Source organism: Aulostomus chinensis, chromosome 3 (assembly GCF_037954235.1).
Source record: "Aulostomus chinensis isolate RoL2024-O1b breed Wild chromosome 3, RoL_Achi_v1.0, whole genome shotgun sequence".
NCBI classification, from domain to species: Eukaryota; Metazoa; Chordata; class Actinopteri; order Syngnathiformes; family Aulostomidae; genus Aulostomus; species Aulostomus chinensis.
In genome coordinates, this window is record NC_141322.1 from 28,627,484 (window position 1) to 28,771,662 (window position 144,179).

General features: G+C 46.3%; 2 protein-coding genes and 1 long non-coding RNA gene across 7 annotated transcripts; 1 reads left to right on the forward strand and 2 right to left on the reverse strand.

The window, feature by feature from the left end:
• Positions 1–411: 411 nt before the first annotated feature.
• pth4 (parathyroid hormone 4) lies at positions 412–4,416 on the reverse strand. The gene is made up of 3 exons (XM_086200883.1): positions 4,349–4,416; positions 1,584–1,672; positions 412–1,116 (listed from the first exon to the last, which is right to left on the reverse strand). The coding sequence occupies exons 2-3, from the start codon at positions 1,667–1,669 to the stop codon at positions 846–848; spliced, it is 357 nt and encodes a 118-aa protein (XP_086057009.1). The 5' UTR covers positions 1,670–1,672; positions 4,349–4,416; the 3' UTR covers positions 412–845.
• A 4,260-nt stretch (positions 4,417–8,676) lies between these two features.
• LOC147268517 (plasma membrane calcium-transporting ATPase 1-like) lies at positions 8,677–102,784 on the reverse strand. 5 transcript variants are annotated; one of them, XM_086200157.1, is made up of 22 exons: positions 102,107–102,784; positions 63,349–63,771; positions 54,462–54,659; positions 54,067–54,324; positions 52,755–52,880; positions 51,999–52,124; positions 48,078–48,113; positions 41,362–41,544; positions 36,971–37,185; positions 36,659–36,901; positions 36,183–36,424; positions 35,635–35,872; positions 32,877–33,056; positions 32,547–32,634; positions 32,194–32,300; positions 30,328–30,519; positions 27,822–28,035; positions 27,303–27,514; positions 26,557–26,664; positions 25,674–25,856; positions 21,134–21,344; positions 16,953–17,101 (listed from the first exon to the last, which is right to left on the reverse strand). In XM_086200157.1, the coding sequence occupies exons 2-22, from the start codon at positions 63,542–63,544 to the stop codon at positions 17,097–17,099; spliced, it is 3,561 nt and encodes a 1,186-aa protein (XP_086056283.1). In that variant the 5' UTR covers positions 63,545–63,771; positions 102,107–102,784; the 3' UTR covers positions 16,953–17,096. The 5 variants fall into 5 exon arrangements, with proteins under 5 accessions (XP_086056280.1, XP_086056281.1, XP_086056282.1 ...); XM_086200154.1 differs by lacking the exon at positions 21,134–21,344 and having other exon boundaries at positions 8,677–17,101; positions 102,107–102,781; XM_086200155.1 differs by lacking the exons at positions 21,134–21,344; positions 102,107–102,784 and adding an exon at positions 101,859–101,913 and having other exon boundaries at positions 8,677–17,101.
• On the forward strand, positions 60,380–92,903 carry LOC147268518 (uncharacterized). Its single transcript, XR_015112178.1, has 3 exons — positions 60,380–60,433; positions 90,632–90,699; positions 92,867–92,903. It is a non-coding gene; the product is annotated as an uncharacterized LOC147268518 (long non-coding RNA).
• Positions 102,785–144,179: the final 41,395 nt, after the last annotated feature.

The window sequence follows — 144,179 nt, forward strand, 5'->3', positions numbered from 1 at the left end:
GATTTGAATTAAAATGTTAAGGTGAGGTTTTGGATTAGGTTTAACAGGCTGAGTGAGGCTGATCTCGATGAATGTAACTCGATTGAATGGTCTCACAAGATAAATTGTGTGTGTGTGCGTGTGTGCGTGTGTGTGCGTGTGTTGTGACGTGAAGTGATTATGAATAAACCTGATACGATATCATTCACGTTTGCATGTTATGTCAGCCTCATCTTTCATCAGATTTGTAAAGTCATGCATGGGCTCGGTCCGCTCTGGAATATCTAAAGAAATTGTTCACATGATTGATTTCCTCTCCATCTTTGATAATGTAGTAATGGAGGGTAGTAGTAGAAGTAATGGATGACATGTACATACATATATATGTATGTACATGTCATCCATTACTTCTACTATATATATATATATATATTTTTTTCACTTCATGGCAACGTGTATTTGATAGTCTCAGCTCTAATATCACAAACCCACTAAGCACAAATAACGACGTGGACGTCACGTGTGAGGTGGACGCACTGATGTTCTGACATCCGGATGTCGCTGTTTGCATCGTTGCATATTCATGAGGGTTTAGTCATGCTTTCGTGTTGCATTTAGCAGGAAACAAACGGTGAATCTTCTTCAAGTTTGAGAAGGTTTTTTTTTTTTTTAAATTTTCTGGTCTTTCCCGCTTGTTCTGCGGGAGGAGAGGTCATGTGATTGTACATTTAGACAGGAAAACTACCTTCAAACAGCAAGTAAAACTTCAATCTGATACGTGAGACAGTTTCCACTGAAGGGGGCGATCTTTTTCATCCTGTTTTTTTTTTTTTTTCGCTCCGTGTTTGGAGGTCGTGTGTGGGTAGTTAGGGCTCTTGCTCCGGCAGCTGTGTCAGGTAAGGATGAAAGAATTCCCTCAGGAGTCTCTGCACTTGGACGGGCTGGGGCCCCTCAGCAGCAGGGACCAGCGCCGGGTTCAGGGCCAGGTTGATGACCTTAGAGGGGTTGAAGGCAGTGGCGCGCGTCTGGGCGGTGTGAAGCCCCTCGATGGCGCTGGACAGCCAGATGAGCCTCTTGAGACTCTGGATGTTCCGGCTGCGGTCGTGCATCAGCTGGTGTTCACTCACTGCTCGCCGACTGGTGGGAGACACGCAGGAGCGTCAGACAGAACCACGGTACACTTCAGCACACGTCACTTCAGAACCGGACGGATGTTGGAGCGATTACACGACACTGTTTTGATCAGAAATCACATTCAGGTTCATCTCAGAGGGGCTGGATGAGATTTGGTCTCAACGGGAGACCTGGACCTGGTTTTGTGGACGGGGGCTTCACCGTGTTGGAAACACACACACACACACACACACACGGTGACGGGTATCCGAGTACCTCACAACTTTGACCTCAGACGGTGTTTTCTCACCTCAACCAGTAGTTTTTAGCTTTTAAGAGACATCAACATTTTCGTTTTTTAAAGCACTGAATATGTAAATGTTTAACGATATAAAAGAAACACAAAGTGAAACTCCAGGGAACTCGGGGAAAGGTTCTTTCTTCCCATGACGTTTTCAAGAAGAGAGGAGGAAGGGAAGCGGCTGTCTCACCTCTCGTTCTGTTGACACTGGCCGGTTGTCACGACAACGAGGAGCATGACAGCGATCCACCGCGCTGGTCTGAGGGGGGTCTGCATCCTCTGGAGCAAAAGCAGCGACATGAGGGGGTCAGACAAGAATGAAATGTCGCTCGGTCTCGTTTTTTTTTTTTGTGACGTGAGTTCCGCCACAAACTCACTTAAAATAAAGAGCAAAGTTTTGCAAACTGTGAGGAAGATGGATGCCTTTTTCTTCCAGATTGGAAACGTGTGGATTTAATCATCCCAATACACCAAACATAAAGTCCAATCCAGGACTTCATCATCGGAGTCGAGAGGGAAGCTTTCACTGACCTGGGAAGAGGAACTCCCAGGACACACCCCTCTCTACTCCAGGTTTACTTCAGTCCATCGATTGGGAAGCTCCAGCCTAATATTCAGTTTAGGGAGACACCACCGGTTTCTGAGTAAACGCCATCAAAATGGCGTTCCTGCCACAACTTTAGTGTCTCCCTTCAGAATGTTCTGGTATCGCTCAACAAGGCCCTTTTCAAGAGGCTGGACTCCATGGTTCTCTACAGGTCACATGGGATCAAGAGGGACCACCTGTGCAGGTGTAGAATGGGGGGGTGCACTACCAAATTTTCGGTTTTATGTCTGGGTAAGACAAACAGATTGGCGAGACATGGAGAGATGCAGAGGGAAGGCTGCTGGCCAGACTGGACTGGTGCTGTGCGTAGGCCAGCATCTCATCTCCTTCCCGTGGCATCAAACTCCTCCTTTGCACCCTCCCTCACTGACGGGGCTTTGACGTCTGGAAGGGGCTGGGGATTCTTAACGCAGGGGACCTCCATGGAGGTTTTGTTTTTCTTGTCTTTACGAGCGACCCAGTAGCCGTTTCTGTAGGTGCCCTCAAATTAGAGATTCTTTCAGGAAGCAGCTTCCAGAGTTTGGAAAGATGGAGGCGGATAGACGAGATGGGGGCTGCACGCAGGGACAGAACATGTATGACCACAGCTGCATGATGGGCTGCAGGCCACTGAGCAGCCAGGTAACCAAATAAAGTCAGAGCGTGGACTGGGTGCCCAGATACCTGACGACATTTGGGGAGGAAAGTCTGGAAAACGCCAATGCCCGTTCCATTAATGCCAGACAGGCTACACGTCAGGAACATCCAAGGCTACGCCACTCACGAGCGCAGCCACACGGGACGTCCTCTCTGACCCCTCCTTGGCGTGAGGAGCGTAGCTCAGCAGAGGCAGACCTGCTCCGAAGACAAACTTAACGTCTTTGAGAGGATTTGGAAGGCGCTACTCCCTCACCTAGAGGGGGTGGGAGGGAGAACCGGGTTGGACAGCTAAGAATGCACTTTGGGGGGTAGGTTGGGGGGGTTGAGAAGGGTGTGAAGGGGTTTTCTGGGGGGGGGGGGGGTACTGTATGTGCCTTTTCTGTTTGGTTCTTGTTTGCCAGGACTGAGGTTGTGCTCCTAGGTCGGTTTTTAACAAAGGGGGCTCAGAGCACTGCTGCGTGGCTCCTGAGTTAACGCGTGAGAACCTGACAGGTTTGTGGGTTTCACTCCACAAGGAGGAGATTTGAAACAGAGCTTCACCGTTTTGTTGTTCTTTTTTTTTTTTTTTTTTTTTAGCAAATGAGGAACTTGAATATTTGCCGTAAATCCTCACTTAATAATTTCCAGTTTGATGGAGGTTCAGCAAGTCTGTGTGTTGTTTTCGTGGAAGGACCTGAGACTCGGTCTCTCTCCTTTCAGGGCTTGAGTTTTTTTGTTTTTTTTCTCTCCGTCTGAGTCTGAATAAAGACTCTTTTTTTTTTTTTTTTTTTTAGCATCCACTCTGAAGTGGATGCTAGCGACCGCGGTTCATCCTCATTTCCAGCAGACATCTGAAGCTGCAGAACTTCTCCGCCGTCCGTGGAATCGCGAGGGGCTCAGAGCCAAGAAAACCGATTAACCTCTGAGGCAAAGTGGAGGAAAAACAAACGGAAGCGGCCAGGATGACCTTCACCATCAGTAACCGACATCTTGGAAAAAAAACAACAACAAAAAATGAATGAATAAATACGACTAAAAAAAAAATAAATCTTCAAATGTGTCGCCGGTTCCAGGAAGATCCTGATTCCTCCCTGATGGAGGAACCTCTTCATCCAGGTCGAGTCTCCTTGTGTGGTTCCTGAAAGTACCACAGGTTCGTAGTTGTCATGAGGTGGCAGGTAACTGCATGGAATTGGTGCTTTTCACAACGCTGCCGATAATTTCATCTTTTCAGGGATGAGCTCTTCTCTAAAAACATCAGAAAACAGGAGAAATCCTCACCACCGCCGTTCCCCCGAATGCCAGTCTGAGCGACAGCAGGTGCCGAACTACTCAGATCTCTGTTTCTTCATCGCCCTTTTACAACATTTCAATATCTGACAAACATTAAATGCGTTTCTTAATTGATTTTTTTTTAAACCAAATTATTCTTGTTCCAGTAGCAAAAAAACAAACAAAAAAAGCATCACGCGAACTTTTGCTGACACTTTCCCATCTTGACAGTTTGGTCATTTTGTTGCTTGGAAGAGTCGCGGAACGCACGGATGATTACATGAAACCATCGCACCTGACAGCCGGTTCGGATCCTGGCAGAGGAAACGGAACGCCGTGAAACCGGAACGCGATGGGGGGGATAAAAAAAAAAAAAAAAAGTGTAATTAAACCACAAACTTTTAAAAAAGAAGAAAAGAAACAAAGTTCTAGCTTTCAAGAGAGGTGATGATACTTACATCGTCCCTGTAGGTGACAGCAGCTGCTCTGACGTTCAGACACTAAACTGACTTCAGGTTCGACCTCCAGACCTTTTATAACCCCCCCACACACACACACACATACACACACACACACACACACACACAGACGATAAAAGAGTCACAACAAAGTCATTGTGGAGCGTTTTTATTTGCTAATTGAACCAACGTCAGCACCATCATCTCTCTGACATGTGATTTTGTGTCTCTATAGAGAAAATATCAAACGGTTTCCGGGTTGTTTGTGGTAATACAATCCAACTGCCTCCTGCACCTTCGCTGTGGCGATAAAGGAGGTTTAGGCACTCGCAAATGCTCTTTATATAATCGGTAGTTTTGAAAAGGAGGATGAAATTCAATTGAGGGATTATCATTTTTCTATTTTCCGGTCTAATCCTCGGCTCTCGGAGAGATTCAGGCGTCTGACAAAGAGGAGTTTAGAGGAACGGCGCCGAAAGCTGGTGTTGATGTTGAGGGTGCAGGAGTGAGTCAGTGTGGACGAACTGAACGTCAGCAAACTGTCTGTCAGCTCAGGCTTCAACTTTCCCCGACGCGCTCCTGTCTGTAAATTTTGATGCTTGTTGCCTGGAGCTCCCCCACAGTTCAACTATCGACCCCCCGATGACTCAAGCGGAGTCTCGACCGGTCGCCCAGGCGCTACCACAGTCCCTCTCCGATATGCAGTCGTCTTGACAACACCTTCCAGGATGAGTTTCCCTCAGCGAGAAATGTAGGCCGCCATCAGAGGCTTGTGGGTGGAGGAGGGGAGCGAGCGGTTTAGTTCATTAGAGACTGAATGACGGTGGCGTGAAGAAATTCAAAGGAAATGGAAATGAAGGACAGAAGTCATCAGAATTAGCAGAGAAGCACCAGCAGATGGAGGCGGAAGGATCAATCAGTCTGGTAGAATTTCAGAAGAAAGCACGCGACGTGAGGGCGAAGGCCTAAGGTCGGCTTTTAACGCGTCCAGAATGATTTCAAACCACATTTTCACGCGGCCTCAAATGTGATTCCGATGAGAATTCAACACAAACATCTCAGTCTGGACAAAAAAAAACAAACAGATTTGGGTGTGTCTTTTGCGTCGCTCGCATCAGGTTTCTGCGCAGGCGTTGGCCGCCTCCACGTTGCGTCAGCGCAGACGACAGACGAACATTTTAGAACTTGTGCGCCACCGACAAGGAGAAAAAGTACAAATCCGCCTCTTTTAGTCCTTTTTCCAAACTACAGGATAACATCAAATTACAGGCAATTTAGAACCTAAACACACTGTAGCATGTGAAACAGATGGGAAACAGATGTGAACACATGACCTTAATTCATTCTACAAAATACGGCCCGCCATCAGGTGGCGTAAAAGCCTGCCGGCTGCTGGTTTTGTGGTTATGCGATGAGCGGTTGATTGACTCGGTTAAACTGAAGCATCTCCAGCCTTGTGACACTTAACAGCGTCTCTCTCTTTCTCTCTCTCTCTCTCTCTCTCACACACACACACACACACACACACACACACACCTAAGGGCAGAGACATTTTTTACTTGGTCTCTGGATTGACCCGTCGGGGTTGTGTTGAATTCTGTCCCTCCATGAGTTCCCCGCCTGGCTGCACGGAGGTCACGGTGCAGTTGGCGTCAGTACGGCGCAGGTTAAGGTGAGGGGAGACAAACTGACGGGGAAGCAGAATTCAGCACAACAGCAGCACCCAAGAGAAAAAAAAGACGCCCGTTTTAATCATTTATTTATTCACGGGACCCACAGACGTCAAGTCCCTTTTCCACCTCCACGTCTCACAACCGTAACTGAAACATCAGTCTTTTCTAAAACGTGTCACGGTTGTGATTCCTTTGGTCCTCCATGAAAAAAAAAGGGGCGTTGTTTCCACGGTGACAGCACCAGGGTGATGTTCAAGAGTCGTGGTACTTTGACGCATTGCCATGCGATGGGAGCTTAGACTGATCTGGAGCAGTCAGCTCTCACTCTCCCGGGTTTCCGAGCCGGTGCACCGTCCAAACAATCGTCAAGCTGCTTGTTCAAGGGGAGAGAAATTTGCATAATGTTGTTTTGGGTCTGGGGTTTGTTGTCAGAACAGACGTAGGAGGCAGACTGATGGATGGCAGCTGGGATCCAGGTGCACACACACACACACACACACACACACACACACACACACACACACGATGTGATTTGCAGCATCAGTAGTCTGAAATCTGTGGGATCAGTTCTGGTTCTCAGATGAGGAAAAAACAAAAACACGTGATTTTCAGTTCCTCTTCCTGCACAGATGCTCCTGCAGACAATCGGAGCGTAACAACGATGCTCGCTGTCAACCTGACATGGAGGCTAGCAGAGGAAATGGCACATCATCCCTGAACAGCCTAGCAACGCAGCTGCAGGTGGTAAAGCAGCTTGTGTCCACACGGGGGCAGTGTTGCACTGAGCATTGATGAAGAGGAAGCAGGAACCCCTGAGGCCTGATGTCCGAGTATTTATTCAGATTCCTCCATGAGCTCCCAGCCACAGAATTGTTCCTTCAATCATGATTTTTTTCCAAGATTTTCACCAGAAAAGGTGGAGAAGCTGTTGGAAGAAGGGAGGAAGATAAAAGAGAAGAGAAACCCAGAGCCAGTTGGGTTCTCCAAGCTCCAGCGATGAGCTCATGCAGGACGAATGTTGGAGGTCAGTCTCACGTCTCCCACTCAGCAGCAACGCGGATCCTTGATAACCCGTGGAAACCATGCAGCTTCGCAGAGAGACTCAACAAAGTGCCCCGGATAAAGACTTTTGTTGTCCATCGTGTTCATGCACCTCAGTGCTTCTTTACGTGTGTTGAACGGGGCGCTGCAAATGTTCATTTCTCACCAATAAAACCTGCTTATAAGCCACAGTCTGGCCCGTCGTCGTGGCGCCGCGGTTGGCGAGTGCTTTGCTGGTGTGAATCTTGCGTCTGCCGACGTCCACGACGCCGGTGGGGTTCTGGTCTGAGTTGATCCACGTCAGGAACATCCAAGGGAACATGGATGCACAGAAGGACAAGGTTCAGGTTCAGGATCAGGATCAGGCCTTGTGTTGCCTCTGAGAGGGAACCCGGATCAGTCCCCCCCGCCCCCGTCTCCAGTCACAGTTTTCGGTTGGAGGAAACACCTGCACTTTGGATATTATTTCTTTCACGTTTGCTTTATTTGGTTTAAAGTTTGCGTGAGTCTTAAGAGTTGCGTTTTAGTTCAGTGTATTTAAGTCATCAGTTTATTTCCTTCCTGAAACGCCTCGGCGGCCAGTTAGCGCGTCTACCACTTTGTGAACCAGCTCGTGTTCACCATCAACCTGTTTCCCAACATGCTGCTTAGCTTCGGGTAGCCTTTCTGCCCCCCCACCCCCACCCCCCACCCCTTGCTACCGAGGCGCAGCTGCAGAGGGGAGGGTTTGCAGTTTGGGCGGGTTTGGGATTGCATCACTGCTTTTTGCGGATGATGTGGTTCTGATTGCATCATCAGTTTGTGACCTTCAGCTCCCATCGAAATAGCACCCCCCCCCCCCCACGCCCGCACCACCACCACCACCACCACCACTCCCCTCCGTGTGAAGGGGCTTGGATGAGGATCAGCATCTCTATATCTGAGGCTGCAGATCTCAGCAGGAAACCGGTTCTAAGTAGGGAGTGAGTCCGGACCCTGCCTGAGGGGGCTCCAGTACCTCCAGGTCTTGTTCTTGAGTGAGAGTGTGGAACTGGCTGGAGAACCAGAGCAGCAGGAGCAGGGTTACTGCGCTCGCTGCACCACAACGAAAAGCTCTCGATCGAGCAGCCAGTCTTTGCTCCTCCTCTCGCGAGTCCAGGCCGAAAAGAACCACATGGGTTTCCTCTGGAGGGTGGCCCTGAGGGCTACGGGGAGAAGTTCAGGGACCCCTGAGGGACTCAAGAGAGGAGTCGGTGCTCCACCATGTAGAAATGAGCCAGATGAGGTGGTTCTAGTACGGATGCCCCCATGGGAGCCTCCTGAGAGATCTAGGCACCTCCTGCCGCGAGGACCCCCGGCCTCCAAGACTTCAGATAAGCAGTTGAAGACAGAAAGATGGTCGGATTTATTTTAACTCTACTCTTCTTATCATTTCAAACAGAATATAAACTTACATATTATCTATCTATATATCCATATTCACATTCTTGTTCAAGAATCTGCCCAACCTGCCTCTCGTTTCCTGTGTATTTTTTTGGTTTTTACCCTCCAAACACTTGAAGAAAACGAAAATATGCTTGTAAACACCTGAATGAAAATGATCACAAATTGACAGCTTTATTTCAAATTCCAATGGCTTTATTTTATGTATATAGATTTGTATATTTATATGTATTTATATATATTATATATATACTTATGTAACAACTTGTACTCAGTTGCTTGATTATCATCTTTTGTTCAGCGTTAAGTTCAAACAACATGACACTAAGACCAAGGCATTCCACATGATCATATCTTACAGCAGAGTAAAGAAAGCATGTGTGTGCACCTGTCATACACACTCTCTCACACACACACACACTCACACACGTGGATGTACATGTGTCGTGGTTCTGTTTGTAGAAAGGACTGAAACATAACAACGTAAAGACGGCGGTGAGCAGATGGAGTGAGGACTGCGAGGGAGAAGAAAGCCAGGAACCGAAGGAACCACCGGAGCCGAACTGGAGGAGTCTGTTGCATAGATTGAAGCAAACAAGGAGAGGATGTTTGATACGACTGACAGGATGAGAGCGGAACGACCGAGGTGACGCACACACTGAGGAAACACACCCTCACCGGGCGAGCAGCACACTCGACACCGACCAGGAAGCACAGGAGATTTGGTCAAACACACGGCTGCTGAGTCATGATCCAAGATGGCAGCCATGCTAACGTTCAAACACTTACATGCTCACAGCGATGTTCACCACCTTAGCTAAGTATGCTAGCATCTGCTAATTAGCCCTAAACACACTCGCAGGAAAGAAGATATCACAACTTTTGCGGGTATTTGGTCATAAAATTGACAAACAGGACACATTCAAGTGTTGACCTACAAGTTAGCGAAGGTGTGTGGAAAATTTCATAAATTTCACCGACCGCTGCAGGAATGATGTACTTTAGTGGATAAACCTTGAAGTTAGCATGCAGCTAGCTATGGGGTCCCCCTACAAAAAAAAACAAAAACCTTTTGCATTGGTTTTGGATTGTTGCAGAAAATCAGTGTGTGAGACTTGCATGTTTTGATCTGCAGTATGTTTCTTCACATGAACGCAGCTTTGAGGATTTTTGGAGGATAAATGCAAACACTAGAAGCAAGAAGTTGACGTTCGTCTGAATGAACGTTAATGTTCAACGTTAGCATGGCAGCAACCAGCGTCTTCTCACTTTGGCACGGTGCTGTTAAACGTCCACGACTTCGTCTGTATCGTCTTGCGTAAGCGCGAGTTTGTAACCGCCATCCTTAGGACACATGCTGAGCTCTGGGTTTACGCGAGCGCGCCATTTACTGGTGCATTTTAAGCCCCAGAACAGAACTTGAAATATCTTGTGTTCCAAAGACCCCATTTCAGGCATTTAAACAAAAATCTATTCAAAACGTGACTTTAAGACAAGAGAACCATGGATGGCAACTGTTGCAGGGTCACTGGGCGTCTCTGGACAACGTATATGTGGTTTTAACTGCTTTAGCATCACATGGCTATGGCGCTAACTGCTCTTCAAATGTACGTTTTAATTATGCTGACGTGAAATAGGGTGCGTCTGTTTGCCGCGTTCACACTTGTTTATAACCAAGTCATACATGATAATTACCAATAAAATGAGTCAGTTGAACGCAATGTCAGTTTTGGTCATCTAGTAGGACGAAAACAAGTATTCCACGTATTTCTCCCTGGTGGAATATTCTTGGTAGTGTGAAGGAGAACTGTTCTAGGAGTTATGGGTGAAATTAGAACGTGCATGAACTGAAGCTTTTCTGATCGGGGGGAACTGTATTTGGTTCATGTAGGTTTAAATGTAAAGTTTTTCTTATTTTTAACTTTGTTTTTCCCTGTAAATGCTCAGGATGTTTTAGCCTAGCTTAGCATAGCGGCTAACAACAGGCAGACAGTGACCGGCGACATGAACACGCCTGAATTAGATGCTAAATTGAGTGAGTAAATTACAAATCAGCACATTTTTAAAAACACATAGAAAATATATTCTGGTCAAATTGCGATATAAATTGTTGAATAATCGATCAACAGGAAATTAGTTGGCAAATATTTTAATGGTTATTAAGAATTTCAGAGATTTTTCAAGCAATAGAGTCAAACATTCTTTGTATTCAGCTTCTCAAATGTTGATTTTCTTTGACACGTCAACTGATAAAAACCATCGTCTACTAATGCCGAGGAAAATTTTAATTTTTTTTCCCCCCTGACATTTCACACACAGTTTTTGTTTAGTGGTAAAATAACAAGAGAAAACAAAAACAAAACAAAAATGTCAGATTAATGAAAATAATAATTAAGAAATAAACTTGCCAGGCATCCTGGGGTGGACATATTTCATGTGACCCGCCAGCTGACGTGTTGATTTATCGGGGGTGAGATGAACTCACCTGATGTATCAGTTGAACAGACGTTCAACACCTGAGCGTCCGGCTCTTTGACCCACCAGGTGAGTGGAGGGAGGCGGGATGGTCGACGGCAGAGATCAATGGATGTGATTGGTGGGATGGTGACACCTGCAGAGAAGAAGCCCACACCTGAAGTTTCAGGGCTGGTTCACGCCGCTTGTCTGCCTCCCCCTCTGAGCGGGTGATGAGCTCGGTGTGTGTGTGTGTGTGTGTGTGTGTGTGTGTGGGGGGGGGGGTATTTGCTAAATGAATGGAAACATGGGTTAAAAAAAAACAAAAAACACCCATTCATTTTTCATCCATCCATCCATCACAGTTCCTCAGTGTGTTTCACCTCACAGTGCAAACGTGTGTGTGTTGGGGGGGGGGGGGGGGGGTGGTGGTGGGAGGAGGGTGTGTGTGGGTGGGGAGGGGGTTTGAGATTCATTTGGAAACAAGTCAACATTTGGGATGTTTCATTCCATACTAAAACATGCAGAACACGGAACACTGAACACATATACTCAACAGTTAGTTTTAACCAAATGCAGTTTTTTTTTTTTTTCCTCTCTTTTCGTACAGAGCGGCTTTAGGCTACACAGAACACGACGGAACCAATCAAACCAGGTTGGACATATTGCTTTAAACCACCAAATTTTTGTATATATGTCATGCATGCCACATAGATGATATTATGTTTTACAAAAATAACACCAACGCCTATTACTGTGTATCATAGTAATTACAGAAAACAAATCTTTTCAGTCTTTTTTGCGATGAAGCGCAACTGAAGAAGCATATATCTATATATTCACGTCTAATATATATATATATATATATATATATATATATATATATATATATATATACACACACATACTAGATATAAACATATGGATATAACATATAAATATATAGATATATACGTTAAGTGGTTAGGACTTTCTAATTGTGAGTTATCCAGTTTGACTCTTTTATTCGTGGGTTCTGTAGTTGGATGTGAAGGTTCTCCAAAGAGTTCCTTAAGAACCCACGACAGGGAAGCCGTTCTGAGAAAGGCAGCGTTCTGAAGAACAGGAAGCAGTCAAAAATGCAGCGATGCCTGGATGAGAGGGGGAGTTCCTCCTCCGTTCAGAAGTTCCAGATGGAGAACTGGGACCTTTTAAAGCCCCCCCCCCCCCACCGCCACAAAAAAAAGAACCTTCGGAGAACTAAATCCAGGTGACCAGGCGAAGGTTGTTTTTTTCCCCCAGTCTGCCGCTGAGTCAGTTTGTTTGCGTGTGACGTGGCTGAAACGAGAGGCAACAACAGGCACCGCAGCGTCCCTGAGGAGGGGGGGCTGCACTGTGCACCTGGTGGGAGGACGCGAGGGCAACCAGTCCAACATCAGAGCGACACAACGAGAGCAGAGGGAGAGTCCAGGTGGCGAGGAGGAGGATGGTGGGTGGGGGGGGGGGGGGTGCAAACGTTCTAAACAAACTTGTGCAGGAGAAGAAGAGACTTTGGCAGGGCGTTGGCGTTGTCAAAGCTCGGCGAGGTGATGGCCCGCTGATTGCCCTCTCTCCCGTTTCCCGTCACCGACACAGACAGCAGGTGCACACCATCCACCGACGTGACAATATTTACACCGTTCTGACCGCAGGCTCGCCGCTGCTCGGGATCAAACACACGGCGTCTCGTGGAGGATGTGTCTCGCTGCCACCAGACACACAGCTGGAAGAGGAAGTGATGTCACCAGAGCTTTTAACCGTCCTGTTCTCTTCCCGGATGCGTTTATTTTTTTTGTTGTTGTATAAAATTGTGACAGCATCTACGACCGCGTCCTGTTCCAGGCTCCGCCTCCGTCAGCGTTCCAATATCTTATTATTTACACGTAGGAGTTAAACTCAAAAGATGTGGCCGCTTTTCTTTCCCCGGATGGCCTCTGAGTGCCACAACGCCAGTTTGTCCTCTGACAGAAATTCATTTTACATGAACTTTTATCTCTGGGGGGGGGGGGGGGGGGGCAAACAAACTCAGACCTTAAAAAAGTGGTGGTGGTTTGGTGAATCTGAACTCGTCACCCTTAAGTTTGTTAAAGCTGTCACGCCTCCTATCTGAGCCTTTGTAGTGAGTTAAGGTTGTGTTTCCGCGGCAACGTTTGTTTTTTTCCCCCTAGGTACTTGACACAAGGGCCGCAGTCCAGCCGAGCCTTGACTGGGTCCCCCTTTCAGTTTTGCCATGAATTCCTGGACCTGTTGAGATCATCTGGGCTGTAAAAAAAAAACAACCCCAAAACAAACAAACAAACCTCCAGGGTTGCCCGGTCTGCTCCTTTGAGAGCTGATTTACTGCAGTTGTGTATAAACCAGTGAGTTGCTCAGGGTTTCCCTTTGGTCCTCGAATTCATGTCTCAGTTTCTGGTCCGTCCGAGGGGGGGTGGGGGGGGGGTGAGGCAGTTCAAGTGGAGGAGTCGGAGCCTGAGGCAGGACACAGCACCAGTCCACTCATTCAGAGAAAGCAGTCGTAGCTTCAAAGTACTTAAAAGAAAGAAGTTGGATAGATAATTATACACTCCCATTTAATGTTCGATACAGTTAGCTGTACTCACGTTGCATTCGCTGAACTCTAATGGAATTGGATATTTGCAAAATAAAAAAAAAATCACATAGCGTGTAGTGTGTCACAACGTCTTAGATAAAGTGAATATACTCAATGTTACAGGGGGGGGGGGGGGGGGGCGATGAGACTCGATTTTTGAGATTCCAATTGATCAGGAAGTAAACAAGTCACTTGCAGGTTTTTGAAGCCCTCACATCAGGTGACCAAAGGTGACACACGTGGCATAAATATTTAGAGAGCTGTAAAAAGACGGTAGAGTCCACAGGAGGTTCATCTCATTCATGTACTGTACTGTCACCAAACTCTTCAGCCTATACATATATATTCATATATCTCCAAAATATTAAAAAGCACTTAATATAAAAATACAGAAGAATTATAAAAAATGAGCAAAACATTGAACTTTATATGAAAACCATGCAAGAAAGATTCCCCATTTAGTTAAACAGTAAGATTCAGGAAAGCAAGGGAATGAAAGGGAAGTGGTGGAATGAGAGAAGCGCAGGCGAACTGCCACCCACTCGCTTTTCATGTAAACATTGTAGAGGTCCTTTAACCTTGGTTCGGCAGTGACGACTGAAGATTTTCTCCTTGCTTTATTTTATATTTATATATATTTTTTTGGTCGTGTTTGAAGTAAAGGGCCGGGGAAGAAGACGGGGGGGGGGGGGGGCAAGGCGGGGCTGGGGGAGGAGGAAGTCTGAAGGAAACCTCGATAACAATGAGTTAAAAAACAAGACAGACAACCTATAAAATATGGCTCTGAGTTACATAGAAAAAGCTCATCAGAGGGCAGAGGAAGAACCTAGTCATGACAAAAAGGAAATATGGCAGTAGTAGCAGAGTGCTTCCATAGTGTCCTAGTTCGTAGACGCCGACGGGTGACAGATGGACGGAAGAACCCGCTTCAATCTTGGCGGAGGCTCTTTGGATCTCTCTCCCCAAAGATGCTCCCACCGTTTTGACGATGCCGACGCTCCAAAAGCTCTGCGAGTGTTCAATCTGCTCCAGTGACCCCTCGCGCCACATGGACGAGGCCCTCGCCATCCTTTCCTCCACTCGTTTACTCAGGTTCTTCCCTCCTCCGTCACCCGTCTGCAGGTTGATGGCTGCTAGTCACACTAAGAGGGAATTACAAGCATCGCCGCTTCTGATTGGAGTACAATTACTTCTTTAAAGACAGTAATCTGAGGACAACAGCAGGCAGGAAGTACTGAGCGGCAGCAGGGACACAGTGGATTTAACTCTACAGGCTGACTGGTGACATCATCAGTCTCCCATAAACCGGTGGTTGTTAATCAAGTCACAGCAGTGCGCCGAGGGACGGTGATGATGAAACGCCCTCGCTGCCTCGCTGCTGCTGGCTGCGTGATGTCACTGACAGCTGATTTGTTTAAATTCATTAAAGCAGATATAAAAGGGAACAAAAAACATCAGAACTGGTACTAAGATTTGTCTTTGACACAGATAGACGGTCTAGATCTTGATCAGAGGTCCATCAACTTCCTGCGCTGAACCCAACATCCTGCATGGCGACTGAAAACAGACCCACCGACACCTGTTGAAGGCTGTTATTCAGACGGCGTTTACATAAAACAATACTGGGAAGACGCATGTGGACGCACGATGGAGGGAAAATTGTGCTCACGCCAAAGCTTCGTGATACTTCGAAGCCTCGACTATGACCATGACAGGAAAGGTTAAAGCCAGGACGTCCCAACGCCTTCTTGTGCCATCCAATCTGAAGAGGGACAAAACCCTGGAGCTGGGCGGCGAACAGCTCGGGATCCAGCAGAACAGCAGGGGGGATCTATGGTTGTAAGACAGACGGCCCTGGTCTCTGTGCTTGGGGGGCCTCTGCAGTCCTACGCGTCACGGCGCTCTGCTGAAAACTCGTGCTGAGGTGGTGCACGCGAGCAGATGCACTGGTATAAAGCAGCCTCAGGTGACGGAGCGCCAGAGAGCTGCAAGGGTCTGTGCAAAGTAAATGTTGTCAGAACGGCATCAGGTGACCGGCTGGGAGCCGATGATAAGCCCCGCCCTCCCTTTGCAGCCTTGCACGGGAATGTGGGAGCGCGTCACGTTAAGTGGTCTCCTGGTAGAGCCGAGCTTTTCCTCTCCCGCTACAACACCGGTGGGTCTGTTTTGCTTGTGTTGTAGGAAGCAGGAAGTTCATCCCAGCTGACAGGAGGTTGATGGAGCTCTGATGAGACGCTGCTGCAGACTTAACACACAGACGGTTCTCTGAACAGAATCCCAAATATTCATTCCTAAGTTATCATGCGACTCAACACGAATGAAACATAACATGCATCCTACTAGCAGGGTGAACGAACCACGCTCCTACCGACACTGTAGATACATGACAGGGGGCGGGGCAGAGAGAACCAGAACCCTGCCTGGGTGGGATGAGGTCAGAAAGTGAGCCCTCTCTGGATGCTGCCATGTTAGATATATTTGGGTGGTAAACATTCTGTCCTTCCACATGCAACACAGCAGCTTAAGAAGAACAAACACATAGAAGACACAATAAGGGAAGAACTTTTTTTTTTTTAACAGTTCGACCTTAAGAGACTGTAGTGTCACACTCACAAGACATTCTCAGGGTTTTGGATCAACCAGTAATTAACATTCGTTGGAGGTTTTGAAAACAAAGAGCAAAAACAAAACAAAATTTAAAAAAAAAAAAAAAAGAAGAAGAAGAAGAAGAAGAAAAAAAAAAGGAAGGTTATTTTTGCATTAGCCTAAAAATCTTCTGATCACCAAACCTGGCTGTTAGCTGGACAGAAGAGCGGAAGCGTATGTACATGAGAATCACTGCACTCTTTGTAAAGTTCGGTGCCGTTTTCGAGAGCGTTACGCAGGAATGAAGCCAGTACAGAACACGACATGCTGCTGCGAGACCCGCAAAGATCAAACCCAACAAAGTTTAAAAGCTTTTCAAAAGGATCATCAGGTAAAAAATATACATGAATGGACGAGGACAGGCCTTCCACTGTGGAGACTCTGGACTCCACCTTCTACTGTTTCATGTGTGATGGTGGTGGTGGTGGTGGTGGCGGCGGTGGCGAGGGGGGAGGAGCGACAAACTTACAGGCAGAACGACGCCACAGTCAGTATGAAAAATGTGACATGGCAGGAATAAGTGAGGAGAGGGTGACGGCGATGTGAGGCATGGGCTGGGGATGAGCGGTGATGACTTCCCTCCTCAGCGCGACAGTTCTGTTAGTGGATGACAGATGATGCTGATGAAGAGGAGGAAAGAGGAGGAGGAGGAGGAGGAGGAGGAGGGGAAGCTCAGATGAATGTGTTGGGGGAGGCGCTAAGCGGGTCTCCTCCTCCCTCCGCCCCAGAGGAGGCGCTGGGAAGGGGGTCGATCTCGTCTCCAGTCTCTTCGATGGGGGGGATGCGAGCCTCCTCCTCGGAAAGGGGGACGAACTCAGGATGGGCCATGAAGCTGTGGATGGAGCTACGGGACTCTGGGCTCTCCAGCCCCGCGTACAGGGAGCTACGGAACGCGTTCACCACCTTAATCTGGAACAGAGAACAAAAAAAGGAGTGTCAGAGGACGGGATGAACCCAAGCGTGAGGTCAAGCAGGCAGCAGGGGCTCACGGAACACACGATGGTCGGTGGGTTGGAATCTTGAGTGTCGACCACAAAACACAACGTCAACAGAGGTGGAACGCGGCATGAGAACACGGCGGGAGAACAACTACGCCTACAGAACAACAACTTAAAAAGGGAAAAACAATACATGGGTGGATTACATGTTGGAGGCAGCTGAGCGCAGGAGGACAAACGTCAAAAAAAAAAAATACCAGGATGGAAGTGGAGGAGCATCAAGTCACAGAGGCTACAATACACATCCACACACGCACACACACACACACACACACACACACACACACACACACACACACACAGTCTATCTAAAATGCAAACATTATAGTGCCACTTTGAACTCAGTGCACCAGCAGTGGCCTCTGATGATACTGAAGCCTCATTTCCACGCACAGCACAGCTGTCTGGTGTCTGTAATTTCGGCCCCAGAGGGTGACAGATTAGGTGATGATTAGCCTGGAGTGAGCAGCTAATTTCCTTATAATCTCCTAGATTTGAAAAAACATCCCCATGTTAGCTGCAGAACTTGTAGCACGTTAGCTTGTTTTAGCGTGCTCAGTTTCCAGAGTCGGTCCCAACTTTTCAAAATTACTTAAATGCATATTTCTAGACTGAAAAAAACAAACAAACAAGGAAGGAGGAGTTTCGTAGACATGTTGGAGATTACAGAGGTTTCCACAGGGATGAAGGGACGTCTGGCGGACTGGCGTACGTACACAGAGCTACGTGGAAACAAGGCTCGAGTGGTACAACACAGGACAGATTTAATCAGCCAGACCAGGACATGTTTCAATTGGTGGGTAAAAGACCTTTTGGTTGTATGCGAACATCCTTCACGTTTAGAATTAAACTCGTTATTGTGAAGGTTGATTTGGACCAGCAGCGGTTGCAAATGTGCTAACGTGCTGCTAGCACTGAGTGACTGTAGAAGAGGCTAGTTTTTCTCATATTAGCTTCCCCTGTAAACATCCTCACATTTTTTCAACCTGAAAGCTGCAGGACAAGCTAGTAGGGGTGTTTTGTCCGGTCAGCATTCATGAAGGAACACAAGCACAGAGCCCAGAAGAGGAATTTAAGGGGAGTGATTCTCTTCACCTACATGTCAGGACGCCCTCGAAATGATGCTGACACTGTTAGCTCAAGATCCACGCCGGCGTCAAAAAGCACGAGGACACCAGAGCGCGGGACAGCTGAACCTGCAGGGATTTGATCCCATTCAGCCAAGAGAGAGTCGATGAGCTCGGCTACTTAACCTCTGGGCAATAAAGGTGTTCGAGTTCACCTCGAAGAGGGTTGAGGTCATGGCCCTGCTGGAACTAGGCAAGTTCTACCGGACCTTAAACAACTGGGGCTCCTGGAGGTGTGATCCACTTAAAGTCCAACTTTTACAGGACGACCCTCCCATCAGTGCTCCTTCCTGGGCCTGCTACTTCCAGCGTGCACACAAACCTTTGAGTAAATCGGTTCCTGATTGATAAACATTTGGCCACTTTTATTCCCATGAAGTTCTTGTGTGCCTTCACATTTAACATTTCGCCGTTTTTTTAGTAGGAGGAAAGGCTTCTGTATCCATATTCATATTAAACAGACGAGGAAAAAAATCCGGGGGAAAATCTGTCATCCGTCCAATTTGGATGTATAAATAAATGTGGATAAATACCAAACCAAATCACACGCAGCAGAACTGGGGATTTTGGGGGCCGCTGCTCAGTGGACTGGCAAATCAGCATTGCCACACACTGGGAAAGCAACAAACACATGCCCACTGTCAAGTATTTATAATCACGCTCAGAGCCAGAATCATATTGTCCTCAGGCTGCTCTCTCCTCTCCGCCTGAAGTTGTTTCCTCTGAGATGAATCCGCAGCGGCCGCAGCTGATCACACTGATTTATAAGCACCAGCAGACACTCTTCATTATAATTAATAACCTTGCGGTTCAAAGCTCTCTATTACTGAACCATGGGAGAATAGAAGGCTGAACGCCGCAGCTCAGAGCATACATGCAATTGACACACATGCGCACGCACACACACACACACACACACACACACACACACACACACACACACACACACACACACACACACACCACAAGTTAAAAAGCTCTGGGCTGTTAAACCATGAGAGACTTGCTGAGCCTGACAGATTTAACTCTGCTCAGGATTAACCCATAAAATTATCTTGGTGCCCAGGCTGTCGCCTCACAGTATGTAAAAAAAAAGAAGAAACAAACCCCCCCCCCCCCCAAAACCCAACAACAACAAAGAAAATAGGGCAGAGCTTCTTCTTTTCTTTTTTTTTTTCTCATTCTGCCACGGATCAGCTTCTCTCGCTTGTCGTTGGCCACTTGTGCCAACAGTTGCGATCTGCCAGCAGCAAGTCACATCAGGGTTAATAGACCTACGCTAATATGCTAATAGTTTAAACCTCCACAACATGCAGAAGGAGAAGCAGCAGGCCGGGGGGGTGGGGGGGGGGGGAGTGATGAAATGTATTAAAAAAGCAGAGCAAGAGATTAAGACGGAGATGGAAGCTACGGCAGAGGAAGGTGAAACAGATGGAAAACAGATCAGGTGATCAGGCTGTCTGCAAGTTCATTTTACAAAGCTTTTAATCAGTTAAAGGATAACGCTGAATATATTTCACATTGTTTTCAAGAAATCCTACTTAAAAACAAAAACGCCAGTGTGCTTGTTTTTTTTATCTGTCAGCCTCAAGCACACGCGTTCCTACTGAATACGTGAGAAACGGCCGGCTCCCTCCAAGAACGAGGCCCCGCACTTTCCCTGTGTTTGCACTTCTGTTTATGGGGATTCAACTTGGGGCCCAAACTATGCTGAATATCTCCAGATCCGTACGAAAAGTCACACGTCACCCAAAGAGTGCACGTTGCCTTTCAAGTACTCACGAGTACAGTACGTGTCTAAAGCTTCCAAAGATGCTGGTACTTCTCCATAATGTTAGCATCCAGGTCTTGTTGATCCAGTTGTACGCCCGGTGATGCACGCACGCACGCACGCGCGCACACACACACACACACACACCTGAGCGCCTGCCTTTGATTTGAGCTGAAAACAAACGAACTGAAACAATTCCAAGTCGGAGTGTTTGTGGATTACTGAGCATGCGGCTGAGCAGTCATATCCATCTTTTAGCTTCAAGCTACGTGCACGCGTACGAGTCTTTCTGCGCTCTGGGGGTCGCAGGGGAGTGATGCAGCCGTGGCACAGGGCGAGAACATACACTTTCTGGGTGAAGTGTTGTTTGAGTGCCCTCAGAGGAGTGATGCGTCATCTGATACCACTCTCTGAGCAGGGAGCGTATACAGAATTGATCTCACAATGTCTTTATACATCTCACCCTGATTAGCTGTCATTAATATCCTCTGGCCGAGTCTCTGTTATTTGGGCTTTTAACTGACTCCGTCATCCTCGTTACTGCTCATTTTCCAGCTCCTTCCCGCAGTTTCAGAGCTGCTGCTTTAAATCGGAGGGGCTCGAGAAACTCCGAACTGGTAACTGACATCAGCAGAGTAGAACTTTGGATTAAATTAGCAGTGTGATTGATGCCGTTTACGTAACTGGATCGGTTTTAATATCCAAACAAGCGTTCTCCCGTTCAAGAGAAACCGTTTCCTGCAACCACCAGCTTGACATCCATCAGTCAGCCGTGATCACGATAGCTGCACTTCCTGATAGAATATCACGGACGCATCGATCACATCACTTCCACTTCCACGTTGATTCCCATCATGCCTCATGAGCCTGTTATTAATGATAACTCAAGACTCTGATCATTGAGGGGAGGGGCAGACACCCTGCCGGGTGATGGATTCAGCGAGTCATGCAGGGGTGAATGTTTCATGCAGCTCAAACAGAGAGAAAGAGACAGAGTCCAGCCAGGTGAGGTGTGGTGTTAGCTGGCCTCAGGACACAGACTCACTGCCTGCAGCGGAGGAGGAAGCAGCAGCAGCAGGGGGCGGGGCCCCAGCTGAGTTGGTGAGAGAAGAGGAGGTGCTAAGTCCTACGTGGGTGGGGCTAGAGAGAGTTTTGGCGGCAGTGGCGTCATTGTGCTGGCTGACGACAGACGGCTGGCGGCGCAGGGCACCAGGCACCGCCGCCTGGCCCGTCTGGAAGGTATAGACCACATCCATCTGAAGGAAGGAAACAGTGTTAGCAGACACAGAAGCAGCGGAGAGAGGAGGTTATTGGAGGAGAGGAAGGAGGGATGCATAGAAGTACAGACTTCTGGAAAGATTCAGAGAGAAAGGTTTACAGAGGCTAGAGGGTTCTGAAGGTCAGTAATTCAGATGTCTCAAGGGCGACACACCCAACGATGACTGTGGTAAAACTGCAGTTTTTTTTGGTCAGTAAATGTTCTTTGGCTGGTTTGTGGACAAGTATTTTGGCATTATCTTTTATTTACCCAATAATTTGCAAAATGAGCATCATGCCGCATTGAAGAGGACGAAAAACTAGAGCGAGAGAGCGATGTGTCTAATGTCAGTTATAACATGCTAAGGTAGCACGTTAGCTCGTGTACCATCATCAGTTGTCAGAGTTGCAGGCCGGGGGGGGGTCGGGTCCCATGAGAGTTCCCTGAAGTACTGCAGTTGTACGAGCGTGAGCTTAACTAGCTTCAGATACCACCTAAATGTATTTGTGCTCCATTTACACCGACATTAACAACAGCGTTTCCTGATGCAGGCAGAGGTCCCCGAGGAGCTGATGGACGGTGAGGATCGCGTTTCCTGACTCCAATCACGTTTGAGTTCATTTTAGACAGTGGTTTTGTGAAGAGATGCAATGAAACAAAGATGCATTTGAGAAGCAGTGCCGACTGCGTTCAACAGAAAAATAGATCACATTATGCCTCTTTGCCTCGCGGTTTTCGAGAGAAGACGGCAGCTGACATAAAAACCCGATTCTTCTTTAAAAGGACTGACATGATCTTTGTTTTTGATGCACATTTGAGACAACCTATTAAAAAAAAACAACAACAACAACAACAAAAAAGTTCTGATGCAGAACAATAATATTATAAAGCTGATTCTAAGTGGGTACCGAGGCAGAGAAGAGGAGAAAGTGAGAAGAAACAAAAGAGAAAACACGAGGGAGAGATTAAGTCGGAGGAGAGGTATTAGGAACGAGGAGAAGTCTTGGAGAAAAAGCGTCAAGAGAGAAAGCATTTATTTAGTTAGTTAAAGTCAAAACGTCAAAATCCAGAAACCCAGAAAGAACAAAGAACGGAAGTATGAATAAAGAGCTTTTGAAAGCACTTTTTAGAGGAGTGGCGACGGGGAGAAGAGGAGAAAATGTGTCATTTGGAAAGCCTGATAAAGTTTGGACGCTGAGGTGCTGCTTGTACCAATTATACCCCCCCGTGTTTGACTAGTGAGGCGTTGAGCGGCACAACGCTGCCCACCAGGATTAGAAAGGAGGAGGACAGGAAGAGAAGCGTGGAGCGATAAGAACCTAATTAGCTTGTGCCTTTCCTCACCTCCCCCACCACCCCCCCCCCGTCCTCCCATCCTCCCATCCCAGGAGGTTGACAGACTGATATTACAGATACAAAGACCTGAAGACAAAACGGAGGACTTCCTTTTTCTTCACAACATGTCTGACGGGCGGGGGGGGGGGGGGGGTCAGAAGAGCACTCGTTCTTTTCCTCCTCGCGCCACTTCTGTCGGTGGGTGTCACATTTTAAAGGCTAGAACATCGACTGAAGGTACGTGAGAACCTCCTAGAACCCTGCTTGCTCGTCCTGTGCTGGAGGAAAACCTTCAAAGGCTGCTAGTTCAGGGGCGTCCCGCTGGAGATGGTGGACGACCCCGTCCTGATGGCCGGGCGGCACCTACTCACTCATCTTGCTTGCGTTATTCGCGGCGGTGTGATTAGCAGAGTATCAGGTTTGTTCATGACCAGACATTCATAAAATAGAGGTGGTGGTGGTGGGGTTCAGAAGGAAGTTCATGAGGTGATGCTGGGACAGTGCGTATGAGCAAGGATAACGGGAGATTGTACACTTCCTGACTCGTGAGTGGGTGTGGTCACCTCTGCTGCACCTCCCCCCCAATCATAGGAGTTATGAATGTCGATTGGAGGGATGGAAGCCAGTTATAACTTTTAATTTGTTGTTCAGCCTATAAATCCATTGCAGTGTCCGTCCATGCAGAGCAGCCTCAGCACCGTGACAGCGGCGCTGCTAGGTTTTGCCACAGGTTAGCAGTGTCTCTTTAGTACAAGAGTGTTTGGTGGATAAGTGGCTGGTGAAGAAAAGGACAAATATTTCATTCAAAAGTCCAGTCGAGACTTCCGCTAGCCTGAACTTGACATGGGTGCCCGTTCTGGAGACAAAAGAAGCAATCGAATTGAGGCATGAACTTAAAATCAAAAGCCCAATGGACGCCTGGATTTGAGGAATCCCTGACTGTCCTACTTCAGTCCTCATGGAACTGGACTGGTGAGGGTCGCCTCGCACCAGAACCAGGCTCTCCTGCTCATCTACCGTCAGTCTGACGTTGCAATTAGAAAAGATGTTCTTCCACACCACCTTCATCAGAACGGCTCCAGTCCAACTGCTGATCCCTTTTTCAAGGATTTCCTCTTCACTTGTTTAAAGTCAATTAAAAGCAAATATCATTGTTAAAGCAGGGACTTTGAGTGAGGAAAAGGAAATATTAGAACACTGAGAATATTCTATCAGATATTTTTGGTCTGTTTGGAGAAACAAAGAGCGGCGGCTCGAGAAGGAGGGACAAAAAAAAAAAAACGCTAATAGTTATCATTTATCAGATATTTCTGCCCTTCAGCCACCAGAAGTACAAGATTGTCTGCCATTGGGAGAAAAAAAACAAAAAAACACCTGACCTCTCTGACTGTGTGTGTGTTTCTGCTGAAGTGAGCGCGTGTGTGTGTGTGTGTGTGTGTGTGTGTGTGTGTGTGTGTGGGAGCAGAGCGTTGGCTGCTGTTAGTGTAGGTGAACGCTAGCATCGAGGCTAATGAAGCCCATAGGGACTGAATGGTACTGCCTGTGGACATGCTAATGCTCAGTGAATGTTGATCAATCCTGTAGGAGGAGTGCGCTCGCACACACACACACACACACACACACTAAAACCTCAGACTATGCGATGAGTCAGGCAGCCCTATGAAGGTGCTGTTATTTGTCTACCATACAGACTGATGAATAAAAATGTCCAATAAGCCTTAGTGTCCAACAGGACGCCAAAGGTCGGCAGCAGAGTGTGAAATTAACAGTGGCGCGGCAGCAGAGTGTGTTAATATCTCCAGTTGCACCGCCACACAATGCACTGAGTTTGAATTCATTCCCGGCAGAAAAGAGTGGCTGAACCAGTTGATTTTAGAGGACAGTTTGTGTCACCGGGACACAAAGAGCATCTGCTGCAGCGACGGTCAATTCGATCCTCCAAACAGGTTTTAAACACAAAGGAGGAGTTCATTTCAGCCTCAGCCCTCGTTTGCACCAACGACATTAAATACACACTGGCGAGGACTTTTATCAGCTGGGTTATGTGGAGACTAATGATTTTTCACATTCACTTCAGTCTCTATAGTTACGTGGACATTTGTTTTTGGACTCCGATAATAACCATGATGTCCCCGGGGAAACATTAACATCCAAGCAAGATACAGTTATGTATTCATTTATTTATATTTGTATGCTAACTTGTCTGTTTAACTGGTTTACTGGTTTACTGGCATTAAACTGAATAAAAAAAACAAACAAAACCAGGAGCAGCAGAGGACCAGTGATCAGCTTCTTCTCATTTCTTGCCCTTCTGATTTGTCTAAAATGCAACAACTGCCAGAAATCCATCCATCCGTCCATTTTCTATACGGATTATCTGTTAAGGGTGGCGGGGGGGTGGAGCCTATCCCAGCTGACTTTAAGCGAGAGGTGGGGTTCACCCTGGACAGGTCGCCAGGGCCATCAGGGGTTCAGTATCTTTCTCAAGGATACTTGGACATGGTCACCGGGGGAAGTGAGGATCGAACCAGTGACCCCTCGGTAGCTGGACAGCCACGCTACCTCTGAGCCACGCCGCCCCTGCTAGAAATCTGCGTATCAACTAGTCTGAAGGAAACACAATGTCTTGATGAGAGACGCTGACTCTGCTGTCAGATCGTGAAGCTTCCTGTGGTACGACAGACGCGCTTTTGATTTTAGGAGCATGAAAGAGAGGAAGAGGCCGCCGCAGTTGGATCGGAGTGTGAGTTTGTTTTCCAGACAACAGAGATCTGGAATTCACTGAAGCAGCTTCAGGGACTGAAACAAAAGATTCACCAGCAAGACAAGAGACACAAAACCAACACTAATCACAGTGAGACAATACAGTCCTTCAAAGGCTGTTTAGCAACTGACTCTCTGAGCCTGGAAGGGAGAAGCTACGCACAAAATATTGACTTGCTGAGTGTCACAGTTGTGAGTCAGGCGTTACGGGGAACTACGACAGCCGTACCTGGGTCTGGATGCGGTTCAGGCCTCTGAACCAGAGGATCTGGCCTCTCCTCAGCTCCATCTCTGCATGGTCGATTTCATCAGCGTCCTCTGTCAGCTCCTCCTCAGGGATCTCCTCTTTTGTGATGCCGTGACCAGCCTCCTTCAGGAACTTCAGGCGGTGGGTCGGGATCGCCGTGATCAGCTAAAGTTGACGGAAACATTAAAAAAGTGTTTCAATGTTTAAAGTCACTCCTCTATTTTCACAGTGTGCTGCACGATCAGTTCTTTAACGTTCTCTGTGACTCGGTAAGACAGCCCAGGTGACTTCATAGTGATGTCATGAGGGGGATTTCAACACTTGGACAGCAAACTCCTAACAGAAACCCTGTTACAATCTCCAGGCGTGGCATCAAAAAGTAGACGACCTGTGTTTCACCTCTAAAACGAACCTCAGATCTCAGATCAGCGTGTTTCCCTGTCAGCAGTTTCTCTCTCTGTTCTGGGTCGCTGCCTCCCAGCTGAACCCACCAGGCTTCTTGGGTCTTTCCTGTAGGACGTACACTTTCTAGGCCTTTGTGTGTGCATGTTAGCAGGATCATGCCTGGGATGGTGTGTCTATGTGTGTGTGTTCTGCCAGAGGGACTGACACGCTGGGTTTGCTTTCCCGGGGTACTCGTAAACAAGACTAGCGATGCTTTCATGTGCTGAACTCATTACCATGGTGATGGTTGTGATGGTAACGCTGCAGCAGCGCCAGTGTGACAGGCAACAGTTTGCTGCCACAAAGCTCATGTATCCGACGCTTCATCCTCGATTCAGTACACTTTTACCCTCCGAACTGATTTGATATAAATGTGCAGGTTTGAGAGTTAAATTGGCTCTGGTCCTGGTTCTGGTCTCACCTGTCCCCACAGCAGCTCTCCCACGCCGATGAACACACACCAGAGCCACTGGTCGATGGTCAGAGCTGTGCAGGAGAATGGCTTCCCACCGAACTGAACAATGATGATCTGAGGAGGTAGAGAGACACACGGGACATGTTGGCTGTGGGAATCCTGAGTGTCTGCTGCACAGTCGTGTCACATTTCATCACTGGCACATGTTGAGGGCACACCTAAAGCAACGATGAACCGCCACCCCCTCCCCCAGCAAGTAGCTGTGCATCCCAAAAAACCTGACATACAGCTTCCTCTGATCCAAGGTACCCCAACCGTGTTTGGGGCTGACAGCTTCACACTTGTTGGACGTCACACCGAACGAAACTGGGCAAATTAGACATTAGACGGATGAGTCCTGCTGACTCAGTTCAATTTGTTGATGACCAGTTAACAATTACCTCTGGATGTGTAGTCGGACAGGTAGTTGGGTTGTTTGTTTTTTAAAGTTGATTTTCAATGTGAACTCCGTTGAGGATGAATACTTCCTGTCAGAATGTGGAAAATCTGCATGGTTTTACAGCTGAGCATCAGCGCAGTTAAGCAGCCCTTAAGTGGTTGTTTGGTCCACTGCTGGCATGCAAGCAACACCCTCTGTCCCTTTATATCAGTTTTATTACGTTCATATTTCCATCTTCGTCTCCGTGCCCATCTACAACAGAGGAGCATCATTCAAACAGTTCGTGAATCAGTGTATCAGATGCTGGTGTCACCTGCAGGGCGAAGGTTCCGAGTACGACGCTGCAGAAGATGGGGTTCCTGTAGATGCCCTCGAACACGTTCCTCTCGCCGTGGATCTTCCTGGCGTTGATTTCGTTGAAGAGCTGCATCATGACGAAGACGTTGAACACGATGGTGTAGTGCTCCGACGGCGGTGAGTGCAGGGGGGAGTTGCGGCCGCTGTCGATGTCGAAAAAATTCTCACCTGGGAAGCAATGTTGGAAAAGATAAACTGACCGGCAGTGGAGATATTTATTTGATGTATTATATTTAAAAAATAATGATTATCTCATCGAAAATATCTTTAAAAGAACAGCGGAGCCTGCATGGTGTGTTTTGCATGAGTGAAAATACATTTAAAACACTGAAGGAAACTTAGGTGACTAAAAACATCTGCTCTCCTCTCAACGCCGGCTCAGACGCGGTTCTCCTTCTCTTCTCCGCCAGTTTTTCTAGTCTGGATTCCATCGTTTAAGTTTCCCCCGAGAAAACAAGCTAGTCGTTAAACACACCGGCGAACAGCAGAGTGAAGATGATGGTGAGCTGGTACACGGCATGACCCAAGATATTCTTCATCATTGTCCTGGAGATGAGAGGCTTGTTGCGGCCGTATGGTTTACGTAGCAGCAAAGATTCTGTTGGTGGTTCGGTAGCCAGAGCCAGAGACGCCAAAGTGTCCATGATGAGGTTTACCCACAGCATCTGGACTGCCTTCAGAGGAGAGTCCTGCAGGAGGAGTAAGAGAGGTTTAACGGGAGCGAATGGAAATCTAAATACCACTCCATCAGTGGTAATTAAGTAGCAAAACACAAAAACACATGCTGACACCCAGGAAATACTGAGTGAGCCCTGGTGGAGGTCCGTGCACTCTGAGTGCACTTCCTGTTCATCCTGTTTTTTCCTTCTCATTTCTCTCCTCTTCTCGTCTCTGCATATTTATCAGGGGGGGGGGGGGGGGGAGTCACATGGCTCTGGCAGAGATTTGCACCTCAAATTGAACAATTCTTTGCTGATGAGGAACAAAACGTGTCTTTACATCACTTCACTTCACCCGGTGCAATCTTCACCTTTGAGCTCACATCGCCAGTGTCACCTGGTGATGCCGCGATATCTTCTGAACCTGATTCAGTCAAATCTTGTGACTGTACCCGACTCTTTGTGTTGTTGCGGCACGATTAGACTGCTGGATCCAAGACAATAACTGCACTGGACGAGGTGCGCGGATCGGGGAGGGGGCTGAGCTGAACGGCCTCAGGGGAAGACCTGCGGGCACGACTCTGAGCTCGGATTTCTACTCTACCTTCTCTGGACGCTTTCAGGTTAGGAAAAACAAAACAAAACAGTTTTTCAGAATCTATTTAGCAGAGCAGGTCTTGGATCAGCTGGACCCTAGCTGATTTACTCAGAGCCCTCCCACACTTTTCTTTCTTCCTACTCCACTGCAGGGACAGAGATAGGCACTACGTCGGTATCATGTTATTGCAACTGTAATATCTTGCATCATCCCTGACAAATAAACAAATAAGACAAACAAAAATCAGCCATCGACATGTCAGTACAGGCCGGCGCTACTTGTGAAGATGCAAATCAATTAATCAGTTATTTAAGGGTAAGTTGCCAAAAGGTTCATGTATTAGTACCGTCACCATTATGGGAAGCACCGTATCATCATCGCTTGCTATCAGCTCCCCTGATTAAAGCAAACATAAATGCAGAACACACACTTGGTCCAACTTCTACACACACAATAAAGACTCCTGTCCATCTCCTAATGATCTGCAGCAACATTTCAGCGTAACACCGACCAATCAAAGGATGATCAGTGAGTATAAACACAGCCCAGAGACCACTGACCTGCTGAGATCCAGTTATAACTCAGGATTATGATGGCGACGTGTTGCCATGGTTTCAGGCAGTTTCTTAGCCTACTTTGTGTTCTCTGTTCAGGAGATGAGTTAGTTATCTGTCCTGCCAGCTGTGAGTCTTCCACTTAAAACACGGCCGCAAGAATCTTCTGTTTATTCTGTCAGGTTCCTGATTAGAGATATTATTACCCCCCCCCCCCACAAAAAAACCCCTACTAAAAGCGTCGACTCCTTGCGGTGCAGAGCTGGTCACGCTGAATTACAACTGGCTCTCCGTGGATATTTGATTTATAAATGTTGGAAAATAGATAAATAGATGCACCCAAGTTTTTACATTATATATATAAAAATAAAAGACAGGGCAAGAAAACCAGGCTGGTGGTCCCTGCTATAGCGGTCTCCATGTTTCTGGGGCATCTCACCCACTGACACTGGCACATGAAGCTGTCGTGAAGTCAAGAATCACACAATAATCCACCAAGAATGGAAATAGTGAGTTCCTGACAGTTGACTGCTGTGCGCAGAACTTCTGACCAACACTGTAAAAGGAAATACAGACCCTTGACTTGCAGGCTGTGAATATGCCAATAAAATTTGAAGAAAAGAAAACAACAACATCATTTTCTACAGTGACCATTCCCACAAAAAGAATAAAGTAGTCAAAATGGACACATTATTTTCAGGTTTCTGGAAAGGTAAATGCGGTTGATTTTCTTTTTTTTCTAACTGAAAAACGGTGTGAACCCTGAACTGAAAGCTCAAACCGGGTTTTTTTTTAAATTTTTTATATTTAACTGGAAGTAATTAAATATATATATCCTGATTGAGGTTCTACTCTAATTAAAATGAAGAGGAAATGACCTTTTCATCATCCCCGTCGTCACCGCGGTTCTCCCTCTGCTTCTGTTCTAACTTTTATAAACTGATCGAATAGTGAATAGTGGGGTTTTACTGAACTCACGCACAAAAGAAGAATTACAGCTCCGTTCAGTTACTTCCTCTTCATACTGGACGCGTGAGGTCATGAGGTCATACTGACCTGTCCACCATGACTGTCAGATTCTAAATGGAGGCTGGCGCATCTAACAAGTTGCAGTGATGTCATGAGTCAGCGTGAGTCCAGGCCAGGACCCACCAGCCAGCAACAGCTCACCTGTGTGATACAAGCGCCGGTGAAAGCCACGATCACCGCCACCACGTTGACCGTCAGCTGGAACTGGAGGAACTTCGAGATGCTGTCGTAGACGTTCCTCCCCCACATGACGGCTTTGACGATGCTGGTGAAGTTGTCATCAGTCAGGATGATGTCGGATGCCTCTTTGGCCACGTCTGTGCCCGCGATCCCCTGAGAAGTAGCAGGGGGTGGGGAGGGCATTAGATAGTCCCGGTTTATGATTTCAGAGGGAAACTAACTTCATGTGCCATCCTGCCTCTGAATGTTATCAACTGCTGCACAGCCTTGTCAGATTCACTCATGTGTCTCTCACAACTTTAACAGATTGTGTTTCACGTCTCACTGATATATCGTCTTGTCGCTGCAATGTCTTCTGTCCCAGTGCCTGTTTAACAGTCTGATGATGCAAAGCAGCATGGCAGGTATGAGGGAGGGTGAGGGAACGACAAACTCCTGAGCTCAACGGCGAAGTCACAATCGGTTGTTAAGAACAAACACAAAAACGTAGTCCAGATGGTGCCCCACTGGTGGTGGTGCGTCACTGTGATTTAGAAGATAACGCAATCAGCTCGTACATGACTTGAACTGATCATTTTTTTAATGTGAAAATAAAACCACAGCCACAAAGAAGCGGTGATGCGAACAGATTTCTGTAGAGTCAGACTCCCCCTGGCAGCCAGAGGAGGTTTCCAGCTGAACAAGTGATAATTGAACAGAAACAACTGGGGTGCAAAGTGAAAATATTCCACAAGGACACATAAGATCTACAAGGTCACTGGCTTCAATCCCCATAAAGTCCCTGGGTTTTGTTTAGGAAGAGGAGCTGCTGCCAGGGTGCAGTTTGACAGCACAGCAGCTGCTTAGCAGCTCGCAGGAGAAGCTGCTGCTCAGATGACTTTTCTCCAGTAAATAAAGGTCAGAACACCACACTGGAGCCTGCTGATGCCACTGGGCGCATTGAGAGGTTCAGTACTTGAGTCAGATGAGGAGGGTTTTCACTGCTCAGTATCACTCATCCCATCAGCTTAATCATTTGCTTTGTGTAACTCTTGGTACGCTCCTTCTTATCAAACTAGTGCAGCGCCCCCTACAGACATGCCAGGAGGGACTGGGCTGATCACTTGGCCTCTGACAGCGCTGCTTCCTGGAGGACCACTCATCCGAGCTACTTCACACTCAGCGCTGCCTATGCAGAGATATAAAAATCTTAACATTAACATGCAAATTAGCTGCCGCCTCATTAGCGCCGTTGAGAAACAGGGTGAACGAAGCAGCAGCGCCAAAAGTCACAAATTCCAGAGACGTCAGCCTCGTTGATGAGATATTTCTAGGCCTTAATTAATGGGTTCTGTCTACCCCCATGTTTTTCCTTCATCTTATTTTTATTTGGGACGACTTTGTTTTTGGTATGTGGCATCACAGTTCCCATCATGCTTGTGGAGATGTAAACACGGCCTGTGACGGTTCACTTCAGTCGGGCAAGCCAGGTGGATGTGGGATACAGATGGACCGTTGTCTCTGTTTTCACAGTTTCACCGTATGTGAGACAGGCGCACGTGCATCACACGAGAAACAAAGGCAGCGTCCATGTGACGGTGTTTTTTGAGGATAAAGGCATTAACAAGGTGGCAGAACAAGAATCTATGCGGATCAGCCGAGGCGTCAACAATCACCGTTCATGGATTCAGGATTCCATTTCACACTTGCTTAAATGAATGTGGGATTTATTGCAATTCACCATGACTAAAAATATCATTTCCATGGCTGCAATTGAAATTTAATTAAGATGAAAGTTTCTTGATTTGCTTTTGGTGAAGAGGCGGAGAAAACAGAGAAAATCCTTACCATGGCAAAGCCGACATCAGCTTTCTTGAGGGCAGGGCCGTCATTGGTTCCATCTCCTGTCACCGCCACCACCTGTCGGGTCTCACCCACCGTGCTGTCAATGATGCCTGATCACCAAGGTGGAACAGCAATTAGTACAAGAACAGAATTTAAAAAAACAAAACAAAACACTGCACAAGCAAATCGTTTACTACGGTTGAAGCTTTAAGACTTCAAACATGGAAGATGCATTTAATGTTCAGGTCATTTGTGACCTCAGATCAAAGGTTACGTTGCCCACAAAGAGACCTGGAGGCACCAGGAGAGCAGGCTGAACGTCATAAAACAGCACATTCCTGTAACGGTGCACCCACCTTTGACCAGAGTGTGTTTGTCTGTTGGTGAGGAACGAGCCAGAACACGCAGTTTGGGCCAGACTTTGTCCAAACGCTCTTGTTCCACCTGGGAAAAATGACAGAAACCCACTTGCAGATAAATACTGCTGCTGTTACACAGGATCTGATTGGAAAGGCGGTTAAAAGTCTTCAAGAAGGAAATTTAAAAAATAAATAAAAAAATTGAGAACTGAGCAGGTCGTTGTGAGGTCAAAGGGTCAGGCAGCTTTGGTTTCATGGTTGTCAGCTAAGTTAAAACGCAGTCACATATTTCTGTCCTCCCTCACCGCTCCTTCTTTCCTGCCTCACCTCTCCCTTATCATTTCGGATCTGCTGGTTGAACTCCTTCCCCTCCAGACACAGGAAGTCTTCCCCAGGTAACAGGATGCCACACTTTGTTGCAATGGCGCGGGCGGTGTTGATGTTGTCACCAGTTACCATACGTACAGTGATGCCTGCACGCTGACACTTGGAAATAGCTTCGGGTACCTGCAGGAGAGTCAGAAAAAAGGAAGGTGTTAGATTCCACGACATGAAGTCTGAACGGTAAGGACTCCCCCCCGGAGCCTGAAGGAGGCCCACCAGGCTTCACACCAAGAGAGTTTTGTTGATTGATGGCAGCAAGTTTTTTTGTTTTTTTTTAAAAACTGAAGCAAGGATGGGTAAACCTGACCCCGAATCACATCTGGAGACACAAACACGTGGCACCACAGAGGATTTTGACCCTGTAACATCTGTCAGGTGGGTAAGACGGTCAACTCAGACGGTGCTCCCCGTCACTCCGCTGCTGCTGCTGCTATTCTTTATTGCGCGCGCACTAAGACTTTCATTCAGGTCAGATACAATAAATGAAAAGAGGAGGAGTTCACGGTGACGTAACGGTCAGTCGACAAGCAGACGGTGGGGATATCTGAAAAAAACATCTGTGCTATAGCGCCATAACAAGCACACACAATATAGAAGTCCTGCTTATTAGACATAAAAAGTACTAGAGGTTTCTTTTCATTTTTTCCGTACTATAGTTGTGGTTTTTCTGATCAGGGCTGCACTGCCATGCTGCGTGTCACATTGTGACAAGATGGATGTGGTTACCGCCTGGTGAAAAAGGCTGCTGCCAAACTAATCGGCAGCATGAAAGCAGGGTGATTAGGCTGAGTGGAGTTACTCTTCAGTTGCAAGAGCTTGCGCGGGGCTCTGCGGGTTGATAGCGGGAAATAGAAGGTTACAGTTACAGTGCAGACCCAGTCACGTGTTTCAGAGTATGAACGGAATAGTTAGCGAGAATCATTTATGCCTAATTTCATGCACAGAGCACTCGCATGCACTTCAGGACCTGTGGAGATAAACGCTGCGCTGCCGACTGACTCCTGCTGCTCTCCAGTTATTCTCATCCGTTTGTGATCTTTGACATCAAAGCAGCAGGCAGCAGCCATGAGCTTCATTACAGGCTCCATTTAACATGTCAGGAAGTCTGAGCTTGACGCACCTGAACAGGACTCAGTCTTCATGTTCAGGAGAGGAAAGGAAAAAAAAAAAAAAGGGTTTATTTTCACTTTTCAGGCCCAAGTCATAAATAGAATGTTTCAACTCACACATTGTTGCATGTAACACAAATATTAAGATACAAGCGCCAGCAGCCTGTCAGCTTACGCACACGCTTCTGAGCATTTCCGCTCCCCGTGCTCTCGCTGCCGTTCCCATGCATCTTCAGAAAAACTGTTCATCGTTATCCCCATTTGTACATTTCATGACATTGCGACGACAAAGACAAAAGAGGAAGGATGAGAGGAGAGAGGATGCAGCCAGAGGAAGGCTTTGACGCTAAGCTTTTCAACCTGCCTTCCTGGCTGCACAGTAAGAACAGGTAGACACAGTCTGTGTGCGTCTCATTTGGATTAATTGTTCCCTTCTGTCCCACATATCGTTGAATCTCCCATGTGAGAAACCAGGGCGAGATGTGAGGGAAATTGAGAAACATGAGATGAGACTTCCTTTCTTCTGAAGTAACGTGGGTCAAGCCATGAACGAATAAAGGCTTTTTTTTTTCTTCTTTTTTTTTAAACTACTAATCGGAATCGTGGGCCTTGGAACTCCTTTATGGGCACTTTTCCTGAGGCTATCATTTTTTTTCTTTCTGATTGTTTGCAATGGAAGCGATCCAAAGAGATCCTAAGCTATGGCACAAACACCAGCAGTATTACTGGTATTATTTAATTCTCTTACTCGTAACCCGTAGTTGAACATCTTCAGCTTGAAGAGGTTGTACTGATTGCGCTCAGTTGTCCAATTACAGGAGGAGGAGGGGCGTGACCAATACTCTGGATCGCTGTTACGAAGCCATGCAGACCAGCGTCTCTTCGTGTGGTTCAGTCTCTACAGCTTCTTGCCATTATGTCATGTTTTTCTGAAATATTTTTTTTCATAATTATATGAAGCACCATCCATTCCCTGGCCCATACGTACATATAGAGTGTAGACGTTATATTTCACTAATCTGACTCTGCAATTTTATTCTTATTATTTGTAATTGTATCTTGGAACAATCTGGCTCAGGAATCTCCGTCGGGATCAGTCAGGCTCTGTCTTATCTGATATGAGCTAATCTCACAATCGATAGCTTGGGCAGACATTCCACTGAAAAACAGCAGCCAAATCTAAAATGTATCTAATGAGAATTATCGTTGATCCCAGGTTTCGGCTGGACCGTCACCGTCACCGCCACTGCCACCGCCACCGCCACCGCGCGTTTGTGCTGCACAGCAGTCGTGACCAAAAACAACAACAACAACAAAAATACACAGACATAAGTTTGCCGGCTGCTCTGCTGGTCTAACGATCAGTAAGAAGTTCAATCTCCATTTAAAGCAGAGATGTGGGTCGTTTTGGTTTTTTTGTTTTTCACACTGACAGGGCTCAAGAGTCAATTGCTGAATTAAATGATTTTTTTCTTCACATGTAGACCCTCTAAAGTTGTGAAAACTACATGGCGTTACCCAACTGCCGGCGGGGGGTAAATAGACCCGTTTTCAGATGAGTGCAGGCATCCGGATGACGGCGTGTACTTTACCTCAGGTCTGACGGGGTCCTCGATACCAACCACGCCGATGCAGGTGAGCTCATTCAGGATGTCGTTCTCCACGTCCCAGTCTGGTTCTCCTGCCTCAGCAGGGAATTCCCTGTAGGCCACACAGATGGTTCTCAGCCCATCACACGCCATCGGCTCGATCACTTTACGCACCATCTCGTCACGATCTTTGGGCTTAAAGATGCGAGGCTGGCCCTGGGCGTCCAGGATACGGGAGCATCTGAGAGAAGAGAGAGCACGGAGGGGGAGAGGGGGGAGGGTGGGAGAGAGAGAGAGAGAGAGAGAGACAGAGGAGGCAAGTGCCATCCATTTATCCATCAATCAGCCTCCACTTTTTGTTTTCAGCTGCATCTTGGTTTGTCAGTCTGTCACCAGGTTTATGCAAAAACTACCAGAATTTCAAGACATTTTCAGGAGAGTAACAAATGCTGAATAATGTCTCAGTAAACATGGGCCTTGGGGGAGGTCTGCTCTCCTCCAGTGCCCTTCTATCTATCAGCCCGCTCGGATGATTTCTGATATTTTCTCACTTCCTCAGGACGATCTCGGACGCTCCTTTGCTGTACATGCGGAAGCTTCCATCAGCATTCTTCAGCACCGTGCTCATGGATTTACGGGAGGAGTTGAACGTGTAAACCTTGTAGAGCTTTTCTTCTGGCACCTCGTCTCGAATTGGCTGGTAATCCCTCTTCAGTTCCAACACCAGGCCCAACAGAGCACACTCGGTCTTGTTGCCCACGTGGCGGGGCAGGCCACCTTCTTTCTCCGGAGGCTGAGAAAGGACAGAAAGAACATCGGAAAAGGTTTTGTGTGTTTGAGAGACACCGGTGAGCTTTGAGTGCTTGCATCAGTTCGCTCACAGAAACAGAGGAGAAGCTAAGATTTATTCTGGATTTATGAATTCCTGATCAAAACACCCAAATTATCCTACGGGACTGTCGCAGGCTCAGACCAGGGTTACATTCAGTCATTTGTGCTGTTTGTGGCTGCGAGGTCCAAGTCTCACCAGGATCTTAGTTGTATATGCTGAGTTGATGGAGATGCTGTTGACCATCAGTTCTAGAGTCTCCGGTTTGATGACTTCAGGTTCAGGGACCGTCTTGTAATGCGTGTCTCCGATGTACGCCTGCACCACCGTCATGCGGTTCATGGTCAGCGTGCCCGTCTTGTCAGAGCAAATGGCTGTGGCGTTGCCCATGGTCTCGCAGGCATCCAGGTGACGCACCAGGTTGTTGTCCTTCATCATTTTCTAGAGGATGGAGGATGAGTTTAGCGTTTGAGGTTTCCCATAAACCCCTTTACACCCCGCGCCGCTTACCTTCACAGAGTAGGCCAGAGAGATGGTGACAGCAAGTGGCAGCCCCTCGGGAACGGCCACCACCAGCACCGTCACGCCGATGATGAAGAACTTGACAAAGTACTGGATGTAAATGGGGGTGCACGCCGCCACCCAGGAGCGACCCTGGATCCCGAATGTGTGGATCACAAAGTAGAGGATGAGGATGATGACGGTCACAGCCGACATGATGAGACCTGGCGGGAATGAGCAGATTTGTCAGACTAATCAAGTCCGTTTCATTCAAGACACTACAGACGCTATCTGTCCTCCAAGTCTTGATTTAAATAAGGAAGGTCAAGTGTAAAAAAAAAAAAAAAAACGACTTCAGTGTAAATGAACTGCTGTCTGATTAAAAAGGAAGAACTGCGTCTCGGTAGTTACTCTGTAAAGAAATTCATTAAATAAATGTGCACTTCAGGTGGTTTTAAGAGAACAGATTCTGTTCCATTTGCCACATAAATAATTTCACTTGCGTTCGCTCTGTCACCTTCTTATTCAGCGTGGTGCTGCTTTCTCTTGACGACTGAAAAGACGACACAGTCTGAATTAATCAACGGTCTAATCAAACCTTTGGCTGCCATTTTCTGCCGCCTGCCGTATTTCCAGCCCTCCGAAAATGATGAGCAAAACACAAATGTACAGGATCTGAAGTGAAGTAACTGAATCTAGCGGCCCAGAGCGGACATGAACAGGATCGCTGTGCTTCTGTAGGAGTCCCGTGTGTTTGGATTTAGTTATGTTTATTGTATGATCAGAAGCTGAAATCAGGAAAGACGTCCAAAATCAGAATGCAGACGCATTCAGGGGTTTAATAACTTAAAAATGAAAAGTAAAAATCACGATTACTTGGTGTTGAAACATTCATTACACTGTTAGCTTCAATATATATATATTTTTTAAACTATTACATATTCATGTTTATATTTTTGTCCTCTTAACTTATGGCCACAAATGTGTTGTGCGAGGTCACCTCTGACCTTTCACCTTTGACCAACAACACTAATCAGTTAATCCATGAGTTTGAGGGGATGTTCATCCCAGATGTAATAACCTCAGAGACGCGCACACACGCACACACACGCACATGCAAAGAAAAATCAGACTTTAATTTCTTACAGCTGAATGTTTGACTCGGCTGAGTCCTGAATGCATACTAGCTTTACGAAAACACACTCAAGAGTTATGGCTAAGACTTGGCTCCTCTCCCTGCGAGCCGGCGGTCTGGATACGCGTGAAGGTTGAGCATCAATCTAACAGGCAGCTCGGCGCTTTCGGAGTAGATTTTGTTAGCGATGTAGTGAATGTCAGACAACATCCAGGGACAGAAGCAGGTGGAGGGAGGCGAAACAGAAACATCCACCGCCTGTGTTTTTCTGCTTCGTCTCTCCTGTCACTCACCTGTCGTCAAAGTGTTTTGGCACTAATTCTATTTTCGTGCTGAATGAGAGTCTGTCTATTACTGGGCTGGTTAGAACCCCCCCACCCACTCTGCCCTCAAAGTGAATTAAGGTTAATTGAAATGACACTGAAAATGCCTTCAATTCCGGGATGAACCGCGTCCCAATAAAACATCTATCCAATAAAACTGAGTGCATTCTGACCCTCTGCCTCTTGCCTCCTCACGACCTGATCGCGTGTGTTATTAAAGGAACAATCCAACACTTATGGAAGTCCTCTTATTTATTTTCCCAAGAATTAAGTTAGGAGATGGCCATCAGTTTCATTTCTGTCGAGCACATTTGGTCCAGGATCTATCAGCCTGGCTTAACACCAGAAATGGAACCATTGGGAGACCACTCGCCGAGCTAACCTGGAAGTGCAAAGATATCCAACGTAGATTAAACTAGACGACAGACAATGACAAATTCAAGCCAACTTTGAACTTGGATGTTAAGCATGCAGACACCAGTTCAATGAATACGATGACTTCAGACTGGAGATCCAAGGGACTCAGGGTCTCCCGGAAACTTGTGTCATCAAACACGATGTCAGAGAGCAACCAACATGGAGGAGGTCCTCGTAAACTGGTTGCAGTTGTTTGCGTGAAATGTTTTTTTATAGAAAAGCGGGAAAATGATGATGAAGTTATGATTTAAAAAAAACAAACAAAACAGGATGAGCATGGTTTATACACTTTAAAGCGTGAGATTTATTGTTTGCTTCAAGTGGGGCAAGTGCTAGCTACTGCTAAAAGCTAAACTTCGACACATTCCACTGCCGTTCTTTTCACAGTTTTAGATATGAGGTCTGGGCACACTCAGATTATGACCCCTCAAATCACAGGATTATTTGGGCAGATAATCTGTTCGGATCAGCCTCAAATCAGGAGCACCCCCACGGTTGGAGGTAGTGGCAAATTGGACAGAACCAGCAAATTTACAATGAGCAGCAGCTGAGCATATACAGTACTTCCTCAAAAGGGTATGAGCTGGCACCTTGGTTGGAGACCTCTGGCTCTAATCTGGTGGTTGGAGACCTCTGGCTCTAATCTGGTGGTTGGAGACCTCTGGCTCTAATCTAGTGGTTGGAGACCTCTGGCTCTAATCCAGTGGTTGGAGACCTCTGGCTCTAATCTAGTAGTTGGAGACCTCTGGCTCTAATCCAGTGGTTGGAGACCTCTGGCTCTAATCTAGTGGTTGGAGACCTCTGGCTCTAATCTAGTGGTTGGAGACCTCTGGCTCTAATCCAGTGGTTGGAGACCTCTGGCTCTAATCTAGTGGTTGGAGACCTCTGGCTCTAATCTAGTGGTTGGAGACCTCTGGCTCTAATCTAGTGGTTGGAGACCTCTGGCTCTAATCTAGTGGTTGGAGACCTCTGGCTCTAATCTAGTGGTTGGAGACCTCTGGCACTAATCTAGTGGTTGGAGACCTCTGGCTCTAATCCAGTGGTTGGAGACCTCTGGCACTAATCTGGTTGGAGACCTCTGGCACTAATCTAGTGGTTGGAGACCTCTGATGCATATCTGGTGGTTGGAGACTTCTGGCGCTAATCTGGTGGTTGGAGACCTCTGGCTCTAATCTAGTGGTTGGAGACCTCTGGCTCTAATCTAGTGGTTGGAGACTTCTGGCGCTAATCTGGTGGTTGGAGACCTCTGGCTCTAATCCAGTGGTTGGAGACCTCTGGCTCTAATCCAGTGGTTGGAGACCTCTGGCTCTAATCTAGTGGTTGGAGACCTCTGGCTCTAATCCAGTGGTTGGAGACCTCTGGCTCTAATCTAGTGGTTGGAGACCTCTGGCTCTAATCTAGTGGTTGGAGACCTCTGGCTCTAATCTAGTGGTTGGAGACCTCTGGCCCTAATCCAGTGGTTGGAGACCTCTGGCACTAATCTGGTTGGAGACCTCTGGCTCTAATCCAGTGGTTGGAGACCTCTGGCACTAATCTGGTTGGAGACCTCTGGCACTAATCTAGTGGTTGGAGACCTCTGGCACTAATCTGGTTGGAGACCTCTGGCACTAATCTAGTGGTTGGAGACCTCTGGCACTAATCTAGTGGTTGGAGACCTCTGGCACTAATCTGGTTGGAGACCTCTGGCTCTAATCCAGTGGTTGGAGACCTCTGGCACTAATCTGGTTGGAGACCTCTGGCACTAATCTGGTTGGAGACCTCTGGCACTAATCTAGTGGTTGGAGACCTCTGGCACTAATCTAGTGGTTGGAGACCTCTGATGCATATCTGGTGGTTGGAGACTTCTGGCGCTAATCTGGTGGTTGGAGACCTCTGGATCTAATCTAGTGGTTGGAGACCTCTGGCTCTAATCTGGTGGTTGGAGACTTCTGGCGCTAATCTGGTGGTTGGAGACCTCTGGATCTAATCTAGTGGTTGGAGACCTCTGGCTCTAATCTAGTGGTTGGAGACTTCTGGCGCTAATCTGGTGGTTGGAGACCTCTGGCTCTAATCTAGTGGTTGGAGACCTCTGGCGCTAATCTAGTGGTTGGAGGCTTCTGGCGCTAATCTGGTGCAGCATGGGTCACAACCAGGTGTGTCAACAAGAAGCCAAAGATGCTTTCAGAGAGATGCCGCTGATCAGGTCCAGATTTATCTCTCTTCTCTCGGTGAAAAAAACAACAAGAAATGTGGGCATGGTAATTACTGCACTGTACTCCGGGCCTCACTAGGTTTTCTGGGCCAGTGGTCAGTATATTAATTTACCAGTGATTTACTGCTGCATCTGGAGAGGAACATGCACACAAATAAACTCTCAGAGCCTCTTACAGGAGAGAGCAACATCCCACCTCTCAACATGCAGGAGCAGCTACAGTCAGTCAGTCCCCGCACCCTCCGTTCTATGAATGCTCTGTGTGTGTGTGTGTGTGTGTGTGTGTGTGTGTGTGTGTGTGTGTGTGTGTCTGCGCGTGTGTGCGTGTGCTTACCAGCCTTTCCAATTTGCACAGCCAGTCTGGTCAGTTTGCCCTGCAGCACTGACTTCTCCTTCTTGGTCACATTAACCTTCTTCACCGGTTTGACCTCCTCCTTCTCCTCCTTTTCCTCAGACTCAGCAGCATCTTCGCTCTTCAGCGGCTGGATCTCCAGGGCAATGCCATCCTGGGTTTTGGCTGAAGAAGGAAGGGGGGTGGTGGAATAAAGTGGTGGTTGGATGGCAAAAAGACAAGGAGGAGGAGGGCAGGAGGGAACATTGGGCGAGGAGGAGAAGGAACGTAGGATGTAGTGATGCGAAAGATGAGATGAGAAGAAAGTTTAGGAAAGGTCATTGATGGGATTGGAAGGAGGAAACGGTGAAACAAGATGATGAGAGAGCAAAGATTGGGTCAGGATAGAGAGCAGAGGATGAGGGAAGGCAGGGAAGGTTGACAAAAGTGAATAAATCAAATAATAAATTACAAAACAAGAAGGCGGGGGAGAGGGTTTCAGGGGTGGTTTGAGGATGAAGGGTAGAGAAATACAGAAAACGTCACAGATCGGTTGCAGGGAAAGCTGAAAACAAATGGACGAGTTATCTCAGATACCAGAGATGACCTCTGACTCTTTATCATTACAACGGGGACCCTACGAATGAATGCAGAAAGTAGCATTTCATCAGAACATTCATGAAACGGTCCAGGTAGCTTTGGAGAGTGTCACAGACGAGCTGGGAGCAGCAGTTCATAATGAAGAGCAGCAGACACAACAGACAACAGCAGATACAACAGAGAGGATTTAACAAGACACACACACACACACGCACGCCCGCACACACACACACACACACACACACACACACACACACACACACACACACACACACGGTTTGTTACACATCACAACTCCGTTTGAGTGATGCTGAAGTCTAACATGGCATCTGGTTTCCTGCTCGCCGGCTCTGCTGCTGATTTCCATAAACAAACTGCGTATTTGCATTTCACTTCATCAGCGGGGATCCTGTTTGGACTCCGGTGCTGAACGTGGGGCTTTTTTTTTTTTTTTTTTGTGGATCTGTTTGATCTCTGCTGAAGTGCTCACGCTGAATTCAGCTGCACTCCCGTAGCCACTGTTTGTCATATTTCCATACCAAAGAAATGTGAGGATGCAGGCGATGGATGTAAACAGACGAGATCGACACTAATCTGACACGCTGACGTTTGAAGCTGCGTTTGTCCCGGTGAACAACTGACCAGACGGACACTCGGCAGATTTTTTTTTTTTTCCTGTCCCCTCTGAAATTCTGTCCCTTGTTCCGTTACATTAACACACAGACAGACACTAGGAGGTTGTCCACTGCCTACGAGGACCAGTGTGTGATTTAGAGGGATCTAGTGGCAGACAGGTAATATTACTACAGTATTTTTATATGAATGTAAAAACCACAAAAAAACTACAAACAGTGTTTTGGTGTGGTTAGAAAGACGCCGCTTCATAGCGCCGCTTCATTAGCAATTAAGAGAGTGCTCCGGTTTGGGGGGAACGGTCATCTTCCCAGGTCCTCTCTGATGAAATTCCAAAAAACAGAGTGTGACGGAGGGGGCAGCCTGTGGTTGTTCGGGGTTCTCCCTAGACTGGCAGAGGGGGCGGAGCAATGACCAGTACAGCTTGGTAGGGTGAATTGGCAATGTAGAATTGGGGATAAAATGGGGTGGGGAGAGAAAAAGAAAAAAAAGGGGGGGGGGGGGAGTGAAAACACGAAGGGGCAGAAAATGAGGATAAACGCTGGTCTTCACTAAGGTTGCCCCTGTACTCCAGGACGTGTAATTGGGCCTGAAGGCCACTGTAGGTCCTCAAGCTTGGAAGGAGAACCCTGGATGCCACTAAATCCTACACACTGGGTCACTGATGGTCACGATACCCACACCCTCAGGGAACCAACAATACTGACAGATTATTGACATAAAGCAGTTTTAGATTCCTGGATGACCAGAACAAAAACATGTTCCTCAGTTACAAAAGAAACATTAACTGCTGATTTGCAAAAAAAAAAAAAAAAAAGTCTGCATCTCTACAGACGTTTCGGCGGAATCATCTTTTTTTTTTGTTTTGTTTTGTTTTTTGCACCGTTTCCTCAGCGGCTTTTCAGCAGCGGTACGGATCAAAATGAAGAGCAGAGCTAAAACAAATGGAATGATTGGGCCTCATGCAAGAACAACTTGCACATGTGATGCAGCTCACACAGATTTTCATCTTTGGGATGAAGCCTAATGTATGAGTCATCCAGCCTCTCCGCCAGGGGAAAACACTATGATCGTGTAGCAATAATAACAACCTGTGAGGTATCATGTTCAGGAGTATTATGGGGTTGTGGGTAGCTGAGCCGCACGTTAAACCAGTATGTGGTAAATTAGCTGGGGGAAGATGGGTTACGTGGATGCTGAGGAAGAATATTGAGGTGTTTTCATAATGGAGGAGCTTCAGATTTATTGTAATGAGATGCGTGCGGTGTCTTCCGCGTGTGCATTTGCTTGCTGACGATTTTGGACTATCGTTGAACGTCTAAGCTCTTGTGGAAAGGCTACAAAAGGGAGACAGAATGAAACTCTCACTGAGTATGTCATTACGCCGATGTGCAAAACATGACTCGGCATTTATAAAGTAACTCCTGGATCGGTGATGTGGCGATTATTCCAGCAATTTTAGACACTGAACGTGTCGTAAGAGTAATTCCTACACATTAAAGCCATCCTCTTCAGATGGGCCCGTGCTGGTACCCGCGGCCTCCTTGCTGCGAGGCAACAGTGCTCACCAATGAGAAACTGTTCTGCCCTTCTTATTTATAGAATAAGAAATCATGGGAGAAGTTCTCCCTCCTGCCAGTTCTCTCTTTCAAATATAAGACTGTGCAACCCCCCTCCTCCCCATCTCCATCCATAGTTAAGTTGGCTCTGGAAATCCATCAGAAGTATCTCCTTCCTGCAACCCGCCTCCTACTCATGGCCATCTGTTAATCCAGATGTTCCTGGTGACTCATCCAGGAAGCTCCACCTCCTTCTACTGGCTATACTCAGCCACCCTGAGTGACGAGAACCACCGGGATTTATTCTACCTCCTACGTTTGGTTTACATCGCTGTGATGAGGTCTAAGCGTCAAACTCTTCCAGTCGCCTGAAAGAGAGAGTTTACAAGAGGATCGCTCCAGCCATTTTGCCTCATAGCACCGCTGCGTCCTCCACCTGTACGCGTGGAGTTCACTAACTTGCTCCAGAACTCGACAGAAAACGAGATTCATCGAATCACCCTTCGATCAGTTCTGTCACTTCAGGGACCTGGGTATTCTGGTCAGAGAACCTGAAGCTCAGCAGTGTTAACAGCCTGTTTTTTTTTTTAGTTTTTAAATTTTTTACTCTTCTTTGTGATTTAAACACGCATAAAATGAAACAGGGCATCAGGGCATCGATCAAATACGACTGCTGCTGGAAATATTTAAGGTGACATCTCCCCTGAGACATTTCTGATGGAGACAAGTCATGAAAAATGAGCAACAAAAAGCGCTTGCATGAGGCCCAATGTCTCTACAAAAGAAAATGCGCCAAGATGAGCAACATCTTGTCCTCAAACACTGTTGATATTGTGTTCACAGGCAACATCAAATACTTGGGGAACACTATGAAAAGGCAGTATTTAATGTAGTGAAATGTATTTTTGTGCTCTTAACCCAAAACAATCGGGGCTTCGACAGGCTGATAATGAGAAGTTCCCCACAGAATAATTTCGTAAAAAAGGAACCCATTTCAAGACAGCTTGATGTTAGACATTGCATTGGGACATTCTGAGTGTGGGGATGGGTCTGTGTCAAACCAGGAAGCTGTGGGGCTTTATGCATGTGGTCCACTCCGAAGACAAGCCACGACAGAACACTAACTGACACAACTTTACACGAACAGGATTGAGACCCACTGACCAATCACAGAACTGTAAACAAGCGCAGCACTGAACCATGGGAAAACGCACGGCGGGCAGAAGGGAAAGGGGGTCTGACAATCAAAAAGAAAGCAAGTCAACAAATAGTGGACAAAATTAAAGAATCGGCCAAAGAACGAAGAACGACAGCGATGCAGAACCATGACAGAAAGACAGGAGGAGGTAGAGGAGGCTGCAGAGCTGTGGAGGCTGCAGGAGGCTTCAGCAAGAAAGTAAATCACAGAGAGGAGGGAAAGAGTCAAACAGTGATTACAAGACAACATGAAATCCTGAGCAACATCCTGCAAGGAGGCAACGGTGAGATGAATCAAAGGCCAAAAGAAAGAAACGACAGAATACACGAACAGAACCGACAACAGCCCACAAAAACTGCAAGGGTGCAACTCCAACACACACTGACAGCTTTGCTTCAGCCAAAGAACCTCATAGCTCACTACCGTTTGAATCTGTCGAGATCATCCTGTATATTTTAACAGTGTCTGCAGAAAGTCACACCAGTCACAATGGGATATATACATATACATAAATATATATGTGTGTGTGTGTGTTGAAATGTGTGATGACAAAAACTGAACACGTAACTTTCTAAACCCTCACAAAACTGGACGCACCTGCAGAAAGGTACATTTATGAGGTAGTACACCAAGTTTGTCCGGGTTAGATAACTGACAGCGTCACAAAGTAGATTGTGGCTTTTTCATGCCCCAAACCCCTTTCACCTCTGTGGTTGGACAAGCTGGATGAAAGTCATCACTATTCGTCCCCATAGCCTCGTAGTTGAATTGGCTGCCTGAGTTGTTCTGATAGCCTGAACGGTATCTCAACCGCACCTGAAAGGGCCTAAACACGCACTTTGTGCAAGTGCAAATCTGTGCACTGATCTGACACCGAATGCTTTATTTGCCCCGAAACGGAACTCTGCTGCCCCCAGCTTAGCTCGGTTATCGAATATTACGCGCAAGAAATCAACTCTTCACCATTCCGAAATGATCAGCCCACAAAGGAAGCGGTGTTGGGCTTCCACTGGTGTTTGAGGACAGTGAAGAACGATGGTTTGATACGTGGCAAAACGTCAGCAGTGGGTCGTTGCTTTACCGCATCTAGAACCCAATCAAAACCCATCAGTCAGAACTGTGCCAAGGTTGAAGTTCTGAGGGCGACTGTTGAATTTGATGCTAAAGCGAAGCTCTACGTTGACAGTTTAACGTGAGCCCGGTCGAACGATAGTGACGTATACACATACATTTTTAAAGATATATAAGTATTTATTTATTTAAGATATCGCTGTAACAAGAAGGTTAAAAATTACATCGTAACATAAACAACTGGGTTTTATTTCCTCTTGTAACTGCACACAATTATCTCCTTATTTATTGTCATCAACAGTGGAAGTTAAATTTTGGACCACTAGGGGGCAGAGGGGGCGTATCATAAGCTGACAGAAACACTGTCCTGATACAATATAACTTGCAAACAGCTGCCTGCTTAACAAGAGACAGCTGCCTGCTGCAGGGGCAAACACCCCCCCCCCCCTCCCCCAAAGCCCACTGACGATGTGACCTGCGACTGTCAGCAAATATGCAGTGAAACCAAAACTAGGGCCCAGAAGAAGCTAAAAGTCTCCACAGAACAGCAGAGCTGGAAGGAATCCTATGGGAGCTCGGGAAGTGACTGGAGGGATTTGTGCTGATTTGCTTGATATTATAGTGGAGTCTGTCCATGGGGTCCATGATTCCCACTAAAGTGGGACAGCTGTCCAAGTGCAGGGATCTTGTGTGTGTATTTGCATGGACATCAAGGAGCATTCTGTCTGCAGCAGATGCTCAAACCATGGGAGGTCGGGAAGAGGGGAACTGTGTGTGCATGGGTGTGTGTGTCTGTGTGTTGGGACAGGAAGTTGGACATGTGTCGAATCACATGGGACATGAAGGATGGTTTGGAGGATGACTCGATGACATCATAAGCACACGCGCGCGCGCACGCACACACGCACGCACGCACGCACGCACGCCACCATCGGTTGATCTAATATTCAAAGGCACTGAGGGGTGGGCTTGATGTCGACAGTGTCACACGTCAGGGAGACCTCATCGCTGACGTGTCACCGGCGGTCAACTGTGGAATTATGTTCCTGCGCACACTTGTTTCATATTAAGTACACATGTCGCTATCACACGAAGAAAAAAACAAACGCTTCTTGCGACTGGATCCCCAAAACTAAATGCTAATTAGTCAACTGTGCCTCATCCACAACAGCGCATCTCCAAGCCTGGCGAGAGGGACGCTCCAGTGACCTCCCCGATGTCCGTGACAGAGGTCGTGTCAAAGATGATCTCGGTAGGGTCTTGGTACACGAGACACACTCACAGACACGGGGGGAATACCAGTCACATGCAGGCAGGACTTTCTTTGTTCACGTAACAACACACTTTTAGCTTTAAACCAGTCCAGATGCACACTTAATGTTGATGCATGAACATAACTCCACAGTCTCCCCGTGAGGGTCGCCCTGCAACAGTTACCATGGCGACTGTGGACGCTGTGATAGACTGTACAAAGACTCGCAGGTTGAGAGTTGCACCCTTTGACAGGTAAAGCAAGGTGAGAGAACATCCCCCTTTTTACAGCAGAGAAAGAGAGAGAAATGGACAGGACACACCCCTCCTGCCTCTGGGTGGAGGAAGAGGAGGGGGTGAGAAACAGGGACGATGGAGGGACAGAGGGAGATGAATGGAGGGGTTACCTTTGTTGCGATTTTCGGGGGGTCCTTGTTTTTTACCTGTTCGGACAGAGAGAGAGGGCGGAATGCTGATAAATGGCTCAAAGGAAAAATAAGATCAAATCAAACTGAGGGAGAACACAAAGTTCAAACTGATAGAAACCCACAGGTGTTTGTGTGTTGTGTGTGTGTGTTGTCAGCAGGAATGGACCAATCAGGGGAGAGAGAGAGAGAGAGAGACTCAGAACGTCCTGCTGCGGACAGCCAGACACCACAATGTTTAATAGCAGGACTGATTAATTTGCTATGGTTCTTTGTAGCTCTGCCATGGAATTTGTATGTTCAGTATTTAGTGCATCTGTTTACCAAAAAAACCACTGAGACTAGTTTGTGTGTAGGATGAGCCTGGCAAGAACTCATTAACTTTCAGGGCAGGTCCAGGTTAGTTCCCCTTGTATGTTGCTGTTTTTTTTTAATTTTTAACATCACATGATTTAACATGATTTACGAAGGAGCCGCACTTTAGGATTGTGGGAAGTGTAGTAACCCTCTGTCACGTCACAAATACCATAGAGGGAGCGGATACCATCGTTTCACACCCTGAGCGAGTCGACCTTGGACCGTCACGAAATTATGGCTAATGATCAACTCCTCTCAGGAGAATATGAATGGGATTTTCGCCAAACAGTTGAGCTCGACACACGCACGTCCAAACGGTTGCTCTTGGTTCTTGTCAGCTCCACGTTGCATCGTGTGATCACGTATTGATCAGATAAGCGAGATGAAGTGATTTGCTTTTTTTCTTCAAGGGCGCGATGCTGTCATCTCGTGATGCAGCGCTTTGCTTTTGTTGTAAGAGGAGGTTTGGCAAGGTTAAAGCTGATAAAACACACATGCAAACACACGGCTCTTTGTTATTCAGCTGGTGGCTTGTGATTGATGACAAAGACCTGAAGTGCAGTGTGTGTGTGTTTCTGAACTGCAGTGTGTGTGTGTGTGTGTGTGTGTGTGTGTGTGTGTGTGTGTGTGTTCGGACATCCTGCCTGTAAGATAACCAAAGGGTGTGCCTGGTGTGCTTGAATGTGTGTGTGTGTGTGTGTGCATGTGTGTGCAGACGGGGGGGGCGGTGCAGTCATGTGTGATGGGAAAGTCTGCCGCACCAGAAACGGTGATGGGAGTCATGGCGCTTTGAAGGGAGGAATTTTATGGCTGCAGATTTGTTCCTCTGCTGTCGTTATCTTGGTCTCCGTTGTTGTTGGAGCGTTGCTATCAAACTTCCTCTTGCAACAGAGTCTGCTGTTCCGACAATTTTAATTTAGACTTGCAAATCCACTTTAATTGTTTGGGACCATCACATCACCACCTAGAATATAAGTGTGTGTGTGCGTGTGTGTGTGTGTGTGTGTGTGTGTGTGTGTGTGTGTGTGTGTGTGTGTGTGTTCGTGTGTGTGTGTGGATGCACTTCTTGTGCGGTTTCTAACCTTTCTGAGTTTTTTTTTTTTTTTTTTTTTAGGGTTAAAGCTGAATTTTAGTGTTTGGGTTACAGTTAAATCTGACAAGTGGAAAACACGAGCAATGGCACTGGTTTGCCTGTCAGATAGGTAACTAAAAGTTACCGATGGTTTTTGGTCTGGGAGCAATCGATTTGATTCTGAAATGAATATGGAACCAGACACGCGGCTGAAAACGTCACATGACCATGGCAGAGGCAGGCGTTCACTAAGTGATCTCTTGGATTACGGGGACTTGTTTTTTCCACCTGTAATTGAGACTAAAAGAAGCTTTAGACCAAACAGTAACCGGGCAACAACTCATTTGATCTGATGCAGTCTATGAGTTTGTCAACTGGGAGTGTTTTCCTCTCAGTTGTGGTTTGGTTTCACAGAGGAAAATCCAAGTGCACTGAAATGTTCGGCTCTCAACCATGTGGGGGACACACGGTTCACCGGTCAGACGCGTCTCGGGCTGGATCAAGAAAGTTCGTTGTGTATCTTCAATGTTTTCTCCTTCTTTATAAACTGCTACAGTTTTGGTGCTCTGCAGCATTCGAAAAAGCAAAGCTCACCTAAGCTACAGGGGTAATTTAAGCTAAAACCAGCAGAGTTCCACTGGTATTTGGGTCAGATCCAGTTAGTTTGCACTGTACCAGGAAGGATTGTTGTTAGGGGCTAGGAGCTTTTTTTAAAAATGGCAATGTTGTTGAAGTGCAGACACCTGCAGCCTTTTCCGCTGCGGTGACGCCTTGATCACAAGGTTCACCTCATTTGGGAACCCTTGTTTGTTTCGTTTCTTAAAATCAGTCAGCAGAGGCCAGAATTCTAAACTTTTGCGTCTCTCTCCACTGAGCTGGTACATTCAGCCAGTTCACGATGAATGCCTGACAAACTGAAACTTTAAACCGAGAAAACAAATGATCAGACAGAAACAAACTCAAAAAATAAGTCATGAGTAAAAGGGGGTTAGCATGATCACAAGCAAATCAAAAGTAATTGAGACCGACTACAGAAGCCTGTAGGTTTACATCAAACTGCTCTGTGATAGTACGTCTGGACTTGTTCTTTTGAAGCGTTCCACTTCAAAAGGCAACTGTATGCAAACAGCAAAAGGCATGTTTCGCATTTTCAACCAACGTTACATCATAGTCAAATCCATACCTCAGTATCGTGATCATTACCATAAATTACCAAGAATAAATGAGACCATAGTGTAGTGTTGGAGGTGAGCGAGCAAACACATCTTTGTATTTTGGTGTTTTGTTCTTTTTTAGAGTCTCTGTGGAGTCAAAAGTCCCAAGTGTGAACTCGCTGAAATGCTCACAATGATGCATTCATTTGAAAGTGTGTAAACTGCACAGTGACTTTCTGCTGCAGTGCAGGTTTTTTTTTCTAAACTGGTATTTATTCAGTTTCCAAAAGCAAAGGCTCCTCTTTAGTATCCATTAAAGTCCTTTTTTTTTTTTTTTTTTAGAAACAACTGCTCCTTTACTTCAGACAGAAGCAACCCCTCAACTTACACTCTCAGTTTTGCAGCAACTGTCGTATTTAATCAGCTTGAGCAACCATGGGAACTAATGTCACTTCCCATGAGCATATGTTGAAAATTCTCCCCCCAGTTGTGCTTCCAGCTGACCTGTTTGAAAACGTACAACGGCACTAAACGTGAAATAAACGGCTACATACAGAATGTGATTACGCAAGGATGTTCCTCTAAACAGTCGCTTTGGACAAAAGCGTCTGCTCAATGAAATTGTAGAATTGTAAACTCTGATAATGAATTGCCAGTTCCCTGATTTTGAACTGATTTTTCTGAGGTGACCCCTGTAAATAATGGTGTTGCTCACGACGCGCTAACTTGAGGCATCTTGCCTGTGAACAAAAGGCACGGCCTGCCAGGAACATGGCGTGACCTGACGACGTCTACACCTGTAAGGGACGAGGTGAGGTAAGTCACCACGCCTTTCCAAGAGTTTGAGGAATTCGGTGACTGAAAGGCCCGCAGTGGGAGTTTCTGTTGCTAGCTCAGACATAGAAATGAGCTTATTAATGTTTGCCAGGATAATTTCATCTGGTGTTTCTTGTGTTTAGCTGTTGCTCAGCGGATCACGGTGAAACGTCTAATTGTCGATGAAGTGGTACGTGGTCTCATTTATTCATCAATGATGCTTTGGTGCTCAGATTGAAGCTCGGTTCATATTGAAATGTCGCAGTTAGACCTTTCAAACAGCTCTGCTGATGTCAGCCAGGATGGGATGAACTCTTATGACATGGGAAACTTCATATCAACGCCAGCTCATAGAAACATGCAAATGTGTCCGATCTCTTCAAACACTGGAGTAGAAGTATTCGCAAGCTTCACACACTTACTGTCCCCTAACGACCTTTAACACTTTCGCGTAGCTCGTGTTTATAAGAGATGCGTGTGACTGGACTTCGTCTCATGTCTTACTTTTCTTGACCTTCTTCTCTTCGTCGTTCTCGCTGGCACCCAGCAGAGTAAAGATGATCCCTGTCTGAGAGTTGAGGCCGACGGCTGACACCACCATCCTGCCTGAGCCCTCCATCACATGGGTACCTGAGAGTTGAAAAAAAAAAAAAAAGAGGAGGAGTCAGGACCAAAGCTAAGGTTGGACTGTCAGTCTGCAAGTTTCTGCTCAGTTTACGTCAGCTGTATTACCTTTAGAAACAGTACTAAAGTAGTTTACCAAAACTACCAGCATGTTGAGTTCCTCAAGGATCGATTTTAGGGTTACTTCTCTTTCGTCTACTGTACTGTACACTACCCCCTGTGGCTGAAGCGGGCTTAAATTGAACGTTGCACCTGAAATCTTACTTTTATGAGGTTGTACCTATAAGTTGTATGTTGCATATTTGGGTTTGTGCCTGTAAAGTTTGTCTTCCACGTGAAATCCTCTGAATGTCTGCATGCAGTTTGCCGTTTGTGTTTTCAGCTCCAGGCTTGACAACGGAATTTCACAAGTTGCACAGCGGGTAAGCAGGTGCATGTACGCACATCCACGGATTTCTACGTGTTCTTTATTTCAAGCCACTACGGCACATGCAATTCGCTAGACGGTAAAGCAAAGCATCGTAGCGGGTTTGATACTTGAGAATTAATAGTCAGGTGTTTGTTTGAGGTTGATGAATCGCTGTGAATCTGAATCATTAGTGTTGGCCCGTCATGTGATTGTGCGCAGAATCTCACCTGACAGCAACATAGGGTCCTTCTCTAAAGACTTGCGGACGTGGTCGGACTCTCCGGTCAGAGAGCTCTCATCGATCTTCAGGTCGTTGCCTTGGATCAGAATCCCATCTGCAGGCAGCAGATCTCCTGCAGGGTCAGAGGTCGGTGGGTTATATTCCAATTAGTCACAGGATGTGAACAGGATCGTACCATTCCTGAATATCACTCATTCCACAAAACAGCTTCCGCGGATTTGGCTTCAGTCAGCTGACATACAGCTCACATTAACACTTGAGCCAAAGCCCTGAACCTGTAGTGCTGTCATCCTGATACCAAACACTGGAAAAACCTGAAAACGTTCCCTTCCAACTCACACAATACAAAGAGATTCTGGGGAGTATAAAGGGGCTTTCACACCTTCGGTCACTTTCTTTGGTCTGAGTCACAGGATGAGTTGCTAACTTTGCTGCGTTTTTTTTTTCTTTTTCTTCTTTTTTCTTTTTTTGAGGCCTGGTTTGTGTTCATGTGTCAAGTGAACTAACATTATTAAACAACTGACACTGTGTCGTGCGACTTGTTCATCTACCGGACAGAAAAACCTGCGAGGGAAAATGACTCAAGCTCAGCGACGTGGACAACAGCAGCATATTGCCATTGCTCCTGCAGCTTTAATTATTACATGATATGAGTCGGATTAAACCGCAAAAAGATGAACAAGACAGAAGGGATTGGCATAATTAAAGACCGTAGTGCTGATTAGCGCAGATGTTACTGGCTCTTTAATCTATACTTTCTCACGTTTTGGAGAGTCCTAATTAATTGTAGCACTGCAGCCTCTCTTCTTTTCTCTGCGTTGGGGCGGACCTCCTCAGTCCCTCCTCTCACCAGCTGCAGCCTCTGTTTTTGACCCTCAATGCACTGGGCTTTAGTTTGCTCTCTATATCAACTCCTATATAAAGTCTGATTATATTCTAATGTGAAGCAAACCGAGGTTTGGCTCACTTGCTAAATGACGGTGTCCTGAATTTCTAGAAGGACCGTACACTGATTATTTGATGCGCTGCTGGTCTGGACAGTTGTCAGGGTGGTTTCACTTCAGTAATTTTGGTTTGGACGGCTTCTTTCATTTTATTTTCATTTTACTGACGTGCTTCTTTTGTATACAACTGGATATAAACACATATATTCGATTTCATATCATCAAGCACATTTTAAATTGTGTTTCATGAAAGAAAAAAAAAAATCCAGTCCCACACGGGAAAAAAAAAGAATAATCGTTCAGTCTCAATAAAGTTTGTGCAATTGGATATTTCTGGTATCTCAAGCGATGTACCGTATTTGATCTGAGCGATGTCTCCCACCACGATCTCAGCCACAGGGATCTGGATGACCTGGCCTTTGCGGATGACAGTGAACTTCTGTTCCTGCTCAATGCGACTCTGAAGCCCGCGAAACTGCTTCTCCTTGGACCAGTCGTTGAAGGCGGTCACCAGCACCACGATGATGACTGAGAATAGGATGGCGGCGCCCTCGATCCAGCCGGCCTGGGCCTCGCCCTCGTCCTCCACGCCGCCGGCAACCTGGCCACATTCTGCAAGAGAATGACAATGTGTCCAGGTCCAGTTTTCACCAAATAAAAAGTGCGAACAGATCAGGACGACTTTGTGAGGTGAAGTCTAAAAATACTGGAATAATTTCAGTGGAAAAGGAGACGTCCAGCAGACCGACCTTCCCTCTCTCCCCCTGGTGGATGGTAGAAGGACAAGCCCAGCGAAATGATGGCTGCGATTTCTAAGATGATAAGCGTGACGTCCTGCAGAGCCTCCCACACCAGCTGCAGGAAGGTCTTGGGTTTTTTGGGGGGGATGAAGTTCCTTCCAAAGGCCGTGTGACGTTTCTCCAGATCGACAGGGTTACCAGACAGACCTGCAACCACCAACCCCACATGTTATTACATCATCATACAGGAATTCGGATCACTTTTCTGGATAGTCTTTGATCTGGAAACACAAGAAAGGACATTCAATGCTCTTTGTGGTCACAATGAAGGGAATCAAGGAAGGTAACTGAAGTCAGTCTATTGTCAATAATACAGGGTGAACTGAACTAAAAGATGTTCCTGAGCAACAGTGAGGAAATGTTAAAGTCAAGACTTTGCAGATGTCTGTAGACAGCAGTCGGTGCTGTTGCTGCTGCGGCCTCCCTGAATATTTGGATACATCATAAAAAAACCTTTTTTTTTCGACCCTCCAGAGTTTGTTTTTTTTGTTTTGTTTTTTTTTCTAGTAAGAGGACTAATGAGTTGATTAGGATGATAAATCAATTCCCCAGAATAACTGCATGTAAGAGAAATATTGTCTTCCCAGCATTGCTCCTGTCATTCACTCCGCGCCCCCTCGACAGGTTGGACCCTCGAGTTGGAAACCATTCGCATGTGTTGGTGACGAGTCTCCGGCTGCCTCAGCTGACCTGAATGGTTCAGCACACCTCCACCCACCCCGCTGTCCACCTCCGACTGAACACACAATCTGTTGCTCCACCAGTGCCAACCTGTCCTACGTCAATACAGCTCAATAAAGAGGATCCTTGTGGAAAAAAAAACTCATTGGGAAATCAAAATGAAACAGGAAAGAGGTGGGCAGGAGCATCTATCATGAAGTGAACTCTCTTTTTTTTTTCATCAACATAAGATATTTACGGAGCTACTTGGAATAAAATGTTTTATTACACGGTGATGTCAGTTGTTGAAAAGTTATAAATCTGGAATGCTAGTGAAGATGCAATCAAGCAAGTTTGTTGTCAACTGATTAAACAAAAATATGGGAGGAGAGAGGTTTCGTGAATTCCAAAGTTTTTTGCTGATTTTTCTCTATTTTTCGGAGGAAATCCACGCTCCCTTCATTTTCTCAGATCGATCAAGAGTAAAAACACAAATATCAGTTGCAGGCCCCCCCCCCCCCCCCAAAATAATGAGCCACAACAACAAAAGTGAAATCCGAAGATTGTGAATCATGAAAAAAACAAACAAAGAAAAAACAAATCTGTGGCAAAGCACGGCCAAAAATGACCTCACGTCTGCGACTAATCGATTATTTCTGTTCACTGAAGAATCAACCTGAGGTTTCTCTTCCTGTCCGTCTCCAGAGCCATCAGCTAAAAGAATATCCGTGAGCCAGTGATTGCAGAACTCTGACCGCCATCTTCCAGCAGTGACTCATATTTGACTGCTCATATAGAAGCAGTATTTTTAGCCAAACCTGAAAGTCTCTGACTTCCTCTGCATGGCTGTGTGGGAAGCAACGAAGCTGCTGTGAATTCTTGGTGGACTTGGGAGACGTGCCGTGGAACGTGATCTGGATGTCAGGGGACCAGGCTCCCGTGATTTTGCACGGAGGAGGACTTCAGCATGTCGCATGAACTGGAGCTCAGACGTGTTTCTATAGAAGTATTTTTATTATTGGCCTCTTACTCCTTCTCTGATCATTCCCTGCACACAGATTAAAAGAGGAGCCCCTCCCTTCTTCTTCCACTTTCGTGTGTCATATGTCTCTTTTCTCTGGGTACAATGAGTCAGTCAGGCTATGAAACTATTTGAGGTGATAGGAGATCAGATTAAGTGAGCTGAGATGCGACAAAATGTGTGAGCTGGGAATAAACGAGCAGAGACGAGAAGCAAAAAAGTCAAATGAGGCTAGATAGCGTGATAAAAGATGTGGAAGTGTAAAACGAGATAACCAAGATAATATTTAAAGAGAAAATAACCCCCCCTGGTCAGAGTCTAACTCCACCCAATGCATAATTTGGAAAAGTGCGAAAAGTCGGATGCTGTGCTGGGAGAGGAAGTGAGGCGTAGAGGAAAGGTGCAGGATGACCTGGAGAGCAACACAGAGTGACTTTTTGGAGATGGAGGACTTTTCCCCTCCAGTATGGGGTGAGTCAGACGTTTGAGCTGTTAGTGGCAGCTCCAAAAACATGCTGTCCCCACTCCCTGCGCGATATATCTCTTTTTCTTTTCCATTACTGTGAACAGTCCGTTCATCTTCCAGGAGAGGCGGAGGGATGGGTGGAAGTGCTCGCTCCATCGGTGCCTGAGGCGTGATGTCCAAAAAGGCAAAATGCAGGAGAGCTCAGCAGCAGCTGCCGCTGAGCGAAGCGAAATGCAAAAGCTAGCAAAGGCAATAGTTGCCTCCCGTGGACGACGGCTCTCCACCAGAAGACACTTGAAAATTAGTGCTCAACTGTGATTAGAGGAGTGAGTTCTGAGGGCGGAGCCAATAAGTTAAGTTTGTTTGTGTGTGTGTGTGTGTGTGTGTGTGTGTTATCGGACATGAAATATGACAGCATATGTCATGAGAATGGGACGGATGATGCGTACACACCATAGGGTAACAGTGACCTTAACCTTTGACCACCGATATCTGTTCACTTCCTCCTTCAGGATGTTCATGCCAAATGTGAAGAAACTCACCGAAGTCCTCCACCAAGCGTCGTGAGAATCAGCCCTGGAGCTTTTGTGTCATTCTACTGACATCAGACACACGTGAGTGGAGCTATAACCTCCCTGGCAGAGGTCAAAAGCACCGGTACAGCTTCACGTTTGTCTAAGTAAACATCTTCAGCAGATCAGTGACTCAGAGGACACCACTGCTGCCTCGCAGCAAGTTGGCTCCGGGTTTGAATCTCTCAGATCCTTTCTGTGTCCAGGCACGTCCACGACCTCCCTGGTAGGAAGACCTAGAGGACGTCGGCGGTGCTGCACTGCTGACAAGTCGACGCAGAGGATTCATTTCCATGTTTATGTGCAAAGACGATTATACCTTTCTTCTTTTTTTTTCTTCTCTTGAGCACAGAAGGATTTTTTAAAAATACACCAGTTGTCAAATTCCTTGCTTTTATCGCACTCAAAATTTGGTGACATCATTTTGAAGATGGTGATTGATACTGAAAGCTCCAGCCACATTAAAATAAAGGAAAACAGGATCACACAGTGCCGTTACTGCCGTTTGATCAGAAAGAGTTCTTTTGTTGTTGGTTTTTTTTTTTTGTTTTGTTTTTTTTTTTATTCACTGACGGTGGGTTTCATCTGGTGCCTGGTGTTGGCTCTCGTTAGTCAACGTCCCTGCGGAGGTGCAGATTAAAGCAGCGAGATGATGTTCCAGAAACAACTGAGCAGTTTACCGCCTCGCCTGTCACAGATGTTTATGAATTCAACTTCCAGCACAAATGGACTTCATTGGTCCAAAATGAGGAAGCTTTCAATTTGCAGCTTTATCGGGAAACCGTTATCCCTATCAGTCATTCTCCCACTCCAGCGCATCACCGTGTCATGTTGACGTTGAGGGTCAGACTTTTTAATGTCCACCGTAAAGCTTGCGTCAGCCCCACTTCCTGTTTCCTTTATCATCTTTTTTTTAATTCCTCCGCAGGCTTTGTATTTGGCTCCATCATTTCTCTCATGCAGCTGAATCCTTTATTTATTCACTGCTGTCCCAGAAATGACATGTTCAGACGCTTCAGCTTCTGTGTTTGCACCCACATGAAGACGCAAGTTGGGAAAAATGTTTACCAAATCTGTGGTGAATCAGCCTAAAAGGTGCAGACGTGCACAAATAAGTCATCTATCACCAAATGAGGAAGCGGCGTTGAGCCAGCGGCACACTTCCGAAAGCCCTTGTAGGAGCAGATCTTACTGACTGCACTAACTGGGTGACGGTGGCAGAGGTTGTGCTGCCGTATGAAGATAATGCGAACCAACACTTCCTTCTGTCGCAGCCTCACCTTTAAAGCTCTTGACTGACAGAACCTGAGCTGACCTTTGTGATGAAACGGTCCCAGGAAACGCGACGTATTTGTCAGTGAGCTCCGAGCGCCATCGTTCATGACAAATGTGTCTACAAAACAAGACGACGGTCCTTTTCAGCGTTTTATGACAGCGGATCAGTTTGAAATATTGCAGGGGTAATGGCACCAGAAGGAGCAGCCACAGCGAGCTGTTAGATGAAGAGCTGGAGGCAACAGTCAGCAACTTCATCTTCTCAGCGAGGTAATCCACTCCTCTCACTGCGCCCTGCTGATTCACACTCTCACGTCGTGTGCAGCATAAAATCGCATCACAGTTGCCCACAGAATGATGGAAGAAGGCCAGTTAATGCCTGAATTTTTTATCATAGTGGTTTGTTTCACTGCCCCCAGTAGCTAAAAGTTGCCCAACCAACTCAGACTGAAAACTCTCTTAAACATGAAAACTTCAGCCTGGGTGGCGTGCAAAAAAATCGAAATGAACGAAAGTCTAATTCCTTTGAATACTGATCAAATTTGGCACGGCGCCTCGTCCGTGTCACCAGTAGAAACCCACATGAACACGTCTCACGTGTTTACAGCCTCTGAAAGCTAAATGTCCTCAACTATGTGCAGGTTTTTGCAGCATTATATAAGTTTCCTGGCTAAAACAAAGACAAGATGGATGAAGGTTGCTTCATCCTCAGAATCAGTACACAGGAGACAAACCTGCCGGTAATACAGACACACTCATCATTTGCTGCAGAAGGATGAGATGTCTGAGCCCTCCTGTGTCTGGGGGCCAAGGCTTTTTTTTTATTATTTTTTTATTTTTTTTTAACAACAGACACCCTTTCTGTTATGAAATATATGGCTATGTGTCATATATTACAAAATGAATTACTCAGCGACTTTAATTTTGGAAAGTCTGGAGAGAAGATCTCAGGGGGTGAGAGCGACTCCAAACAAGAGACGCTGTTACTGGTGTTTATCCTAAGTGATTTAAAACGCTGCTCAAGAGAAAGAGGAGCGTTGCATGTCTTGGTGTTTTTCTCCTTGTTGCTGATCGCTCAGAGGAGCATTCTGCTTGAACTGGCAGAGACATGGATGACCCGAGGCTGTGTGTGTGTGTGTGTGTGTGTGTGTGTGTGTGTTACAGTAAATGAGACTCAGGTCACGCAGCTCGAGCTGAATGTCAGATTGGTTACCGACTTCTCACACCACAGAGGCCCGAAAGGTCCAACACGCCAGGAGGCCAGCAAAAATAATCTGAACCTTCATGCACGTCTTCTACTCCTACTACTACTACTATTCCTACTCCTCCTCCTCCTCCTACTACTACTACTACTACGACAGGTGACCATATCACCAAATATTTATGAAATATTATGCTTGATTAATTGTGTTCATATTCCTACCTTATCCACTGATGTTCTGACTTATTGATGCGATGTGAGAATGAGTGGATGCTTGAGGTGACCGGAAATGCATTCACCTGTGGGACTGAAATTTGTCCCCGTGGTAGCCCCGTAGTTTGCTTGCACGCAGGGAATGAGTTTGAAGGTAGCTGGCAGGCGCTCGCGTCTGGGTGTCTACTCTTTAGCCTGCGTGTGACTCGGATTGAACTTTGTTTGAATTACACGAGAACCCTTCTTATGAGTGGAGAAATGTCTATCGGCTCGTAGAGCGCAGCGAGGTATGACCATGGGTTGCTTTCTTTTGTTCTGATGATACTGTGATTTCATGGCTGCGTAATTCGAGTAATTTGATATCTATATTTAGTGTGTAAATCAGTACAGTGTGAACCGAGTGAAATGTTCGAATTTGTTTCAACGCAGTTTTCACGGTGCTGTGGTGAAGACGACTCTGCGAACGAAATGAAGACACCCATGCGGATCCAAGAGCTGCGACACGCTGGAGTGGTGAGAAACACACATTCGCCAGCTCCTGACATTCTCATTTGGAAAAAAGTTTATTCTCAATCCTCGAGGTTTATTTGAAGACTCTTTTTACCTGAAGGAATAAAAGACATGACACCAAGACAAAGGAAATCATTTCCTGTCATCTGTCACGGTGACAGAACCTGCTGCTGCTTATTAGCATTTTCCTAAAATAGTTGTTTATTTTTAGGTCTCCTCGCGAAGCTCTTAGTAACCCAGGTTGAGAAGAAGTTTACGTCTGCTGTATAATATCTGATGTCAGACTCGGAGCTTGTGTATCACTGCAACATGAAATACTCTGATGGTCTTCTCGTCATTGTTCAAAATCTCAATCAATGGCCTCCAGAGAGGCAGCCGATGGATTTATCAATACACATTACCCAGCAGGACAAACAGCCATGCTGAGACGCGCGTGTGCGATTTAGGAAGTGTGTGAAATCAGGTTTAAGCGGCTCGATGTCCCGTGAGTGACTTATTTTACAAAATGAAAGCGTGTCTCACTGTCGCGGGCAGAACAGCCAGCATCTCGGCTCAAGCTCGGCACAGGACCACATTTACGCAAGTCAACGACTGAAGCCGTCATTTATGCCTGGATGTACTTTGAAAAGTATTAGAAATGCCTCCTTTCCTTCATGTGGATCCACAGTAAATCTTTTTAGGAGAAATTAAGGTAAATGTTAAATTAAAATTTGCTGCGCGCTGAGATTTTTCTTGTCTTTGAAACCTCTCCGTCAGGCTGCGATTGTTTGAAAGTTCAACCGATCTGAACAAATGAACCTTTAAACAAGTGAAAATGTTCCTGGTGGATCTGTAGGAGTTGAAGAAGACTTTTCAAAAGAGTCCATGAGCTCATTGGTGAATTTTCACTGAGGCAATAACTCAAGTAAGTAGGCCTTTAAGAAAAAAAGAAAAAGAAATCTCTCAAATAATTGGACTTCTTCTGCAACCACAGGAGTCGCCCCCTGCTGGCCATTAATGCAGATTTACGGTACTTCTGCATTTGCTTCATTGGCCTGAGCAGAACGCTCTGCCCGTTCAGTGCAGACTGTAAAAAAACATAATTAATTTGTGTTGTGGAAAGTGGAGATTCTGCTGACTCATACTGGGGTACAGGTTTATGACCATTTATGAAAACATCCACGATGACACTAGTTAACCACCAGCCCATCACCGCGTTTGTGAGCGTGCTCAATCTTGCACACAGGTTTGCAACAAATTGTTCCCTCCCTCCTTCCCTCACCGCGTCAAAAATATAATCACACTTTCTTCATTAAAGTGAGTAATTTCTTGCGTGGAGGACGCGACTACAGCTGTCCTCTGATTACTAAATGGAACAGAGCAATGATCTATGGAGCCATTAGGGGAACGGGCTGGAACTAATTTCAATCCTGGAATGGACCGACGGCTGCAAACACACACACACACACACAGACAGCGAGGGATCAAAGGATGATAGAGGGTGGAAGAAATAACAAACAGCAGCATGTCGGCCATTTTCTGGCATCAGACGAAGCTCTGAGTGAAATCCAAACAGATCACCTTTCAGCACAAAATAAGGATTGTGTCTCCTCTGACAAGACACGTTCCCTCTTTGTAGGATTTGTGTGTTCCACGGCTCACACCTGTCACCTCCTCATCTGTGAATGTCTGAGCAGAGGCTGAATTCAAGTGAGAACCTCTGAGTACAATGTGAATAATCCAAGTGATTCATTGATGTTATTAGTCAGTTGTTACCAGTTTATTGTTATGTTTTGATACCTCGCCTAGAATTAGCAGTAGTATTATAGATTCATATACATTCGCCTGGTCCGAATGATGTGGACCTCACACAGAACACAACAACACTGTGATCGCTAAGTAACCCATTAAGGAAGGTGCTATCTGAAGGGCGGAGCCTCCTGGACTGCAGTGGAGTAGGCGGAACCGGGTCGCAGTTTGGATCACAACAGTTTTAGCTCTGTTGTCCTCGACTTCCGTGGCAGTCTGGTTTGGAGTGAGGTCATTTCAAGATCGGACTGTGAAGAGCCTGCAATGTTGTCATCTAGTGTTTCTCCGTGTGCAGTGATGCAGTAAAATGCGATTTGTCTGTAAATTGTCAGACTAATTCATAGTTGATTAAATTCCGAGGAACCAGCGGTCGCGCAGTGAACTGGGGGCTTTTGGGGACCCCTGTGGGTCTGGTGGCTTCACGACAGTTGAGAGACACTTGACAATGATTCGACTGGATGAGATTCCAATCAGCTGCTCCCCGACCATTATTTAAATTATATGTGTTGATACTGATTAATATCGATCCAAACAAGTGGTTCCCAACCCTTGGACAGCAGACCAGTGTCCGGTCCAGAAAAAGGTTGACAGGTGATTAGCCCGTTGGCTATATTTGTAGTAATAACATTGAGCAGACACACTGCGCCCCTGCTGCCTCTCCGCTCACCGCTCCCTAACACACTCACAAGAGAGTATTGATCTTGAACTAAAGTGGGTCGTCGGCATGCGAAATCAGTCGCCACCAAGTCAAAACATCAATAGTTTGACAGAGCTGCATAGTTTCTCCAGAGCAGGCGGTGGAATAATGAACCCCAACACCCAAAAAAATAAAGCCTCTGACGTTTAAGTGTGCTGGCTAAAAACTAAATTGACTTCAAATACGTTTCTCTTGAATGTTTCGTGAATTTGACATCAACTCTGAGAGCAAGAGAGGATGAGACTTGGCACAATATCGGATTTTTTTGCCCCCCCCTGATATTCAGTACGCCAATATTTTATAACCGACGATCGCCGATATTCACTGATGCCGATGAGGCTTCTATGAAAACAAGTTTACGCAGTGCTGATATCTTGTACCCACAAAAAAACACGTCTATGTTGTCATCCGTCGAGCGTTTTGGACGTCTTACCTTCTATAGGTGATGTTTTCAAGCGACGGCAGATGCCCTGCACATCTCCATATGTGTCCCGGATTTTATTGACAGCCTCGCCACTACGCAGCTCCATCAGGCCCCTCAGGTCCGTCATGGTCACCCCAAAGTCGCCATCGTGGTTGCCGTCGGCGACAGAATTCCCCGGAGGGTGGTCCACCGTATTGTTGGCCATGGCGCTCCTCTTCACAAAAGTGTTTTGTTTTTGTTTTTGTGAGTGTCTTCAATAAACGGTTCTTAATGCCGGACTGGGTTGTCAGTTCACAGGAATTGTGGGCGATGTAGTCGTCCCAGGAGGCAGGAGGAGGAGACGAGCTGTGAGGTTAACTCCTGTCCTGGTAGGGCATGCTCCTCTTGGCTAACATGGAAATGGAGGAGTAAACATGATCTGCCAGCGTCACTCTGCAAAGAAACAGAAACAGGAAACATAATTTTAGTAGAATAAGATCAAGGCAGGAAACTGGGCCCACAGCAGACAAACATCATCAGTGGCAGACAGATCATCAGCTGATCGTTTCAGGACTCTCTGCTTTAATAATAAATAACACAGACACTAATTGGGCCAATTAGAGAAGTTTCTCAACTCGATTATTAAAGAAGTCCCTTGAATCGCTGAGGTTGTTATAGTTTAAACCGATTATCAGTCCTCACTGCTCCTCTGAGAAACACGCCGGCTTGTTTGTGGTAAATATCTCCTCCCTCTTCCAGGGTAGGACACCATACATCATCCGCCACAAGGCTCGCGTCTTATTGGGGGAACAGCACTTTGTATCTCGAGAAGTAGCATTAGCTTGAGGGAGCCATGGATCTCCCTCCGTATATCTGAGCTCTTCAACCTGGCAATAGCGGATACGGGGGTGGGAAGGGAGACGGCCAGCCGAGCCACTTGGGCTTCCCTTCTCAAACCAAGCCATTACTCAGTTAGTGTCAGAGCGTAGAACAGCTTTAATTTACGCATTGTAATGAGATCCAGCAGTGTTAGCAATGGCACTGCACCAGCTTCATGTGTACTGCATGGCTGTACCGGCGAGCTCAAGTACATTTGAATGTTGAATAATGACCACTGTCCACTTTCAAATGAAAAAAAATGGTCCAAAATTTGACAAGATAAGATAAGATAAACCTTTACTCGTCCCACAGTGGGGAAATGCACACAAAAAAAAATAAAATACAGATGATCACAAGATGAAGAAGAAGAAAAAAAACACTAAAAACTTGGATCAACGTGCCAATTAATAACCTTACCTACTCTAAAAAATAAAACTGTTAATTATCTTTTCTACAACTGAAAAATCGTCAGGTGTCCTGCCAGCGCTACGCATGCAGGAATCCGAGGTGAGGTGCAGGCCGACCGGGTGGGGACACGGAGACAGATGGCCAACATGGATCACAATATAAATATGAGCTGTATGTGGTCCTGACGGCAGAGGCAGAGTTTGATGGGAACTGGCAGCCTCATATAGCTTGCCACCAGCACTGACCTCGCCCCCTGCCAGATCCAACATCACCTACTGTACCAAAACAAATAATACATGCACTTGTACTTCAAAGGCAAGTATCTGGATTGTATCAAGTTAAATCGCCTGGAACACTATAAACTGCAGATTCATGTACTTAATATACACCTCTACAATCTCTTTCTTGTCTGAATTTCTCAATTACACACTTGCAGCAGCTGAACAATCATTCAATTCCATAGTTGTGGTCTGGATCGTGTAATAATGACACACGCTGCAAGAACACAATCATGCCCCCCCCACACACACACACAGACAGAGCCGGCTTTTCTTCAGCTCTAGCGGAGAGGTAGCCAGTGTCAACGAGCCAGGACCTTCGTCACAACCATAATTAAAAGGCAGAGCCAAGACAGTGACAGGGAGCCTGGATTCACGGACCCTTTGTCGTGCAGAGAAAGACCTTGAGAATGAATACAGCACAACGATGAGAGCCAATCAACAGCAGAGGACCAATGAGAGACAGGGCCAGTGTGTGTGTGTGTGTGTGTGTGTGTGTGTGTGTGTGTGTGTGTGTGTGTGTCCATGACAGAACATTAAACAAAGAAAAACAGAGGACAGCCTTTGATGTGCACTTACATAATCTGTAGTGATGGGTTGGAATGGGCACTTGGAATGGTCTCACACACACACACACACACACACACACACACACACACACACACACGATACATGTGTGTCCTCCATTAAACAGTGTGGTGGTTTGTGGTACGGTTGGCAAGGTCAGTGGTTCTCCTCTCCTCCTGAGGAACGCAGGGCCGTTGCAGGACAGTAAGCTGATTGAATCTCCATTATGTAACACTGTTGGCATCTTTGAGCCATTAAATTGTAAAGAGCTTTTTGTCAGAGTGTGAATATAAATTAACATAATGGTTTCTTGCTGTACTCAGACACAACAGGACATTTACAGGAAAGCTAAATGTTGCTCGCACAATATTTGACACCTTAAAGGCAGGGGTGGGGGCAAAGCAACTCTTACATCCCCATAACAACCGGCTCGCAAGGCAGGAATTTTGCGCCATGTCACGTGTATAAAAGCGCACCAACAGGTAATGGAGGGATAGAACGCTCGGCCGCTGATCCGGCAACGACATCTGCGCAAAAGCGTCCGCCTGAAACACACCGAAACCTGCGGCCGTGTTCACATGCCGTTCGACAGAAAGCCAGTATCAGACAGTCATAGGATTAACACTGGGAGAGGATCTAGTTTAACAGAAACCATGCTGCTCTCCTAAAGCTAGCCAACAGCTTCACACACGGTTCCGAACCCTTCTGGGTAGAAATCCTGTACGTGACCTGATCCCCAAACAGCTCCCGAAGAAAGCTACTTTGTTGTCATTAATTCCTTCTCACCTGATTTACAGAAAAAACATCCGGGGGGGGGGGGGGGGCCTTTAAGCAAAACGCTTCATAAAATTGCGTAGAGGGCGCCAATGGTTGCAAAACTGAAGAGGAGCATGGATGTACATGGGTGCAGCGCAAGTGAAACCACATGTCTGATCTCCATTTGGGCAAAAGACTCAGGCCAGGATACTGCTAGGGAGATGGAGGAAAATGGAAACCAGAAGTCAAGGCGTTATTACAAGACAAATGAGAAATGCGATGAATAAAACCACCGACAGACCTCTCCACAGTGCTGAGGAGTGTTGCAGTGCACTGTAGCTGGTGACGTCACTGTGATGCGACATGTTCATCTTACACAGAGGACAAATTTACGTTTATCGAATTATGACAGCAGTACACTAACTTCCCATAATTATTCAGGTCTACATGAAAGAAACACAACACTTTGGCGTGTTCTGATCGTGAAAGGTGATATGGATTTACAATTACATGTTCATGTGATACATTCGAATTTGTTTGACAGACGATAGAAGAGCAGTCATTCTTGTTTTTTCAGTATTTCTATTTTCCAATAATAATCAGGTTTCACAATCCAAAGACAAAACTATAGCGGCACGAAATAAGAACAGCTGTGCAATAAAAACAGCCATTTAGCTCATAAAAATGGCTTTCATTTGACTTTTTGAAATAATTTTCACTTTTCCTAGTGAACCTTAACAACTAAACTCAGAACAATTAGCATAATTGTTCCTCTGGTAAGAAACACACACACACACACACACACACACACACACACACACACACACACACACACACGAAAAATTGCAATGAATAAACAAACTGCCCAGAAGTGTACATATTTGACCACCCACTTGTCAAGAGAGAAGAAAACGGGTGTGTGAGATGTGAGCGAGATATTCTGAACTGCAGAGGAAGAGCTACACGACTGACAGACTTTGGGCGGTGTTGCACAAACACAACACGCTCATAAACACACCTGCACATTTGTCCCTTCACACTACCACACCCACTCAAGGCCAAAGGCCTCAACGACACACCTGCTGAAGCACACACTTGTCCATGTACTCGGGTGTGTGTAAAAGTTTGATTAACACACTCTATCCACACAAGCGCACTTTGCCTTGCCCAAGGTTACGACCCTTCCAAGGTTACTTCCCTTCCAGGAATAATGTGTGGTGAATGATGCTAATGTCTAGGCAATGGTCGTGAGTGAGGACCAGCATATCGACCACACTTGGCCTGTCTCACGAGAAGGTCAATACAGATGAAGCCTTAAATACACACAAACATCTGCTACCAGAATAACCAGCTACGTCACCCTTTCCCGTAACGGCTGTATTTCCATGCAGCATCTCGGTGATGCAGCTTTTATCGTTGGTGGTGGTTTCAGCCCTCCGCTCCCTCACCAGTGTTCTCTGATATAAAACCCTCTTGATAGAGGTCACAGAAAGGACGGAAAGCCCCGGTGACAAATTTCAACGAAGAATCAGGACAGGAAGTGAGGTCAGGATTTCAGCTCCAGTTGTTTATATAGGTACTATCTATGGAGGTACGATGAGTGTGTGCCCGCGCGTGTGTGTGTGTACACTACTAAAAAGGCCAAACAGAACACACAAGCTGATAAATGTGTGCGTGGTAAATCAGAGGACGGCCTGTAACCGAGGGCCTTAATTTCCACAGAATTTTGTCTGGCTTAAATAAGACTTAAGACATACCACGTTTTGTTCCAAATTGTAAAGCATGAGGTCTCATGGGGACATCATGTCATGCAGAATAGTTGGTAGAGACATTCACATTTATGTCCAAGGAGGGCCCGTGGCCATCAGGCCCTCGCGGGGCTGAAGAGCAGAGCAGTCGGCCCGACAAGGACCATCTTTTCCAGTCACTGATGGAAGGCCGGTTTAGGTTTGCGAGCTGACTAATGTCACTGCAGCCATGGATTTGAGAAACGATTTGACTGGTTCACGGAAAGAGTGTCACAGCCCAGCGCTGACGAGGCTTTGGAGTTTCTGACTACTTCTACCTTTCCGGACCGCTGAGCTACATCCTGCCAGATGGACGTGTTGCTGAGCTTCAAACCATCTTGAGATCTGACAGCGGATGCAGACCACACGCCTGTTTGGTAGTGCGCTGAGGTGTTTACTTGTTGCCTGGTACTGGAGGGCAGACTAGCTGGGATCTCCCCTGAAAGCGGATGTGGCTTCCTGCTACGCACGCCACAAGATCAGCAGTTAACTGGTTCATCTTGGGCGAGGGAGCTGCTGAAACTCCACCTTCACCACAAAAGATGTTAACTCTTGTTTCCATGTGTAAGCAGTTCTCAGATTAATCTGCCTCAGTGAGGACACGATGTGTTTTTGGCAGAGTGCACTTGTCAGGAATAATTCTGATTAAGTAAACAGCAGGCTGAGTAGAATTTTTACATGTTAAACATTTAATCACTTTAAAAGGGCCAAAAATCATTAAAAACTCAATGAGGGTGGTGTTAATCGGCTGGTAACCAACACGGCAATAACAGTTGAAGGCAGCTCGAAGAGAACAGCAAACAGCCGCATTTCTATTTCTGAAAACATCGAAATGTTATGTGCCAATCTTTTTTTTTTTTTTTTCAAGGAAAGGGTTTACAATGTTTTAAAATTAATTTTATTCCATATTGCCTATCACTCATTGTTCATGTCATGGACTTTGAGGCTGCTGCAAGACATTACATTAGCCCTCACAGTGCAACGCCTCCACCGTCACAACTGCCTTATTAAAAGGTCCATATTTCAACATCATCAGTTCCCCGTGCTGCTAACAAGGTTTGGAAACTATCTCAGCGCCACGGCACCCTAATCTGTTGACGTAAACAGCCGAGCCCATGTTGCCTGTCACAAGTGAGGCCACCCTCTCTGTCAGGCACAGACTGGGGTCCTTGTAACTATGGCAAGCACAACATGGGCTGGCCCAGTCACTGACTGACCTGCAACACTGCTGCCACCAACAATGTGGGAAGCAGATTGTGGCGGGGGGGGGGGGGGGGCTGCCCTGTTGATTTCTCAAAACTATCGATAAGCTACTGCGAAGTAGGCGCAGTGGTAACGACCTTCACCGTCTTCCCCCCTGCACCTCAGGGGGATCGGTCTGTGGTTACTGGTGGATGCGGTTGCGTTCTAAGTTCTGGTGCACAAGACTGGTTAACATTCAAGTCATTTTACTGCTCTGAATTTATTTCTGAGTTCTTTGAATGTCTGTGGTCTTTTATCTTTCTGTTTCGGGAAAATGTGGATAAAAAATATTTTTTGAAAAAAATGATGACAAAGAATTTCAAAATCTGTCTCTTGCACACATAAAAGGACCATCAGTTTCAGTTCATGAGAAGTATTCAGATTTTTCTTTGTGTCTATCGTCTTCCATCAGACCGTCCCTCCGCTCAACTGCTGTTACCCTGCCTCATCGTCTTCCTCTCTGCTCTTTGCCTCTGCAGACACACCTGCTCTGCATACTAAACCAGCAGCCTGCTCCCCCCCCGACACACACACACACACACACACACACACACACACACACACACTACGCAAAGACCCTTCTGGTCACACCCTCCCCATGGAGAGGAACTTTTTTCTTGTTGCACCCAGCAACAGATCACACGTGCACAATACACACACACACACACACACACACACACACACACACACACACACACACACAATATCCAATTGAATTATGTCACAGTAACTTCCGCATGCAGGGCACATCCAGCAGCCTATACTGAGCCAGAGTGTGTTTGGTCTAGACAATGTGTGTGAGTGACAGAGAGGGGTAGTGCCGCAGGATGCCAGAGGAAATTAGCGAAGAAAGAAAAAGAGATAGGCCAGGAACGCAGGAGACCACACCCATATCTGCAGTCATGTGACTGGAGTCGAAAAAAGGAAATCCCCACACTGCAGAGAGATGAGGCAGGGGTCTGGACTGCATCACAATCACACACACAGACACACTCGTCAACCCCAGGATGTTTTAACACACACAAACACACTTGTTTATACAGTCCTTACTGGAGACATCCATTGAGATAATGCACTCCCTCTCCCTTCACTCCCATCACAACTAAGTGACTGACGCCAAACCTAGACGGAGCCTAAACCTAATTCTAATCTCTTCACCAGAACAGAAACTCAAGTCTCACACTGCCTGCGGAGAGTGAAAATGAGGAACTACCGAAATGTCTCCACTTTCTAAAAATGTCCTCAGCCCATGTAGCTGTATCAGTCCATGATGTTTTCTGATCTCATTCTGCATTCCTCTCTTAGACGTCATCGGTCCCTTAAAACAGACTCCTGCTGTTTTCAACTTTCCACTCATGTTCGTCAAAAAAAAAAAAAAAAAACAGAACGCAAAAAGCTAAATTTAAAACCTGAAGGTTGACTGTCGTTTTGAAACCAACTAAACACATTTTTTGGGGTTATGTGACAGAAACAGACATGCACTCACGATTCTTTGAAACAGATGTCACAATACGCTGAAGGAACACAATCTACGTTGTTGTCATGTAGCAATCACAACGCCATAGAAACAGTTTCATACGTACAACAATGGAACGTGGATGTGTCAGAAGCTCGTCACACGGAGACAAAGTACAGACACATTTTTCCGAAAGGAAAATTGATTGATACAGACTTCCATCTTCTTGGTGTCTATTAATTCACTCCTTCTGGTACAAGTCATTTCCTCAAGTATTTCTTTGGATGTCATTACTCGTTGCTTTTACTTCTTTGCACATCTGTTGTGCTTTAATTTTGTTTGGATGCATCATGTTAACTCTCACACTGCAAAATCATGCAGACTACATACTACTCTACTCCTTCATATAAGGCAGCGGTCTGCAAGGTCACAACAGGCACATTTCGATAGATAGATGGATTTATTTTATTGATCCCAATTGGGAAATTCAAATTTCCTCAGCGCTGCCTTCAGCTGTGACACACATGTCCCCGGGTACGGACTCGTGAGTCCTTATACCCGGAGGTAGGTTGGTCTTGTTGAACATCGGGTTCCCTCGTCTCAAAGTCGCCGCTTTTGAATTTAATGCCTCAAACACAGCCAGCGTAAGATATTTCTCATTTTGTTCTACAAAATAAAGCTTGTCAGAAAATACACTTCTGAGTCCTGAGGTGTTTACAGATCTCAAAATGGTGGCTGCCAACAGGTGGCTAAAGAAGACCACAAAGGCCATCAGGCTGACAGCGGAGGATGCGTGCAGCTTCTTGTGGTGATTTCAATGTCATGTGTCTGCAGCATGGAGTTGGCCTGGTCCTTCTCAAGGTTGCATTTATGCTTAAAAAGTTATGAAAGTGGCGTTCATTCCTGAAGATGATCACGCTGAAACTTGCCTGCCACAGAGCGTGTTGCAAGCGAACTCATGGCGACGCCAACTTAGGAGCACCCTCGCCATTGAATCATCTTACTGGCTGATCTGGTGTCATCCGAGTTGACCAGTCAACAGCTGACCCCACCGCCTATAATAAAACCAGCATAAACACCCCCACACTCTGCAGACTGTAGTCACGTGCCTGCTTTTTTGGCTCTGCAGCTGGCAAGCGCTCCTTCACGAAGACATCTGATCGTTCCTGCTACCGTATTTGCCGGTGTAGAATGTCCTGATGTTACCACTCAAAAACTGCCCCCTCGCACTTGCATTCTGCTCTGCTGCTGGGCACTTTCAGCTGTGAAGCAACCACATCAACAGCCTCTTTTCACATGAAAGGCGGAGAAAGCGGCTGAGCCGAAGCCAGATCAGGGCACTGCACCCATGAAGCCACTGGGCACTTTTCATCCCTCCATCTATCATATGAAAGACGAACGTAAAAGAGATATATTGCACGGTGAGTGGGGACAGCACATTTCTTCTATAGATCATATCACTGAAACCCCCCCCCCCTCTCTCTCTCACAGACACACACACACACACACACACACAAACACACACACACCTTCCTGCTCCTTTACCTCCCTGCCGACTTTTTAGCATTCTTCAACATTATGTAGCCGGAATTAGGCTCAATCAGGGTTTAATTTACTTGTTTAATCCAATGAAGGAAGAGCCGAAGCAAAGACACCTGAACTGGATCCAACGACTGAGACGCTGCAAGGACTTCTGGAAAAATGAAGACATCTTTTTGCGTGGACAGACGAGTGATCGAATCCTGGGCGTTACGGATGTTCGGGAGTTTTGGTTGAGCTCTGTGCTTTACAGTTTTGTTAGAAACCGACAGCAGCATCCTTCTCCCTCCTTGACTCAACAGTCCCAGTAGCTGAATGAGGACTGATGAGCTGCCATTCGTGATTACTGAGATGAGATCACACACCTGCGATGTGTATGAAAATAAAACCACCTGATATCTGCAAACATACATGTAATGTCAAGACTTGTATGAAAAAAACCCAAATGTAACGTATACCAAGATGTACATGTAAAAGGAGAAGGATTCAGAGCCAACCTTCTAATTTCGGCAGGTTTGAAGTAATTTGCATTCAGGAAAAAGAAAAAAAAAACACCTCTAAGCAGATGAACGCTCAATGCCACTGCAGCTCTGCGCTGCCCAATCAGAGGAGAAGAGGGGCAGGCATTCCCAACTGAAGTAACAGGATTGTGATGCTTTTTGCTTCAGGTGAGTTTTCAGATAAATGTGCCCGGAACAGTAGAGCTCCCTCTGACGCATCCAGCTCTCTCATGGAGTCACGTTTCAGGCAGGCTGATATCCAAAATATCACCCTAACCATCAGCTGTTCCACTGGACAGAAGAGTTTTCAGATTTTAATGAGTTACAGCTGAAGAATAGGGTTAGACCAAACCGTGAATGAGTAACCGTAAACCAAAATCTGATCTGTTCAGTGAGACAGCGGAGTGACACACACCTGAAACATCCCAGAAACAGCGTGCATTGACTGTCTCAGTTTTGTGTGTGAGTGAGTGAGTGAGTAAGTGAGTGACACACACACACACACACACACACACACACACACACACACACACACACACACACACACACACACACACACACACACAGAGTGTCACTGCTGGATGAAAACACACATTCATTCCTGTAATTCCTGCCTGGCTGGGTGAGTGGACAGTTTAGACTACCTGACAGAGGCCCCACAGTCTATTGTTCTCTAACACTGTGTGTGTGTGCGTGTGTGTGTGTGTGTGTGTATGTGTGTGTGTGTGGCCAGGGTTTAAGTTAAGTGGATGTTATACTCTAAAATGGACATATACAAGGAGATGCCTTGTACACATGTTCATGAAGATGTGGGATTCTAGCTGCCCTTGACCCTCCCATGTGTAGCCCTGCTCTTCACATGCGGGTCCCTCGACAGATGCACACATGCGGGCAACCAATACACATTCCTGACAAAGCTCTCACACAAATGGGGCAGCTTGGCTCAGGAGGTAGTGCAGAGGCTGTCTAGTAGGGTACGATCTGGTTCGATCCCTCAGCTCCCCAGAGACTGCATGATAATTGCTACTGTTAAGCTGGTTGGCACCTTGTATGGCAGTTTCTACCATTAGTGTGTGTGTGTGTGTGTGTGTGTGTGTGTGTGTGTGTGTGTGTGTGTGTGTGTGTGTTTGTGAGAATGATTGAATGAGGTACAACTCTTAAGCACTTTGAGTAGCTCTAAGGTTGAGAAGGCGCTGAATAAATGAAGCCCATTTACGGATCCACTGACCTGACAGGTGGTTCTAAAGTGCCAGAAAGCACAGCAATGTGCCAGTAAAGGCAGAGGAGAAGACTGAAATCATGGATGGAAACAATGCAGGTTGAAGACCTTTTAGGATACGTCTCAAAAACGTTTTACGGAGAAGGAAATATTCAACACCTTAAGGATGCACATAGCCTGTTTTTCTGAGTAGCACTGAGTGTAAACAAGAAACTCTTTAATAAGACAGCACAGCCATTTGAACCCAACTAACCTGATCGTGCATTTCTCAGAAAACCTCCATCAAACGTGTCTCCGTCTGAAAATGATCAATAATGAGAAACAACCAGTTTAGGGGGGAAAAAATGGTCAAGGTTTCCTTAAAACGCCAGAACTGATATTTCCTATCAAATAGTTATAAAGGACGATCAATACCTTAAAAAAAACAACAAGTCATTATGTAAAGCGGGGGTGAGACAACTAATCATTTAAATCAGCAGGTCGTTTCTCTGCTTTAGTCACTGATCAATTTTGAAGCACATACCTGTGTGATTATATGCATGATCAAGCTGTGTGTGTTTGTTGATGAGGACCCTATCTGGTGAACTGTGGACAGGCAGAAAGAGACAGAAGTGTGGGGACAGACACTGAGAACACACGATGAAGGACACAGGAGACAACAGAACAGAGCGTGTTCTTTTGTGCTTCGTGTCCTTTTTAGACCAAAGAATGGCCCAAGGCCAAACAAAGCAGCCACATCTGGAGGATATTCAGAGGTTCAATAATCCTGTTTACAGCATGAAGCTCTGGAGCTCTGTTAACCACTGCAGTGTCCTGATTCACACTGATCGTAATCCAAATAAGACCTGGAGCCGCCTGTGTGTTTGTAGGAGGACACTTCAGCCACTCGTGGTACCGGTCTGTTCCCTGGTGTGAGTTTGAACGAGGACCAGTCGGATAAGAGCCTTTATTGTCACAGAGGATTGAGGGGAAGAGGCTGCAAATTTCACAACACACAACTGAAACCATGTTGCCCATTTCGGTACAACACCCCCTCTAAAAAGACAAGTAGAAGCTGTTCATTTGTATTCACCCTTTTGATATTTCTCAAAAATGTATGGTTAAAAAAAAAAAAAAAACAACCCAAAAACATTCTTGCTAAGATACACTCGCTTCCCTCGCACTGAAGCCCTTAAAGAAATTAACCTCCCAGATACACACTCACGAACACATGTATTAAACGTGTTGCTGCATGTTAAAGCTGCCTCCTGGGACATTACTGAGGACTTGTTGGGGTTAATTTGACGAGGTTCGTTGGGTTGAGAGTTGACGAGCCAAGAACCAGTCACTGAGTTTTTGTATGGCTTGCTGACACCAGCGTGGGTCTGCGGCCTGAGCTGTGCGCGTCAAAATGAGAACCTATTTGGCGCCGCATTTGGTGGCTCTGTTCCTGGACCTCCCCCGACCTTCCATGTGCACGCATGAAAGGCCAAAGGCAGAGAGAGCAGAGACCCCCAGAGGCTGCCGAACAGAGTCAACAGCAATGGCAGTAGGAGCGACTTGGATTGAGTCTGATATGGCCAGTACAGGAGGAGTTGGGTGGAGCTGGATTGCAAGATGGCATGCAGAGGAATCAAGAAGAGTCGCAGGCTGAAGCAGCGTAAATGAGGAGCCTTGAATTACATTTTCCAATGATACAAACAAGCCAACTGACTGCATGGGAGGAGATAACTGGGTCTTCAGCTGAAGTGGGCTGGCTCTGTTCAGCTGATCCTCACCTGACACAGAAGGGGTTGAACGCCGAGCCTGACTTGGCCTGCCTGAACGAGGTCTAGCTGATCTCAGCCACTCCAGACAATTATTCTGATTCCACAAGACACGCTGCAGGGAGTTTCAGAGGAGACTCTCAACCCCGGCTCTGCCTAAAATACACACCCAGGAAGTCAGCCACAAAAGCTGCATGTCATCCGATCAATTTTTTCAGACTAAGAAATCTCGGAATCATCAGGTCACCGCATGAATGTGACCCGGGACACATATACACTGGTCCCTGGTCTGAGGTTCGTCATAAATCCTTTTCCTTACTGCATAAACACATCTCCAGTTTGAATGGCAATCAAAGCTGTTCCCACTACAGTCAAAATCAATATTTGTGGGTGCTAGAGGGCTGGCAGATGGGACATGCCATTAAAAGCTGAGAATCATAAGGTAAATGGCCTTGACTGCATCAGCTTTGTGTCTGTTGGGCCAGCACAACAAAGTAGGGATTAACAACAATTGGCCCCAAGGTTAAAAAAAAAAAAAAAGGAAAGGAGAAGAAGACACCATTTAACCACATACTCTTCTTATCCACAGGAGAAGCACAAAACTGAAGTGGAAAAAAAATGACCAAATTAGTCAGTCTGGGCAGTTAAAATGCTCCACTGCCGGAAAACTCCCAGCGGGATATGAAGCGACACAGAGGACAGAACCAAACCGAGACGCAGCTGGAAGGCGGCACAGCGGGCCCCAGAGGGATGGTGGCGGCAATGTTACGGGGAAGTCAGCTCTCTTTTGTGAGTTACTTGCAGATGCTGCTAGCTAGTTTGGCAGCAACTTTGTTGCGGTACGGATTTCTTGCAGAGTACATATATGAACACACAAGCAAGGCGTGCAGGCACTAGGGTTGCACTGACAAAGCCCCGCCCCCTCCCTGCCTTTTTCTGTGCCAAGCAAAAGAGTGTAAACTGGGCATGAAAAGTACATTATTCCTGGCTGCAGTACATCAAAGGAATCAGTGCACAGCATTTCAAATGAGGAAATTGTTGCAAGTGGATGGATTTTATTTTTGGATTCTTGCCTTGACCGGTCCTGAGTCAGTCATTTCGGGTGTGTACAGCACATTTTACCCCAGAGCGCATAGAAAGAAGTAACCCACAGATACTGAAGAACAGATCAGACTCTTCTCCAAACATTGACGTGTTGATCGAAGCCTTCTCATTTGCGCAGACTACTGAGCTGATCATTTCATTTTAGCAAAGCAAGAAGTGATAGAAGATGGCGTGCTAGCTAAATGCAAATTATAACATGAGTTGCTAAAGTTAGCAAGTGCTGAAACTGAAACTCTGGCTCAATTTTGATGATTTACCCACAACGTTATTGTTTCAGGACGAGCAGACTGGATATCGTGTGAAGGAATCAGCTGGCAGCAGAATGCAGAATCATCTCTGTTTTGTGTGTGTGTGTGTGTGTGTGTGTGTGTGTGTGTGTGTGCGCGCGCACCCTCTTAAGTGCATAAAGGACAGAAAGTTTAAGTAGCCGTTGTGTTGAAGAGAAAATACTTCTCCATTTAGGTGGTCTTGACAGTTTTAAGTGCCCGTGGTGTACAGTGTCACGGCTAACAGTGAGCTGGTGGAGGGAGTGAGTGGATGAGCAACAGTGATGGAGCGGCGGAGAGGCTGGGTGGGCAGGCATGATCAGAGCAGAGCTGGCTGAACCTTTAAACCGTGCATGCTGCTCCACATGTATATCATGATCCAAATTTTGTGATTCAAAAAGAAGCAGAAAAGAAATTAAGTTTTGAGCAAAGCAGAGTTCCTGAATCTCGTGTAGATACATGATTGCGGATTGTAGTGACATGGATGCCACTCGATCCGTGACCCGACCCATTTTTCAGACCGGCTTGTGATCTGTGCTCAGCCAAATCTCAGATCTGCTGGTGAATACTAAGTGGTTACTACTGCAGAGCAGCAAAATGTGACCGTGTGGCTGAGACCAAACAGGGGCCCTGAAAAAAGAGCTTAAAAACACTGGTCTTTGGTTCAGCGTATATTAGATTTGATAGACACGCATTAATGGGGTTTATAAATTGTGGGACTGATAAACAACGGTTGTAACTCACAGCAGTAATAACAATAATTGTGTAATACCATATATTTATGAAACCATGATATGTTCTGCGTCTATGGAGCTCTATCGGATGTAGAGTCTCATCGCAAACTGAGACTGCAGCAATTCATCGATCACAATTGGTTCATTTGGCTAAGATGTTGGACATTGTGAGATTGAGGGGGTCTGCGGTGACTCCAGCCACTTGTTAGGGAGCCAGATGCTTCATTAGGTGATTGGAGTCACTTTGTGTGAGTGGCTGCCGCACTCCCCGTTTTCCTCTCCCCTTCATCCCAAGTTCGTCTCAGGTCTGAAAAATCAAAAGATGAGGTGAAAGAGAAAAGGGGGTCACGGCCCCTGAGAGAACCCTTTGAGGAGGGAGGTGCGACACCCCTCTGCGTCCCCAAGTCTTCGAGCGGTACATCGTGCAGGCCAGAGGACACTTACAGGTTGACCACCTCCTTACGATTGGAGTGCACCGTTATTTATTACCCTGGTAATAAAAACGTATTCTAGTAAACTCTGCTGACAGCCTCCACTTTATGATGCGGCCCATGAGGCCGGGTCATGACCAATCATGCAGGAGTCATGTGAAACTTGTGTGCATTTTCTCTAAGGGTCACCACATCTTGCTGAAGGAGTTGCTCGCTTCCTCCGACTGCAGCTGTCAGTTGAAGTTTCTGGGGTTTGCTCGCTGTTATCAGACTCTTGACGGGACAAAATGTCCACGCTTTGACCCACATATGCGATACGAGCTAGACCGTTTGTACTGCCTTTGGTGGACTGGATTGAAACTGACATGGAACGGACAGATACATCAGTCACTGCTAATTAATTGAAGCAAAATAATTTCCCCCTCCAGAGGAACTAACAAACCAGCTAATATGAATCCTGTGTCAGAGCGAGGAATGAGGAAAAATAAGTCACTGCAACTGAGTAAAAATGTGGGAATGACATCTCCAGCAACAGCAGTCTATGTCTGAGTGTTTGTTTTTAATATCTGCGGCTGGTGAGCAGCGGAGTCAGCCGGTCTCAGGCATTTTCTGGTCTTGAACCAGTGGAGGATCGCTGGAGGACCCCGTTTCTGCTCGGCTCCAAATGTTTGCGATACTTCTGAACATCGGACCGAAACACTGCCAACTGTGAACAATTAGCCTGTGAAACGCAGTGAGATAATGAGTACGTCACGAGGACACAATGTGACTATGTGTTTGTGTTCACAAGCTCTGATGGAATGGATGATACTGAACTCTGAAAACAGTCGTGCTGAGTAAAGTGCACCATCATTCCTACTTTGGGGTGAAGTGGATGTCTGACAGCCAGCCAGGCCTCATCGCCCAGTGTCTGTGGTAGACCTCACTGATGCTCTTGTGACTGAATGGGAGCAAATCCCTGCAGTCAGGTTCTGAAATACAGAGGAAGGCCTGAAACTGAATGTAGCTTGTGCTGGAAACTCCTTCATGATGAGGTAATTTGAGCAATTCAAAAAATTCTCTACAATTCAAACTAATAGTATGACACAAAAAGCACACAGAAGGACGGGAACCCTCAGTCAGAACTATTTATCACTAGTTCATGCATATATTCATGCTCCTCCTCCTATTCCCAATCTGACCTGTGTGCTCTTTGAAGGGGAACTCTTTTGAAGTGCGTCAACATCTGTGCAGTTAAGACCCTTCCCATTAGCTCAGACAGCTAACGAGCTCCACGGGGCTGCGAGGGTGGGGCAACCTGACTTTGATTTGGCCCAAGTGCCTGTACCTGCAGCTGAGGTCAGATGCAGCTGACCTCCTCTGGGCTGCCCACCCACATGTGGAGCCCCAAACTAACAACTCCCTGAGGCTTCAGTCAAAGTCGGTTCTGGCAGACCAGACCAGGAGGTTTACACTGATAATCAGTGATTAACCTAGTGAAACCCTCATTTACGGCTGGCAAATGGCTTTAACAGAAACGAGTAAATGAGGACTGGGTAGTAAGTATCATTAGTTAGGCAATTCTGCTCAGATCAGCCCCAGAATTCTAATAAGGAGAACCACAAATACATCACGATACACCAGTGGATATGCGCTACCTGTTACGTGCGCAGTTGGCAACTCACAACACAGATGAACTGAGTTTGGAAATTAAGAAGTCATCATTCCAATATGTTTCATCACGGCGTGTCTCTCAATACCACAACAAATTCAAACTTGCATACAACTTTTTGGAGGAACTGCAATGCGGCCCATCATTCAGCGCTTTGGAGGCTGCAGTTCCAGTGGATTTGATTCAATCTGTCTGAATACACAACCCCCCAGACTCTCCAAGCCAGTCAAACCAGTTTGAGAAGGTAGGTGGGACTGACATCTCACCCAGTATGTACTGACCATTTAAATGCTTATCAATTAAACTGCAGGGGAAATAACAGAAGCAGCAGGGGAGGGAGGCCGCTCGGCTAAGATGGTTAATGACAGTAAATTATTGGGTGAAGCAAAACTACCATAACACAGTTTATGTTCTCAAGTCTGTCCCTGCTTTTCGCCTCAGTTTGAGAGTAAATTTCAGGTTTAAAAGCCACGTCTCGTTTGACTGTAATTTCATCATTTGGTGTTTCTTCACCGCCACAAGCTAACGAGAGTTTTGCGTGTGTTTTACAAAATAAAGACAAAAGGACAGTCAATTTAGGAGCAGCTCCCAATGTGGAAGATAAAACACTTCCGCGATCAGATTGAGGATTTCCAACAGATTATTTAATTTCAAGTATTTAGTTTTCCCCCATTCCAACCGAGGAACAAATTTCAAGGAAAAGGTAATGGCAACAGAACCGCATCTGAATTCAGGAAATTCTGATAAGGGGGTTTATTAATTACATATAATTGTACAATTCAACACACTTCAGCATGAGTCCAGTAACTCCAAATAAAACAGGACTGTTGGAACTAGAACACTTCCAAGGATCTGGGTGCATTCTTGTTGAAATATGCACTTGAGACAGTATACGGCTTATTTTCTCCAGCACATAAGAGAAAAACTAAAACCAAGAAAGTTGTCTCTTTGAAAATGTGCCTAAAGTGACTTTACATAACAATCTCTGAGAAATAAACATTTTCCCCTTGGAGAACATTATGGCGCAGATTTACAGAAGTGTTTGTGTGTGTGTGTGTGTGTGTGTGTGTGCATGCTGTGTATGAGACAGAGAGCCAACGAATGCCAGTAAGATATGGAGAGAGTCTCCAACATGTGAGATAACAGCAGCTGTTTGCAGCTCCTTGATAAGCAGGCCACACCTAGAGGGACACACCAGGATTTTCCTCATAGGGTAAAGGAAAAAGATGAAGCTAAATATATGACAGCACAAGGCTGCAAACATCCGTATGAGACAACACAATGCAGCAACAAAACCTACACTTCAGACCCCGGCCCTTCCTCGTGACATCAGGGAGTTTACTGCTCACGCTGTACTGCATCAGAGGGGTCAGGATTCCAAGTCAAGGTACCGTAGAAATGAGAAATGTGCAGCAACTGCCTGCACCTATAAATATATCCTGATTAACAACATAAACTGTGCTTTCACGAAAAAGGTCACAGGTTTTCTAGCTTTCATTCAAACAAGAATTCGTGACACTAAAATCCAAATGAAAATAAATTGCAGTACATCCCACTTCCAATGTCTGAAATTGGGTGAAACCGACTGGTGTAACAACTTGCTTGTAATCCTGCTTGTCAAATAGACCAGGACAGACGCCAGCATGCAGAAACCCATCGGTCGGTCTCTGATAATGACCGACGACTCTAAAAAAAACACGTCAGATTCCAGAACGTCTGAGGTGGACCTCTGGAACGGCGTGTGGAAAAGCTGATGGCTTCTGATTCTTTCAGGATTGAGGACGGTTTATAACGGATCCCACTTTGTTTTGTCGGCCATTATTTTCTTATTCTTTTCAGGGGCGTGGAAGCTTGAGTCATGTTTGCACCACATCATTTCTGTAAGTCATTATTTGCGACATTTGTTTCCACTGCATTTAGCCAGGCTTTGCTTCTTTCTTTTTTTTCAACAACGCATGCATGCAATGCACTATTTCCAAAGTAAGACATTTTTAAATTTCTTCTTTAAATAAAGTCAAGTATACATTTCTATTAGACGCTTCCTCTCATTCTTTCCGACATGTCAATAACGTGCCACGCTGCGAGGCAGCCTGTCATATTAACTAGTATTAGTTGTTGCCAGACGAGCTTTATTTGCTCGTGGCTGACTGTTTTGGAGCCGATTCAGATTCCCTCCAAACTCTACAACTGTTTTTCTTCACATGACACTGGTGTGAATTGCCAGGAGCAATAAACGTGCTGTTTGAACTGCTCTGCTGCCGTGAACTCTAAAGAATGAAATACTTAAAACTTTCAGCAGAAGTGTGTCAACACGGTTGAAATGGTGAGGACTGGAATAAAATAAAAGCAGCTTGGACACAAGGACATAGTAGACCTGAATGAATGATTGAGTACCTGTCTGACTCACGCTATTTCACATACATAAGTAGTGCAGGTCAAGATATCCATGGGCAGCTGTAGAGAGCAGTTTATCTCAGAGGTTCAACTCGACACATCGAACACAGCCTCTAAAAAGCGAAAGTCCAAAGCCAAAGATTTGTCAATCGGTTGAACCACAGATTTTGTCTGCAGCAATTTTTAATTAGTTGCATCTAATCAAATCTGAGGGTTTGGCGCTTCTTCTTAGTGAATGGAATAGGTTTGGTTCTAGTCAAAAAAAAACAACAAAAAACTTTAGGCTATGGGTATTTATAGCAGGCATTTTTTTATTATTTGTGGCTAATTTGATGACAAAACTATGAATTCAAAAAAAACCCCAACAACCTTGAAAATATCACACTGGAGAAGATAGTGGAAATCTGATAATTCTGTTCCAATTCGATGTCAAAATTCTGGAAGCATGACGGTTGTTCTTCTGTGGCACCGATGGTGCTGATAACAGGTGCACTTGGGAGTGTGTGGATAGAAAAACACTCTGAGATTCTGGAGAAAGCAGGAGTTCAACGGCGGTCGGGATAAAGTGGTCTGAAATCAAATTACGCTGCATCATAAGTGACCGCTCAGACCCGGTTGTGCACTGTTCCTAAGTAAATGCCAAAACTCTGAGACCCGAGCCGATGCCTTTGCTTTGCTAGCAGACTGTTTAAAAAGAGGATGTTAGCATTTAAAAGTTAGCCCTGAAGCTAGCAGTATTGGCTTGAACTCTGCCTGCGCCGCACTGAGCTACTCTTTAAGGAGCCACCTTGCACTTACACCGCCAGTATCCATCCATCCATCTTCTTCCACTTATCCGGGGTCCAGTCACGAATACTGAGGACACTTTTGGATGAAGGTATGAATTTAACGGGACTGTCATTATGGTATCAATTCTGGTATCGAGACTCATGGGAATTCAGTGGTACGGCCTACCTAATTTCCAGTGAGGGGACAAAGCTAATTTTAGCTGCATTGCTCAGCCACACTGGCTTTGGGGACGAAGAACTCAGCAGCTTCCTGTTGTCTAGCAATCTGTCCCAGACTTGCAATCAGTTCCCCCCCCCCCCCCCCTTTGCTATGTTTATGCTCCACAACCCGCCAGCAGCCGCCTCATAGTCCCTCCCTTATAATTTACTGCTTATTACACAACCTACTGTACATACCATACACACAGTGAGAGTCCAGGAGACAAAGCAGGTCCTGGACTAATAAAGAGTCTGCCCTCACACACTCATCTCATATTGCTGCAGAAGAACAACCAACACGCTTTTTCAAACCATATAATGTCCACAACGTTGTCAGACACTTGCTGTTTGTGAACGTTTCAAGATTCAAGATTACTTTTCCCGTCATTCAGCAACGGCGTCTCAGATGCAGAGCAGAACAACGTCACGAGCGTGAGTCCCGTCGCTACTGGTCACCAGATGTGAGGTTTTTGAGTTTGCACTTTCACTGAAGAGCGAGCAAACCTATACAACAATATCCTAACATCAAGCTTACCTTACAGAGGAGGAAAGCCATGCTTCGCCAGAAAGGAAAAACTCCTTGCCTTGAATGTAATATTATCATTCAAGGACATCGAGCCTGCACATCACATCGTAAAGGCCATGCCTACAGCAAGGGAGGGAATCAACAGCGTGGCAAGGTTGTAGAGAAAAGAGAAACCTTTTCACAAGTTTTTACAAGTCAGAAGAAGAAGTTGGAAAAAGTCAAGGCTGAGGCAGACACAGTGAGGTGTTGCTCACCTCTGCAGACATGAAACAGAGTCACATTCATGCATTATGCATTGACTAAAATGCCACATCAGACGGAGGATATAAATGAAGAGCACATTTTCTGTCCCCCGCTGCCTGAACAGCAGCAACAGTTGCATGTTGATTAGAGGCAATAAAATGCAAATCAGGGATTTTCAGGCACAAGTGGGAGTGACCACACTGATAAGGAGCCGATCAAAAAAAACCCCCAAAAAACACAGAGCTGAAACCTCCCAGTTTGAATATTTAGAACACTGAGCAAGTTTGAAATAGGCCTTAATTAAGCGGAAATTAATAAAAATTACAAAATGATCCCTGCGATGGACAAGAAAAAAAAAGCTTTGTTTTTATTTTAGATTCAAGCGTTACGTTCCGTCCACCAGAAACTGTGCAAAAAATCGAAACTCTTGTGCTTTCCGCCAAGACTGCGCCGTATCATACCAGCCCTGATGTAGCAAAGTGAGCGGAGCAGCAGGCTACCAGTGCAACGCATCGGAGCACCAGAGGCAAACACAAATGGAACTGCATTCTGATGAAAAGTTCCAGCGCAGGCAGGAGTCAAAGCTCTGAGCTCGTCAGAACGCAAGTTGTCATCCTGCACGAGGAAAACTTCCCCCCGTCGTCATCTAGGAACTGATTCAAAGATAGACCTCAATCCCGACTGGTAAAAAGAAAATAAGGAGGTCGAGTGGTTGTTGAGCAATCTGAGTCGTAATCCATCAAGATCCCGTCCACGTGCCCGTGAACGACACACTGGCCTCCCTAACGGTCGCCGATGAGCCGGTTAGTACCTAGCATAGCAGCTCCTACCATAGCAGCTCCTAGCATAGCAGCTCCTACCATAGCAGCTCCTAGCATAGCAGCTCCTACCATAGCAGCTCCTAGCATAGCAGCTCCTACCATAGCAGCTCCTACCATAGCAGCTCCTACCATCGGTGCGTGGATGTGAGTTAACTGCTGACGGGACAATCAGTGTGCTCGTGTTGGAAAAAGTCAACCCGTGTCTCACAGTGAGACTTCTGGTTTCGCTGTTGTCATCTGGAGCTGCAGTACGTGAGGAAATTCAAATTAGCTACTCGTGCCATAAAAACAAGGCCATGTTCATCCTTCAAACTCTTCACGCTGCTGAGTGTAAAACTGCTTTGGTCCAGTAAATGTCTGACGATGGAGGTTTTAGAGGTCGCTGTGGATTGAGCAGACACTTCAGCAGTACTTCTTCTCCTCATCCGGCGTGACTCTGAGCCAAGTCCATCTTTATGAAGCCTTCCCGACAGTCCTCCTGTGTGTACTCGCGAGGTCCTCTGCCGTCCTCTCAAAATGTCTTTTACTGATAACCAAGTGCAACTACACAATGATGATACTGGCTGCCGGGCAACACAAAACAAACAGCCCGAGCACAGAGGAGACACCGAACACACACAGGACGGCTGAAAGACACATATTCAAAGCTACTTTTTTTTGTTCTGATTTGTTTTTTGTCAGCCACAAGAATCCACGAGAGGGCTGGTGAAAACAATCAGGCCATCAACAATAGAGAGCGGGCGCCATTAAGATGACAGTTGTTCACCCACCAGCTCCGTCTCGGGAGAGCTCTGGGGGGAGACAGAGAATCCATACGTCGAACTGACTGACACGGATGAATCTTCGCCCTCCAGACAGAAACTAATGTTCACATCTTTACAGTTCAGGACTCAAAACTCCGACAAAAACGAACAGCATTCAATCTTCTGTGCGTATGAGGGGGAACGTCGTCGTTGGGAAACGTCATCACTACGAGCCTTTCAGCTATTCTTCAACGAAACATAAAACCATCATATACCTGCTGACACTGTGTAAATCACAAGTTTTGGCACTGTGCCGTACAGCATGGATCTTTCAGCAATATCATTTTGTGACGTCTCAAAAATGTGATTCAGGTGGACGAACTGTCATGTAATCTGTTGCGCTCCTATGTGCCCAGAGACACAACTCTCATTTGTAACTTTCAAACGCATGGTCGGTGATTCATAACACCAGTGAGTGCCAGTTGCCCCAAATACTTGCATGACCATGGAGTCTACAGGGCAGCACGTGGTGATAGAGTTTATCAAGATTCTTAAAATGCTCATTATATCGGAACAAAACGCCAATTGCGTTCCACTCGTCCTCATGTGTCTGTTACATTCATGCTCTGTTGTGTCCTAACCAGCGCGGTTTTGCACAGCATTTGTTCAGACATCTTTTTCTTCCTGTTGTGCATGGAAACACCCATCAGCCTCTTCCAGTCCCCACAAGTGAGACACCACATTACTCAGCCTCAGATGACTGTTGGTGGAGCATCTTGTGACTGAGAGCAGAGCAGGAAAAAAACAAAAAAAACAAAACGCTTCACACTGCCGTTCGTTTGGCTGCAAACCAGCTGGACAATGTGACACCAAACATTCCTGCACTTTATAAAGACAAAGGGGGGAAAAAAAAACAAAACAACAACAACGGTTCAGTCTGACAAAGCGTGGATTCTGATCCCAACACACGCATCCATTCACGATAATGGGTGGGAGGAGTTTATCTAATAGCCCAATCGGAGAGCAGCACAGTGTTTGACAGGGTCGGACTCGGGGGAGGAATGTGATTTGCAGTGGAGACGTATGTCATGCATTAGTGTTGAGTCTTAGGGTCCACGTGCAGGATGGTTATACCATGTAGTGTGATGATGCAACACGCGGAGGTGATGTGCCTGAGAATCACATTACTCGGGCTTGTATGCGCCTCCATATGCTCCAAATTAACAAAGGGGCTCTGTATGTGTTCTGTACGTCCCACTGCGGTGTCTGACCCTGACCAGTGAACTATCATGACAGCCCAAACTACAGTGAAAACCATGCATTTCTGGACAAACGAGGATTTGATGCAGCCTCGGTTTCAGGGGATGTCGGGGTTTACTCAGCCGTTACACAGGTGCCTGGCTTGTTTTCTGCTTTTTCTACAAATGCGATGCAAAAAAAAGTCAACCAAGAGAAAGTCTGACGGCAACAAGCTACTCTGCCACCTACTGCTCTGGAGGTGGACATACTTTAGTGTATAAATTGATTCTTCCCGTTCATGTATACTGGGACAACAGTTGTTCAATTGTATGGACCAGTGGAGCTGTAACAATAGCTCCACTGTAGCATGTAAAGCAACTGATCGAGCGCTTCTTGTAGAATGTGAGAGTTTCGGATGTGACAGCTGCAGATGAATGGCACCATAATGACTGTTTCAGGAATTTCCTATGAGCTGCTACTTCAGCTTCCCTTAATTGCCACATTTAGCCAGAGATTCCATAACACAGCAGTTAAAAAGTACCCTGCCAGTTTACTTATTTACACAGGAGCAAACAACGCAGGCACGATGCTGCCACAGCATGTGATTTTAGATAGCATGCTGACGCTCCTTAATCAGAGACGTGATGTGTCACACAGCGGCGCTTGTGTCTGGAATGACGATGTCCGTCATTCTGGATGTCCAGACGACCGCGTCTATCTCTTCGGCTGGTGAAATGGCGGCACAGACTCAACCTCCACTCACTCTTCTGGGAATGGTGGATATGTTTTACTATTAAGTCCACCTTCAACAGACTTGTGTAAAAAGTGCTACTCATTAAATGGCATCTGTTACCATCAAAGCACATTTGCCAAGCTTATGACTTTAATCTTACGCAAAGTTTTTGTCCGGGTAAGAGGCACTGTAACATAAAGAAAAGTGGAACTGGGGCTCAAACCATCAACCGCCTGAGCTAAAGCTGACGATTTCTTACATTACAGCATTAATTTTGACCTTATTAACTTCCCCCCAAAGCTGTTGAAAACAGAACACTTAAAGTATGACACATTGTAAGTCACATGAACACAAAAAAGTTGACCGGGCTGTATGGAAACACACACACACACACACACACACACACACACACACACACACACACACACACACACACACACACACACACACCCCTCTCATGTGCCTCCCCCCCAACCGCTCAGTTCTTTTTTTTTCCGAGTGAACTTTGAGATGAAAAGCCACTTCAGTTTCATTGAGCACATGATCTCACAGAGCTGCAGCTTAAGTCTCACTGAGTGAAATAAGAATCAAACTGTGAAAAACTGATTCACTGAGGAATTAACTCCCATATCTGAATCTGCACCTCCGAGCTGCAGTGGGAGCCACAAAGTTGAAACATTGTATCGAGTTCAGAAAACTCTAGTAAAACGTGAGGAATAAATTCATCCCCTTGTACAAAATTTGACACTTCTTCCAAAGGAGCAAGCAGATTCTTGCTCCTCCTGGGTGTTTTTATGTTAAAACATCTTGTCCTAGTTTGGCGTATGCTCGCTGTGACAGCAGAGTGTGTGTTCAGTCCTGAGTTGTGTGCGTATGTGAGTACATGCCGTGTCAAATGACTGTGCGCTGATTGTGTTCAGGCACACTGGCCAGACGGAGCCACGCCCAGCCCTCCTACACAAACACTGCATTCCACCCACGTTTTACCCTGCATACAGACCAGGGATCAAGATGCAGACCTGCTGGACAGAGGTATGGGTCTGTTGTAGAGTTCCCTCTTGGCGCAGCTCCCAGTCAGATCTGTACCACACTGACCGGAGGACAAAATCCAACCGCAGCGGGAACTCTCTGCAGCGTCTGCAGTCTGAACAGGAACCTGGACGCACCGTCAGCAGGGTTTCCCCAAGAAATGCTCCAGTCTCCCAGATCCTCCCACATCTCATCTTGCCATCAGTTTTGTTGAAATAACCTCAACAATAGTCATTAAACTTAAGCTTATTATGCCTCCACGCCGGTGGAGGCTGTGAGGAATTACATTTCTGGATCGCATTCCTGTGCTCGCTAGAACGCCTGCAGGGAATTTCTTCAAATTTGGAACAAACATCCACTAGGAATACAGGCTTGAACTCACATATGAACCCTTACAGATTGTTTATGACTGCATGTAACAATATAGACCCAGTAGTAACAATATGACACACATTATTGATGCTGAACAACCTTAATTTCACTCCTTGATAAAGCTTTAAACAAGACCTTGAATGTTCTATCCCCTGAATTAGACATGTCCTCTGTATCAGCAGATATCAGATCCATTTCATTGTTGTTCACCACAATACACACGCGTGGAAACATACACACGGCAGCTCGTATCTTCAGTTCTACCTTCAAACAGAGGAAGTTATATTTCCAAGTAGCGTTTGCTGCTAACGCTGGACTTGCTTGCTGCGGTTTGATTCCATTCCTGTTAATGTGCAACATGATAACCAATACTGGTCTTGTTGGGATGTAATCAGACGGATCCTGACACATCTCGTTCCGGCAACAAACCACGTGGTGACAAGATGATGGTTAAAGCAACTGCTTCGCCTTTGCCTTTTTGTCCGAGCACCACTTCTTAAATCCTACATTTTTCATAAAAATGTCAGATGAGGCTGGGAACATAGCCTCTTCTCCAGGTGATGCCTACGTTTGAAGTCACAGTAAAAAATAAAATCATTAGTAACAGTTTTCACCAGAAGGCTTCCCAAGCTTCAGAGCCAGAAAAGTCATGTTCGTGGGTTGTGTCCTCTGAAAACACTTCTGCTTATTTCATGATACTATTCGAAGAGAGGAAGAGCAGGACTGAAACATGACAGCATCATACACGGCACCGGTAGGCTGTGTGAGTACAAGGAAGTGAAATCCTGAATGTTGCCAAAACAACATGAGGAAACCATCAAGCCTCCACTTCCTGTTGGCTCTCACTCCGCCCTCCATCTGCTCACTTCCTCCTCCGACCGACGCCTATCTCTGACTGCACTCATCCACAGAGGACACAAGCCCGCGTGCGCGCACACACACACACACACAAGTACGCGCACACCCCCCCCGAGTCCTTGAGTCCACCCCAGTCTGGCAGACATAAAGAACATGCAGTACAGGTCTCACAGAAAGACCGTAGCTTGCTAATTAATGACCAGATGTCCGATCGGGGATACGCATAACGAACTTGCCACAACATAACAGGAGACACATCATGCATCCATAAATACCATTTAAATAAAGTGCTTTATAATGCATTGAAATTTAATGCATTTGTTTTGTGGGGGGGGGGGGGGGGGGGGGGCTCTTTTAGTACGAGTTGCTGTATGGTTCATGATGCAACCTTAAACATCAGGCCAGTAACAATGATGTTAATATTCAGGGGGAAAAAAAGAGCTCTGGTATTCGAATCGGTGTCCGGGTCAACAGATAAGAAATTAAACCTGAACTGAAAAAAAATCCGCAATATTTCATATCCGGCGGTGTCGGAGCCTGACTACTCTGTCAAATGATGTCGACTTTGGTTCCGTGAGTGAAGCGCGCAGGTAAAACTCTGGGCGCGTTGATGTCATTTGTGTTGCTCAAGAAGCACAAAACTTGAAGAATAAAAGCACCCAAGGGGGAAGAAGCAGTTACTTACACTATGATGCCGACAGGAACGCCTAAGTGGAGGAATGAAGCTGAAGTCATCAGACAAATCAAAGAAACAACAAAAGACATCCAAACCAAATAAAGTCTATTTTTTTTTTTTTTTTGCCACAGGTCTCCTGGCCTCCTGCATGCTACACCGAAGCGCCATCCCTTGCCCTATCCAGAGTCTTTCCAAGGGGGTGAGAATTCTTTGGACACAATCTCCCGTTGTGTGCTACTTGTGTGAAAGATCAAGCCCGGACAATGTCTGAACCTTATTTTTGGTTCATGCGCCGTGCTCGTATAAGAAAATGGACGGACAGTTGGGACATCGCAGTGAAGCTTTGACGACTGACTGTAAAGTAGTACTTCAATCTCACACTTTGGAAAAACTGACAAGTTTTTTTTTTATTGCCAGTGTGTGGAGAGACACACACACACACACACACACACACACACACACACACACACACAAAGACTTAGACCAGATTATAAACCATACAGGATGATGTGCCTCTAGAAGTGAAAGTGTTTCCACAACGATGAAATCACAAACCACCAACTGATCTGGTTCCCTCAGACAACAGCGTGTGTTTCAGCTTTGGCCGTTCTCTCCTGCAACGTCTCTTCTCTCTCTCTCTCTCTTTATTCACTCATCTTTATCAGTTGCTAACATACTGCAGAGGCATGCCAAATAAGCTGCCAGCATTAAACCTAAACACAGACAAACACACACACACACACACACAAGCGGACACACAGTGAAATGAAAACGGCACAAACACTGGTCTATATTACACAACTACTCAGTGCTGGAAAGGAGTCAATTTACTGCAGTATAGAATAACTCCACATCCAGAAAATGGGGTTCGATTGTTGTTTTGTATGTATCCATTATAAACTCAGATGCGTCAAATAAAACCTGCGAAAATACGCACTGCCATTTCTCCTCCCTACAACAAGGCCCCCCCCCCCCAACCCCCAGCTCCACAAGCCAGTAAGAATTTGATCTGGGTTGCTGCATTAAAAGATAACCAATAGTAAAAAAAAAAAAAAATTAGCACCACCCTACGCTCTCGCTGCCTGTTTCTGTGCCAATCAGGGGAGTAAACCAGGCATGAAAAGTGCACTATTCCTGGCTGCAGTGCATCAAAGGAGTCACTGCACCGCCTTTCAAATGAGGAAACTGTTGCAGACAAGTGGATGGATTTTATTTTTGAAGACTTGCCTTGACCTGTCCCGAGTCAGTGACACAAATAATAATTTTACCACAGAGTCTCCAACCCCACCCGTTTCCCCAACCGGCTTGTGGCTCGATCTGTGTTTAGTCAATCAGAGCGTTTGCTGATGAATGCTCAGCTGTTACTACCACCGAGCAGAGAAATCTGGGACAGACATGCAGAGGCCCTCAGAAATGCTGGAATCAAAGCAACACCTTTTATTCTATTTTATTTTTTTTTTAATTCCACCATTTCGGAAGTGTTTAATAGACACACAGATAACCAGAGCACATCCCAGTCTACATAACAGTCTTCCTCCCTGTTCAACTTCATCTTTCAGCATTTATCAGCGCATTCACTGAGCAACATGCCACCAAGGTGCCGCCCTCTCTTTTCAGCGGCCTGACATGACAACGGCTGCCTTGTTTTCAACTTTTTGTGAACACGATGACCCCCCCCCCCCAAAAAAAATGACGCAGTGGATACTAGGAGTCTGCGTATGGGACAGGTAGAGCGCAGAGTGGCAGTCTCCGGTGCTGAGCTAAATCTATGCACGTGGAACCAATCGGCCTCGGTAAACTTTCGTAACGTTTTATTTCTAGCGCAGCGTCAGGCTCTGCCCCATCACAACAGCATCAAACCTGGGATAAATACCTGCTTTGGTTGGATTGTGTCTGAATTATTTTCCAACAACAGCGTTTATTTATTTATTTATTTTTGTTCACTTTGTGACTCGCGTAGCCCTCGTTTCATTAATGGATGAGACCCTTCTGTGTGACTGTCAGACTGCAGACGGCTCAATATGAGACGGCGGTTTGAAGTGGTCGTGCAGGCTCTGTGGCTGGAGCGGTAAAAGTAGCTCATTCGGCTGTCTCACAACATGCTGCAGGATGTTTTCATTCTGGAATATATGACACTGCTTGTATTTTCTAGTGTTTCTGATGCCAGTTGCCATGTGTTCACTCTTCGCTGCCGCAGCCTTGACATGCACTTGTGCAGCAGTGGCTTCACGGCCTGCGTGGGGTGTATTTCAGATGGTGTGATTTACAGAGGTGGTCGCACTTCCTTGAGCTCCGCGGGCATCTCCACCCACCTTCTACACGAACGTTGACATGTTCCCATCATCTGTTTGTTTGTTCTCACACAGGGAGGGCATGGCTGATCCAGGGTGAACCCCGCCTCTCGCCCAATGTCAGCTGGGATAGGCTCCACCCCCCACGACCCTTAACAGGTAAGCGGCACAGAAAATGGATGGATGGATGGATGTTCTCACACAATAAACTTCACAATTTCTCGGCAAGGACGCCTCATCACGGCAGCACCGTCACTCAGTCGGTGAGAAACGTTACAGTTCACAACCGGTGAGCAGAAGCCAGATCGGCGACAACACTCACAAAACATCCTTCAGGGTTTTAAACTGTCAATTTAGAAGAATTCCCACACTGATGCTTGGTGGATGTCATGATAAATGCTATGATAATCTGGATTTTCCTTTTCATCTGCTGTTAGTCTCATTTCCCGCTTTTCTGCTTTACTCCTTCACCGAACGTTTCCCCTCTTTAATTTGTCATCACTCCCTTTCATTTCAGCGTTTACGGGAAAAGGGAATGCGTGAAGGCAAATATCAAGCGTCACATTTACACTTTTCATGTTTGCCTGTCTAAGATTATCTTTTGTTTATACGGATTCTCATTTTGTTTTTTTCTTTTTCTAAAACATGCTTATGAACTGACCATTAAGGGATTGAACGCCAGATTAAAACGACAAATATCAGTAGGAGATAAGATCCAACGGAGCTAATTAAAGTTAATTCCGTGACCGTTTCAATGAAATTTTTTGGCTGTGGTCCAGCTAACATGCTCTCTGCAGTCGCTGCCAGCACTCGACAAGACCCATCACACTCTAATAGCCCTCTATGGCCACGAGTAGACTCTCACTCAGTGGGTTTTTATGCATGGGATGAAGATCCTGACAGCTTCATAGTTGTGAATCAGAACTTCCAGTACAGTTCAAGAGGCTGGTGAAAATACAAGAAAAGAAAGAAAAAAAATAAATCGGCAGACAGCAGCTGTTATTATTTCACTGTTTCAGATACATATTTAATCAACTTTTCATATCGACGCTTCTGTTGTTTTCAGATTGGAGCTACAGGCCAGCAATAAAATCTTTTGTGTTTCTGCCTTCTCAGCCAAGAAAAGGTGATTACAGAGTTTAACTGAATCTGAGCTGAAATTGAGTTTTAGTTATTTATAAGTCAAGTTACGTTCAAATGATGAAAGCTGCACAGAATTAGATTGACTAAGCTTCGATAAGCTCCAAACAGCTGCACGGCGGTTACAAGACAACTCACACATACAGATCTCGACTCCCTTACAAGCAATACTGCTTAAACCTTGGTCTTTCTCTCGCTCGTTGTCACACACACACACACACACACACACACACACACACACACACACACACACACACACACACACACACACACACACACTAACTCCACATTCACACCAGCAAAGCAGCGCATGTACAAACACCCACACAGGTGTTACGTAAGTGTGTGTCAGGAAGGCTCTAAGGCGGTCTAGTTAGACCCATCTATCCTGCTCCTGACACCTCCATGTCCTCTGTGTGTGTGTGTGTGTGTGTGTGTGTGTGTGTGTGGGGACATTTCCTAACAGCAGGTGCAGAAGGAACCAACCGCGGCGAACCTGCTCCCATGAAGACCTGGGGATTCCTCCTCTACCACCACCAACACGTTTTAAAGGTTGTGTCGGGTATGGAGGGCAAATCACGACGAAGGCAGACACGGATAAAGAAATAAAGAACTACATAAATAAACATTAAAAATAAATACATTCTGTTTATGGAAAAAAAAAGAGGCCATTTCTACATGTTTGCATGTATCTATTCATGCTTGTGCCATTCTTTGTCCTGGTAGTCAACTGTGCTGCACATCCTGCCTTGTCCAAGTAAGATGCATCAACATACATTATAATGATTGCATCCGCTGTAAGACTGGCACTAATTAGTTCTTATGTACATGAAAACCTTCTCTTTCATACGGAATTTTGTTTGTGTCCAGGTTACTCCTACCGAGCTGTGCCGAGATGCGTCGGGTGATCGGTGCCTGTTTAGCTGCAGAGATGTGGAATATCAATGAGGCTTTCCTGCTTAATTAAATGTTAAACATACATAAAATGTTACAATCATTCCCATAAGCTCTCCATTACAGTTGGGTGAAGGCTCTCCTGCCAGCAGGGATATAAAATAATGATAAAGGCCAACAGCTCTATTATAGTCACAAACACTGAGGCTCTGTTGAGCATCTATATCTTAAATACAGGCCTGAGCTTCCCACTGCTGCACTGCGTCCATTAATAATTGATGTCGACTTACATAAGAGACAAACTGTGCACAGTAGGATCTGCTTCATAGGCAGGGATTCCGTCTGCAGAGGGGTTCCCGCATTTCACCGAATCCTAAATATCTCCACACTGGTGTGAAGGGCGGGTCCTAAACGTGCTGGAAAAAGCCCATTGATTGGACCGGAAATCAGCAGAAACACTGAGTATCTTGTTCATTTTCTGCCAATCAAAATACTTGTGGAAACACTGCTCGCTGTAACGGAGACATATGATTAAAGGCTGCAACACTGCAAGACGTCCATCCATCCATTTTCTGTACCTCTTACCTGTTCAGGGTCGTGGGGGGTGGAGCCTATCCCAGCTGACATTGGGCGAGAGGCGGGGTTCACCCTGGACAGGTTGCCAGTCCATGGCAGGGCCATCAGGAGCAATTAGGGGTTCAGTACCTTGCTCAGAGATACTTCGACGCGGTCACTGGGAGAAGAGAGGATCGAACCAGCGACCCTTCGGTTGTTAGACGGCCGCTCTACCGCCGAGCCATGCTGCCCCTATTGCATGACGTCCTCAGAGTCAAATTGCATCTATAACCAGGGAAGTGATTTGTAAGTTTCCTTCATCAAACAGCATCGATCAGAGATGATGTTCGACCAAGTGTGTGATTTCAGCTGTAAAAACACAGCTCGTGAAAGACGCGTCGCGACCGAAAGAAGGAGATCACGAATGCAAGCAGCAGAAATGGGTTTCCTGAGAAGGGCGGCTGGCGTCTCCCTCAGGGATAAGGTGAGAGGTTCCATCATCCCTGAGGAACTCGGAGTCGAGTGGCTGCTCCTTTGCTGTGGAAGGAGCCAGTTGAGGGGGTTCAGGCAACTGGTCAGGATGCCACCTGGACGCCTCCCCGGGGAGGTGCAGGCGCGTCCAGCTGGGAGGAGGCCACAGAGCAGACCAAGGCCTGGGTAGAGGGACTACATCTCCATGCTGGCCTGGGAACGCCTCTGTCAGAGCTGGTCTATGTGGCCAGGGAGACGGACGTTTGGGGTTCCCTGCTGGAGTTGCTACCCCATACCGTATAAGCAGTTGAAGTTGGATGGATGGGTTGAAAAATAAAGCTGAAATTCAGTGCTTAGTCAGAGTCAGGGACTAAAACCGCACTGCAAAAATTAACAAATGGAGAGCTAATTTGCATCTTAAAGTTAAAGTCGAAAGTTTCAATGTCAAAGTTGCCCAAAACAGAGTGTATCCAACCAAATGTAGCACACTCATCCTCACTGTAATATTCCACCGCCTACCTGCAAAACAATCAACTGCAACAGCGGCGAACAAAATCCTTCGAGGCAAGAAAAAGATTTAAAAAAAAAGAAAAAAAAGATTGCAACTGTCCTTTAGAAGGTTCTTGGCCCTTTTTGCCCAGGGACAGGTTTGTTAAGATGTTGGTTTACTTTGTGTAAATATTACTGCATCACGTTTATCAGCCTGAAGGCACACACACACACACACACACACGCACACACACACACACACACACACACACACACACACACACACGAGCGTACATCATTGTTAATAAACAGTTAACAAGCGATAAACTGAGAATCCCAACTGTTGACCGTTCAAAGTTCGCCAGCGAGGGAGGAAACTGGCGTCAGAGTGAGTCGGAGCTCTTCAGTCTGTACGTGTGTTCAGCCTCCATCTTGGGTGGAGCTGGGCAGTGTATCGCTACATCCTACATTCAATGTCAACATGTTTTGGATTTTTGTTTTCTATCAAGAATCATGATACAGTTTTGTTGCGTAAGTCAGTGTTTTTTAAAAAAAAAAAAAGTAAGCAGATACTGTCAAAAATATCTTTATCTAAAAAATAAAAAATACAAAAAAAAAAGGGTTATTTTTCCCGGCTGGCCAGTCCTGATCTTTGGAATGAACCCCACTTGTTTGAGCCTTACGAGGCAGGTTGGTCCGACGTGGCGGTGGACATCAGTCCCCCGGAATTCCTGGAACCGTTGTCACATTTCTAGCTGGTTTTAATGACACAGGCTGAGGTAAACGTTCCATTCACACCATCTTGCCTTGTACTTTGAAAGGCAGGGAATGAAATAATTGGATTGGCAGGTATTGTTTTAGTCTAACGGGACAAAATGTATGGATTTTCTCTGAAAAACAACAAAAAACAAAAACAGCAACAACAACAGACGGACTGCGGCAACCACTACAGACCAGGACCTGAACTGAGCCATGACTCAATAAAGAGGTTGTACTTATAAACTACAAACGGTCCGTGTAGATTCACAGAGCGAGAGCTTTTTTAGGAGCGCTGCCATTTGAAAACATTCAACAAATGCACAGGAAGAAATCCAACGGCCAGCAGGAGAAAAAAAACAAAACAGGAAAACGCTGCTGCATCTCAACAGTGGAATAAATGTCGTTAATGCACAGCGGTTTGTTCATCAGCATGGAACAGACGGATCAATTTGAAAATCAAAATAAAAAGGATTTGCCAGAGGACATCAGGAGCTCACGGGCTGCAGCAGATTTTGGTCACAACATGATGCAGAGCTCTTTTAACTCACCCGCCGCCTGACCACAGTCGCTCACGCCAACAGAGAGGAGCCGCCGATGAATGTCCAGCTGGTCAGAGTCTAAATTTAAATGAACTTCAGCTCAGTGCAGCCTGGCGTTTCCAGTTGTGATTCATCAAACCAGCTTCAGTCTCAGTTGTAGCGCAGCAGCATCGTCCCCCACACACCCCACCTGATTTGACTGTCTGAGCCATTCGTCTTGACTTTTCCCAGGTCATCAATTCTCAGGCTTTCTTTCTTCCTGACACGGCGACATGTGATTTGATTAATCACTGCGAAGCCCGCGTACATCGTGACTGTTCGATCGTTCATCCGCTGAGCCGAATGAAGCATTTCAAATCTTAAAGTCCAGTTACCTGATGACGCTTTGAACAGTTCTCTAACTACATGTTCCTTTGCTTTGCGATGTGGCACCTCTGCCTGCTCCTGCAGCTTCTTTAATGAGAGGGTAATCGTTTCATCCGACATGAACAGAGCTGCTCCTTATTTCAGCCTCGCTAGCTTGTCTCCATCATCATACACTGCAGGAAACCTGGAATTTCAGCTGATTATTCAAGTCGCCTGATAAATTAGGGACGCATGATAAGAGTGGAAGAAATTAAAGAATTTGACACGCCCATCCAATACCCCGATGCGATGGGAGCTGGATCAGGAAAAAAAAACAAAAAACAAAACTGATCATCTGTTTACTAAACGTGTCGCTTGCAGTTCCCAGCCCATTGTGTCTGACGGAGAGGCTGTTCAGCACCAAGAGACGCCACCAGAACAGTGAGGCTGCGTGAGACACATGTGCCACGGTGGTAGTCAAACTGGAACGACAGTAACATGACGCAGCGCCAGCGAACGTGCTGGTCAGTCACTCCTGGAAACCAAGGCCTGTATCGTATCCAAGGGCTCGTTCCGATCACTTCTTCTAATTTATTCACTGGAGTGGCGATAGTAGACATCGGCATGTTACAGAGCCAGCAGCCACCTCAAGGCTCAACACGCCTGTGCCGACGGACAACAGGAGTGAAAGCGACACCTGGGTTCACAAACAGAAATCTGACGGGTCCCTGTGAATAACTCACGAGCCAAACGTGAAGTCTGCTCCGCTTGTGGCCGCTGAAGGGGAGCGAACCTTCTGCCTGACATTAACCGAGCAGACACACTGAGTCAGCATCAGTCACTTCCTGTAGCCATCAGATCATCAGCGGACACAACCGGAGCGCTCATCTGTCTGCAGGTGGAGCCGGCTGGGTGTCCTCGGGGAGCAGGGTTCAACGCCAGGTTATACAGAGGTGTCATTCATCAGACTAAACGCCGCAAACGCCATGTCCTTCCTGTCTTTCTCCCTCAAATTTGCTGGGGTGTACGGCGTTAGCAGCTGATTAAACTCTTTCATAAATTTGAGTTTTCTTTGTTCCTGAACGTATGAATGCATCCATAAAAGCCGCTACTTGAATTTTGTTCGTTTTCTTTTTTTCCTCTGAGTTAGTTTTTGCTTTCAACTAATCAAAATTAAGGAGGAGGATGTTGGGCTACTTTAATAAAAAAGAAAAAAAGAAAAAAAAAAGGTGTAGCCGTGTTACCTGAACCAATGAATAAATATCACTAAGTTGATAAAACCTGAAAATGAGTTCTTCACCACAAGTCAAAAAGCTGGTCAGCGCATCAACACATTTTCACATCCTGGAAACCTTACAGGAATGTAAAGAACCTTTCCACAAAATAGGTTTTAATGAAAGTCAACGAGCTTCGAAACCCACGAGTGAAACCCCGGAAAAGGATCACGTTATTACGTTTAAAAAGGAGCAGAACGCGCCGACACGATGCCACTTTTCAAAACATCGCTGCCCAATGATTTGTTACCTGTAAAGAAATGTGCAAGCCACTTTGATGCGGCCGATCAGAGCAAACGATGGAGTTAAACTGGTCAGATTTCTATCGTAAAAGCTGAGATTCAATTAACGCAGATAATTTTTTTTTAATTTTTTTTAAAAAACATCTAAAATACATCACAATGTTGTCAATCTCACAACCTTAAATTACAACGTTAGCCTTCAGGGGGGAAAGGCCAGATGTTCCATTTAATAAAAGCCAATAAAAGCAAATAAAGCGGCTTTTGTTAAAGCTGACATCTATTAACTAATTAGAACACCTGACAAGACGCGCGGCAGACCACCTCAGCTGAACCGGGCCTGGGGGGGGGGGGGGGGGGGGGGCGGGGGCTCTGCGCGGGCCTCACAGAATCAGGAAACATGTCATCCTGGGAGAAAACAAAAGAGATCCTGGTTCCTCGTACCGACCTGATAAAAATCCATTTTAACTGATGCAAGTCTGAGGGCTGGAACATGGTTGTGCCGGTATATTTAGTACAAGAAGGCGTGACAACTAACACCGACATCCATGGTCTATAGTCCCCAGGTCTCAGCACCTGCACCGACTGACGCATCCCTGCTCTTCTATTACATGCCATGTAACAAGGTGTTGAGGATTTTGTGTGAAAAACAACAAATGTATGTGAGAAAAACACAAGCAAGGGGGGGGGGGGGACTAGCCATTGTCCTGAATGCAGTAAACAACAGAGTCGTCTGCCGCTACTTCCCTGGCAAACGGCTGAAATTCAACACGCATTGATTAAAGAGCTTTCCAAGTTTCCCCTGCAGATCATTTTCCTATGCAAATGTCTTGTTTTTCCTTTTGGTGAATTAGCTTAAAAAAATAAAGCAGAAGGAGCAATGCCCTCGTTTGGAGGTCACACGCTGAGGAGGAGTCACCACGAGCCAAGATGCGGGATCCCCCTCCTTCCTAACGCAATAAGTCAGGACACACCCAGATGGAGATGGGAGGGGGGGAGGAGAAAGAGGGGGGGAGGAGGAGGAGGAGAGGGATAAAATGACAGGAAAGGAAGAAAAAGAAACAGAGCTGCTGCTGTTGCTCATCCGCCCATCCTAGCAGATGACGTAAGGATGATTCTTCAAGAACCTGAATGCATTTTTGATTGAAATTAAATGACCCCCCCACACACACACACACACACACACACCAGCACCCTTGTTCACTGCCTCAATATGACATCATGAAAAGCACAACTACTATTTACAATAGCGCGGGTAACCACTCCAACAAGCTCAACAAGCTCGTCCTGTATCCGCCGCATTCACGACACCGCTGAGCTGGGACCCAACCGGTGACACCGAAAAAACACGGATTTTAATTAAGAAAAAAAAAAAAAGAAAAAGAAAAAAAGACACACACACACGCACACACAAAAGGAGACAAAAACCAAAGCAACCGGTTATTGCAGGGTTTTTTATGCAAGTTACCAGAGACTGCATGACTTACTGATGACCAAAAGGTTTTGTCTTTTTTTTTTTTTTGAGGGGGAACCAAGGGAAATACCCGTCGGAAAACCAAATATTGTAGGCAGAGCCAAATGAGCAAACTGTTTCCAGACACTTGGAGACATCCGCGGGCGGTCTGATTGCTCGCAGTCAGAGCAACAGTGGATACATGCCGCTCGGTCGCCCGGGGAGACCTGGCACAACACCGCCATTTGGAAACTGGCCGTTTAGATTACATTCCCTTGTAGGTCAGTAGGCATGAAGACTTTCCCCGTCTAAGAACAAAGCCTCGGAACAAACGGAACGCGTTCTTTAATTCGGCTCTCATCTAACTCGACAAGCAAATCTATTATTTTACTAAAATAAACCGACCCCTTTTTACTCCCCTCCCCTTACCGAATGATGCCGTTTCATGCCCGGAGACCATGCAGCAGTGGGCGGCAGCAACTGGTCGGCATTGCGCACCACGTCGAAAAGTTGGTTGGAATTAGGTGTGAAACCCACAAGTTAAACCAGCACATAACAACAAGGTTTTGTTTTCTTTATGAATGGAGACTTGACAACAGCGACTGCAAGACCAAAGGGGAGGAAGGGAGGGGGAGAGGGAGGCACGTATCGGGGCTGGAACCTAGCTAACTGCCGGGACGCCTGACGAGGAGAAGCGGCGTGAAACGTGCCCCTGTTGAGGACCTGTCACGGTCAATCCCGCAGGGCAAGACGGGGAATAAACATAAATACGCCTAAACCGACGTTATAGTTCAGCTGAATGACACAAGTTGTGCTCTCACACCTGTGGGACGGGGATGGAAACAAAATATGGTGTAGTTGCTAACAAGTGAGGTATGAAGGTAAAGAAACAGCAGTTCTGGTCGTTACCCGGATGCTGAGCAGTGCGGACAACCCGTGGTGGTGCTGGGGTGGAGTGGAGTGGAGTGGAGGGGAGGGCAGGGGGGGGTTACGCTAGACTCCTTAAAAACACGTTAAAAATTAACCTAAACCTCCAGGAAGAACACCACGACGGCGTGTTTTACATCTCTAAGCTACAAGTGTGTGTGTGAGTGTGTGAGTGGAAGCGGCGCATGTGGCGTGTAAAGTTTTTCAAAAAAAAAAAAAAAGGACGTTACCTCCACTCTTGGGGGGGGGGGGGGGGGGGGTCAAAACTCAGGTCCTGTGGTTGTGTCGGGTGAAGCAGGTCTAGCTCAGACGGGTCCGTCCATATCCCAGCACGGCTCCAACTTGACAACTGCAGTGGTGAGGAAATTATCGACGGACCGGGACTGGGAAGATGAAGATGAAGAAGAAGAAGAAGAAGAAGAAATCGTCCTTTTCTTCCGGTGGTGTTAAACCAGTTGCTTTGACCGTAAAAACAAAACAAAACAAAAAAAACCCACTCGCACGAGCATCGGCTCTCTCGCGCGTGCAAAGCGGCAGCGCACACACACACACACCCCCCCCACCACCACCCGGGAAGGGAAAAAACAACCCGGATCCTGAATCAGTCACAAATCACTCCGTTAAGAAAGGGAAGGGGGAGAAAAAAAACAAAACTTCCCTCCTTCCTCTCTCACTCTCTCTTCCTCTCTCTCTCTCTCTCTCTCCTGGATGCAATGCAGAGGACGGAAACACAAGATCCAGTAAGCCGAGGGCTGGATGTGGCGCGTCGGTGTTGCCAGTGGTGGGTGGGTGGGTCTGGGGAGTCCGACACATTCAAACGATCCCCGGAGAGAAGAAGACCCTACGTCCGGATCCGGCTCCTTTTTCTCCCCCCCTCTGGCTGGCTGGGAAACTGAGGGAGGGAGAGAGGCGAACTGGTGCTAGAGACCGAGAAAGAAGGGGGAGGGACCAGCCCGGGATTGCCCTGTTTTTTTTAAGGTGGATCTGAAATAATTAGGTAATCGAACAAAGAAGCCCTGCTACGGAGAACAACAGCCCAGGGGTGGAAATCCAACATGCAGCCCTGGAAACTTGAGAGGAAGACTCATTGGAGGGGGGGTGGGCTACTCAACATCTGGATTAATTCTGGCTCAATGTACAGAAGCTCAGTCACGCCCTGTGCTAGGAAAAAAAAAAAAAACTAAAGTCATGCATAATAACACTAAAAACTCACTTAAATCTGTGAATACTGCAAAAAGTTTGTTTTCTTTTATAGTTGGGGTTTGGGAATTTAAGATAAATTCAAGTATTTTTTGACCAAGTACCTCCGTGTTGTTTTTTGTTGTTGTTGTTTTTTGTTTTTTTTATTTAAATCACTTGTTTCGGTAGGTGAAGCAAAGGGTGACCTAGAAGGAAACTGACATCCCGCCAACAAATATTCTGTCGTGTACGGGACAACGACAGCGGGCTAATTCAAACGGCTAAACCGAGCAGCGCCAGTGCGGCGGCGCACACAGACCCACTGGACGTGCTGCAAACTGTCATTTCAAGAAAGAAAAAAAAAAAAAAGCAATACTTCAAGAAAAAAAAGGGGGGGTGGTAATAATAATAATTATCAAGAATTGTCATAAAACGTCAAGGTTCTTGTTGTTGAATGAAATGTCATGTTCATGTCATGGAGGTTGAGGGGGGGTGGAAAAAATGGCAAATTTGTTTTATTCGTCACACAAACGTCACGAGGAAAATCAAAAGAAGATGAAGGAGAAGGATTTTATTTTCTCTAAATGGTTCATGAATGAGGGCGGCACGGTGGTGCAGCGGTCAGCACTGTGGCCTCACGGCAAGAAGGTTCCGGGTTCAAGTCCCGGCTCGGGCGCGGGATCTTTCTGTGTGGAGTCTCCATGTTCTCCCTGTTCCTGCGTGGGTTCTCTCGGGTACTCCAGCTTCCTCCCACAGTCCAAAGACATCAAGAGAGGACGAGGCTGACTGATACTCTAAATTGACCGTAGGCATGGCTGTGAGTGTGAATGGTTGGTCTCTATGTGTTGGTCCTGTGATGGACTGGCGACCTGTCCAGGGTGAACCCCGCCTCTCGCCCGTAGATGCTGGGATAGGCTCCACCCCCCACGACCCTTACTAGTAAGGAATGAGCGGAAGATGACGATGGATGGATGGTTCATGAATGACTTCAGAGGCATGAAAAGGAAGTCATACTGAAACTCTTTTTTTTTTTTGACTTTGTAAATTATAATCACTTCAAATTAATTTTCCGTGACACTGAAGGAGTTGCAACCCTCAGATTTTGGCACCGGCCGCTTTAATATGCATACGGGGGGGGGGGGGGGGTTAAAAAAAATCAAATTTAGACCGAATGACTTTGAAATGAACCCTCGTCTGAATCAAACAGCACAGAGTCTGTCGTGATTAGCAGAGGACTGAGGTGATTACAGACAGCAACAAGTACTTGTACTCCTACAGTTATCATTTTCAGCCGGGGATGCTGTTTACTGCAGTCACATTTTTCGGATCTGATCTCATCTGTCAATCACAGGAGAAAAGACAGATCCCTGTCACCATCGGACGGTCGGAGACCTGCACGGACGAGACTCTTCGATATGATTTTTTTATTTTTTATTTTTTTGGTCCAAACACAGAACACGGACAAAGAATTCTGAAATGAAAAAAAAAAAAGAAAAAAGAAAAATCTCTCTGACTGCCAACTGGCCACTCAATCAGCTCTGCCTCCTACGCTATGCTAATGACAGAGAGGTTGTTAAAGCTGCCATTTAGCAGCACGCGCTACACTCTGGGTGAAATCTGACTGCAGATGAAGGAGGGCTACGGGTTCTCATTACCGCTCCTCAAATCATTGCCTCCTTTTTCATCACACATTCGGAAGGGAGCACGAGTTCATATTGACTAATCACTGCTGATGTACTTCCCGTCGTCTGTAGTTGCACCAACTTTTGGGAGATACATGCTCACCGTCCACCAGTTTTAGTGCCAGACAAGCCGATAGACGCCCCGTCTCTCCTGGCTGCATTGATGACAGAGCTCCAGATTTCCACCCGATGTGTTGAAGTGGCTGGAGAGTAATCTCACACGTCACCACAACGCTTGAGTCGATAGATGCAGGGTTACAGCTTTTGAGATGACGAGCGCGTCCGTCCGTTTGAGTTCCAGCTCTGACAACATCTCCTAATTTTTTAGCAGGTTTGTTTGTTTGTTTTGTTTTTTTTCCTGCGGAGAATGTGAAGCAGAACCCATCCATTTTCTAATGCTTATCCTGTTAAGGGTGGTGGTGGTGGTGGTGGTGGGGGAGGGGCTATCCCAACAGCCTTCAACACATAGAGACAGACCACCATTGGCTCTCCCAGCCACGCCTACGGTCAATTTAGAGTCTGGATTAACCTGGTCCCCTCTTGATGTCTTTGGACTGTGGGAGGAAGCTGGAGTACCAGAGAGAACCCACGCAGGAACAGGGAGAACATGGAGACTCCACCCAGAAAGATCCCATGTTCGAGCCGGGACTCGAACCCAGAACCTTCTTGCTGTGAGGCGACAGTGCTGACCACTGCTCCACCGTGCCGCCCGAAGCGCAACCCTTCTTGTATGCATTTGCCAGACTTTTTTTGGAGAAAAGTGTGAGTGAGATGATACGCGACCGTGCCCCACCACTAGCACTCCTTGAAACGAAGCTAAGTCGCGGTCAGGTGAGATTCTGGCGCTCCGTAAAGACACGCATCTGTCCAGTTGTGTGGACAACTGCCGAATTTCCCCAAAAGTTTGTGTTTTCTTTTACAGGTCCAGGTTAAAGGGTTGGGCCAGTGTGAACATGTTTTTACCAAACCACACGACCGGACCAGAATACAGAATATCACAAACAGGTGATACCGGTGACAAACTTTGCGGCATTAGTTGGTTTACATGTTGGTGACCTGTCGGTTTGCGGTTTGGTCCAGCGTTTGGATTCGCTGCGTTCCAGTCGCATCACGGCGTCGGTGTTCAACTCCACTTCTGCTGTGAATCAGATCCGAGGAATGTGCCGTGTCAGGACTCACCTGCCCGATGCGCTGCAGTCCTTCACCTCCCCTCCAGAACAGGCTGTTGTCACAACACACCTTTGTATCTAATGTCAATACATCCTGCGGAGTCTGTCAGAGGCAACGACGGGCAGCCCGGGCCTTTAATGTAAAGAGAAATTGACCACGGAGATCAGGATCTAAGACTTTAAAGACATTCACCTAAAGTCAAAATAAACAGAGGTAAAGCACCAAAAAGGTGATGAGGGCATTCCATCCAGAGCACCAGGGTCACCCAGTACGTAAAAGGCGGTGTCACTCATCTAACTTTAAAGTATTCACTGTGACATTCAAAAAATATTAGTCACAAGAGCTTTTATTAAAAGCCCAAAAATCAAACTCAAATCTGTCCGAGTCTAAACCATGACAACAGTTTTAGGTCCAAGCCCAACCTGAACCCAATTCAAATCGTTTACTAGGAGTGAAAGTAAACTGCTAACGTCTTGAAGATTATTGACAAAACAAATAGGTAACAGCCTCACCTCTACCAGGTGTGAATGCTGACCTGGATGGGCTGCAACAATGTCAATGATTTGAATGAACGGTGGAGCAGTGGTCAGCACTGTGGCCTCACAGCAAGGAGGTTCCGGGTTTGAGTCCCGGCTGGAGCACGGGGTCTTTCTGGGTGAGTCTGCATGTTCTCCCTGTTCCTGCGTGGGTTCTCTCTGGTACTCCAGCTTCCTCCCACAGTCCAAAGACATCAAGAGGGGACCAGGTTAATCCAGACTCTAAATTGACCGTAGGCGTGGCTGGGAGAGCCAATGGTTGTCTGTCTCTATGTGTTGAAGGCTGCTGGGATAGGCTCCACCCCCCCCACACACACACCCCACCCCGTGACCCTTAACAGGATGGATGGATGGAAACTCATTCCGCCCAAACTAGGCTGCAGTTTTGGGCCAGAACCAGGTGGTTTGGGTGTTGCTTGATCAGGGTTCAGGCAGAGAATCCCAGGTCTTCTCCTCATAGTCCTCCAGGAGCTGTTGCCGCCCTGGTTCTGTAAATGGCAGACAAAGGATCTCGGACCGAGCCGCATAACACTGTTCCAACCAATCAGCAGCAGTGAGTGCTCATGCTCATCTTTGCTTGCTGTGTCTGCGGCGCGTACAAATGAAACTGAATGAGCGCCAGAAACATCGCCTCCGTTTAGAAATCCCCCCACTTTCTAACGGCGGACCTCACGTTCTGCGTTTGGAACAACACTCCTTGGTCCGCGCTTAAGAAGTCAGCTCGCGCTTGGATTGAACAGTTAGTGGGTTTTTTTAGACCGTTGTAAAGTTGAGGCGTACTTAGCAATCACCTCCTGTTTGACTGCGAGCAGATACCAGCAGAGTTACATCACCGGGAGGAGTTTGAATTACAATCCCAGGAGAGACGCGCTGGTAGAGGAGAGAGAGCCCAAGGAATAAAAGGGGGGCTCTAAGCTAAGCTGAGGACCATGCAGCATCCAAATAATATGAGAGCTACGACCCTGATATATCATTTTTGTCCTTGTTGCCTTAGAATTTACTCCTTTTATGTCACAATTTTCATCTGTAATTTTGCAGTTACAACATAAATTGTACCACGCAAATGTAGCAGTTTATCAAATAAAATGTAGAACTTTAAAAAAAAAAAAAAATCCCCCCATGACCCAAAATGTAATGAGGAATTTTTATGTGCTAATACAAACACAAGTGAGTCCACAATAAACAAACGTCGATGTTGCAAGAGCCTTTTTTTTCTTCTTCAGTAAAATATCACGCAGTTGTTACATCAAAAGCACAACTTTGGTCTCCACTGGCACTGAAGTGCAGCTTCAGATGAATGCAAAGGTTAAAAAAAAAAAGGTCCGACACGTTTGTGCTACTTTTATGCTCACCCTTGTGTGTGTGTGTGTGTGTGTGTGTGTGTGTGTGTGTGTGTGTGTGTGTGTGTCATGAAAGAGCCTGAACTCAGGTCATTTTTAAGCTATTGATTTCAAATATCAACAAACTGGCTTTATTTATGCATAGCTGGGGATTGTTTGATGGAACCTGAATCATCTGTCAAACAGCGGCAGCTTGATAAATAATTCTCCCGAGTTCGTCTGTGCAACATTCTGCTGCATCACAGCGGCGGAGAGGAGAGGAAACCATCTCTGGACTGTTTCCATTTGCCGATCCCTTTCAACTCCAGCACCTTCAACGTACCCACACAAGCAAGGCGATGGCTTTCTTTGAAAGCTCTTTATCACTTTAAGAAATACCGACGCGGCGCAGCAGCAGACCGACTGAGAGCCGGCCTCGCGGGCGAGGAGTTTTCTGGGCTGCCTCCAACTTCACTCAGCCATTGAAGAACAGATGTGGTACAGTAGTGTTTTATCAAATGCAAATCCATTTCTGAATCATCTTATTAAATCTAATTTAGTTTAGCTTCCAACATTTGCAAGTAATTCAGTTATAAACTAGCAGTGCACTCCCAGAGAACAGACCTCTGCCAAACTCCATGGAATACTTTCTGAACAACAAATGAAAAAGCTCAGAGGGAAACTTCACCGCCGACTTCATGTTTAAGATTTAAAAACTGTGACCCACGGTTGGCATGACCTCACATGCAGTCTGGTCGCCTGGTCTGAAGGGCTCTACTGCAGTTTGCTGTTGCCATGGTGACGCTAACATCTTAGACCCTCCTGAGGGACACGAGGATTAGGCTGAGACGCCCCGTCTTGAGCTCTGTCAAAGAATTCTGAGCTTGTTACACACGCTGCAGATCATTCCGGAATCTGCCTGCCCTCCTTCTGTAAGAATATTTACAAGTCGATCCAGGAGGAAGGAAGTCAGACACAAAACAGCTTCGCGTTTGATCCGTTTTAAAACAGCCTGTGCAGACTCTCAGTCGTATATTGTAGACGTGAGGGGGAACACGGTTTTCCTGGCTTTTCCTCAAATGATTGCTTGACTGGCATTCAGCTCGACCGCACGTACGACAGCAATCATAGAATACTGGAATTCGCTGTGTTTCGGAGTTCCTCCCAACTTAGCCAGTTTGCAGCTACTTTTAGCCTTCAGGTGTTTGGTGAATCGGCCCCCCCGGTCAATGACCTCAACCATCAAAAGCAGCTGATCGGGTGTTGGAGGTAGTCCAGAGCCTGAGGGGAGCATCCTGCGAGATTCAGTTCAGGGCACCTCTCCATCTGTTCATGACTGCATAGGCAGCAGGAGCTTATGCACGCACACGCGCATACACACACCCCCACACACCCCCACGCTCTAGAAAGGAGAATTAAGAGGACATTATATTGACCTACATCACTTCCTGGAGACGTATCCTGGTCACTACGACTACTTGCCTCCAACCCTGATTTCTGTCAGGGCCACTGGGATAGCGTTGGGCTCAACACGTTGTTTCATCGGTGGTTGAAGTCAGCTGCATCTCAGTTTCCTCATTCTGGCCTGTAGGGACTGTCAGTGCCTCCTTTATACACGTCTGTCTCTCTCCCTGCAGTCTGCAGACAAAAACAAGGGATGCAGGGATGAAAAAGAGTCTTTCTAAGCTCAAGACGATTTGTGAGACCTTGAGAGGTAAAATACACGTTTTGGTTTTTTTGGGCAGAGTATCTCTTGAACCTTGAACCAAGTCATCGCCCTAAAATCAAATTTGTGTTGTTTGGAAGTGTTTAAAACAATTTCTGTCCCCACAAATTGACGCGACACGTTTTGAATTGGAATCTGATCTGTTCAGTGCTCGCACGCCATTCTCATTTGTGCAGGAAAGGAAAAACCCAACATCAGTGGGGACTGTGTTCACCCAAGCACTCATCAACTGTTTCCTGTCCCACCAGCAGAGGAACAGTCTCCTCTAAGTCTCTTCACACCTCCGGCTCATTTACATTTTTCAGACAAAAAAAAACCCCAACAACAACAACAAAACTTCACAGCTTCGGCTCATCCTCCAAAACCACCACCAATATTACTAAATATGAACAAACAGAAATGTGTTAAAGGTGGGAATCATGATAAGAAGAATTTGATAAAAGCTTGGCGCAGAGCAGAGCGAAGCCGGCTGCTGACTGATCTTGTTGTCTGCAGTTTAATAGCGTCATACATCACTGTGATGTGCTCTCGGTGTTTCTGCCCTGCAGTTTCACAGATAAAAAAGACTGATTCCACCTGCAGCTCAGAGTTATTGCAGCGCTGAGCAGCTGAGGCCGAATTTCATGGAAACATGACTTCATGTTTCCTGTTTATTAATTTAGTGGCGTGCCTCCGAGTCCAACACTTTGATCCAGAGTTTAAGATGTAAATAACGGACTGACGATTGTACAACTGGCTTCACAATCTCCTCGGATGACACTTCACCCCAGCCTGTTAGGTTGCGGCACAGATGTGCATGAGATTTGCTTAAAATTGCATTTAAGTTCAACCTTAACCTGCCGTTCCGTGTGGGCAGGAGGCCAAGGGGAGCACTATCTCCCAACCTGGCCACCCAAGACACTGGCCAAAACTTTCTTGGCACATTATGAATTACCTCCGCCTCCCTGCAGGGCTGGCATTGGGCCCACAAGTTGTCCTATCCCATCCTCTTTGTGTGGAAAGAACTGTAGAGAAGGCAGGAACGTTGGAACGTAAACAAATTTGTGAAAAACTTTATAAAAAGGCCCTTTTGTGAGCCAATTTGGACAGACATTAGCTCCTGCTCATCAAAGACAGTCAGTTTCTTTCCCTCCTGCTGCAAACGTGTGCAGGCTGACAGTTAAATGAGTGCACAGATCCGCAGCTGTTAAATCGACCAATCATTGGCAGCCGAGGACGAATAAGTTGTGTGTGCTTTGTTACGTTCCGGCCATTAATCCCTGTTGTTTACCTGAGAACTTTTCCTTTTCTTACTATCAAGCAGTGTCACGAGGAGGCCACGTGAGTGCTAAAGCCACTGTGCTGACCCGGCGTCACACAAATGCACAGCAGGAGAAAAGCAGATGGGCTCAAATTTTATAGAGCGCTTTTCTGCCTTAGCAAAGTGTCATTCACACACTGATGGTGGAGGCTGCCATGCAAGGCGCCAACCTACTCATCCGGTATCTTGCTCAAGGACACTTCGACATGGTCACCGGGGTCGAGGATCAAACCAGCGACCCTTTGGTTGCTAGACGGCCACTCTACCCCTGAGCCATGCCGCCCATAGCAAAAATACGTCCAGTCGGTTGTACGGTTGAAAAAAAACAACCCACCCACTCCTAAGAAGGGAGCTAATACACAGAGATTGGACGGACGAGTGGCACGGACCCTCACGGTAAGGAAGACAAAGGTTTAAAATAACATTCTAAACCAGTGGATGGAATCTGATGAGCGCCCTGAGCAGCTGTTTTCGCAGCTTTTATGCACCTTCACAATCAATAATAAAATGATTCCGACATTTATTGTTCCCGTCAAAATAATTAAAAAAAAACAAAAAAACCTGAAAAAAGTTAAAGTAGGATCCAGGTGAAAGATGTGGGAGTCGTCCATTATGTGAATCTAACTGAAGAAGAGCTGACCTGCTGGGGTTTTGTTTTGTTTTTTTTTCCATCAAAACCTTCTTAACTTTTTTGCGAAATAAATGTTCACTGTTGTTTTATTCAATACATTTAAGAGGAACAGACGAGCATTCATCCAAGCAAGTTTTTTTTCTCACTGCTCTCATTGAACTCAAGCGTCGTTTTCCGGTACGTTCCGCTTTGGTTTGTCACCCCGGCGACCTCTACCTCAGCCTCTAGCTTCTGCGCCTCACTTTCCTGGGCTTCACCCTCCAACCAGCACACCGACAATAACGGTCTCCGCAATCAGAGGTAGAAAACCTGTAAAAGCTTTTTAGATGCCAACATTTCCAAACATCAATCAGTGCTCCTGCTGGAATCCAGTGCCGTGTTCCAGAAGAAAAAAAAAGAAAAAAAAAACTTTTTAGCATTAATGTTAATTATGAAATGGAGGCTGTGATTCAAATCCATCAGGCTTATGTAACAAAGTGACTTCCTGGGGTCAGAATCCACCTACACTGCAGCTATCTGACAACACGCAGCATTTAGACAACTACTTGAGGTGGAAACACATAAATCTCTCCATATATGCACTGACAAGGGTAACTGGATGTTGTATCCATGGCTACCTTCTCACGTAATCTGTATTATTTTTATCACAAAGGCTTTTCTGTTTTGCTCCCGAGCTTCCCGCTAACATGATGTACACAGATTCAGTTCTGTACGTGAAGGAACCAGAGCCAAACAGGCTGGATAATAAGAGCAGCAGCGCAGACTGCAAGCCACTTGAACTGATGCTGGTTTCCATGTGCTCCTGTATCTGTTTGCGGTTGAAGATATGATTATAATACGTGCCTGCAGCACTTTTCCATGTGACATGACTTGTGTTTACACTGCTCTCTGTCAGGACTGGAAAGACCTCCCGGAACTAAATTTGGGCACCGCTCAGGAGGTGGTACGGATGCAAGTCTCAGGGATTTCCAGGGTTTTGGTGCTGTTGTTCTGCATCGTGCTGGAGACCCAATTTTTTTTTACTTATTTTACAAACTCTGAGGGAGCAGCAGGACAACCAGAAGCCATACCACACACATCAGGAAACATTATAATGATCAAAGTGGATGCGAGAATCATTAATGAGCGCGATGCAGAAGCAAGTGCTTCGGCACGCTGGATGCTGTTGTAAGCTGGAACGCGACGATGACGGCGCCTCAAACTGAAGATTTACAACTCAAACAAAGCACAAAGGTAGAAAAACTGATACAAGAGATCGAGAGAGAGAGAGAGAGAGAGAGAGTGTGCACCGTTAGCTGCGTAATTAAAAACAAACATTGTGACAAAAGGCTCCTCAAAAAAATGAGCTCTCATTATGGATAAAATGATCAAATGGATCACGTTTGTGAAAGACAGAGCGCATGACGCACATTTACATAAATACAGCATAATATAAACATAACAAATAATCCCATTAAGCCACGACATATTAAGTGTTTTTCATCCGTTGCTCTGCCTTTCTTTTTATTCCAAGCAACTCTTGAACAAACGATGTCACGTCATTTATCCATGACAATCCCCTTGGAATGCGGTTTCCTTCATAGCGCAGCAAAGATGGCGGTCTCATCCACAGCAGGTCTGGTCTGGCTGTTCTCGGCCCACTTTGACCACAGTCCCCCCCCCCCCCCCCCCCGATATGCCTGCTCGCCGTTTTATATAAAACCATCTCCATTTCATAGATTTCATGAATGACTTTCAACCAGTTCCTAATCAGGGCTTTTCCCTTCTACATTCCAGTGTTTATGTGAACATACAGTAATGAACATTTAAAAAAAAAAAAAAAAAATCACTCAGTGACTCATCAGCTCTCACCTTCTGCACTGATTCCTTCTTCATATCAACAAAAACGTGAGTTTTGAGTGTCTCTATTGAAGTAGTAAAGCCACTGAGATTATCAGCATGACCTCATCTTGTGTTCTAACTTGGCTCTCCGACCCACGACGCCTCAAAGACGGCGATGGTCTCGCTGCTGCCTTCTTTAACGGAGCTGCTTAAAAGTCTTTGTGTAGTTTAAAATGATAAATACAACGGAAACACCACAAGAACCACCTGCCAAAGACTCACCAGGCCCTTAAAAGTCCCCGTTAGCATTCTTTTGGTTAACCAATGCGCCGCAATTATACCTAGCCAACTTCAACAACTCCCATCATTGCTGGTTAGCTTGCAATGGCCTATGCAACTAACTAGGAGTTTGGCTTGTGTCTGCTCAGGTTGGGGGTTGTGGTGCCCCCCCCCCCCCCGATCCCTTTCAGCGTGATTCCACCCCAGAGCACCTTGAAACACCCCTGAAGAACAAACCCTCATTCTTCACCGATGAGAGGGACATAAATGCATAATCCAGGTTAGCAGCCAAAGACGGGAATGAGAGCTGACAAGCAAGTTCACCGTGTGAGTGAGTGCATGGATTAATGGATCTGATCGCAATCATAATTGTACATTCCATTAAGTGAATGGCTTATTTAGATCTACTATTATGGGCTGTAAATCAATAACCCTTCAGCGGCAACCCTGCCGGTGTTAGACAGACTCCAGGGCAAGTGAATAATAAAAACTTAAAATTTAAATCGGCGCTTGTAAATCACTGTAAAGATCAATGAGCACAAGGCTTAAGCGCTTTGATCAGTCTCAGTGTTTGGTTTAAGCAGAAATACACAGAGGTACAGAGCAACTAAACAGCTTCAATAAGAGGAACTGCAGCAGCCAACAGAGAAATAAAACAACAAATTCAGGAAGACCAGAGGAGGAGGAAGAGGCCTCTTCCAAGAGAATTGATTGGTCAGTAGGTGGTATTTTTAAATATCCTGATCTCTTAACCCGATCTTAACCTGATCTGAAGCAAGTTAGCACAAGTTACCATGGTGATATAGCCTGCTGGTACGTGCAATACCTTTGTCACACTAAAAAAAAAAAAAAAAACCTGAGTTAAACCTGACGTTATCTTGCTAACCGTTACACGTTGCTCCATGATAAAGGGCGATGGAAGGTCGGGGGAAGTTCTCGAGTACACAAAACACTGCCGGAATTTCACAGGTGAAGGTACTGCAGTAATGCAGTCACGGCTGAAGTTAACGGGGACCAATTTTCAAGTAAGTTTGAAAAAGAAAAAAAAATTACACGATAAAATGCCTTTATACTGCCTGTCTGAAGTCATCCAAGTATCCTGAAGCCTGGACAAGTTGCGACAGCCTGGCTGGGAGCTGCCGGCCACAGCGAGGCTGAAAACATGGAGTAACCGATGTTCCTCATAAAGAACTTGGCATGTCGAGGCTTCAGGACACGTGGATGACTTCAGACAAGCAGAACTTAGGCGCTTTATCATGTTTGAGAGAACTATCCCTTTAATGCCTGTGTGTGTCTGACCTCAGCTGGAGGCTCCTCTATTTGAAGATCGAGTCTCCAATATCGATGCTGCAAACCCAAATCCTGAACCCTGTTCCACAGTTTTGATCAACGTCATGTTATTATGAAGGCAGTCAGAACTTCGCTGTGTCCGCTGTTGGCTGAGGAGAAATGCGGCCCTCGGCAGCCAAGGTGAAAGGTCAGGAGAGGACCCATACAAGGCAACACGCTCCAGATCGAACATCAATTCCTGTCTCTTGCTGAGGGAGGGTCCCCATCGTCCTCAGCAAGCCAGCTGTCAGCTGATGGATACCCAGGCAGAGGAGTCCCCGCCCAGGGTGAGACTTCCCTGCTGGCTTGGAGCTCTGCTGGTGGTCCCTGACATGAAGTCCAAGCCTGTCATTACTGCTGCATAGGGTAGAAGGGGAAAGGGGGAGAGGGGGGGAGAGGGTGTGTGTGTGTGTGTGTGTGGGGGGGGGGGGGGGCGCTGCTCAGTGACACTATTAACTTTTCATCAGCAGCTCCAGCTTTCAACTCAGAGGAACTGCTTTTAAAAGGCCGCCGTGAACTCAGAGATACCGTACAGAGATGCATCTACAGGAAAAAATAATCTGTCTTACTGCGGTTGAATTATTCATCCGAACAGAACCCTCATTATTTTGTTTTCATAGCTCCAAAATCGGAGAGCTGGCTTCTTGAAGGGGGGATTTTTTAATTCACGCTCTCTCACTCAGATTTGAAAACAGAATTCATCAGCATCTCCAGGTCTTCCTTCTTGTTGGTTGGTGTCGTTGAGCTGGAATTTTTCTTCCTCGTTGTCTTGGTTGTGTTCTACAGTCCGAACCCAACCTGAGCCCAAAAGAGCGATACAGCATAACTACATATGAATACAACTATTTTCCATCGTTTTCACTGTCAGATAAGAAGTCGCCCTCTTCTTCTCTGCTTGTCCATTTAGCTGCACTACTAGCATGGGGGGGGGGGGGGGTTGCATTGCTAGAAAAAGTGATGTTTACTTGTTCTTCATGTACAAAACAAACGGAACAGAACCCAAACACAGCAGCACAGACCGAACCCTAGGCTTATTTGTGCAGAAACAAAAAAATACTACTACAATTAAACGATTAAAACACACACTCAAAAAAAAAACCCAAAAAAATCCAGATTATTTGATTATTCAGTCTTTTTTTCCATTCTGACCTCTCATGTTTAGGTGAAAACAACCTTCCATCATCAACTTCTGCACATGCGCGATTCTGCACTGTGGCGTCCAAACGTTCGACGGTGGGAAGAGGAAGAAAAAGCTCGTTTCTGACTGGAGAGGGACTTTAAAACGCGCTGCCTGTCATCATAACTCGCCATCGCCTCATAAAAACCAAAATATCATTGCCGCTACACTGCCAGCTGAGGGAAAATGAAACTGATGAAATTAATAAATTCATATTAAAGATGGCGTGTAGATTGTGGTGTTTTAGTTAACAGTGTTTTAATATTTTAGTAGCACTGCACAAAGTCACTCCGGTGGTTTAATCTGATATTTCTGTGTTCAGACTGACATTATAAATGACATTTCACTGCGTGACGTGTATATTTAAGATGAAAGCAGAAGCTAATGAGCTAATGAGGATAACATTTCCTCTGGCACCCTCCACCATGAAGCCTTCAGGGTTTCATGAACCCCCTCTCACCTGCCTTATTTATTAATAGTTGATCTCAGGGAACAGTCGGTGCTCCATCGCCAACACAAACATGCGTGGGTACCCTCAGCGATGAAAGCCTGTTAGCATGCTAACCATCGCAATTTAACCCACGTTTCCCAACAAGCACTTTCAGGTAAAAGGGGTGGCGTTGACCTCTGATGACCCCCACCCCATCCAGGAAGATGTCTTGATAAATTCACTCAGGAAGTACAAACCGTAAACTTCAGTGGATGCACTTCCAACATAAAGGCAACGTAAACGTAAATTCTTCCACCAAAGCTGGGAAGGAAACTCGGTGACAAATCATGCATGCACGACGGTACGAATGTGAGCCGGTGAACTTTATCACTGGCGCACTTGCATCATTAAAGGGATCATTTAGGACGAGCGGGCGTCCTCTCTTCCAGCACAAATATGCTGCACCCCTGTTGCTCTGGAATCCATCTCGGCCTCAATGATGTGATCAATGGCTGCTATAAATAGAGCAACTCTGGCGCTGTGAGTGGACCTCAGCATCTGTCTGGGAGAGAAGTGGATACGATACATCTTCTGATGCATAATTTACTTACTTACAGAGGTGACACAATACGCATGATTCACATTCAAAACGCACGGTAAAAAGTTCATCGTTAACAGCAGCTGATACAAACAGTTTAGCGTCCAGCGTCTGTCTCAGATTGTTCCAGGAAGTTCTTGCAGAGGGAATGAAGGATTTGTTACAATTGTTTTTCCGGGCAGGAACAGGAAGGAGCGGTGGAGGGGTTGGGTGGTTTTCCTGATGGTGGCACATTTGTGCAGTTCAGACAGAGTTTGGCGAGGAGCTGGCCTGATTATTTATGCAGGAGAGATTTCGCTGCTTTGTTTGGCGTCGAGGGAGATGTACCGGGATGAAAAGCCTGATCCCTCACAGTGGTTTTATCTAACTTGTTTTGTTATTCCCTGGTTTTCCTTTAAAACCAAAGTTCACCCACACGTGAGCTCTCAAAGCTGCAGCTGCGGCTCTGATGTTGTCCACCATGGCAGTCGATCCTCTGACTGAGAGTGACATGGAGGTGACGGGAGGCCACCACACGTGCAGCAGCTTTTACATCAGCCGAGGATTCTCTCATCACTTCTAGAGGCTGGAATATTTATGAAGTATCATGAAGAAATACTGCAATATTTTGCAGCACTGATTTGGCTGCACAGCCCCAGTGGCTCAGAACTACAGTAACAAGGCCTAAAGTCACTTTTTGCTGCTCCACATGTTTAATTTTGTTGGTGTAACAGGACGCTCTGACGACCAAACCCAACAACTCCCTCCCTCTGAACTCCCCCAACCATCATTTCAAATTCACTCTCAGGGAATTCGCAATTTTTTTTTTTTTTTTTTCTGCCATATTGAACAGCAACAGTGGTTTACATGGAAATGACCTCATTCGGGGAGCGTCAGCCTTCATTTTTGGTGGATTGTGGGATGTTAGGACATGTATGTAGTGTGCACAGAGCTTCTCTCTAAAAGTTTGAGTAATAAACCATGGATGTGCAGTTACATCTCTGAGTGAACTCGCTGCTTGAATCCACAGAGTTTTATGTACCTGGCCCCTGATGGAGGTTTCAGTGTGTGTCGGGGTGTGTGCTTGTGGGCCGACTGCTCCTCGTGCTCTGCAGTGAGGCAGCAGCACATCAACACGTCCAGCCTGTTCGCTGACTCTCCACCAGGAGAAATGTGAAATAGCAGGTTGCAATTTCATGTGTGGGCGGGCTCTGGCCTTTTCCCCTCCTCTCCCACGTCCTCCAGCTCTGCTGCGGCATTAGCATGCAAACAGCAGCGCACCCAGCAGCTGCACCCCATCACTCTTCGACACCCCCCTACACACACACACACACACACACACACACACACACACACACACACACACCACTACACTATGACCGTATGGTACAGTTCATATACCCCCACAGCAGAAGAAATAACACTTTGTATATGTCAATGAGATGTATTCATTTGACATTCAACCCACACAGCAAGTGACACACAAACACACACACACACACAGAGTAGACAACCCACACAGTATCAGTGTTTCACACACAGATTCACACACACCTGAGCACACACACATTTGCTACTTGTCTTCAGTCAGTCTGGTTCCCTGCAGAACCAACTTGGATGCTCAGGATGCTGGTTGCCTCCACAGGTAAGGAGTGGGAGGGCTTGGGGGGGTGGGGGTGGGGGGGTCTGGTCAACGGGGACTAGTTTGACCCCCGATCCCAAGGTCAGAGCAAGACACTGAACCCTTAAGGGCTTCTGATAACTGGCAGCTCCACCATCAGTGTGTGTGTGTGTGTGTGTGTGAACAGGTGATTGAGGTAATACTGTAAAGCGTGCAGTAAAGGAAAACCAGTTCTATATAAATTGACAAACTTTTTTTTTTTTTTTTTTTTTTGCATTAAAACTTCAAGAGCACCAAGATCCAAACTAAAACACTGGACTGAAAATGGGGAGAGAAAACAACAACACGAAAATGAAAATCTTGTCCTCTTCTTCCAACCCCGGCACAGAGCTGGTCTGCACTCCTTCCAGGAAACAGGCAAGTTTCTGACCCTCAACACACGTTAATGCACACCAAAACACCCAGACCAAGACCTGCTGAAGAGCTGGTCCCAGTCCAGTCCTTGGTGCCAACTCAATTATGGTGTGTTTATTGTGAGAATGTGATAAAGCAGCTCATGTGATTGGGATTGTTTGGATTTGTCAGAGCGCTCAAACTATCACACTTTGTGTTGAAGACAAAAGAAGAAGCTATTTGTAGCAGCAACACACACAAGACTGGGAAGCTTCTTCCTGTCTCGCTGCTGCTCCGACACGTCCGTCCAATAAACTGAGCGATCGTTCCCACAAGGTTTGTATATTTTGGTTTGCTTGGATTTTTCTGTGCGAAAACAAACTGCCGAATACTTGAGCAACTCATCAGCTGATTCAGATGGTGCATCCACAACCAGCAGCACCGCTATCAGGACATCGCGTCAGTCCCGTCGGGCTGTTTCCCACGAGAGGAACAAATGCAATCAACCCGAGGTTTCCCTCCTCACCAAACTAGTGGGACATGTAGCCGTGCACACTTCCTCCACTCCATCAAACAGGCAGATTAATTCTCCCCCGGATCAGAACATTAGGTGTTGACGTTGAAAGAACCGGGGGGGAGGGGCAGACTGCCAGTCCTTGCTTGGCTACCCATCAACCCTGCGACTCTTAACGGGGACGGAGAGAGGCGGGTTATGATGAACAGCAGCAAGCGAGCCAGCAGTGAGAAGACAAGTTGAAGCTGCTGGCGTTTTCGTTGACCGTCATGCGAAATCCGTGGATTCATGTGTGAGCGGCCTCAGGACCGATCTCCGCCTCAGCACAGCTGGTGGTCTCTAATTACACACTTCCAACATTTGGGGGGCTGGATGGAGCAGGAGCAGAGTGCATCAGCGCAGGCATGCTTAGATGGCAGCTGCTCTTTTAGTGAAACAGAATCCAGAACGACAGATAAGACGGAGGACGGAAAACATGGTGTTGTTGAGTCCTCCCGCATCTTTGTGTCTTCCCCTCCTGCATAATGACCGCAAACATGCTCAACAATGTCGCTAACATCACGAAGATAGTCACTGCAGTTCCTTGTTTGTCTGCTAACCAAAAAAATTACCGGCACAGCAGCGCTCGGATGCATGAACTCCATAACATGGAGACGGGCTCTTGCGCTGCGATTTAAAAGATCTTGAGAAGCTTAGTTGTGGAGCGCTGTGACCTCATGTTTCAAAGGATGTAGGATGAAGTTAAAAAACAAACAAACAAACAAACATGTCTTGTCCTACACCTTTTTAACTACACACACGTCTTCAGTTCTTCGCTACAACTCTTCGAGGGGGTTCCCGTAACTCTTTTCTTTACCTTATTCTACCCCTCAGTCTCTGACACTCATGAGATTTACTGCGCTGCCACTGTTGCCCGGCCCCTGCACAGTTTGTCAAACACGGCAACACACACTTGTCATTTTGTTGATGCAGCTTAGGAAGAAATCAGGGGCGTTTGTTGGGACGCGATGAATCTTCCTGCTAATGCAAACATGGCAGAATCGCTGCGCGTGAAAATGAGACCGCTTTATGAACTGGTGATAGTGTTTTGATCAGTTGTGCAGCTCTGACGTGTGTATGTGTGTGTTTGTGTGTGCAGCTGTGTATGTATTTGTATGCATATATGTATGATTTCTATGCATTAATATCTAAAAGAGGAGGAACCATTTAACGTACAGCCAGATTACAAACGTGGCGGATACTGAATCCTGTTTTCTGTCATTCTTCCCTCGCTGTGACACATACACCTCAGTGTGTGTGTGTGTGTGTGTGTGTGTGTGTATGAAGGCTTGAATCAGATGTGACTGTGCCACCTAAATCATGTAGGCGCTGCAGCAGAGTGTCAGCTATCGATGCCATGGCAACAACACAAAGCTGTGTGGTTACATAAAGACGATTAGAAGTAGAAAGACAAACTGGTCACAAACAGAGGAAGACTGATCTGATGTGATCTGTTGTGATCTGATCTGAGACCCCACGTACAACCATGTGCTTCCCACATCTCTGACATCTTCGGATGTCAATCAGGCCTCACATGAGTCAGGAATGGATATCGACAGATACTGAAGTCTTGTTTTTCTAATTTCTAATCCAAGAGGTGTGACCGTGTCAGTCGGCGGTCAATGGAAGTCATTTCAACTCATCGATCCATCGATCTTAATCCCATCTGTGCAGGACAAAACCTTTTGACATATTTACACTCTGAAGTTAGGAATGGTCCAGGAACAACCTCATACCTGCGAGAGAAGGAGTGATTCCGCTGACTTTAAGTCATCTTTCATTTTATCTTCGGAACCACAGCTGAGACACCAAACCCCCCCCCAAAAAAACTCTCCTCTCCCGCCTCTCAAACCCTCTTTTCGTTTTCATGTTCACTGAAACTCTTCGCTGCCTTTTTTTTGTCGCCAGATCCATCAAACAACCGGACAGCAGCAGCGATTCTTCTATGAACTGGAGGTGTGTGAACCTCCATGTATGGTTGCTTGAGGGAGTGGTTCCTCTGACTGGGATCAGTAAAATGGAACCAAAGACAAAAGGACCGCATGCACATACTTTAGTTTTTACACACACACACACACACACACACACACACACACACACACACACACACAGTTTTAATCGTGAATCTTGAGTTTTATGCATCTGGCCAGGAGAGCAGATGTGGATAATTTTCTCCCTCGCTCCTTTAATAATTACAGCAGTAATTACCTTCTGTTTTTTGGTGAGCAGGCTGGCCCACTGATATAAATAAGGTGCAGCGCTCAGGAGCGTCTTTCCTCCTCTCGACTACATTCGACCAGTTCCGCGGGAAACTGAGAAAAGCCAAGAATAAGGGTTTTTTTTTGCATCTTGAGTTCGGTTTGGTGCGTTTGGGTCGTCTAAATCGTAAAACTGGTGGTTCACTGCAATACTGCATTTGAAGCCAGACGCAGGACCGGAGCCTCTCATGCTGCATTGCAGCAGGGCAGCCTGCAGATGCAACGATGCCATCACATCGCCGATAACGATCGGAGGATATCTTGACAAACGTTTCTACCCAAGGGGTGATTTGTTTTTTTGGTCCAAATGTCCTTCAATCTCCCAAATTCCTCTCTATATTTAGACCAGCCTCTCATTCACAGATTAAAGGTGCCTCTTTGGTGTAATGGGGCGTACACATAAACAGCGGTGGGACTCAATCCCTGCTGAAAGTTTAATTAAATGTTAGGAAACAAGCCCCAGTGTGACTCAGAGGGTTACAGCATGTCAGGGCTCCGTGACACCAAAAGCAAGAGGGAACCGTTCAAACGTACAACCTTAACATTCCCACCAGAACTAATCAGATAAAACACTCCTTAAATTAAAAATAATAATAATAATAAAGAGTTGGTAAAAACGTCCTGGAAGAGAGACGGCGCCTGCATAGCATTGTCTCAATGTAAATTTGATCAAACTAACTGCTTTCCTCATCTGGGATGATTAAGACGTTAATGGCAGTACGTTTTTATGTCATGAATCTCGTTATTCATCATCCATCCAAACACACTCACCTGCACTCATGAATAACTATTCTACATTTTCCGAACGCTTTTGCTGTGTACAGACCCTGGGAGCTGGCCTGATTATGCTGTTTTCCTGTTTACGAACAACATTTTGCCCGGCAGTCTCTGCAGCCGCTCGCTTTTCCGCCGTCTCTGGAGTCCATAGCAGGATGATACGGCTTCTTCTTCCCCTGTAGCTGAACCAGCCTCCCGTTCTCCAGCAGAGTTCACTGTGGGCAAGGGAGAAATTATCAAAGCTCTGCTGTTTCATACACGACTCGATTAAAAAAACAAAAACAGAATAAATAAAAATCATAGTTTTGCTCCTGGGAGTCAGCCACAGCTATTTATTGGGCTACGAATATAAAGAAATCTCCTCCAATCCTAAAGACTGTTTTAATTTTCCAAACATCGTTGTGAGCGTTGCTAAAGAGCAGACAGGAAGGTTGCTCCCGAATGACAAGAACACGCGTTCAAAGTCGTCCCAGAGAAGTCGTCACGCGGCCCCCACCTTCACTCTGACCATCAAATGTATTTGGCTTCCCTCTTTTCTTTGACTCTCCCGAAACGAAGCCAAAGCTTTTGCAGCTTTGCATATTCAGCCATCGACGCTCGCGACTTGATCAAATGATGCAACGAGGCACACGCGGCGGTCCGTCCCCCGAGTAGAATCTCAGGAATGAGAGCAACAGCAGCCTTTGCTGGCTTCAAAGTGATGTTTTCTCCAAAATGAAAGCAGAAACGTTTCAGTGTTGTTGTTTCGTCAAAGCTCATTTTGAGGGGGAAAAAAAAACCTCTCCTCATTGCCCATCCTCTCTGTTGCCACATCATAGGAGAATGGCCTCGCCCGTCTCCGGACTGAAGCCCAGGACAGGCTTCGATCCGAGCAGTGGGGTCCGAGCTATGGGCTCCAGAGTCTGACACTGACATGCTAACAGAATTACTTCCCATCTTTTTGCAAAACTTTAATTGTAAATTTGTGACTTTGGTGCACTTTGTTCCCCAGTCGCTAGGTTCATTCTCCTTCATTTCGCTTTTCTCCTGCTTTGTCTCCCTCTTGCTCGCTCCGCTCCCTTTTCTCAAAGAGAAAACTTGGCTCTGAGCAGCAATACTGACGCGCTTGGTGCTGGGAAACTCTGAACTGGTGGAACTGGGTGGGTCTCGGTCTCCGCCTCTGCTGCTCAACACTGATGCATGCGTGTCTGGTAATGAAAAATAATACAGACTGTGTGTCAGCTGCGGTCTGAGAGGGTCACAGAAGCCGACATGTCACTCCACAACAAGCAAATCAACAGACGCGCAATAACACCGAGGGCCGCAGTGAGCCACGGCGTCTGTTCACGCCACACCAGGAGGAATTCAGCCGCCTCTGATGTTTTAGATGTGGAACACTGGAAGCCGACCTGATGTTTGGCTCATTTTGTTTGCTCCCTGTTTAAAGAGCCACAAGAGGGAAACGAGATTTGATTCTCTGACTCCACCTTTAAACTGTTCTCCATATAGCCGGAAGCGTTTCCTCTCCGGCAGGAATCGATACTCCAGCGAAGCCTTTTCTTAACCCCAACGTGAACTGACCGATGGAAACAGTGAGGGAAAAGCTGTAGTCAATAAAAAGAGAAAGTATTCAGGGTTTGCAGCTGACTCTGTGACCTTCGCTGACCTTCGGTGAACACGTTGCCGAGTGTGGGTGATGATACTGCCGATCAATAACGCCCACCCGTCCCATCTTCAGCCTGAGGAGCTGACAGCAGAGCCAGAGAAATATCTGCACTCCGTAGCAACGAGGGATAGAGAGAGAGAAGGGGGGCGGGGGGGATCTAAGCTTTCCAGACTGAACAGCATTCTCATTCACACAATCGTCTCCAGGCTGTGACTCAGGTGAAGCAACACCAGCATCAGTCTGAAGCCCTACTACTGCCCCCTACAGGCGGCTGGGATCACTGCAGCTTCTGGAGGGGCAGAACAAACAGGTTGAGAGCCTCATGGTTCTGGAGTATTAAGAGATGTTGCAGGGAGAAAGCTACTGTGACAGATGGTGCTGAACCAAACCCTCATCCCATCAATGATAGATGATACCGGGGTCTATTTTTGGTCCATTACTATTTATATTATATCTAAACAACATTTTCATGCCCAGGGTCCCACCTCAGGCTCCTACTCATCTTACTCACATCGTCTGCTGTGGGGATTTCTAGTTTTTACTTCTTAATCAAAGACTTGTTTTAAATTCAGAAAACTTATTGACTACATCTGCTTCTCCGTCTCTAGCTGTGCATCTGCGGGTGCTGTCGGGTAGAAACAGCAGAGGAGGACTGGTGGGAACTCGAGATCCTGAGGGACTCATGAGCCGAGGGACAGGTTTTGACTTACTTCAGATTTTTTTAAATTATTATTATTGTTATTATTATGCGTGAAGGAAAACAACGTGATATCACATCTTATTTGTCTGCACTTGATATGAATCAGACAAAGCGGGGCGGTGCTTCTGCTGTTCTTGTAAATAGAACAGATTCACTGTCTCATCATATCAGCGGGTGTGACGGATGGCAGTGACATGGAGCTTCTAGTAAACGAGTCAAGAGGCCGTGATCAAGCAGCCTTTTGACACCGGAGACATCCCGAACAACGAAGACACTGGAGACGAGTGAGATATTTTTGCTTTGTTGGGACATTTGAAAACCACGTTTTGACAGAGATGAATCGACGCTCTTCTGGTCCTGTGACGGGTCGAAGAAGAGAGGACCACAAGTCACATCAGCAGTTTCTGGCGCTCAGGAATTTTAATTTTCATCGTCAAAGGGAAAACCGACCAGGGTAGATCCTTGTTCAGACCAAAGCAAGATCAAAACACCTGAAATCTGATTCTTCCAAACCAAGGATGCACAATCAATTAGCAGTTGAAAAAAAAAATACAAATTAAGTGATCAGTAGGTCAGCATTAATGCTTCCAATCACCCAAACACACAGGAGCCAAACAACAGGCTAACAAATGTAAACAGTAACAACATCAGTCGCGTGGAACTTCTACAAAGTGTGTGAGCGTGGTGAGTTGTTTAACTGGACGACAAAAAAAAACAAACAAAACCAAAACCAAAACCCCGCTGCTGAGTAGTTCAAGTACAGTTGATCAAGAACAATACCTCAGTCAATGAAGTATTTAAACTTCCAACCACCGCTTCTCAAACTGGTTTTAGAAACCAAGACAGGAAAGTAAATCAAGGTTTCACGGACTCAATGACCCCCAAAAAGATGCAAAGCATTCAGCACCAATATTATTCTCTGTTACATTCCCTGGCAGACATGTTTCACACCAGATTTACGGCCGAATTAAAAGCTAATCATTTACCCTCAACGCCTTCCCGACCTCAACTGCAGAGGACAAGACCTCAGTGTCCCCACTGGTCGCGGCGTCCATGTGAGGGAGCGTGGCGTTAATGAGTACACAACACTGCCTGTAAGCTGTGACATTTGGTGTAACTTTAACTTGGGCTCATCTTTTAAGACTTGTTTACAAGAGGATTTCCTCACGCGGCCGTTTTGATCTCCTCAACCGCTCGCAACCGCTGCTTGAAAATCCTCTTTGACTTTGACTGCGTGACTCCGTGCATGTATTTTGAAGCAGAGAAACCCTCAGCGACGTGGCCAAGCTCTGAGCTGCGTCATCACACTTACAAAAATATGATGAAGGTGTTGACATGTTGCACGTCGGACAGCCTTCGACCTCTATCAGGCCCCGCAGGCCTGAACATCACACTGAAGAACTAACAGGAGCCGACTCAGCATCTTCTTAGCTTCGACAAGCTAAAACAGCGACACGTCACGTAGACGACTTACTGACAACGAGGGGTGACCTCACGTCCACCTTGTCCTGCTCAGGTCCCAGTGGCAGCTGATCCACATCCTGCCACATCTGCCCGGTAACACACCTTTAAATCTATGTGCCACGACGCATCATGATCACGCCGTGGCTGCTTGCAGCAAAGACCGGCGTGCTTCCGTGTCTTCCAGACCCGAAGCAGCAAGACCGACGGGTAAATATCGCATCACACGACGACAACCCACGTCAGAATCGCCGCTCTCGGTGGGGGTTGCATTCAATTTTGTCTGTTTGAGCGCTCCAGAAGAAAAGCTGCTCATCTGATGAAAGTTCCTCGACGATACTCACAACAGAGCTGGAGCTACTTTTGTCAGCAGATGCACAAAAGACCTTCTTTGTCGGTTGAGCACCCTGGGAAAGAATCTAAACGCCTGCAAACAAACACTTGGAACATTCGGCGTTCGTAAAACAATTAAGAAAAGACCCGCAGGAACAGCATCACTGTCCTCGCTCCGCTCACTAATTAGCCTAAATCGACTGCAGCTGCTGCAGCTCCGACTGTTGAAAGGCCCAACAAGTAAAACAGAAACAGCCAAACTAATTCTTTGCAGGCCTTTAACAATGTTCAATAAAGGAAAAATGCACTGATTCGCATGTTTCTTCTTCATCTCTCACATATTAATGGGATTTCCTGGAACGCCGGGATGGTTTGGTTTATTACTGTATTAAAGGTCAGTCTAGTCGAATTACAACATTCACAGACAAGCACGCAGGAAAAAAAACAAGTTACTCTGATATTAGGTTACACAGGAAGTGCGTTCTTATTAGGTAACTTGTAAAAACTTGTTTACATGCTTTCCCCCAACTTTGGAACGAGGAAGGATCTTCGCTGGATTAAAGCGATACTTCAAACCTAAACAGGCATTTTACTTTTCAAATAAATTTGTGCCTTGACACCATGAGGACGTGTTTCCCTCCTGCATCATTTCTCTATGACTCCAGCATGTCGGAGGAGCCAGCCACGCGTATTCTGCTTGAGGCTAATGGTTACCGGCGGCTAACGTCAGCAAAACCACCTAAAAACATTTGTTTAAAAACATCCTCTGGTATCATTCACGTCTTCTTAACGCTGCCCTGTGCTCAGGGATACATAGACTCTTTGACTTGAGCAAAAAAAAAACAGAGTCACGAGAGCCCTTCCGGTTCAACTCCAATTCCGTATCACCTTGAATGTTGCAGCTTGTCATGTTCTCCACTACTGTGAAGGAGCCAGACGAATGATAGTTTTTCCAAGTCCTTTAAAAACTATCGGTGCTGAAAGAACTGACAGCCAGAGGAATGTCCAAACTCACTCATACCCTTTTCACACTGAAAAAAACGCGTGTCGACACGGGTTTTTGGACCCGCGTTTGCTCGGCATTAGGGCGAATTCAAGCTTCCAGAAGACCGCAAAACTCCCGCTGTGAGGACGGCGTGCCTGTGTTTTTCTCTCTCATATGTCATCGCGCTGACGTCATCATGACACATAAGCGGGCGCCGGAACACAGAGGTAAACAAACGACAACATGGACGTCATCTGTTGTCGTTGTGTGCATTGCAATGTTGTCTCTTTTGCAAAGCATACAAACGCGGCATAGATTGGAAAATGTCCCAGCGCCGGAGGATGGAGTTTTTGGCTCATCTGGAAGGGAGTCGAAGAAGCTACAGGTGAAGCCTGACAGGCGGCGCAGTGACAAAATCAGGATGCAACAGGAAGGTCGCATGAAACCTGAGACGAAGGGGGTTGCCTTTTTCACACTGCAGGCGAGCCGAGCCGAGCCGCTAAACACCCGGGTCGCTTGGGGAGTCAGTCGACGGGGGTCGAAATGCGGAGTCGACCCTTTCAGAGTGAAGAAAAACCCGTGTTGACCCGCGTTTTTGGTGCAGTGTGAAAGGGGCTTCAGAGAACTCTTCCGTCCCCTCAAGACCACCAGCATCTTTCCCCAGCAACCAGAGGTCCCTGCCACTGTTGGCTCAGTGGACACTGGCTCCCCCGGCACCGTGATCAACAGACCTCTTTAGACTCAGGTACCAGCAGGGGCATCAACCAAGGTTCTCCTGTGTTTGGGTAGATTCTTAATTAACGGTACTTCCTACTGGTTCATGTCAAAATGGCTGCTGTGATGGAGGCCCATGGGGATCCCACATTCATCAACAATCTGTAATTGTACCTGCAGGGGTTCCATACTGCTTCTTCCTGGTGTTGTCTTCCTTGGCCACAGCTGGATGTGTCAGAAAATAGTACTGCTACTACTGTTTCTGCTACTACTGTTTCTGCTACTATTTCTGCTACTACTGTTTCTGCTACTACTGTTTCTGCTACTACAGCTTCTGCTACTACTGTTTCTGCTACTATTTCTGCTACTACTGTTTCTGCTACTACAGCTTCTGCTACTACTGTTTCTGCTACTATTTCTGCTACTACTGTTTCTGCTACTACTGCTTCTGCTACTACTGCTTCTGCTACTACTGTTTCTGCTACTACTGCTTCTGCTACTACTATTTCTGTTACTACTGTTTCTGCTACTACTGCTTCTGCTACTACTATTTCTGCTACTACTGTTTCTGCTACTACTGCTTCTGTTACTACTGTTTCTGCTACTACTGTTTCTGCTACTACTGCTTCTGCTACTACTGTTTCTGCTACTACTGCTTCTGCTACTACTGCTTCTGCTACTACTCTTTCATAAAGAAACAAGCAGCAGAATCAGGGAGGATTCCCCTACAACCTCAGGTTGTCTTCCACTCCGCTGCCCTCCCTGCCATGATGTTAAACAAGTTCTCGTCTCGTCTGGTTCCGTGAACGCATGCTGGCAAGGAACGATTGTGTAATCAACTACGACTGACATCTGTTGGTCTTGTCACGTCACACAACATTTCCACTTGGCCAACATGCCAGTCGGACAGAAACTATACCTCTGCTCCCCTGAAACAACTCCAGGAAACAAAGAGAAACAGTGAAGAAATGCTGGGAGATGGAATTATTGCCGCTTCGGCGTCGCTCTCTGCCACACCAGTCGGTACCTGAAAAGAACAAACCCAAGGCGTGATACCATGAGGTAGGAGGCTGGACACTCAATATCCAAGACATGTGGGTCACTGCTGGATCCTCTGGTAGGTGCTGGTGGGTGAAAGCAAGAGAAGAACTGCCTTTATCATTCGACTTGTCTTGTTCAAACTGCTTCAAGTGGTGCCTTTTGGTTTGCCCTGAACACCTCCAAACAACTGGGATTTCCTTGGCGAGATCTGCGAGGCCCGTAAATAAATAACTACCACACATCCATTTGTCTTCGCTTGACTCGTACCGCTACAACCTGCAGGCAGTTTCCGACGAGCCCCGGGAGGAGGACCCGGATATCAATATCAAGAAATTTTAATTATTCAGAACCTCGCTTAAATTCCTCAGCCATGAGGTTTCATTTGCTGAAGAATGAGTCGGTGAAGAAAAGGTCGAAACTCCACACACGCAGGGTATCCCGGGACTGGCAACTCCCATCGCAGCAAATGAAGGCTGCGCAGAAAATTGAATCAGGAGGGGTCAAAGGTCACTGCCTCACTTGCCGCACCTTGAATACAGTGGAATTATTTAGCCACGGAGCGGGAATTTTTGGTTTGGCGCCCTTAAAATATGGCACCGCGAACGGCCACTGTTGTCTCGGATCTTTCATGTCTGGAGTTTTCAAAAGCGACGGACACCACAGCAATCGCTACACACAAAGGGGTACATTTTGTACGAGCTGTGGCGTGCTGGGGTGCAGCCATCCCCACCCTGACAGCACAGCCCCACTGGAAGTCTATACAGCTGAAGCTCAAGCTTCTCCCCCACGGCTGCCTTCTCATTGATTAACTGTCTGAGCGAAGAGGGGATGAGGTGGGGGGTGGGGTGGGGGAGTAAGGCAGAATGAGAATGAGACAGAAGTGTTCTGCAGAGGGGGAGTAAACATGTGAAGATGGAGAGAAGAAGAGAAGGAGTGAAGAGAGGTGAGAGGAGGAGGAACCTGAACCCTCTCTCTCTCCCCTCCCTGGCCTTTGCCTGTCTTTCTTTCTCGCTCCTGCAACTTTTCTCACCTTCCCTTCTCGCGTTTTCAAATGTGTTTAAAATTAAATACAGCGAGCAGTTTTTTTTTTTTTTTTAACTGTTATCTGTTAATTGGTTACACCCAGACTCATCGCTCGGAGAACCAGGAGCGGAGCTCGTGCACGTCCTCAGAGGGTCTCTCTCCGTTTATTTAACCTCCACTCATCATTCAGAGTCCTCCATCAGCAACATCTGTGCCATAGTAACCAGGCTGTCAGTGATGAATCATTTTTATAACATTTAATTGGAACACGGTGGCCCCGTTGGCTGCAGCCAGCAACAGAAACGCTGATGTGAAAACCCCCCAACGACAGCGCAACAGATTAAAAGAGAACTTCAGTTTTTGTGTGCGGGGTTGTTTTGTTTTTTTCTTTCAAAACCCGGACCCTGTTTTCTTCACTTTTTATGTCTCCGTGGTTGAAATAACCCTTCCAGTAAGGAGCAAAGGCAGAGCTGCCAGCAGCCCCACAGCAACTGCAATATAATCCAATGGAGCAACTGGCGACTGTCAAATTACACTCACTAAAAGTGCCTTTTTCTTCCCATATATATATATATATATATATATATATATATATATATATATATATATATATATATATATATATATATTGTTGGACCCAACATCTTGAGAATGTGGGATAGTGAGAGGATGAAGGGGGAATGTAAATGTCAGGTGTTAATGAAAGTAGAAAAGGCAGAGGAAGAGCTGGAAAGACCAGGTGAAGCAGCAGAACATGGGGGGCTCATCCTCCCTCTGATGCACCCCAACCTCATATCTGAGCTTTAATGTTTCTCTCTGGATGAAGGAAAGAGACTAAAGGGAGATCAAGGGAGCCGTGGGCCGGGAGGGGGGGGGGGGGGGAGAAGAGGAGGGTGAAAGGAAGGAAAAAGCAGTAAAAGAGCATAAGTAAAAAGAGAAGCCCTCCAGATTTATTCTGATTCTCTTACGTCTGCAGATGCGTGAAAGTTCACTTTTTTTTTTTTTTAATGTGAAACGACCCTGAATTATGGAATCCCATCACAGCCCCTGAATGTCACTTTATTGAGATATTGATCGAAAACAGGGCCTGAAACTGACCCTTGCAGATGAAACAAGTTCTTCAGGTATCGATTCAAGCCAGCCTTATTTATATGGCAACAAATCATTTCACCTGACAGAGTGAATCAACGCTCGCCGGACTCATTCAGAGCTCAAGTGAGGATGTAGAGTGGCAGGGAGTGGCAGGACTTTTGTTTGAAAGCAACTGAACCATCAACAGTGGGGATGAGTTTAGATGTAAGGGAGCTGCGCCGGGAGTTTACCTGAACCTGTTTGTCAGCGAGGAGATAAGAACAGCAGCCGGCCGCCGTTGTTAATAACGATCAGCTGTCACAGCGCCGGACTTCATCACCAGCAACCATCGGCCTTTTCCTGAACAGCAGCATTTCAATCAAAGTTTATTTTTAATTAAATGAGATTAAAGTGATGAAATTTACTGTGCGGTACCTCTTGCTCTTTTTTTTTCTCTCCCCTCCCTTCTTTCAATTATTAATAAATGCCAGATGAAATAAACATGAAGGACAATGATTAATTTAGGTAATAATAGGGGAATTTCAAACACACACACATGAATGAATCATTACAGGAGTTTATTGGTGACGCTTCTCTGGAAGCAGAACTCCTTCGTGTTGTTTTCTTTTTGAGTCTCTGGGACAGAACCTGGTTCATGGATTGTCGACGTTGTAGGTCGCAAGTACAACTTTAAGCTGCAGGTTATACGGCACAGGAAAGCCGTGGCCGGAACCGAGCGCGGCGTGTCCTCTCACCCGCAGTGGTCGACTTGCAATACACCAGTCCCAACTGCAATAAGAATTGACTTCAATATGAAAACCAAGTTCCACAAATACATGCAAACAAATAAGATACAAAAACGCTGTGCTGATCATGAATACACTGCCATGGTAGGTCACAGTTACGAGATCAAAACTTGTATTTTTGTTTTTTTCTCCCATGAATCAACATAATTTTCAGATTAAGAGACACAATTATGAAATAAAAAGGCATATTTGAGAGATTAAAGGCAGAAATTTTGAGATAAAAAAAAAGAGCCCAAATCATCAGATGAGCCATAATTACCAGTTCCTCATCCTGACTTGAAATACTGTTACGATCAAAGCTTGTTCATTTCCTCTTTTTCAGGGCAGAAACGTGCCTGTTGACCTCGTCACCCAAACAGGCCACCTGCATCCGTACCCGCACTCTCATTTCTGTGTGTGAAACATTCCACCGATGGCGCGCGTCTGCTTTGACCGTCAAAGCAGACCGTCTGACTCGCCGTCCCTCTGTGGGTGGGTGGGCAATCAGTCTGACTGACGTGGTAACAAAGCCAGCGGGAAAATGCCGCGTGAGGTAAGATTCATTAGCACCCTCAAAGGGGCACAGTCATTTATAATTAAATGCCGAGGCTGTTCAATAATAAATAACCAGCAACGAATATTTTACAGAGTCACGGCGCTCGAGACGAAACAGAGAAGGAAGCCGAGGGAGAAGAAGACCGACGTGAATCGTTAAACCGCGGCTGAGGCTAATTAGGGCCGACGACTACGACCGCCACAACACGCGTGAGCAAACCACACGCCCGTAAATAGCCGGTGTATCACCAACGCTGGAGATGGACAGACGAACTCTTTAGCCAGTGACTGTGTCTCACACCTCTCTTGCCCAATAAAGAGATCATCGCGGACACGCCGCATTAAACCGACGTCTTAATCCCGCGTCGTCACTCTCCTTCTTCTCCCTCTGCCGCCGACCCTGCCTACAGTTTTGGCGCCGGTTTGTCGAGGAAGATTTAGTTGTTGTTTTTTTTTTAAAGAACAATTTCTCATTACGCTTCCAGTCATAAACATTTACAAGCCACCAATGTTATATTTATTTCATATAAAAGGAAATAAATCTCAGAAGTACAACAGATTTACAACTTGGGCTGACATTTCAGTTTGCAACTACAGATGCAAAAAAAAAAAAAAAAAAAGAAGTTTCTATTTGTTTTATCAAAATCTAATCAGGTTTTCTTGTCCCTGTGGATCGTCTTCAGCTGCTAGCAAAGATGTTTAAGAACATTTCCCGGCTGGGTAACCGCCTGTGCCGTACCGTACGGTGGAGGGGGGGCAGGAAGTGAAGCACCGGCGATTCACTTGTGCTTACTGGGGGAACCACAACTGCTCTGGAAAATCGTGCAAAGAAAAGTGAGCAGATGATCCGACAAAGATGAAACAAGAGAACCAAACTCAAGGAAAGAAACGCCGATAACGGAGCCGAGGCTGACGAGGACTAATTAATACACAAGACACGGGTGATCGTGGGGAGCGAGGAGGGAGAAGCAGGACCTCCGACTTAAGAGGTTCCAAAATGAGCAACCAAAACAGGTTTTGACCACACATGCGGTCCCGCAACACACGCCAGTCCCTCCCAACAGCTTCACGTTCCTGGGGGTAACATGAGAACAAACTAAAACCAAAAAACGCTTTTTAATTTAGGCTCCGTGTTAAAAAGCGACGCGCTGGACGGACACGAGAGACGAGCGAACCCAGTGAAGGAGTCGCTAACTTCACTTTGACCAGAGCGAGACGAGTGAGCTGAGGATGGTCTTAACGACCACCGGGGGAGGAGTCTTATGGAACGGCGGTAAGGTCACCAGCTAAATTGGTAACGCTTCGGTAGCCGTGATGATATTGGTGCTGTGAGAAACCACCGGGGAGCAATGTTGCAAACGGAGCATAATTCTGCTCCAACATTTCCACGGGAGCAGCACTTGCTGATGAAGAGGGTGTCTTAAAGAATGAGGATCTCCAGACACAAAGGAAATCAGCTCACAGAGAGGCTTTAGCCTTTTAGTCCATCGGAATTTATGTGAAAAAATCAGTTTGCCTGCGCTGAGGTGTTGTTCCCTCTGCGCTCGTTAACCAGCAGTGGAACACTGAGTGGCAGCCATAACTCTGGACGCCTTTCATCCGCCCCTCCACCCTCGCGCCACCTCTCTTCATCACCTCTGTCTCTCCTCCTCTCTGTCCTGAAAGTAGCACATTAACGTTGCTAAGGGAGCAGAAAATCCTGCTGGAGCGGTGACGTAGTTCACAGATAACCAGGAAGTCGCATCATCAGCCAGTGAGATCATCACTTTGGTGGGTGAACCCCATGCCAGTGGGCCTCAGGATCTCATCGCGGTGCCCCGCATTCAAATGTCCTTGTAATGCACTTGTTTATGTTGTCCGTAGCTTATGGCTGCCCAGACTGTAACCCCGCCGCCACCATGACACAAACTCCTCTTAACCACTCGCCCACATAGGGACACACAAGCTGTCTTCCATCTGCTGGGTAAACCAGGGTTCGTCAGGGTAGAGAGCGCCTTGGCTCACCGCGGAAAGTGAGCGTTTGACCCCTGGGAGCACGGCGAGCCCCCAGTTCATGCAGAGAATCTTTACTGGGAGGGCAGTTGTCGCAGGTGAGGAGCATTTTGGTGTCCTGGTGTCACAGACTGGTTTGGGTAACCAATTTTTCTGGTTTTTGAGGGGGGGGGGGGGGGGGGACTTTAATGTTTTCTGCCATGGACTGAGGTACAAATTTAGTGGCTGGCTTCAGTGCCCCCGTGTTATCTTGTTGTGTTCAGCTGTGTCTCATCTGTAAATCAGGTCCGTCTGCCTTTTGTTTCCCTCTCATTCTCGCCCTCATGTTCCGCCCTCCTCGCCCGTTTTGTGATAAGTTTGCTTGTATTTCAGCACCTTGAGTTCTTTCAGTTGCTTATCACGCGCAAGTCTCAGAGTTTCCTTGCACGTTTTATTCCTGGACTTCCTTGTTTTTGATTTTTTTTTTTTTTTTGTTTGCCTCCAGGTGATGATGAACAACAGGTAGTAAAACGTGAGGGCAGGCAAGGAGCTGATTGGCTGAGAGACAAAAGGAACAAGGCCGGGCGGACTAGGACTGATTACCTGAATAAACTGGCAGGAAGTTAAAGGAGAAAATATAAGGGGGCATACATTTCAAAATAAAAGAGGATCGAAACAAAAACTCTGAAAAAGGAGTGAAAACTTTGATAGAAACCGCATCCTGACCCTGCTCAACAGCACCAACGCAGGCACTAACACCGCCACAATAAAACCAAATATGTGACGCAAGGAATTCAAGTCCAGGAGGCACTTTTCTGCAAGCAGTGGAACAACTAGTTTGTGTCTTTGCGGCCTCGTTAAAGGGACCAGATTAATTAGCTTTTCTGCTCGATAAGCGACCTTAACAAACAGTTTTGTCTTCAGTGAGAGAATTTAATGTTCAAAAAAACCCAAAACAAAACATGAGAAACCCCAGTGACGGCTCATGTGTCCATCAGGAGCCAACAGTAAAGCATAACTTCGCCTCGTTTCCGCTGGATCTCAGCGTCAGCCTCCTACCCTCCACTCCGTCGGCGGTTCTGCCGGCCCGTGAGAACAAACTCTTCAACTGCTCTCAGGTCAGGACAAACAGGGGGGGGGGGGGGGGGGGGGGCTGAGAACTGCTGACTCTGCTGTCAGGTGGATCAGGGCTTTCCCAGAGTTCCCACTCTTGAGTGTTTGCACTCGTGTGGGTACGGCACACCAGTGCGCGTTAGTGTGACACACGTTTGAAAAGCAAAAACAAAGAAGTGCATGGTGGCAGATGCTGATTGGGAAGAATTGAACGACACAGACTGGCATCCTGCTGTTTGTGTTTGTATTATGATGTTACTGAAACTGACTGAAAGGGTTTTAATGATCAGATTGATCCCGGGTTCATTCTCTCTTTTTATGTCGCTGGTGTGTGTGTGTGTGTGTGTGTGTGTGTGTGTGTGTGTGTGAGATTTTAAAAGCTCACTACGAGTCATTGCTCCGATGTTATAAGTCCATATCACGTGTGATGTTTTCCAGTCATCAGCAAAACGCTCCGTCGCTCTGCTGGTTCTTCAGACACGTTCAGAATCGATAATGAGCCCCGTTTGTTCCCGTTTCATTAACATGCAGCTCCCTTCATGTCTGCACTCGTAGGATTTAGTGTATAAGAAAGGTTCTTTATTACAGTTCAGTGTTTCTCTGTCGTGCAGCCCAGTGTGAACATTGTCAACTAAAATATTCCTCATTCAGCCCCTGATTAGCCAACTGTAGCTTTCAATTATATTCCACATTATTGTTTCCAACTGTTCCAGTTTCTTGAGTTTCCTTCATAAGCTGTGATTAGCATCACGAACGTAGGCATGTTATTTTACGCTATCGTTTAATGTTTATTGACATAACATTTATTTGCGACTGACGTTTCATTTGCTCAGTCGTGTGCGCCCTTCTGTCTGGGTTTTTGGTTCCTACCTGCCATTGTGTTGACAGGGACTAAAATGAGTGTAACATCAGGCGTGGAGAAAAGAAGCAGGCCACCCCAAGAAGAGAGAAGTTATCGTGGTTGTTCGGGTCCAGCCGTTCTGGTCCTGACTGTTTCCCCACTGAGACCCACAGCTCAGGAGACAGAAGAACCCTGCTGCCCTACAATCTAAGTTACGCAAACATTTAAAATTTGATTAAATGATTTCATCCATATCACCGAAATGCAATGATCAGGACGTCGTTAGCAGCTGAACTCGTCGTTCCTCCCTGTTAAAGGTACGAGTTGTAGCTCAACAAGCTAGTTCAGCTTCAGCTGCTAACTTCTTTAGCTCATCAGCTGTTTTGGGTCACAACTCTCACCTGTGATTACCAGCTTTGGTCCATGACTGGAAGAGTTCTGGCTGATCCGGGCCGCTGCTCCGTCTCACTTCTACACGCGTCGTCCTGTCTACTGTTACCATACGTACAAGCACTGGTCACCACTCGCTCGTCGAGGATGGAAGCGTAACAGACAACGCCATCTGAGGAGTTCTGCCGGGGAACATTTGGAATCAAAGATGCAGCAAGTTAAAGTCTCAATGAGGCGATGCTGAGCAAAGCAGCATCAAGAGATTCTCCCTGAGAATGGAGGGGGATGTAACGGTTTCCTGTGTGCTACAGGAAGAATGGTGCAACGGGAAGACTGGTGCTACGGGAAGAATGGTGCAGTGCTTATTTATGTGCCCATTGCGTCATCTAGTGCTGCAGTCACTTTTTAACCCACCCTCCCCCAAACACTCTTACACACACACACACACACTTACACACACATACACATGCAGTCCCTTGTTAGAGAACACGGTCATGCGATAAGCGCTGCATGCTGCTGCCCGTGTCAGGGCTCAGCTCCGATAATCCACATTGATTCATGGCGTGGAGGGGAAACGGCTCCCAGGAGAGAGACACTCAGCCGCTGTGTCCATCATCTGTTGGTGTTCCAGAGTTCCGTGTCTTTCGCACAGCTTCCTTCTCTGTAAACCGTGTGCATCCAGTCTGAAGACATCAGCCACGTGCCGGGCGGAGGTTTGGAGTTCTGCTCCTACCGAGTTCCCTGGAGATGCTTTGAAACTTTACTTCAGTGTTTATCAATGAGTAATCCACCTTCGGTTATAAAATAAAGAAATATAATAAGCTAATATTTCAAATGTTTTCCTCGAAACATTGTTTCTATGTAAATGTAGCAGGTATTCATGTATCACCTCCACCAAGGAGGTCATGTTTCTGCTGGCGTAGTATCGGCTGAGAAGGAACCCTTGACTTCAGCTCTCGTCTGTGTGTTTTGTTTTTTTTTTTCTTTTGCAGATTCGTGGACGGGGACCTTGTCGGACACCTTCAGTGCAAGAGACGAAAAAAACCCTCAGAAAAAAAACTAAACTAAACTTATTTTCCAACATCTTCACTTCATCTGATCTCACAGCACAGTGCATTTGCATGTATGCATCTATACGATTCTCTTCTCCTGTCTTGGACGATGAATACAGAGTACCGCCACCTACTTCCTGTCTTGAAGGAGATGGTGTGAGTGTGACGCTTTCTCTGTCCTCCCTGTGACTGCCTGGCCCTGGTGTCCTTGGGACCGCCTCCAGCTGAATGGGTAGATGGATGTTAAATTGATAATGAAATCAAAAACATAAATGTTCTCAGGGTTCAGACTGCTGGTGGGCCACGAGGCCGCCGCCATCGCCAAAGTGGGGGGAGCTGACCTGCTGCAGCAGCAGCAGAAGCCCACGAAAGGTCGGAACAGCCCACCTGAACGGGGGTTTAAATGTCCACAGGTGCAGTGGTAATAACCATCATCAACCCCCCTCAACTCTTCAAGTGGATCAGTCCATGCAGAGACAAAGGAGGAGGCTATGTATGTGTGTGTGTGTGTGTGTGGGGGGGGGGGGAGCTGTAAATTCTGAGTTTATGATCTGTCCATGGACCAGTAAAATCTGGGCGACTGGTTAGACTGGGAGAAGAAGAAGAAGAAAATGGTGATCAGGGAAAGAGGGAGAGTGAGACAGGGATGAAAAATGGGGTGGAGGTCAATCTGGTGGAGAGGAGGTGGAGGAGGCGATGTGTCATAACATCCCCGTCTTTTCCCCGTGTGTCACTGACCATCCATCTTTGTTTATGAGAAGCACTTTGAGTTACAGATCTCAGGAGAGAGGAAAGTTTTGCAATTTGTGGACAGTCCTTAGTCCTGTTCGGCCCAAACCAAACCAAAGCATACCAAACCAGCCTAAAACAAACCAAACCCAACCCAACCAGCCTAAAACAAACCAAACCAAACCAAACCCAACCAGCCTAAAACAAACCAAACCAAACCAAACCAAACCAAACAAATAAAAAAACAAAACAATAAACGATTGCAATTATTGACATTTAATCTACATCAGCCTTGCTTTGGCAGTGCTCTTAAAAGTTTGTGTTCTTCAGTTGTAGGGGGACTTTGCGGAACAGTTTGAGTGATGATCGTTATGATGAAGAGCAGACCTGAGGAAGGAGATCGATGGATTGATGGAGGGGTGGATTGATCGCAGACAAAGCGGCTGTAACTAGATGGTGTACGCTTGGAGTGGATCAGTTCCAGCATCCAGTGGGTTAAGATGTTTAGGAACGCTGGGACCTGAAAGGCTGTTGCTTCTTCAGACACTCAAAATGGACGATCATTACCTTTATCATTATTTTACATGTCCCATCGTTTTTTGTAGGATTTTCTGTTTTGTTTTGTTTTGATCATTTTTATGTTTGGAATGAATAAAAAGAGGGTTTTAGAGAGCAAACTTGATTGTGATCTATGCAGTGTCAGTAAAGACATGTTGTTATTCTCCTCCGTCGTGTGGAGGCCTGCTGGACCCTTTTAGTTTGATCTACTCTCTGATTGATTGATAGAAAAAGAAAAAAGAAGAGGGAAAAAGAAAACCATGCTTTCCACTGGGGCCGTCAGCTGTTCCCGGCCCAGTGTTCTGCTGGTTCCTGATGAGACACTCAACAGGATACCGAGTGTTCTCCTGCTGTTTGCATCACCAATATTTCTCACAGGCGTGATCCGCTCTTCTGCATGTCCTTTATTGATCGTTTTCCCCGCAGAACCGCGTGTAGACGTCGATGTGGCTGCTCCAGTTTAATGTGGAAAAACACTGCTGCATCACGTTGCCTCCCCCTACAATAAACTGGATTTTTTTTTTTTTGGGACGCAGTTTCAGTCGTTATATGAAGAACTTGAATTAAAAATAGCAATCCGCCAGATATTTAGTCAGCTTAGCTGCACCGCTTGATTGCAGAAGATTGATTATTGATCGCAACGTTTGTGCTCACGTAGCTCAGACCTGGTGAAGGCCAGCCACAGCGACAAGAGCAGCACGGTGTTTACCGAAGGACAGAATTTAGTCTTTGTTAAGACGTTATTATGATGAATGTACACTAATTTTAACATGCAGAAAATTGTGAGGTCTGGGGCTGCACAGCGACGCACTTGGGCGCTGATAAGCAGTGCGTTTCTATGCCAATTCACCATTCCAGTGTTTAACGTGTGATATGAGGAGGGTGTCCAGTGCGCTGTGATGTAATGAACTGTATCACAGCGGAACGCCGGCCGGGGCTGTGTGATGTCTCTGCTAATGGAAGGTTGTGACAGCTGACCTGATCTCCGTTGCGCTGTTGCATTATTCCAATGGACTTCCACGTAGCTGGGATTTCTGGCGTCGCTTCATCGCTGCACTGATCGGGAGATGTGAGTGCATCTCTAACGCGATCGACCTCCAACATTGACCCTTCATGATCGTATCTGTAGAGTCTCAATAGCTCAGTGTCATTCGGCGTTTGGAGAATCCATCTCTCGCCTGTTTGATGTGCTGCCATTTTCTTCTCTGCTCAAGGCTCTTAAGAGTCCTCCTCCCTGCTCCTAACAGCTTTCCAGGAGGCCTCTGCAGGGCCGAGAGGCTCTGTGAAAACTTTTATCTTTTCTGAGATCTAGTCTTAACTGTAAGGTGGTGGTGGTGGTGGTGGTGGTGGTGGGGGCGGGGATTCTTAGAAAAATCATATCTGAGAATTTTCAAAGAATTTCATCACTCGGAGCAGCTCCTTGTACCATGTGAGCTCTGTGAATGTTTGTGTTCTTGACCTTGAACGTGGCATCTCGCCACAAGCAGCGTTTATTGAGCTTCTTAATGTATCACGTGATGTTGAGATTCCCAGCCGTGCCGCAGCGACAGATTTACGTTTCGCTGCTGCTGTTTCTGAGTTTAAACTTGGGATTTCGTTTTGAACTTCTACATCCATCAGAAAAGCATGGCAGCAGTACCGGATCCTGAGGGCTCCTGTGACATCATGAAAGCGCCTGAGCGGCGACTTAATGGGTTAAAATGACTTGGAAACTGTACCAACAGAATTTTTTTTTAAAAAAAGGTCCTTTTGTATGGCTCAACAATAACGTCACAAAATGGCAGCAATTACACACACACCCATCTCCTGCTGCAACCCCCCCCCCCCCGACCTCGAGAGTGAAATGGTGCCAACCCCACATATTATTCGGAATTCCCAACATCACTCCCTGCATCCACTAGGTGGTGCTGAAAAACAGATGTGTGGCCGTGCATCACGAGACTGAGCGGTGTCGTTTTGACGTAAATCAAACGATTTTTTTTGAGACATCAGGCTTGCTTCCTTTTTCCACTAGGAGGCGCTATGAGTTAAACTCAGCACTTCGATGTTTTTAGACCAGGACTTTCTTCAAACGTGTGAAGTTTAAAAGGAAGCCCTGACCATGTGGAGTCCAGTTCTGTCCTGAAATTTGATGCCTCACCGTGGTAACGCTGTTAAAAAGAACCCTCAGGGAATCCTCATATTGGAGAAGGATCTGATCTACCCACATTTACATTGACAAGTGTAAAAAAAAACAAAAAAATGAACATACATATGTAACTTCCTGTTGCCACCAGGTTATGACTAATCTGCCCCGAGATTTAATGGATTCTTCTTTGGCCTGTTCTCCACTTCTCCACCATGTTTGGGGAAAATCAGCCTCATAGTTTTCGTGTGATCCTGCTGACAGACTCTGAAAAACACCAGCTCCTCGGCGAGGGGTGATAAACCCGCAGTGCTATACAATGAAGTATTACAGGCATTACGGTAGAAGACACATCCAGATCTTTTTTTTTTTTTTTTTTTTTGCTGAGAGTTGCAAAGTAGCAGCAGAAAAATACTCCATTCTATAAGTTCTGCTGTGGGTTGTCAGGATATGTTTACTAACTGAGGAATAAAGGATGGAGTTGGAGGAGTAAATAAAGAGGAAAACGCTGCCCAGCTTTGTGATGTGGTTGTTCTGCCGTTCACAGGGAAGCTGAAAACTCCAGAGGAAGGACGGACATCTTGAAAGTCCTCGGAGCTTCTGAGAGAACCCGATGTCATCGTGTGAATAATGTATGAGTCATATAAGGTTTTGCTCTTATGGCCATGCATATTTGAGTAAACCTGCTGTTTCTCAGAGGTGCAGGAGGCACGCAGCACTCATCATGCAGTATGTATGTTTATCTGCACATACATACACACATTTATGTTTTAAACTGAAACGCAACAAACCAGAACAACAACTCACACAACATACATTTTTGCTAGCCTCCGAAACGAAAAAAGTTGTTGATCGTACTTGCAAGTATGCATCAAATATATGTTGTCTTCAGCAAGATGAAATATTTATGAGCCATTGTGGTGATTTTTTTTTTTTTTTTTTTGCTAAAGTTGCAATCACCCACCTCCAGTTTCTACCGTGACAATCGTCCCGGGGAAGCGGAGCAGGCGGGCGGTTCTGTATGTTTTGGCTCAACGTGACATCCGAGCTAACTTACCTATAACTGCTCTAATCCTGAAACTTAATCCTTCTAAACTCATGACGCGCGTAATTATTGGTGGATTGATAGCAGCCGAGGACGCGACCGTATCCCGCCACCTCGACGTCGTTCCACTACATCTTCTTCCTTTGAGATCTTGTCTACACGCTGGAGGTCCTCAGCAGCTCCATGTAAAGGGGCAAATGAGGACGCATTGAATGTCTGGCGTGGTGCCGCTGAGGCCTTGAAGGACCCACAGCGAGGTTAAACACAGCCTCTAGCCTTCTCCTTTCAGCGCGCTGGGTCTGTGTGTATTGACGTTTTTCCTTTTTATATTCTGCTTATTCTGTTGCGTAATACATCGTTCGTGGTTTTATTATTGTCAATAACATTGCACATTCATATGTCTCGGGCCTGTGGCGCATGTTTGCTGAAGAGAACGTCTCTGTAGCCCCGAGAGAGAGGCGTGTGATAATTTGAGGCCATGTGATATAACTTGCTCCTTTAATGTATTTAATTTGTTGCCAGGGGGTGTAAGGTTTTTCTTTTAGATAACTTTTGACCTCAAGATGCATGGCGTTGTTTGTCTCTGTGACCTCTCTGGGGCTTTGTATGAATTTGTCTTCTGTGCCTTGTTGAATTTCAATAAGAATGTGACCAGACGCCTGTCAGCGGGAGACGGACATTTCACCCCAACGCTGGACTCGAACCCACGACCACAGCATGGGGGTGGAGGCAGATGTGCAATAAAGAGGAGAAAGCCAGTGCTTGTTGGTTAGCATCCATTGCACAACACGGGTCTAGATTTTCTGTGACGTTCAGTGTTCCAACTGAACTGAGGGGTTGGAGGGGGCACGGGGCGGACCCAGGACCTGGCAGAGGGACTACACATCTCCACACTGGCAGGGGAACACCTCATTGTCCCTTGGTGAGAGACTGGGTGATGTGGGATGAGAAGTCAGGGGTCTGATGGCGGAACTGCTTAGACGAGCGTGAGAGGCAGCCGGATTCAGGAGCTCAGAGGAGAACCCTTCTAGTCAGGCCTCGAGTTACACAGCTCCTGTTAGCGTGGATGCTGCAGTCGCATCAGGTGTGGGGAGTATTTCCTCTCTGAGGGAAGAGTAAAGAACACCACTGAAAGTTTTTTTTTTCTCCATGGAAAAGAATTTTTCGCTCTTTTGCGGCTTGCCTCAGCTTCTCCATCAGCTTGCTGATCTGCTTAATTTAAACTAATCCGGTAGACGATGGTGGGCAGCAGTGTCTTGATAGTCTTTGACTTCTCAATCCTCCAAAGAAAATGCCTCCGTAGTCACATTTTCATTGTTGCTCCTAATATCTAACGTCTCTCCGAACCCCAATGAGGTTAAAATGCCTTAAAAATGAGCTCACAAAGCCACTTTGCTGGTTCTGTTCA

Coding starts and splice junctions, on each gene's coding strand:
- pth4 (XM_086200883.1), bottom strand. CDS start 1,669: ATGCAGACCCCCCTCAGACCAGCGCGGTGGATCGCTGTCATGCTCCTC. Junction 1,117..1,583: donor CAGTGTCAACAGAACGAGAG/GTGAGACAGCCG, acceptor GTCTCCCACCAG/TCGGCGAGCAGTGAGTGAAC.
- LOC147268517 (XM_086200154.1), bottom strand. CDS start 63,544: ATGGCCAACAATACGGTGGACCACCCTCCGGGGAATTCTGTCGCCGAC. Junction 30,520..32,193: donor CTGATGTCGGCTTTGCCATG/GTAAGGATTTTC, acceptor GCTACTTCTCAG/GGGATCGCGGGCACAGACGT. Junction 28,036..30,327: donor CCGGCGCTTGTATCACACAG/GTGAGCTGTTGC, acceptor CTCCTCCTGCAG/GACTCTCCTCTGAAGGCAGT.